At 42.1% G+C, this 144,179-nt stretch overlaps 1 protein-coding gene across 1 annotated transcript; it reads left to right on the forward strand.

Moving 5' to 3' along the window:
• The first annotated feature begins 27,023 nt into the window (after window positions 1-27,023).
• PKP1 (plakophilin 1) lies at window positions 27,024-104,580 on the forward strand. The gene is made up of 14 exons (XM_043963242.1): window positions 27,024-27,231; window positions 44,365-44,468; window positions 78,452-78,846; window positions 81,912-82,056; window positions 85,363-85,570; window positions 89,118-89,295; window positions 93,382-93,496; window positions 94,758-94,913; window positions 96,083-96,259; window positions 97,382-97,535; window positions 98,205-98,391; window positions 100,241-100,322; window positions 102,217-102,323; window positions 104,418-104,580. Exons 1-13 carry the CDS (start codon window positions 27,024-27,026, stop codon window positions 102,289-102,291), a joined length of 2,184 nt encoding a protein of 727 aa, XP_043819177.1. The 3' UTR covers window positions 102,292-102,323; window positions 104,418-104,580.
• The last annotated feature ends 39,599 nt before the right edge of the window (window positions 104,581-144,179 follow it).

Here is a 144,179-nt window from a genome sequence, read left to right on the forward strand (position 1 = left end):
GTAGATAAATTTGAACTCAGGTATTCTAGCGTGCTCTATGCCACCAACCTGCCTTTGTAGCAACAAGAGCGTTCCGAAGTAAAATCCTCCAAAACAACAACAAGAAACAGCAACAAAAACCACCAAACACCAAAAAACCAAAAGAATAATTTAATTCATGCTGAGCTGAATATTGTCCTGATTTTGGAAGCAGGGATGGATCTTCCCAACATTTCAGGGGAATAAGTCAAAATAGTCAAACAAACAAACAACAACATTTTCAGTAAACTACATGATTAAGCAGGGAAAACAAAGACCCTTCAGGAGTTTCCTTTGATCTCTAACTAGGTCTTCCTTTGCCAAGGAGCATGACCTCCAATTTTGCCCCCAGGGGAGAACAATAAATCTTTTTAGAGTTTATGAATCTAGAGTTAAAAGAGTTTACAATTGTCCCTTGGAATTTTATTTATGCATGATGACCTAGAGAGAGAAAAGCTTCAGTTGACCAATAGTTATATGAATGTATACATTCTCTGACAAGCAATATAAATTCCTTCATATCTATAGAGGAAAGCTGGTCCCCCCAGTAACAAAATACAATATTGTCAATATATGCTTGTGTATGTTATGACTGGTGGCGCAGACCTATAGGGAGAGACCCGATGTTACGAAATGCATTGGAGCAGTCAGTTTTATTGGCTCTTGTATATTCGGCGAGTTCCTTCCTTATCCAGCCTTGCCCTTCTCCGTTCCTAGAAAGGGCTGGTCCTGTGGTCTTTGCCTATTTCACAGCCCTCTTGCCACAGGTGCAAACATTCTTAGAGGTTCCAGGTATCTGAGGTTCAGTTTGGAATGTGACTTAGACAATAGTTTTCAATCTTAAGGGATTATGGTAGCTCAAGGAATAGGGAGAGTACTCGTGGAGGCTACCAGGGAATAGCCACACTAGGCTCGTTTCTTCCATTTCCAACTCTCTGGCTTTGCTTAGGAAAGAGTCAGCCAAGTCAAAAAAGCATTTATTTATTAAGCATTTACTATGTGTCAGGCTCAGTTTCTAAGCAGTGGGGATGCAAAGAAAGGCAAAAGCAATCTCAAAGAACTTAACTTCCAAGGGACCAACATGAAAATAGGTACATAACAAAGTTTACACAGAGGAGATGGAAGGTGATCTCACAGGGGAAGGCCCTAGTAACTAGGGAGAGTAGGAAAGGTCTCTTGTGGAAGACAGCATTTGGGGAAACAAAATCTAAGAAGGGGGCAAGGAGTAAAACCTATGTCCCGAAGACATCTAAGCACAGATTCACAAATTATAAATAACAAGCAATAGGAATTGGTGGCTTGGCCTTGATGCTAGGAGGCAAATAAGACTTTAAGGGTGGTATCTGGATAAGTATACCTCATTTAAAAGAAACTGGACAGGGGCAGCTAGGTGGCACAGTGGATAGAGTACCAGCCCTGGAGTCAGGAGGACCTGAGTTCAAATCCAGCCTCAGAAACTTGACACTTACTAGCTGTGTGACCCCAGGCAAGTCACTTAACCCCAATTGCCTCACAAAAAAATAAATAAGTAAAAGATAAAAGAAACTGGACAGGTGGAAGGGGGAGAGAAACCAAAAGGGACAGAATAGGATTGTCTATTAAAAAGATATACTCATGTGAGGAAATCTCACATGTAACATGGTAGAGAATGTCTGCGTGAATATCAGCAGAGATAGAATCAGAACTAATTTTGTCAAGGTGATGAAGTGTCATTGGCATTCTTCCCACTTACATTTCAATATCCCTGTCCATCTTTGGCTGAAGCCTTACTGGAACACCCCTTCTTATGGACAACTAGATGAGACTTTTAAGGTTATACTTAGAATATCAATTGTTAACATTTATAGATGGTCCTAAAATTGCATGAGTTTATCACCCTTTGGCCATTTTTTTTCTGCCACAGCATTACTGTGATGAAGAGCTCAGGGGAATGTGGGGCATTTTATAGATAGTAAGATATAGATATTTTATAGATGTATTTATAGATTTTAAAATACTTTATTATATATAACTGTATGTATTATATATTTCTATATATACATATACATGTATGTATGCATATATATATATACATATGTATACAAGTGTGTATTTGTTTCATGAATGGACATGGCCAAAGAATTCATTACTAAGTGTCCAGCTAAGTGGTGATGAGCTTTTTTTAAAAAAAAATTTCATTTATCAGTTAGAATTTCTTTTATGTATGTGTGTGTGTGTGTGGTTTTTAAAAACATTCTTTTTTTAGCAAGGCAATGGGGTGTTAAGTGACTTGCCCAGGGTCACACAGCTAGTAAGTGTCAAGTGTCTGAGGTTGGATTTGAACTCAGGTCCTCCTGAATCCAAGGCTGGTGCTTTAACCATTGTGCCACCTAGCTGCCCTCTTGTGATGAGCTTTTTTTTTTTTTTTTTGTGCTTAGCTTGACTGTTTTTTGGATATCAAACATAGTATTTCCTGGTAATATACTCAGTGCCTTCCTAGGATGGTAGAACTTACCAGAGGTTTCTGGCAAAGTCAAGTCAAATCAAGAAGCCTTTATTAAATACATACTATGTGCTAGGCACTGTGATAACCACTGAGAATACAAAAACAAGCAGAAAAACTATCTCTTCCCTCAAGAGCCTTACTTTCCAATGAGAGAAAACAACATATGGGTGGTGGTGTTGTGGGGGAGATAGAGGGGGAGCAAGGTAGAGAAAGTTTAGAGAATCAAGAGTGGAGCCTGGAGAGGACAAAGATATGGCTGACTTGGGCATTTTTCTAAAAATGGAGGTTCTGGGAGAAACCAGCCAATTAGGGAAAAGGGCCCAAGGGACAGCAAATACTTCCCGTATGAGAAGAGTGAACTTCCAGGATGAAGTATCCTGGTAGAAAAAGTCTAGAAAATTAGGAGTACAGTCTTTTGAAGCCTAGGGTCATTTCTACATCACAATTAGGAATTGTAGTAGGTCTTTATGACTTGGCTACTCTAATCAGTCAGTTATCCAAGACAATTCTGTTTTGTTTCTTTTCTTGGGGGGTGGAGCAATGAGGGTTAAGTGACTTGCCCAGGGTCACACAACTACTAAGTGTCAAGTGTCTGAGGTCGGATTTGAACTCAGGTCCTTCTGAATCCAGGGCTAGTGCTTTATCCACTGCACCACCTAGCTGCCTTCATATCTAAGACAATTATGAAAGACTCATGATGAAAAAATGCTATCCACTTCCAGGGAGATAATTGGTGAACTCAGTGAAGATTTTTATTTTCTTGCTTTTTTTGTGACATGGCTAACACGGAAATGTTTTGCATGATTTCACATGTATAGTTGATATCATCTATTGCTTGCTTTATCAATGGTTGAGGGAGGAACTAGAGGGAAAGAGAATTTGGAACTCAAATGTAAAAAAAAAGAATGCTAAAAATAATACATTTATTATTCTTTTTAAAAGAGTAGGTTTTTGTGGTGGTCAGTCTAGTAGCCCTGTCAAAAAAAAATCAAGCGAATTAGTCTGGCACAACCAGTTTTGATGAAGTTGGGTTTTTAGCAATCACCATTTTCCTTTCTAAATGTTCACAAACCATCACCTTAATAAAATGTCCTCGAATTTTTGGCAAAGTCAAAATTACTGACAGATAGTTTTAAAACCGTGTCACCAAATTTGCCTCTGGAAGCAAAATCAGTAGGAAAGCAGAGTGCAGAAGGGGATGCTGATGAACATCATCAAGATTGCAGAGACAAAAAGAGGGGACAAGAGAATCCAAGAAGGATTAGGAATTTTGGCTCAAACTAATTAATAGCCAGAAAATAGTTGGAGAAGCAAGATGTGCTGGTGAGATATTTGGTAAAAGTCAAGTGATTTTAACCACTGAGTTCAAATGTGAGTAACTCCAGATGACAGCAATTCTGATGTGAAACCAAGGTGGTGATCATGAAGGCCTAGCAAGGAAGTTGCCCTAGAGTTAGGGTTAAAGACCAACCTGGGAATGAAAACTAGATTACTACTAACGTGATTCATGATTTACACTGTAGTATAGAGTATGCAATTTGAGATCTCTGTACCCATTACTGAAGTGGTTTTGTTCTTCAAATAATTGGCTGAGCATAGAACGTAATAGAAATTTGCAAAGGAAAGATCATTACTGGAAAGAAAAGTAAAGGAAGATCAATGGTCTCAAGAAGAAACACCTCACCCCTTCCCATTCCCAGATGGGGTGAGGTAGCTTTGAAATTAGGGTTTTGGTGGCAATAGAAAGTTTTCTGGGACTTTTGGTTAAGTGAAGGAGATTATGAACACAAATTCTCTCTCCTCAGAGTATCTTGTATTTACTTATCTGTTTATGGGTGGAATCCTCATAGGAGACTGTAAGCTTCTTGAGGGAAAGGGATGACTTTGGATAAGACACTTAATCTTCCTGGGCCTCAGTTTCTTCACCTGTAAAATGAAGAATTTGGACTAGATATCCTTTGAGGTCCCTTCCAGCAGGTTATGCTTTTTCATTTTTGTCTTTGTATTCCCATTAACTAGCACAAAAGCTTTCACATATTATGTGCTTAATAAAACTGCTCGTTGAGTTGAATTGGAGAATTAATCATCCTCAGGAGGGGCATATTGTTCAATGATGATCTTCAGTGGCTTAAGTCATTCATATGGACCATTTCTCTGACTTGAAACACAAACACTTTTCTGTCCACGAATCCTTTCTCTGTAGCCCCAGTTATTATTTGGACAAAAGTCTTCTGATGCCTTAATATCACTCTGGGTTTGGGAAAAGTATTCGAGTAAAGCATTAACTCTGGTTTCAAAGTCCCAACAACAGGCTGTTTGTTGGCTATGCCAGGACTGGTCTTTCTAAGTATAGACAAAATCATCATCAGAAGAATGACCATTTGGGGATAATTTTTTTGAACTTCTTGACCCATTAAACAGATTAAAAATATAAAAGGCTTTCCATCGTTGGTAGCCCCTTTCTGATTTTTTCAGCAATTATTATACAATAATAAAAAAGGGAGCAGAATTCCTAATAATTGCATAATATTTAGCTTATCTACAAAAATCAATTTAATTATTGATATAGGTAGCATAGTGGATAGAGTACCAGGCCTGGAGTCAGGAAGATATGAGTTCAAATGTGGCCTCAGACACTTAGCTAGGTGACCCTGGGCAAGTCACTGAATCCCATTTGCTTTAGTTTCCTCATCTGTAAAATGAGCCAAAGGGGGAAATGGCAGACAATTCTAGTATCTTTGCTAAGTAAAACCCAAAGGGGGTCGTAAGGAGTTGAACAACAATAACAAATTCTAAATATGTGATGTCTGCCTCCCCTGAATCACTAAGTGGATGCCTACCGGACAAACTGAACCACTTCCATATTGATATTCTCACTATAAGTAAAATGGGAAGGCATAAAGAAGCTACAATTTGTGCATAGGTTTTCTTTACAGAACCGAGTAAAGGAGTTGAAGGAATTGATTCTATCATGTATCCAAAAGCAAAAAGCAACATCGTGTCATTGGGTGATTGCCCTTTTACTTTGTATTGTCATGATGAACATCAGCAAATAACCAACCATGAAGACAAAGGAAACTTAGGTACCAACAATTTCTCCCACACACTTTGGAGAAGTGATATGAAGAACTCTGACAATATTCTTCCAACTGTCAACACATACATTGACTTAATTCATTAAATGAACATCTATTCATTCATTCATTCATTCATTCATTCATTCATTCATTCATCTGTCTGTCTAGCCATCCATCTGTTCGTTTGTTTGTTTATTTATTTATTTATTGTTCATTCATTCCTTTGTTTGTTTATTATGCACCTACCATGTGTCAGGCACTGTGCTAGGCACTGAGGATATAAAGGAAAATATTAATCAGTCCCTACCTTCAAGAAGCTTGTGTTTTTGATTGTTTTGTGAAATAGTATTTTATTTTTCCAAATACATGTAAAATGGTTTTCAACATTCATTTTTTATAAGATTTTGAGTTTCAGATTTTTTCTCTATTCCTCCCTCCCATCCTCCATCCCCCCTCCCCAAGATGGCAAGCAATCTGATATAGGTTATACATGTACTACCTATACATGCTACCTATACATAATTGTGTAAACATATTTCCACACAAGAAGAAACAGAACAAAAGGGAAATGCCACAAAAAAGTGAAAATAGTATGTTTTGATCTGCATTCAAACTCCATAGTTCTTTCTCTAGATGTCGAGAGCATTTTCTATCCTGAATCTTTTGGAAGTGTCTTGGAGCATTGTATTGCTGAGAAGAGCTAAGTCAGTCATAGCTGATCATCATACAATGTTGCTGTACTGTGTAACATGTTCTCCTGGTTTTACTCACTTCACTCAGCATCAGTTCAAGTAAGTCTTTCCAGGTTTTTTCTAAAATCTGCCTGCTCATCATTTCTTATAGCACAATAGTATCCTATTACATTCATATACCACAACTTGTTCATCCATTCCTCAATTGATGGGCTTTCCTTCAATTTCTAATTCTTTGCCACTAAAAAAAGAACAGGTATAATTATTTTTGTACATGTAGGTCCCTTTCCCTTTTTTTATGATTTCTTTGCCATACAGACCCAGTAGTGGTATTGAAAGATCAAAGGGTATGCACAATTTGATTGTCCTTTGGTTATATTCAAAATTGTTTTTCAGAATGGTTGGATCAGTTTACAGCTTCATTAACAATGCATTAGTGTCCCAATTTTTCCATGTCTTCTTCAACATTTATCGTTTTCCTTTTCTGTCATATTGGCCAACCTGATAGGTGTGAGGTGGTACTTCAGACCTGTCTTAATTTACATTTCTCTAATCAATAATGATTTAGAGAATTTTTTTCATATGACTATAGATAGAAGAAACATGTTCTCCAGCTTCTGGGGTAGTAGGAGCTCAGTATTTGACAAAAACTGCTGGGAAAACTGGAAACTAGTATGGCAGAAACTAGTCATAGACCAACATCATATACAAAAATAAGGTCAAAATGGGTTCAAGATTTAGACATAAAGGGTGTTACCATAGATAAATTAGGAGAGGAAGGAATAGTTTACCTCTCAGATCTATGGAGAGGAAAACAATTTATGTCCAAACAAGAGATAGAGAATATTATGAAATGCAAGATGGAAGGCTTTGATTACATTAAATTAAAAAGGTTTTGTACAAACAGAAGCAATGCAGCCAAAATTAGAAGGGAGGCAGAAAACTGGGAAACAATTTTTACAGCCAGCATTTCTGATAAAGGCCTCATTTCTAAAATATATCGGGAATGGGGCAGCTAGATGGTGCAGTGGATAGAGCACCGGCCCTGGATTCAGGAGTACCTGAGTTCAAATCCGGCCTCAGACACTTAACATTTACTAGCTGTGTGACCCTGGGCAAGTCACTTAACCCCAATTGCCCTGCAAAACATATATATATATATATATATATATATATATATGGAACTAAATCAAATTTATAAGAATCCAAGTCATTCCCCAGTTGAGAAATGGTCAAAGGATATGAACAGGCAGTTTTCTAATGAAGTCAAAGCTATTGCCATATGAAGAAATGCTCTAAATCACTATTGATCAGAGAAATGCAAATTAAAATAACTCTGAGGTACCACCTCACACCTATCAGATTGGCTAATATGACAAAAAAGGAAAATAATAGATGTTGGAGAAGCTGTGGAAAAATTAGAACACTAATGCTGTGAACTGATCCAACCATTCTGGAGAGCAATTTAGAACTATGCCCAAAGGGCTATGGGACTGTTCATACCCTTTGACCCAGTGGTACCATTGCTAGGTCTGTATCCCAAAGAGACCATAGAAAAGGAAAAAGCACCCACATGTACAAAAATATTTATAGCAGCTCTCTTTGTGGTTGCAAAGAATTGGAAATTGAGGGGATACCCATCAATAGGGGAATGGCTAAACAAGTTGTGGTATATGAATTTAATGGAATACTATTGTGCTATAAGAAACAACGAGCAGGAGTAGTTCAGAGAAACCTGGAAGGACTTACATAAACTGATGCTGACTGAGAGGAGCAGAACTAGGAGAACATTGTACACAGTAACAGCAACATTGTGTGATGAACAATGGTGATAGACTTGGCTCTTCTCAACAGTGCAATGATCCAAAACAGTTTCGAAGAACTCACGATAGTAAATGTTCTCCACATCCAGAAAAAAGAATTGTGAATTATGAATACAGATTGAACCATACTGTTTCTACTTTTGGACTGGTTTTTTTTTCCTTCTTTTTTGAAGTTTTTCCCTTGTGCTCTGATTCCTCTTTCACAAGATGACTAATGTAGAAATATGTTTAATGTGATTGTACATATACAACTTATATCGGACTGCTTACCATAATGGGGAGGAGGGAAGGAAGGGAGGGTGGGAGAAAAATTTGAAACTAAAAATCCTGTGAAAACAAATGTTGAAAATTATCTTTACATGTAACTGGAAAATAATAAAATACTTAAAAAAGGAACATGTCTATTAAAGGAAACAACATGCACATTAAAATTAAAAACAAAATATAAACAAAGTGATTTTCATGGGGAGTGTACTAACAAGGGAGATAAAGGGAATCAAGGTAGGCTTTCTGCAGGAGGTGGCACTTGAGCTGAGTTTTGAAGAAAGCTAGATACTTCAGTGAAGTGGGGATGAGGAAGGAAGGCACTCCAGGCATGAGGAAACAGCTTGTAAAAGAGCCTGGAGATAGTATATCAAATTTCAGGTCCAGAGAACAGCAAGCAAGCCAGTTTGCCTAGAATGGGGAGTGTGTGAGGCATATAATAAATACAATAAGTCTGAAAGATATGCTGGAACTAGGTGATATTAAAATCCAAATGGAGAGGTTTGTATTTTCATGGGAGCTTTCAGAACAGAGAAATTATGTGGTTAGACCCGTGTTTGGGAATATCACTTTGTCAGCTGTCTGAAGAATGGCTGGGAGCGGGGAGAGCTTTGAAGTAGGGAGACCAATTATGAGTATATTGCTATAAGGTAAAAAGTGATAAAGACCTGAATTATGGTGGAAGTTTTGTGAGTGGATAGAAGGTAATGGATATGAGCTAAATTGTGGAGGTAGCATTTGGATGTGAGCAGTGAAGGAATGGGAACAGTGGAGGATAACTCCAAGGTTGCAAAACTTGGTGATTAGAAGGATGATTTTTATCTTAATAAAAATAGGGTGAGAGATGAGTTTGAGAAGAAATATAATATGTTCAACATTGTACATGATGAGTTTGGTATACTTATGAAATATCTGATTGGAGATGTCCAATAAATGATTGATGTGGGACTGAAGTTTGGGAGAGAGATTAGAATCAAAATATGAAATAGGCCAAAGGTCTGTAGACTATTCTGAAGCTTTTGGCCAGTATATCAATGATATTTTCTTCCAGGAGAGTCAGAATCTGTGGTGAATACTGATCATCACAAAAAATCAAGCATATTTCGGGAAAAAAAGAAATGGACTACATATTAAAAGGTAGGAAATGACAAGTTGCTAATATAAGAATTATTTCAAAAATCAGATGTTTCTATGTATTCAGACCATCAATCAATTAGTAAATATTTATATAAGTACCTGCTATGTGCCAGGCAGTGTTCTAAGTCCTCTAATCATCAACTAACTAGAATAATGTTCAAAATTAATTCCCATGCAAACAGAAGGATAAAAATGAGAAGACTAAGGGGGCAGAGCCAAGATGGCAGAGGAGAGGCTGCGACTCTTGCAAACTCCAGATAAACCCACCCACTCACTCCAAAATAATCCCATTTAAAAAAAACCCCAGAGCAGCCTAACACACATAATAACAGAGTGAGACTATTTTCCAGCTAAAGATCACAATTGGGATCACCTGCTGATCAGGCTGAAAGAAGAACTCAGCTCGTGGTCCAGACCCAGCCAGGAACAGACGGTGCTTCCAGCACCTTAGAGTCTTCAGTGTTAGTGGCTTCTTCTGAGGCTTGACTTGTGGACCGGTGAGATGATTTGGTGGTTGGCTGGCTTGAAGTGGCTACAGTCTCTTCTGGAGTTGGGGCAAAGTGCCCTGGTTCTGAACCAGTGGGCTGAATTGAGTGGTGGCAGCCCAGTGGGTGAGGGGCACAGGTACACTAAGATTCTAACCATAGAGAATCAGATTTCAATCAGTCATCTGCTTCCGGGCTGAGATGAGTAGGCAAAAAAGACAGTGGACAATAGACAGCTTCTTTGGGGGAGGGTAGAACAGAATACACCTTCAGAAGAAGACAATAACAAAGTCAAAGCTACAACATCCAAAGGTTCCAAGAAAAATATAAATTGGTCTCAGGCCATGGAAGTGTTCAAAAGGGATTTTGAAGCAAAATTAGGAGAGATAGAAGGAAGATTTAGAGAGATGGAGGAAAGAATGGAAAGAGAAATGCGAATGATGCAGGAGAGTTATGAGAAAAAAGTCAATAGTTTGAAAAGCCAAATGGGAAAGGAGATACAAAAGCTCTCTGAAGAAAATAATTGACTAAGAATTAGGATTGAACAAATGCAAACTAGTGACTTTATGAGAAATCAAGACACAGTAAAGCAAATACAATTGAATTAAAAAAATAGAGGGAGATATGAAATATCTCCTTGGAAAAATAGCTGACCTGGAAAATAGATCCAAGAGAGATAATTTGAAAATCATTGGACTACCTGAAAGCCATTATCAAAAAAAGAGCTTAGACATCATCTTCCAAGAAATTATCAGGGAAAATTGCCCTGATATTCTAGAATCAGAAGGTAAAATAGAAATTGAAAGAATCCACCAATCACCTCCTGAAAGAGATCCTAAAAGGAAAACTTCCAGGAATATTATAGCCAAATTCCAGAGATCCCAGGTCAAGGAGAAAATATTGCAAGCAGCTAGAAAAAAGGAATTCACATACTGTGGACCTACAGTAAGGCTAAAACAAGACCTAGCAGCATCTACATTAAAGGACCAGAGGGCATGAAATATGATATTCCAGAGGGCAAAGGAACTGGGACTACAGCCAAAAATTACCTACCCAGCAAAACTGAGTATAATCTTTCAGTGGAAAAATGGGACTTCAATGAAAAAGAGGACTTTCAGGCAGTTGTGATAAAAAAAGACCTGTACTGAATAGAAATTTTGACTTTCAAATACAAGATCCTAGAGAAGCATAAAAAGGTAAACAGGAAAAAGAAATCATGAGGAATATTAAAAGATTAAACTTTTTACATTCCTATATGGGAAGATAATACTTCTAACTCATAAGATCTTTCTCAGTATTGGGGCAGCTGAAAGGAATATACTTAGACAGGGGGCACAGCTGTGAATTGAATATGAAGGGATGATATTTGTAAAGCATTTATTTTTTGTTTATCCTTGTTTTTTGTGGGGCAGGCAGGGTGGGGTGGCTTATGTCTGGGGCCAGATGTGGGCTCAGGGCCCCCTGGGTCCAGGGCTGGTGCTTTGTCCACTGTGTCACCTAGTTGACCTATGATGATATCTTCAAAATAAAGTTAGGGGATAAGAAGAATGCACTGGAAGAAAGGGAAAGGGAGAGGTGGATTGGGGGAAAGTAGTTCACATAAAAGAAACAAGAAAAAGCTTATGGAGTAGAGGGGAAGATGGGGAAGGAGTGGAGGTGTGAGTGAGCCTTACTCTCATCAGACTTGGCTCAAAAGGGTAATAACATACACACTCAAGAGAGTATAGTAATATATCTTGCTCTGTGGGAAAGTGGGAGGGGAAAGGGATAAGGGGGAGAGGCAATGGAAGGAAGGACAGATTGGGGGAGGGGGCTGTAAAAAGCAGAACACTTTTGAGGAGGGATAGGGTGAAGGAAGATAGAAAATAGAGTAAATATCAAGGGGAGGGAATAAGATGGAGGGTAATACAGTTAACAATAGTAACTGAAGGATATTATGAGCAGGATGCTATTAGAAGGACATATGAAAAATGCAAACCATCAACAGATAGAACTGATGGTATCTGAATACAGTTTGAGGTATAATTTTATTTGTTAGCTCCTCTTTCTAAAGGTATTTTGTCTATTTTCTTTCACAACCTGACTAATGGGAAGATGTTTTGCATAATTGCACATGTATGACTTATATTGAATTGCTGGATTTCATAGGGATGGATGAGGAGGGAGGGAAGAAGAAAATTTAGAACACAAAATTTTTAAAAATCAGTGTGAAAGGTAATGATGAGCAGGAGGAGTTCAGAGAAACCAGGGAGGGTTTACATGAACTGATGCTGACTGAAAGGAGCAGAACCAAGAGAACATTGTATACAGTAACAGCAACATTGTGTGATGAACAGTGGTGATAGACTTGGCTCTTTTTAGCAATGCAATGGTCCAAAACAATTTCAAAGAACTCATGATAGAAAATGTTCTCCACATCCAGAAAAAAAGAACTGTGATTTATGAATACAGATTGAACAATATTATTTCTACTTTGGGGCTGGTTTTTTTTCTTCTTCTTTTTTGAGGTTTTTCTTTTGTGCTCTGACTCTTCTTTCACAATATGACTAATGCAGAAATATGTTTAATGTGATTGCACATATATAACCTATATTAGATTCCTTCTAATTTGGAACTAAAAATCATATGAAAACAAATGTTGAAAACTATCCTTATATGTAACTGGAAAATAATAAAATACTGAACAAAAAAATGAGAAGACTGTGGAATAGTCAGATTTAATCCAACCCATTTAAACCTGTGTGACCTCTGAAAAGGGGAAAAAGAATAAAAGTAAAGACATTGGTTCTTTCACACTTTCTTAGAGAAGTTGATAGTTACTACAGTGAAGATTGAAAAGGAGCCTCAATCACCACAACCAGAAAACATTTGATCATTGCTAAGCAGAGACATAACTTCCAAGAACACCAAGTGGTGGTATTTTCCCTTCCCTTCTTAACACAGTTGTATTGATTTTATTAATGCAAAAGCTTTAAAATATAATTGAAATTACCTATTTTATCATTTGTCATTGTCTTTATCATTTGTTCATTTTCAAAACATTATAGATTATTAATATTGCCTAACAAAACAGTTTTTAAAAACAGTTGAAGGGAAAGTAAGACTGCAAAGAGCTTAGCTAAGCAGGATCATTCCAAAAACATTTTCAGAAGAAACCAAAGGGATTATGATTAGACTTGAAGTGGAATAGATCTGATAGTATTTCTAGGGCTATCTATTTTCATCTAAACAGTTCCCAAGGGCATTCTTACTTTGACTGATAGCTAACAAGATATTAGTGAACGATAGGCAAGCATTACATGTTGACAGGTTCTTAAGATCAGAGTGAAACCACTATATTTGGGCCCTACCATCTCAATGACCAATATGCCAAGGGAGGAAGTAGTGATGTTGCTTAAGAATATGAAGTTAGGAAGAATAGCTGGACCTGATCAATTACACAGAAAAGTATATATCCATATTGAAGGGGTAAAGGAGAAATATGGAGAGCCCAAGCAGTGCATTAGTATATTCACAAAACATTAAAAGAACCAGAGGAAGGTCTCTAGTGACTTAAGTAAATCCTTTATATAGGATTTACAAAAAGAAGAGGGCAAATATTACACAGGATAAGAAGTTGTCAATGTTGGAATACTTGCAGAAAGACAGGCATACTAACCCTATTGGTGGAAAGGCGAACTGGTTCAACCATTCTGAAAAAAATTTGGAATTATACTCAGAAAATATCTAAAATGTCCATGACCCTTAATCCAGAGATCCCACTACTTAGCATATCACTCTAGTAAATTAAAGAAAGGAAGGTCCCACAGACACTGAAATATTTTTGCAATAGCACATAACTATAAACAGAGAAGATGCCTATTATTTAAAAAATTGTGATACATAAATGTAGTGGATTCTTACTATGTTATAAGAAATGATGAATATGGAGAATACAGGCAGGCATGGGAAGACTTATATGATCTGATGCAAAGTGAAATAAACAGAACCAGGAAAATAATATATACAATGACTACAACAGTGGAAATGGAAAGAAACCAAATGCTGAGTAATTATAATAAATAACTAAGCTAGTTTTCAGAGAAGCTATATTAGAATATATCTCCTTCCCTTCTTTGGTGGGAGGCTTTGGGTGCAGAATATAATCAGAATATAATGCCAGATTTACTTGTTTGATGTTTTGGTTCCTTTTTCTTTTTTTTTTTAATTTGTTATTACAATTTAAATTATTTTTTCTTTCAACAAACATTTATTTTATTTTCCATTTACATGTAAGGGTAGTTTTCAACATTCATTTTCATAAGATTTAGAGTTCTAAATTTTTCTCCCTCCCTCCCTCCCTTTCCTCCCCCCTCCATAAGATCGCAATCAGGTTATATATGTACAATCCACAAGTGTTCTTTTTATCAGTTCTTTCTTTTGGTTCCTTTTTCTTGCCTACTTTCTTCTCTCTCTCTCTCTCTCTCTCTCTCTCTCTCTCTCTCTCTCTCTCTCTCTCTCTCTCTCTCTCTCTCTCTTCCCCCCCTCTCCCTTCCCCCCTCTCTTTCCCATTGTTGTTCTTGTTGTTGTAAGGTATGACTTTAAGGATGGAGAGTGGAAGGGCAAATTGAGAAATCAAGGTGATATTAAAATATACGAATAAGGCTTAAAAAAGATTTCTCTTCAGTGGTCACTTCCTCCAGGACACTTGTCTGGATTATATTCCTAACTCCCTGCTACCCACCCCCAACACACTCCAATCATTAAATTTACTTCATTATCCTTAATCCCTAAACTGAGGGTCTGCAGAGATTCCCATATCATACCTGCCCATTTAGCATCTGCTTTTAACTTCTCAACCTTTGCTTTCCACAGAAGGGCCCCAGTAGGCAGTGATTTAGGGAGGAAGCAGGAGGGAGGATGAGCACAGAGGTAGTTATTGATGTTGAAAGGCCCAGAGGCTTATATCCACTGAGACTAAGGAATGTGATTCTCTCCCCTCCCCTCCCCCCAACCCTTTTCCAAGCCCAACCTCACCCTTGGGCACTTCTTTTATGACTTATTTTCCACTTCTAGGCTTCCCTGGCTGCTTCCGACGTGTGGGAGTAGGGATAAGCATGAAGAAGAGATGAAGCAGAGCATCTGATTGAAGAAATGTCTGCTATCCAACCCCTTTCCCCAACTAAAATCAGAACTTTAGAGACAATCAGCATCTTGAGGTCGGGGATAGTGGAATGGAGTGCCCAGTTTTCCATTTGTCTCCTCTCTCTCTCTGTCTCTCTGTCTCTCTGTCTCTCTGTCTCTGTCTCTGTCTCTGTCTCTGTCTCTCTCTCTCTCTGTCTCTCTCTGTCTCTCTCTTTCTCTCTGTCTCTCTCTGTCTGTCTGTCTCTCTCTCTCTCTGTCTCTCTCTCTGTCTCTCTCTGTCTCTCTGTCTCTCTGTCTCTCTCTGTCTCTCTCTGTCTCTCTCTGTCTCTCTCTCTCATCTTTCTCCTTTATTTTGCAACAACAATAATGATAAATGGGGAAACTGAGGTGAAGGCACTCCCAAGGTCACACAACTGGTAAGTTTCTCAAACAGAATTTGAACTTAGGTCTTCCTGACTCCAGGTCTACTGCCCTATCTATTATGCCCATAATCCTTCAAAGTAGGTGAGGAAACTGGGGACCAGGGAATTGAAATGACATGTCCAAGATCACACAGTGAGTTAGAGTCAGGGCCAAGGCTAGGGGTCAGGTCTGCTGACTCACAAACCACAATTCTTTCCACTCATGAAGGTAAGTGGCTCTCTAAAAAATAATTTGAAACAAACAAAAAATACAGAATGAGGGGGCAGCTAGGTGGTGCAGTGGATAAAGCACCAGCCCTGGATTCAGGAGGACCTGAGTTCAAATCCTGCCTCTGACACTTGACACTCACTAGCTCTGTGACCTTGGACAAGTCACTTAACCCTCATTGCCCTGCCTTAAAAAAATACAATAAAAATACAGAATGATCAGTAGAATCCTTCAGGTAACTGTATTACAGGGAAATTTATCCAGAGAAACCAAAGGCACTAATTCAGACTTCCATAGATAAAATTTCAAATTATCTCCTGAAAGTTTCTCTAAATTCTAATGAGGTAACCAATCAATCAATCAGTTAGGATTTATTAATCACCTTCTATTTGACAGGCCCAGTTGCTGGAATGCAAATCCAAAGGAAATAATTCATACCTGCAAAGAGCTTATATTCTAACTAAGCAAGCAGAACTGTGAGGTCCAGAAAGACAGGAATTTAAAGACACCTGGAAGGACCAAGTTGCTGTCAATTGTTGTAGTCTATTATTTTTCCCCAGATAAAAATGTGTCCAGTACATAGTAGGTGCTTAATAAATGTTTACTGATTGAAAAAGAAAATAGAAATAGTAGGGTAAACATTTTTATTTCAAAATAAAAACATTCATGTGCCTGTTCTATTTAGTGTAAATTAAATGCCCAACTAATGTTTATTAGAGCTAACAGTTCTAGTTTGTACACATTTATGAAATGGTAGAGTTGTATTTTTAATTTATATTTTATAGTACATTGAAGTCCTTCACATAATCAATGTGCACAAGCCATTGTAGTCAAAGTTGTAAGAATTTCATGAAGGAAGCAACTTAGTATAATGGGGAAAAAGGACAATGAACTGAGTTACTTTGAGTCTTTGGTCTACTACCACCTCACTGTGACTATGGTTGAGTCATTTCGTTCTTCTGGGATTGGATGAGGCCATCTCTAAGGTTCCTTCCAGTTTTATGATTCCATCACTTGGAGAATAATATTTTAAATGGTTATAAAGGGCTGCAAGTGTTTGTATCTTGGCTGTCACGACATGTTGTTGGTTAGATATGAAGTTTATTTGATGCTGAATCCTTGGTTGGGAGCACTACCTTTGGTCATAACATTCTATGGTAAAGTATTGTATGCTTCAAAATGACTTACTGGAACATGGGATTTAGCCTTTTATTGTGTAGTCATGTCCAATTCGTTGTGACCCCATTTGGGGTTTTCTTGGCAAAGATACTAGAGCGGTTTGTTGTGTCCTTCCCCAGCTCATTTTACAGATGAAGAACTGAAGCCAATAGGATTAGGTGAATTGCCCAGAGTCACACAGCTAATTAAGTGTCAGAAGCCAGATTTGAACTAAGGAAGCTGAATCTTCCTGACTCCAGGCTTTACACTCTAAACACTGTGCCACCTAGCTGCCTAGATTTGGCCTATACTAGAGTAAAAAAGAAAAAAAAATAATGGGGGAAAAAGAAATACTTCATCAAAATAACCAACACTTTGGCAAGGTCTTGCATCATAGATAGTATCAAACATTCATCATACACAACCACTGCAAAGAAGGAAAGGATGTACCTTTCTTTCCATTTAGATTCTTGGGAAATAATATAAGACAAAATAATAACTTCTTAGAGGAATTGGCTTCCAGGATTGCATTGTGGCAGAAGACATTGTACTGCCTTACTTTAGCATGTAAAAATATATAAGTATCAATAAATATATTTTTTAAAAAGAGTACAAATTGTTTAATCATTGCATTTTTCTTTGTACCCCAAATGTTTGGCACATAGTAAGATTTTAATAAATGCTTGTTTTCTTTTTCTTTTCTTTTTTGTGGGGTAATGAGGGTTAAGTGACTTGCCCAGGGTCACACAGCTAGTGTCATGTTTCTGAGGCTGCATTTGAACTCAGGTCCTCCTGAATCTAGGGCTGGTGCTTTATCCACTTTGCCACCTAGCTGCCCCCCATAAATGCTTGTTAATTGAGGGATTGATTCATTGTCTTCCCTGTTTCCTTCAAAGATACAACCATTCTCTCATTCACTCTAGTTTGAAATCTTGAAATTTGTCTCCCTTTTCTTCCTCAACTCACAAATCCAATCAGTGTTCAAATCCTGCTAATTCTACCTCCAAAATATCATTCACATCCATTCCTTTCTTTCACTCTAACTAGACTACCATGTTAGTTAATACTACCAATCTCTTCTTTCCTTTGCTATTGTAATAGCTGTCTTATTGCTTCCTTGCCTCCACTGTCTATTCTTTCTTCAATCTGTCCTCCACACAGATGCAGAGACATCTTCCTGAGGCACTGGACTGACCATGCCACTCACCTATTTAAAAAACCTTCAAGGATTTCCTATTGCCTCTGGAATAAAATGTAAATCTCTCACCTTGGCATTCAAGGCTCTCTACAACTAGTTCCAATATATCCTCCCAAGTTTGTTTTATATTATTCCCTTTTGTGAATTCTCCATTCCATCTCTTGCCAGACTTGACTTTTCCATCTTCCTTCTCTGTGTATTTGCATTAAGTTGTTGATGGAACCTAGCCTCATTTCCCCATAAGAATCTTTATCTTTCAAAAAAAAAAGAATCTTTTTATCTTTCTTCCAGGGTTTGTTCATGAGCCCCCTTCATGATAAAGGGTGACATCATGAGTATGCTAGATATGAAGTCAGAGCACTTGGCTTCATATCTTGATTTTCCAACTTGCTTTCACAGTCTTGGGCAGGTCACTTAACCCCTCTAGATCTGAAAAAGGAGACAATTGGGCTAGACAATCTCTAAGATCCCTTTCAGGTCTTAAATCTATAAACTCTTCTGCCGAATTACTTTACTAGAATCTCTAGCTTCATTCAAAGCCCAGTTTATCCGACACCCCCCCTACAGGAGGTCTTTAAAGATACTCCAAACTTTTGGTTTTCTCCACCTCCCCAAAAGTATTTTGTATTTTTGCATTATTTTTAATACTAAATAATTTGCATTTTCTATATGCAACTAGGTGGCCCAGAGGATAGAGCATTATGCCTGGAGTAAGGAAGACTTGAGTTCAAATTCAGCCACAGACATTTAGTAGCTATGTTACCCTGTGCAAGTCACTTAACCTCGATCTTCCTCATTTTCCTTATCTGTAAAATGGGGATAGAATAGCTCCTGTCTCTCAGGATTGTTTCAAGGATCAAATGAGATATTTGTAAAGTGTTTTGTCAACCTTAATGCTATATATAAATGCTAGTTCTTATGAGCCTGTGCAAGACCATGGAGATGCTTGATTTAATTTCCCATATAGGGAACAGAAAGCAAGCCAGTTTAACTGGAATATGGAGTGCGTGAAGGCACATAAAGTACAATACCACAGTATAAGAAGGATTGGGTAAGTCGTAGACACTATCACTGGAGGGGATACCCACAATGAAAATACTGATCCATGGATATAACAGGTACCGACAGTTGACAGCCTGATGAGAGAAACCCTAATAGTAGAGAAATACACCACCAAACAGCACAGTGATAAATGTTTATAATGATTAACCTGAGTCATCAAGAAAAGCTTAATGCTCTGTTGAATAAAGACAACAAGGTGTAGTAGGGAAAATGCTGTACTAAGAGTAAGGAGACCTAGGTCGTGCCATTTACAAACTATGTGACTTTGGCTTGATCTAACCTCTCTGGACCTGGATTTCCTCATCTGTTAAATGAGGAGGATTTCTTTCTTTCTTTCTTTCTTTTTTTTTTTTTTGGTGAGGCAATTGGGGTTAAGTGACTTGCCCAAGGTCACACAGCTAGTAAGTGGTAAGTGTCTGAGGCCGGATTTGAACTCAGGTACTCCTGAATCCAGGGCCGGTGCTTTATCCACTGCGCCATCTAGCTGCCCCCAGTGAGGAGGATTTCTAAGGTCCCTTCCAGCTCTAAGACCTATGATTGATCCTATGAATCTCTTTGAGCCTCAGTTTCCTGATCTGTAAAAAAGGAACATTAACAATTGTCATACTTATATGGTAGTTATGAGGCCAAATAAGATATACTCATGAAAGTAATTCATTTAAATTCCATTAACCAAATATTTACTAATTAATTATTACTAAGAAATGTTTTTGGAATTGAACCACTTTATAAACTATAAAGAGCTATACAAATACACAACATGATTTTAGCAAAATTACTTAAAATTCTTTTTTTTTTTTTTTAGTGAGGCAATTGGGGTTAAGTGACTTGCCCAAGGTCACACAGCTAGTAAGTGTCAAGTGTCTGAGGCCAGATTTGAACTCAGGTCCTCCTGACTCCAGGGCTGGTGCTCTATCCACTAAAATTACTTAAAATTCTTTAAAAAAAAAGTTTTGATGCTTTAAGGGACAAACTAAATTTATCAGGAAAATTGACACACAGAATAGCTAATTTCTGGAGGATGTAAGATACAGAAATTGCTGATTTGTGTCAATCAACCAACCAACAGGCATTTCTTGAATGCTTATTATGTGCCAGGCAATGTACAAGATGTGGGAAACAAAGACAGAAGCAAAAGTGGTTCTCCCCCAAGAACTTACATCCTTTTGGGGCAGATAACACATACACATGCATAAGCATATACAAAGTAAATATGTAGCCCTATAAGCTCTGAGGATCCTTTTCCCAGCTTCCACTCCCATGGATGACTTGGGTTCCTAGAGCTAGGCTAGCTACACCTCCTTCTCAGAGTTCTAGAGGTACTCATGAGGTACCTTTAGCAGTGGTTCTTGAATACCATTGTTTCAAGCCCCCATCAGTATGTTTACAACCAAGCTGATCAGTCAAAAATCCTTTAGTTAGCCAACCTTAAGGAGCTTTTAGAAAAGAGTTGGTTTCCCCCTCCCCCAAGCTCATACAGCAGTAATACTTGGTATAGAACACTCCTTCCCCACCCTTCCAGATCTATGGTATATTCTCTTTGTGTATTCATAGTCCAGGAGAAAATTGGCTCACGCTTAGAGAACATATGCGACCAAGGGGTAACCAGCAGATCGTGGCTGCTAGAAGTCTTTTTCTTCCATCTATGGAGTGTTCAGGATGTTACCTTCAGGCATGGTATGACACTTTGCTTGGCTCTTTAGAGATCCATGAGTCAAGTATTTCCTTAGCTCCCAAAGAAACAGACATTGCTGCCAACTGGTTGAGAGGCCATTTAGGACACTGATGGCATGGAGGGGACGTCCAACATCCCTTTAACCCTTCAGAGCGATCAAGCTCTTTTGCTGAAGGAAAGGAGCATGGGGCAGGAGAACTTTCAAGGTTGAGGCCAAGGCCAAGGCCAAGGCCAAGGTGTCTCTTCTCACCCTGCCCCCAGAACATTCCTTCTCAGAGATCTCCTGGAAAACCACATGCTCCAATTTCTATACAAGCTTCCTATTCTATGTGTTTTGCATGACTACACATATGCATAATTGATATGCTATTGCTTGCATTCTCAATGGGTGGGTGGAGGAAGTGGAAGGGAGGGAGAAAATTTAAAATTCACAATTTTGAAAAAATGAATGTTAAAAAATTAATAAAAACAATGGGGAAAAAACCATAAAGCCTCACATTGCAGTTAACTGGATATTTTATATAGGACCTAAAAGGCAGAACAAAATCCTCTAGCTAATTGAAAGACTTCTTGTCTTTTAACTTTATTAAATAGGTTTCAAAGATTAAAAAAAACAGCCTAAGATCTTTTGGTTGATTGACTGATTGAGATGTGTTCTTACTTAGTCGATGTATCAGGCTGAAACTAGGGTGGTTTCAACCCCGCCCTTACAAATACAAGGTAATTGGGGGTGGGGGAAACACTAGTAGTTGGAGTATCAGAAATGCCTCAGGTAGGAGTTAGCGTTTGAGTTGAACCCTGAAGGAATTTACTCAACTTAGTTTTAAAATTACAGTAAGACTTTTGGGACACAGTCTATGTACAAAAATATTTCTAGTAGCTCTATTCATGGAAAGCTAAAATTGGAAACTGAGCTGTCTTCCCATTGGGGAATGGCTAAACAAATTGTGGTATCTGATTGTAATGAGGTATTATTGCTCCACAAGAAATGATGGGATGGAAATGCGAACTGATGGAGGGCAAAGCAAACAGAACCAAGAGGACAGTTTCTACAACGATGAAACATTAGAGAGAAAAAACAACTTTGAAAGCTTTAAGAACTCTGAGCGATGCAATGCTAAACTGAGAGTCCAAAGGAATGGAGATGAAACACTCTTCTCACCTCATGTCGGAGAGGTGATGCACTTAAAATGCAGGAAGAGACATATGTTTTCAGACATAGCTAGCCTGGGAGTTTGACTTGATGGACAGCAAAGGTATGCCTTCAGGACTTTATTTTTTAGGGTTTTAAAAATTACTCGGGGCAGCTAGGTGGCACAGTGGATAAAGCACTGGCCCTGGATTCAGAAGGACCTGAGTTCAAATCTGATCTCAGACACTTGACACTTACTAGCTATGTGACTCTGGGCAAGTCACTTGACCCTCACTGGCCCAACCAAAAAACAAACAAACAAAAAGTTAATCAACGGGAAAGAGAGTAGTAGGAAGGAGAGTTTAATAGAAGTGTATGTTCATTAAAAAAATAAAAATGTACTTTAAGAACAAAATAAATGCAAAGTAATTTTTTTTGGGGGGGGCAGGGAGTGGATATGGTAGCTGCTAGAAGAAATCAGTCCAAAAAGCAGTATGCTATGCCTTTGAAAGAAAAAAAACATGGTTGGCCCTGGAGTTAGGAGGACCTGAGTTCACATGCAGCCTCAGACACTTAGCTGTGTGATCCTGGGCAAGTCACTTAATCCTTATTACCTCCAAAAAAAAAAAAGACATGCTTATCCCATGCCTTTAAAACATTTAGCAATTATATTTAGCAATCCATGGATGCAGCAAACCCTCCAACAACCCAACTACATTAAAACTCCTTGTTGGAATGTTTTACACTTTTCACAGAAACAAAAATAACCTGTTATACAATTAGTCACAAATATAGTTCTGGGTTTGGCTTTTTGTTTTTTTGCCCATACACAGAAAATATTGTCTAAAATGTGTCTTCTTGTGGCAGCTAGGCTCTGCCACCACCGTGTTTGGCTGAGTTTACAAATCTGTTGTAACCTGTAGCTTCTCTGTTACTTCTCTGACTCTCCTTTCCTGCTAAGCTTTGTTTCCTAAGAGTAATTAAAGTTTTCTGCAACTGCCAGAACTACTGCTATGCTGGAACCACCATAAGCCACCTTGGTTTCACGGTTTGGCAAAATATTGACTCTTACCATAAGGAACACAGCTCCTGCTGCCAAACTTTCTTCCTTTTGTGGGACCAAATTATGAAGATTCGTTTCTGTAGTTACAGAGACTTTGTAGGTTCCACTACCTATAAAATCGCCTGCACTACCAAAGCTGCCTCTGCCTCCTCCAATGTGATAGCTGCTATTCCCACTCTAGCCACTGTCCTGATTTCTACAGCCCTGTCCATCATTTCCACAGCCTTTGCCTCTTCCACAGCTACCATCATTGCCAAATCTATCTTCTCTTCTGACAAAACCATCACGACAACTGAAGTTTATACCGTGGTTGGAGTTAAGCCGCTTCCCTAACCACCACCAAATTTCCCAGAACCACTTTGGCCTCTTTGACTAGAGGAAATACTAATCATTACCTTCTTAGAAAAGGCTTTCTTTATTTTACAGTTGTGGCCATTTGCAGTAGAGTATCTTCGAATAATGAAATCTTGGTCATTGAAAGTCACAAAAGCAAAGCCCCACCCCTTTCTTGCCACTGATTTGGTCATTTGTGATTTCCACCACTTGAATCTTTCCAAATTGTTCAAAGTCGTTTCTCAAGGACTGTTCCTCATAATGCCATCCACAAAGATCTTTTCACATTTAAATGGGCACCTGATCTTTGAGAATCCTCTCTGGAACCAGTGCTCCTTGGTTCAAGAACTCCACCATCTACCTTGTGAGGTCTTCTATGTGTGTCTAGCAATAAATAACAAAACCAAAGTCCTAGAACCTTGATATTTGGACCCCTCATTTTCACACAATCTATGAGCATGCCCCATTGTCCGAAATGCCTCCATAGACTCCCATCTATCATTTCAGACCTCGATTCCAATGAAGAATTTTCATAGCTCTTTGGGTTCCTTGGGGAACTCTGCCTCTAACAAGGCTAGAGTAGTCTAAACAATTTGTTAGTCCTTCCTTAATGAATTATGCCATGTCTTCTTTTAACTCACAATGTACTAATTCCTAGTATTTCACTCTTTGTGCTCAGCTAGTTGGGAAATGTCTTCGTGTAACGTGCAATCAGGAATCCTAGAATTAGGAAAAGAGTTTCTCCCCAATCTCTGGTCCATTGAACATCCTCATACTATAGAGGAAATTTTCAACCCATTCAAAGTGCTGTCACATGCTGCGTGCACTTTGGGCAATTCCTGAAAGAACTAACTCTGTTGGGGCCTAAAGAATAGGTTTCTTGTGTGCTCTGCTATTCTAGCCTGGTCATCTTACTACACATATGTCCACCTCAGAATCCCCTCTTCAATACTGATGTCAGTAGCTGGTTTGGTCTTAGAGAGACTGCATGCACCCTCCTTCAGTGCATCCCTGCTCTCTGTTCCTCTCTTGCTAACTTGACAGAGTATACAGGACAAGACAGAATGGACTGAATCAGCAGCTGGTCTCCTCAGACACAAGTCTGTGGTACCCATTGGATAGATGCCATCCTAGAGAAGGAGGTGACTATATACAGTTGCCTATATGTAGTAAGACTCTTGTTTTGGTGCTATTTGTGCTATGGAACAGTTCTAAAAATGAGGTGATTTCAGAACAACAACTATAATATTTAATAAGTGTATTGTGCTAGACTTTGGATGGATTTCAGACCTGCCTACCCTAGATTTTATCTGTTACTATTCCCTTGCCCATCAAGCATTTTCACCCCAATTCTCATATAGCTAGGGTATATACAGTTTGGAATATCTTATATTCAAATGTAGAAGGAGATTGTCTTGTGGGATGGATAGTGGCTTGGATTTGGACTCAGACTGCCTCTGATACTAGGTAAGCTTTCTTATCCCCTGCCTCCTTTCCTGCTGTCTTTAGATACGTGGCCAGATCCCTTCAAAAGAAACGTTTTTCAGTTGAGCCTGTCATCCCCTCGAGCTATCATTCTTTACCTCTTCTGTGTTTATCTGTGAACATCCTGTCTCTTCCTGGTAGAATGTGAGCTCTTCAGGGCAAGGGGCTGTCTCCTTTATATTTATATCTTCAATACCCAGCATCCTGCCTGGCACATAGGAGTCAACAGATGTCTGTTTTATTGCCTTTTCTGAGAGCCTCAAGCAACTTTCCAAGACTATAAATAGGTTGCAATCTGCATACCCAGTAAAGTGTCTCTTATCAGACTGGAAGCTAGACCTCAGTCCTAACCTAGTACATTGTTCTGCACCTTTTCAATGCACTGATTATGTGACATTGCATATGAATGATCTCTATTTTTGTTATATTCCTCTGCTGTACTGTAAGCTCCATGTGACCAGGGTCATATTCTCATTAATTCAGTAATCATTTATTAAGACCTTCCTCTTTCCCCCCTCCCCCCAGCAGTTCCTGCCCTCATGGATCTTACATTTCACTGTGAAGGAAAGATAGAGAATTAAATATAAGATGTATGCAAAGTAATTTTTAAGGGAAGGAGGGGTATAGCAATGGGGGTGTGTGGTTAACAGGAAATTTTCTGGGAGCAGAGTAAGAGAGGAACCTCATTACAGGATGGTGGCAACCTGTACAAAGGTAAGAGATGAAATGCAGTGAATTCAAGCAAGCAGTCCAGGATGGCAAGAAGGTGGAGTACTGGAGGGAAGTGATGAAGTCTAGGAATGGTTTTAAAGGCCAAGCAGAAGAGTTTGTATTTATCCTCATTTTGATTCTCTGTCCCCACCTATCGCAGGGTTTTTCACACAGTAGGTAATTCAATACATGCTTATTTCCTTGAATGTAATTATGTCCCTCTGCTTCTTCCCATCAGATGGGTTGATTGGTAGCTAGCTCCCAAGGGATGGGAGTTGAGTCTCCCTCCTCTGAATGAGCGTTCTGAAAACAGGCTTTCTGCAGTCAGTCGTTCAACTAGCATTTATTAATTATTTGCTATGGGTCAGTCACTGGGCTAAGCTTGGGGGAACACAAAGCAAGACCGATGCAATCTCTCCATCGCCACTGTGAAGAAGAATTCTCTTTCTCAGGACTCAGCTCAACAGCCAGTTCCCTTCGAAACCTTTCCTTTATCATCGCTGAGGGAAGTAACCTGGAGCTCAGCTCCCACCACACTCTACTTAGTTTTATCCTTAGCCATATATTTTTCCTATCATCCCTTGCAGATGATAACCTTCTGGAGGGCAGGGATTGTGTCCTTTTTTATCTTTGAATTTCCAGGCCTAGTAATGCCTCGCACATAGTAGGCACTTAAATCTTTGCTGAATGAATGTGTTCCACAACAGACTGCAGGCTCCTGGGGGTGGGAGAGACCCTTATCCCGTTTTCTCCAAGGGAATGGATTTTATTTCCCCCCATTTGTGATTTCTCAGACCAGGAGATCTTGGGGAGAGGAGCTGGATCTTGCTCAAAGTGAGCACTCAGTTTGGGGGCTTATTGCCTGCGTCCCCTTAGGCAAATCCAGGAGAGAGGAAATTGAATGCTACCGAATGCTTCCGAATGTCCTAAGCACATATTTTTCCGGTGAGCAGGCGGGGGCATGGCCCCAGGGGCGTTTCCCCTCGATCTCTTTTAACTTTTCGGGTGAACACGCATTGTCCCCCAGCCACCTTCTCCACCCTCTCTGCCTGCGTTAAATCTCCTGTAAGTTAGGAGAGGGAAGGAGGCGCGGAAGAGAGAGGGTTAAAGCGAATCACCAGCAGCACACCCAGCCCTGCCCCCGGGAGGGCTCCCCAAGCCGGCGCTGCCCTGCAGCACCTGTGCGTAGAGAGCGGCACCGGAGCCCGACAGCGGAGGGGAGTGGGTGGTGCAGGGCAGACGGCGGTATATCCAGTCTGACAGAGGGCGGGTCCCTTCAGAGGCAGGCGAAAGAGGAGGCAGCAAGCAGCAGCTGCCCGAAGCAGGTACGTCGTCGGGATCTTCTATGGGCATAGGGAACCGCTGAGAGCGAAACGAAGCACAAGCTCGCGCCCTCCGCTGCCACTTCACCTCCAGCCCAACACCTTCTTGCCGGTCTCTCCACACGCGCAGCCCCGCGCCTCCAGCCGCCATGACCCTGAACCACTCTCCGCTCAAGACCGCCCTGGCCTATGAGTGCTTCCAGGACCAGGACAACTCCACGCTGGCTTTGCCGTCGGACCAGAAGATGAAGACGGGGACGTCGGGCAACCAGCGGGTGCAGGAGCAGGTGATGATGACGGTCAAGAGGCAGAAGCCGAAGTCCTCCCAGTCCTCCACCTTGACCTACTCCAACCGAGGTAAGGCACCCTTCCGGCCCCGGCTCCGGCGCTAGGGGTGGAAGGCTGGACAGCAGCCGGACTGCGCCTTACCGCGCTGGGACTCTGGGGAGCTCCCAGCCTTGGGCTGCGAAGTGGCCGTGGGAGCCGAAAAGGAGGCACAGATTAGTTTTTAGGGGTGTGTGGGGTTGGGGAGTGGAGGTCAGGAGCTGCAGTGCTCGGTTGGGGTTTGGACCGGGTAGTCCGGAAGAGGCTGGGTAGGACGGGACGGAAGCTGGCAGTTACGGTCCCTCAGCTCGGTGTCCTCTAGAGTCTAGCCTTGATGAGTACTGCAAAGAGGAAGGCAACCGAGTCATATTCGAGTTCGAATCTTGCCTGCGCCCAGTGAGTTTGTGCTAAATGAGGGCGTTGGACCGGGTGATTTGAAGGACGAGACAAAGGTTCTCGCAGGTCGTAAATCCTTCGGATCCTGGAATGTATAGCCTCTGTGAGACCGGAGTTCGGCTTTGTTGGTCGCCGCGAATGCGGAGAAAAGCAGCGTTGCTTCCTGGAGCTTGGTGACTTAGGAAGGTAGCCAGATCCCAAATGTAAGTTGTTGGGAAGCACTCTCAATGCAATCCCCTTCCCCAGCTTCCGCGCTTAGATTGGAGCCCTGAAGGGGACCTTTTAATCCCCTTTCTGCCGGCTAGCTTCTCCATTCTGGGGACAATCAGGGAGCCCCAGCGCTGCACTCTTCCTCGACTTTCCAAGACAAATGTCTTGGAAAAGTGGAGAGGAAAATACTACAATTTTATGCAGCTCCTTAGCAGCATTTTCCTCACAAACAACCCTGCGAGGTGGATAGTGAAAATCATATTTCCATTTTACAGATGAGGAAACTGAGTCTTTGAGACTAAGGAACTTGTCACTGGTCATCCATCACAATAGGTTTTAAGTCAGGGTTCTCCTGTCTCCAAGTCCAGTACTCTTTCTCGGACATTGTGCTGTTTCAGCAAGTTCCCCATAGGGTTTGTCTTCAGCCAGAGAAGGGACATTAGCCACTAGGTTTCCATAAAGGCGCTAAGAGGGCTGGGGCTTGGAGGGTTAGTGATGCTTGTTGGGCGGTGTCCGGCGTGGACTCGTGACCAGAGAAGTACCTCATTTGTGGGGAGACCGGGGAAGGAAGTTTGTGGGCTTTGAATGTGCTTTCTGGAGCTTCTGCTGTTCCGAGGAAGGGAGGGAGGATGGTGAGGGGGATCACCTTCATGATCTATCCTCTTACCAGCTCCTCTGCTCCCTTCCTTCTGGTTCTCGGGTCCTACAGTGACCTCCTCTCAGCCCCACCCAGCCCAGAGAATTTATGCGGAATGAGGCTCTCTGGGGAACCTGGGAGCTCAAAGCTTGGGAGGGGCAGGAACTTCACGACCAACGCTACAGTGGAAGCCATAGGGACAAGTCATTTTCCTAGCTCATCCAGATGGGGTGTAACCACTGTGGTGTCTCCAAGACCAGGGGAAACGTTGAGGAAAGGACCAGGTTGTCGGTTTTCAGGAGTTTGCGTTTTTCTATTGGTTTTTGACATTAAATGCACAGAAACAGCAAGAATACCTTGCATTTATTTATTTATTTATTCATTTACATATTTATTTATTCATTTACATATTTATTTATTTAATACAAATACCTTGTATTTAAAATGCAAGTAAATTTATGTAATGGAAAAAACAACAACAACTGCATTTTTGCGTTTAAATCCAGTGAGGGTCTAATTAGAGTACTTGATAGAACGGCCCAGAAGTTCGCATCAGTCAGTCAACAGTGAAACGCAGGGTTCCATCTTCTAATATGGATAATAAACCTCTAACTGGGCTGGAGGAGGATACAAAGATGAGTAGGAGACAGTCCTTGTTCTCACAGAACTTAGGCTTTCATGTTTCTTCTTAGGTTCCTTTAGCGGCAAAGCCCAACCATCCAGGGTGGGAAGGGAAGGAAGAAAAAAAAAAAGATGTTTGGGTCTCCCTATTGCCAGAACCTGGATCTTTAATTGCTCCTTAGTGTTTCCAGTTCTAGTCTCAAACCTCTCCCTGTTCAGTGAAGCTTGTCCCTAAAATAGTGTTGAGCCATGGAATAGGGCCCTGCTGGGGCTATATAACTTCAACGATTGTAGCTTTACAATTCTCCGAGAAACTTCCAAGACCGGTGTTGCCTTCTCACCTCAAACTAGCACTCTCCACTGCAGCTTGGAGAACCTATGACAGTCACTTCCCTTTCTTTTACTTTAAGGAAGGAGAAGAGGAAAGGGAGCTCCATGGAAAGATTTGTTACTACCTTATTCTTTCCCCTGAGCTCAGGTTTTTTGCTCCAGCCAATCCTATCTACTCTTTTTATTTTTCTTATTTTTTTCTTAATCTTTTCCCCTATCTACTCTTACTAGATGTGGTGCTGTTCTACCCTTTTCCTTTTGGAAGGCTTATTCAAGGCTACATAAACCCTTCGCCCTGGGAAGTCTTCCTCACTCTGCCAACCTCTTCTGCTTTAGCCGGTTTTACCCTAGGGGACTTTCCCATAGTACCTTGGTTTACCCCATTGAAATCTAAATGGGCCCAACCCTCCCACCGCCACCCCCCCCCAAATATTGATTCCAACACCTTGTGTAGATTGCTATATGCCTGCAAGTACTTGCTTGCTTGTGTATAGGTTATACTGCTGGTGATTGTATTTATATGTGAACGTGTGTTAATGTGTACTCTGCCACTTCTATCATACTGGGAGATTCCCAAACAGAGGAACTGGGTTTCTTCATTTCTCTGGTTCTACCAGCTGCCTAAGGCAGGAGGCTCTGGGGAGTTCAATGTATGGTGTTAATAGGCTACCTGTACTGCTTTCCTCTCTTGAAAGTCTGTTTCCCAGGATTTGTGGCTTTTTATTCCTGAGAAAAGTTTTCCTAAATGAAAGACCAGTTTTCCCAGTGGTATCTAGGTTGGTTAATTGGAACCGGTGTTTCTGGTTTATCTGGCTCCTCTCAACTGATTTTTTTGAACTACTATTGTCAAAAAGCAACTCCAAAGGGTCCCAAACAGGTGAGTATCAGAGGTATACAGGTGAAAGGAAGCTGAGAGGCTATTTAGTTCCACCACCTCTTTTTCTAAATGAGGAAGCTGAGAGCAGAGAAATCCAATGACTTCTCCAAAGTCATGCTGGTAGTGAGTGGCAGTTAGGATTTGAACTCAGGTCCCATGACCCCAAGTTAAATGCTTTCCCCACTGAATCAAACCTCTAAGTTCCATCTGCTATTCTTTTGAATCCCCTCTTCCTCTGGATGTTTGCAGACCCTACAATCCAATATCTGTCCTAGGTCCCATCCTTTTATTCCTAGGAGGTGAGGAAGCAAGCAAGCCTTTGTTCTATCCCCCTGACGATTCAGAGAAAGTGTAAAATTCCATTTCTTCTTCAGAGGAGACATTAGCCACCTCCAAGAAGTGTTTGAGTCATTTGCTTCCAGGAATTAGATAAACTGGGTGCTTTTTCCAGGGAATATAGGTGGGATGCAGAGGATGAGTTTCAAGTTTTGCCCAACTTGCTCATGTCATTAGTGCAGTTGCTTTATTTTCATCACTGCCCCCATTGTAGGGTGGGTTGATTGATGTAAGTTTTTTGAAGATCCTGAAAAAGCATTTTTTGAAAGGCAATAGGGTGGGCTTATGCCAGGGCAACTGAGACTCCCATGATGCCAAGCCACTGAATCTTTCTCCCTCTACACCACAGAAAAAGGCAAATAGTGAGACCCTGTAAAAATAGTCCATTCACTGCCTTTCTTGTCCTTTTATCAATGAGCTCTCTAACTTCCTATTTCCTGGCTCTCAATCTCTATGCAGGTGTATCTTTATATTATTGAAGCTAAGTTTGGGAGGCTAAGGAAAGAGAAGGGAGCTCTATGAAAGGATTTCAGCACTAAAAGTTTCTCTTAGGTTCTGGGTGGGGCCAGGCACCTAACTCTCCCTCCCTCCCAGTGCTTTAGCCCTGACCTTCCTTCACTCTCACAGGGTCATTGATGCAGCCAAGGGGGTTATGATTCAGGTCTGGTTGGGCTGAGGTTGCCTTCCTCAAGGCTTGGAAGACTGAGTCAAACTCACTTCAAAGAACTTGCTTGCTTTTTCCCTCTATGAACTCAGGGTCCTGAGTGGGGAGTGGCTATGGTGAGCTGATCATTTAGGTGAATGAGCCAGAAATAGCAGCTGGGATCACGTTGGCCACTAGGGCCACTCACTAATGGCTCATGGGGAGGTGGATTCTGTAGCCTGGGGACCCTCACCCCACCCCTATCCCTCTAACCCACATTCTACTTCCTTGCCTTGAGTTGTGTGTCTAGTTGTTGGTTTCTGATCCTCTCTGAAAGTAAAAGCTGTGTCTTCTAAGAGCCATTGATACATTTGGAACAACTTCTCTCTCCCAACACAGGCAAGTCTGAATGTGAAACAATAAGGCAAGAGGGTGGGGAGTGTGGCTGCCTCTTGGGAGATACTCTGTGAGGAGAGCTGTTTATTAAGGAATTGTGCTCAAGGACCAACCTGGGAAGAGTTATTGTAGTTATCTGTCTGTCTTATCAATCTTGTCTAAATATCTATAATTTATCTATCTTGTCTGTCTGTCTGTCTGTCTGTCTGTCTGTCTGTCTATCTATCTATCTATCTATCTATCTATCTATCTATCTATCTATCTATCTATCTATCTATCTATCTTCTGTCTGTCTTATCTGTTTGCCTGTCTTTCTAGTTGGACTGGAACTCATGAGGAGGAAATTCTCTACAACATAGATCATCAGGACTCTGCACTTATTTTCCTAGGAAAAGGTTAAGCATCTTGACCAGTCACTCAGAAAAACTCAGACCCTGTTCTCTTTGGGGCTTTATTTCAAACATCTTTATATTTTTCTTCACCATCCTGCTACTATCCCCTGCCAACTTTCAGGCATAGTAGAGCTAGATGGCGCCTTAGAAACCATGTAGACTAACTTCCCTCATTTTATGGATGAGGAAACAGACCCACAAAAGTTAGATAATTTGCTTAAAGTCCCACAGCTAAAACTAGAATTCAAACCTTGGTAGCCTGGCCCCAAGTCTGATGTTTTTAGGAGTATACTACCCCATAGCCCAACCTAAATCACATTTCCTACAAATGAAGACATCCCACATATACTTCCAGGAGTCTTATAGGATGAACTTCCCATTTTGTATTTCATTATCCTGGCTTTATTAAATGAGCTGACTAAGGTAATCTCTTTGAGCCCATGGACTGAGTCTTTCTCAATCCGTCCTTTTCAGAAACACCATTTCCCTAGGAATAAATAGTTTCATTTCCTTGATGACTCCAGAGTCAGAATCTCCAAACTTAAGCATCTCAATTTGTTTCTCTCTGTGGCTGGGGTAGGGGGTGGGGGAAGTTTCTGCCTCTTTGGATGCTTTTCACCTAATCGGTGTGCCTGCTTACAAATGCCAATGAGTCCTGCCTCTGCCTATACTTTCCTGAGTGTAGACTCATCAGCACATTGAGTTCTTTTGAAAGGTGTCTGTTTTTGTTGAAGCTCACAAGTGCAATCCAAGTTATAGTAAATTTAAAACTGGTAGCCCTTGGCTTCTCTCCTTTGGGGGGAAGTATTTTGGGGAGACCAGGTCTGGGATGGGAAACATCAAAAGGGATGATCCTCAAGTCTCCATCTGTATTTTAGCAATGGGACTTGTTGATCTCAGTCCAAATGAACTCGATTTTCTTCAGAAAGGAACTTGCCTTAAAGTTGAGGTTTCTTTTTTTTTTTCTTTTTTTGCAGGTCAGTGGGGGTTAAGTGACTTGTCCAGGGTCACACAGCTAGTGTCAAGTGTCTGAGACTGGGTTTGAACTCAGGTCCTGCTGAATCCAGGGCCAGTGCTTTATCCACTGTGCCACCTACTTGCTCCCAAAGTTAAGGTTTCTGTCAGATTTTCCTCCAGCCTGTTGCAACTCATGCAAAAATGCAGGGCATTCAAGGGTGTTTCACAGTAGATGCCTTTTCTATGTATCCAGCTCTCCTGCTAAGTCAGCTTGGCAGTGACTAAAGTACCAGTTTGCCCCACAATTATGAAAATCAATGGGCCAATTGTTCTGGACTTAAAGTAATCTTGTGATGCCATTCTGGGGTAAGGCGTGACAGTGTAGGTGTGGTCGATTGATAGGAGAAAGTGGAAGACATTTCAAACTAAAAAAATGCAGAGTCCTTCACACACTATTCATAATAATAACAACTGACATTTATAGAGTACTCCAGTGCTTGCAAAGTGCTTTGTATACATTATCTCATTTGATCCTCACAACAAGCCTGGGAGATAAGTGCTGCAGATATTATTAGCTCCTTTTTACAGATGAGGCAACTGAGGTCAATAGAAGTTAGTCAGCACTTTTTTTTTTTAACTCAGTGATAATAGGTGAGAGGTGACATCTCTTTCCCATTTCCATGCAGACTTCTTAGGCATGGAAAACTGGATGCTGATCTATCCCTACAAAGGCCTCTCCACCGTCCTCAGCCCCTCAGGCCCACCAGCGAAGAAGGGATGAACAGCAAAGAGAAACAAGGCAACAGTAACTAAGGAAAAGCACAGGTCCCAACAGAGCCCAACAAAGTCATGTGGCATGAATGAAGGAATGTGGGCTGAGATGGGCTAATTTGTTCCCATCTTTCTATTATATGATATATATGTGTATGTATGTATGTATGTATGTATGTATGTATGTATATCCCCGAAAAAGGAGGGAGGGGGAAAAAGAGAAGAAAAGCTATACCAAAGTACCTGGTGAGGTTATATTGAACTCCTTGATCCCTTCCAGAGCTCCCAGAAGCTTATTGAATGGACAAGCCATTTATATTGAGTCTCCCTAGTCTCCTGAGCTGGTAGAAAATGTGTGAGATTGTCTGGTTCATTGCCCTCCTTCCAAGTCCCTAAATCATGCCCCACAAATGTCTGTTCCCCCCAGTTCCAAACTCCAGAGGGAGAGTTTTCATTTGCCTTTGGAATATGTTTGTTATCACTTCTTCATGTGGTCTGATCTGAATCCCTCTCACTACAACACTCGCTTTCTCTCTCTTTTTTTTTTTTTGCGGGTCAATGGGGGTTAAGTGACTTGCCTAGGGTCACACAGCTAGTAAGTGTCAAGTGTCTGAGGGCAGATTTGAACTCAGGTCCTCCTGAATCCAGGGCCGGTGCTTTATCCACTGCGCCACCTAGCTGCCCCTCGCTTCCTCTTTTTGACCCTGACTTCATGAAGTACTGCTCACCATTCCCTTTGGATGACATAATCATTGACATCAGCAGAGTAAAGGAGCTGACATTTTCAGAGAGGAGAGAGAGATTGCTTCTCTTCTTGGCCTACCAAGAAGGAAACCTTCTAATGTCTTAATCTGAGCTCTAGGAATTAAAAAAATATATACATTTTGGCAACTATTTCAACATGATTGCTTTCTTTTGTAGTCTTATGCATTTCATCCTATTCATTTAGAAATATTATCATGAGAAATGTTTCATAGACTTCACCAGATTTCCCAAAGGGTCAACAAAGCACAAAAAGATTAATGTCTTAGAGGGAACAGACATATCCTAATTCCATGAAGAATTTCAAAGCAAGTAGAAGAGTTGGGTTTAGCTACAGTTTAAAAAAATCTGGAAGACTTGGGCCTTCTTATGAGTCAAGATATTCATTTGTGAAATCTGTTTCAAACTCGAGATGTTTCTTTGAAGAACTGCACAGGGGTCTTGGAGTCCAGGTATCTTGAACACCAGGCTTTTCTTTGTCAGTTACATCTCCATTCTGAATACTTCCAGTGTGTAGAGTCCAGTCCTGGAAGATCCAGAGAGATCCAGCTTCTGCTTTGGGGAGTTCCCAGGCTGATGGGAGAGGTTAAGAAAAAGTTCCCAATAATTAGAATGATTTAAGAGTGGAATGAGGATATTAGGCAACTCCCCATTTGGGGACTTTGGGCAAGGGATGAGTGAACACTTATTGGGGATATTTGGCCAGTTCCAGTTTGGGCCAGTTAGTTTTGAGGTCCCTTTCAGCTTTGGCATGTATGGTTCTGTGATTCTGTGATCTTTACCTTGAAGGGACTATCAATCTGGGGAATTGGAGGGATGCAGAGCTGGCTAGGATGTTCAATGTGATCCTAAACCAAAGCTCAGAGAGATGAAGTCCAAAGTCACACAACTAGTTAGCAGCAGAGCCAAAAGACTCTCCTAACTCCAAGGCTAGTGTTCTTTTTACTGTACCATATTTTAAAGACTTTATCTCTGTTAATCAAGCAACAGCTAATGAGCTTTATTTTTAAGTGCCTACTATAGCTGTGTTACCCTGGGCAAGTCACATAACCTTCATTGCCCCACCAAAAAAAAAAAAAAGAAAGTAAAAAAAATTAAAGTACCTTCTATGTGTCAGGCATTGTGCTATGTGATGGCCAAAATTAAACAGTTCCTACCTTCCAAGAGCTTGTGTTCTATTGGTGGAGACAATACATCCATCCATCCATACACACACACACACACACACACACATACACACACACACACGTATATACATACATACATTTTTCTCTCTCTTTTTCTATCTAAGAGAGAGGAGATAGAAGAAAGAGAAGAGAGGGAGGAGAAAGAGAGAGACAGAGAAAGACAGAGACACAAAGAAAGACAAAGAAAGAAACACACACACACAGACAGAGAGAAACGCATCTTTAGACAGCTCTCAATCAATAGGAAAGATAGGGTCTCTTCCCTTAGGGAGCTTTTTGTCTAACAGAGAAAGCAGGTCCATGTGTGTAGCCATATGCTTACATGTGAAGTATATACACCATGCCAAGAAATGCAGGAGCAAATGGAAATGAAGTGGTTTCACTCTCCATGACATGTTATTATTAAATTCCTAGGAGGTAACGGGAGATATTCTCATCCGGATGAAGTGTAGGACACAGAACTTGGTCTCGTCGCTAACTCTAATGGGAATTGCCCTACTCTGTCAGTTTGCAACCTGAAGACTATGCCCTGTGCCCTAATGGATACCATGGAAGGCATGTCACTGGGTGCAATTCCTGTGGAATGAGTTGACTGTGTTCTCCATTCTACTACCCATCTTCCTTTTCCATTAAGATTAGAATTCATCTCAGGAGAGCAATCCTGGGGAAGAAAAGCTATGCTTTCTCCTCCTACATACACAGCAGCCTCTGGGAATGCCACTGGAGGCTTAGGAAGGAGCACTGTTCCCGGGTTCCCAGTGTACAATTAAATAGAAGAAGTCTGGTCTCATGGCCCCTTTCACTTGAATAAAGTGAAGGATGGATAAATTCTAGACTTGTGAGTCATCCCTCTGTCCTGAATTCCTCCTGTGTATAGAACCCTGTACTGCTGGAGAGGTCCAAAGGAAAGAAGAAAACTTAGTTCGTGCTTTCAGGGAACTCCCCACTGAATGAGAGATGTATGTATTGTACAAAGTACGTGTCTAAGTTGTTATCATTGCTTAATTGTTTTCAGTTGGTCTGACTCTTTCTGACCCCATTCCGGGCCAAGATACTGGAGTGGTTTGCCATTTCCTTCTCCGGCTCATTTTACAGATGAGGAAACGGAGACAAACAGAGTTAAGTGACTTACTCAGGGTCACACAGTTAGTGAGTATCTGAGGTCAGATTTGAATTAGTCTAGTACAAACTAGGATGTGAGTACTAAGGAGAGATGTAATCACATTGATTTTTAACTAGTGAAGTTAATCAGGGATTGCTTTGTTGAGGAGGTAAGTTTTGAAAGAGGTAACTATTTAAAGAGTTTATAGAATGGTAGATTTAGGACTAGAAAAGACTTTAGAACCCAACCCCATTATTTTACAAATGTGTAAACTGAGGTCCAGAGCAGTTAAATGATTTGCCCATGGTCATATACCTAGAAAGTTGCAGATCTGAGATTTGAACTCAGGTCCTCTGACTCTAACTTCAGTGTTCTTTCCACCCTACTGTTTTTATTTCTATGTTATTCTCAGACACACTACGAAAAGGATTTTGGAAGTCCAATGCCATTTTACAAATGAGGAAGTTGAGGTCCAGAGATAGTAGAAGATTTTCCAAGGTCACACAGTAGAACACTGGTGTTCTGACTCAAAATGCAGTGTTTGCAGGGTTTATTTTCCCACTCTGTTACATGTTTACTAGGGGACGAGCTAAGTGTGTTCTTAGCTTAGGAGCTGGAAAAGGAAACCTCTGTGTCTGTGACGGTTTAGGAGCCTGCTTATAGGTAGTGTGGAATAGGCTAGATAGAAAGCTAGAAGGGACTTCACAGGTCACCTAGTACTGCCTCCTTATTTTCCAGAGGAGGAACCTGAGAGCTGTCCAAAGAAGGTCACGTAGATAATAAATAACTGAATCAGGATTCAAACCCATGTTCTCTAACTCTAAATCCAGTGTTTTTCCCCACTCTAATACCATAACTAGATGTTCTCTGGGGGCACTATTCTAGAAAATATAATCTTTCTGGATTGAAAATAAAACTGATTCCCCTGAATCAGTAGAGCTAGAAAGGTCAATGTTTGATAAAATGGGTTAGATCCCATGTTGTTGTTCATCCTTCCTTCTTGAAGAGCACCAATGACGTCATAAAGGTGATGTCTTGACTTGTGCATGAATTACCTATGAGTGAGACAGAGCTGCACAAAATCCCATGCTCTCCTCCAGAGTCATCCGAGTCCAGTGGCAGTACAAAGGTTAAGAAGACTGGTGATGACCCAGAATGTAGTGGGTGACCTTGGCCTTTCTAAATTAAAGTCTTTCCCAGGTCTCAGTTTGTCTGAGACCAAACCATTCAATGATTTGATGTGAATTAAGGAAACCCTCAGATACACAGGATAAATGGGGAGTGCAGTGGTAACCAGGGAGCGGGAAAGAGGGACTAGAGATTGAAATGGCTTTAACTAATTTGAGGATGCAGTGTATTCTCTTTGTCAAGATTTGCCATTTTATGATTAAGACCCTGAAGGTTTTTTAAAAAGTCTTCTGATGTGCTGCTTCATTTTTAAAATTGTATTTTTGTCTTCTATTTTCTTTATATCTAGTTGGTCAATATTGCAGGCCACTTACTGAAAATGAATCCATTTACTCCTTAAATAGATCTCATATTTTGCCCAGTATTTTACCTGGGTTTTTTTTGTTTGTTTGCCAAAGTCAACAAAATTCATTACCATTCTTACTGCTTTCCTTTAGAGACATTGAAGGATTAGATTAGAAAGCACTCTAGTACAACTAGTACAACCCCTATTTTAAAAACATGCTTTTTTTTCAATTAACAAAACAGACAAACAAACAAACAAACAAAAAAGAAAGTCAAGCAAAGCAAATTCCCATATTGGCCATGTCCCCAAATGCTAGGTCTCATTCGGCCTGTTAGCCCCCATTTTAGAGATAAGAACACTAAGGTAAAAGAGGTGACAAGATTCCCCTAAGATCACCTGGCTAGTAAATAGAATTGAATAATAACTTGAACCTGAGTCTCCCAATCCAGTTTAGTGTTCTTTCTACTGCATACAACATCAATATATCTGCTCTCCTTCTGGCTGTCTCAGGGCTTTCTCTTGAGGAAGAGGATTGACAAATGATGTGGCTGAACCCCCTTATGGATGGGTGGCTATGAGGAAGGGTTGGGCTGGGGAGGGCGGGGAGAGAGAGAGAGAGAGAGAGAGAGAGAGAGAGAGAGAGAGAGAGAGAGAGTGTGTCTTTGTTCTGTACCTCTAAGTCCAGCTTGTTTCTCAGCTAACCATCTAGTAGTTGATCAGGAAATATCCACAGGACCACCACACCTCTGAGAGCCTACCACCTAGCAGGCCCTAAGACCTCGAAGTAAAGAGCAGAGTCAAATCTCATGAGGCTGAAGGGGAAAGTTGGAGGATAGAGACACAACTGACAGAGTAGCTCAAAGCCCAGGCTCAGTCAGCCTCCTTCCTTCCCCTCCCCGCAACTGCCAGGCATGTGCCTGCGGGGAAACTTACACTCTGGGCTCTTAAATAGGAGGGAAAGGTCAGTTTGGACAAGGATAGAAAGTCATCCCGTGATGGCTCAAAGTCAGAACCAAAAGCAACCCCCTCCAGTGTTGGGCTTGCTGTACAACTTGCACACAGTAGATATCTAATAATTGCTTATTGAATGACTGATCTGCATCAAGTGTCACAGTGCACTGAGATTGCCCCAATTGTCCCCAGACACTGGAAAACTGCATTCAGCCACTTCCTTGGTTATCCTACAGGGGAAACTATGGAAGACTGGTGCTTAAGGAGAAAGACCAGGCATCATAGGGTTTCTTTCTTTCTTTCTTTCTCTCTTTCTCTCTCTCTTTCTTTCTTTCTTTCTTTCTTTCTTTCTTTCTTTCTTTCTTTCTTTCTTTCTTTCTTTCTTTCTTTCTTTCTTTCTTTCTTTCTTTCTTTCTTTCTTTCTTTCTTTCTTTCTTTCTTTCTTTCTTCCTTCCTTCCTTTCCTTCCTTCTTTCTTTCTTTCTTTCCTTCTTTCTTTCTTTCTTTTTTGCAGGGCAATGAGGGTTAAGTGACTTGCCCAGGGTCACACAGCCAATAAGTGTCAAGTGTCTGAGGTCAGATTTGAACTCAGATCCTCCTGAATCCAGGGCCAGTGCTTTATCTACTGCACCACCTAGCTGCCTTGATATTTGTTTTTTTTAGGCATAGGGTTTCTTACTCAAAGTAAGGACTGAAACTAAAGCCCAAGGAATGATTTCATTTAGCCAGGTCATACCCACTGAGTTGGAGCTGAAAGGGACCATAACCCAACTTCCTCATATTACAGATAAGGAAACTGAGGCCCAGAGCTAAACAATGTCTTCCTGTGGGTCACTATCTGGTGTCAGATAAAGGCTGTGGGCCCAGGTCTTCTGACTCCAGCCCCAGTATGCTGTCCACTATATTGCACTGGTATGGAGGGCGGCGTTGGCCCTGGGCTCGCTGTCCTTTACATGAGAGTCAGAGTGGCCTGGTGGAAAGGGCACTGGACTGAGAGCCAGGAGACCTGTTTTTTTGATCCCTTCTCTGCCACCAATTAGCTTTGTGACATGGAGCAAATAGCTTTACCTCACTAGGCCTCAGTTTCGTCATCTGTAAAATGGGAATTCTGTTCAGCAAACATTTATTAAATGTCTACTGTGTGCCGGGCACTGAGCTTACAGAGTCAAAAGGGAATCATCCCCTGGCCTCAAGGAGCTTACATTCTATTTTAGGGGAACAACACGTACGGAGTTAACTCAGTACAAAGTATATACAGGCAGCACTAATAATAAGAGAATTCAGGAAAGGCCTCTTGTAGGAGGTGTCGGGTAACTAGGGTTTCCAAAGGCATGGAAGCAGGAGATAGAAACTGTCAAAGCCTACATTAGTACTATTTATACCCAAAGTCTTGACCCTTCCTCAGTTTTGTGTGTGTGTGTGCATATGCACACACATGCTGTTGAGGAGTAAGGGCAGGTATTAAGTTGTGGATGTGTATGTATTAATGGGGGCGGTTCTTTTGTGGAGGACCTCTGGGGAAGGGGACTCCATCACCAATTTATTTATTTTTGTTTTAGTGAGGCAATTGGGGTTAAGTGACTTGCCCAGGGTCACACAGTTAGTAAGTGTTAAGTGTCTGAGGCCAGATTTGAACTCAGGTACTCCTGACTCCAGGGCCGGTGCTCTATCCACTGTGCCATGTAGCTGCCCCCATCACCAATTTCTAATGACAGATTCCCTTCAGAGAGGGAGAACTTCAATGGGAAATCATCCCTCCCAGAGAGGCTTGGACTGCTGGCTTCTCTTGGCCTTCAGCACCTGTGGGATGCAGTGGAGATGTGTATCTGTTGACACTCCAATTTTTCCATCCAAAGAGTGGCTGGCTGACCCACACCTGCCCCTTGGCAGAGAACTGACTACACAGTGTATGAGCCAATCCAAATGTTCAGCCTGCCAGGCCTCGGTGGGTATCATGGGAGCTGCCACCAGGACAAAGAAGAGGCAACTGAAAGAAAACCTGCCACTGTTAGGCATCCGGAGAGTCTTCAGGGGCCAGCCCCAGGCTTTGTTTCCTCTTCCCTCTCCCGGGAGGCTCCCATGGGAGACAGGGAAGACTAGGAGTCATAAGGCCTGGACTGAAGTCTAAATCTCAGCAAGTCTTCCTAGGCCCGCCTCTCCCCTGGAACAGAGTTTATTAGAGTTAAGGGCTTTATAGGAGTGGGAGTTTCCAGGGATCGCTGACAGTTTTTGTGATGTTCCTGACATGTAGGAGAAAGAAGACAGAAGCATAGGTTCTACAACTCTTCACCTCTTTCTCTATTCCCTTGCCACCCTAGTATCGTATTCAATCATCCCTGAATACCATTGACCTAAAGTGAGAGCTAGAGAGGACTTCAGAAATCATTGAATCAAATTCCTTCATTTTGCAGAGGAAGAAGCTGATGCTCACATAGGGGGTGTTTGCTTGCCTAGGGTCATGAGACTAATTAATGTGATAATAGAGCCTTGTATTAGAAAGCAAGAGATCCTAGTGACCTTGGGCAAGTCACATCTCTAAGAATTTATACAACTGTAAAATGAGAGGGCTGGGCTACATAATCTCCAAGGTACCTCATTAAGTCTATAAATAATAATAATAATAATAATAACAATAATAACTAACATTTATATTGTACTTACTATATATATGCTGGGCACTGTGCTAAGAGCTTTATGATTATTATCTCATTTGATCTTCACAATAACCCTGGAAGGTAAGTGCTATTAGTATTCCCATTTTGCATATAAGGAAACTGAGATAAACTGAGGTTAAATGACTTCCTCTTGGTCACCCAGTTAATAAATGTCTGAGATCAGATTTGAATCGAGTCTTTAGGTGCTGCACTCTGACCACTGTGCTGCCTAGCTGCCTAGTGTGTTTCCTAATTGCAGAACTGGGACTGAAAACTGGGACTGCAGAACTGTGATGGCTGTACAACAATCAGTCAGTCAAAAAGCGTTGGTTGAGCATCTACTTCACCAGGCACTGTGTTCTAGGTGTTGGGCATACAAAGACAAAAAAGTAATTGCTCCTTGCCCTCAATGGGCTTACTTACATTCCGTAAGGGGAGCCAACATGTCTGAGTTTCAATGAACAAATCAAATATTTATTGACCATCTACTATGTGCAAAACCTTGTAAGGGATACAAGGAATTACAAGAAATGATCCTTGTCTGCAATGAAATTACAATTTAATTGAAAGAAGGGAGCATTAGGGAAGTATCATGGTCCAGTGGAAAGAGCAGTGGATATAGAGTCAGAGAACCTGGGTTCAAATCCTTTCGCTGACACCACCAGTGTGATTGAGGGCAAATCATTTAACCTCTTTGGGCCTCTTGAAAAATGAGGGGTTTGGATGAGATGCCCTCTTTGGATAAATATGAATCTATAATCTATATGAATACTAACTTAACACTACAAAGCAGTATATGATACTCACCTACAACAGACAACACAGAAGAAGAGATGGTTTGGGTAGGGGTGGTCCCAAGGAGGGAAGAGATGAGTGAGCTGATGTCACCGAGTTGGCAGATTTTAGTTTTGCTTTATATGATTCAAAGCTGCCCCAGAAATAACCCTAATGAGACTCTATCCTTCTAAAGAGCTATTCATTTGTAGCTCTCCAAGCACCCTGAAAACATTAATTAATCCTCAGCAGAGCCCTTTGAGGTAGACATTGTACTTAATTCACCAGCTAGAGGACCTGAGAGATAAAGGGATTGGCAGAAGCTCACCCAGTGACTTAAGTGGGGGGTGGTAACTCTGAGATTGGAAACCAAGAGTCCGACTGTCCAGTCCTCGATTCTAATGAGTCGGAAATCCTTTTGTAGATCTGATCTTGGGGGATTTCCTTCAAAGGCAGCAGGAGATTTTTCCTTTTTTAAATCTTCTATATTAACTTCATTTCTTTATTTGACTTTCCCCTCTTGGTCTACCGACTTTGGTTCAGTCTCTTTCAGAGCCTGTGGGCAACACTTCCAGCCAATAGAAGAACTGAAACAGATATTATCTGTGTCACCCAGAGAGTCAGGAATGACACAGGGAGTCAGACTCAGGAGTCCAGGCTCCAGTTAATGGCTACCCCCCTCCCCCTGCCACACCCTACCTCCAGTACTAGGCAGAGTTCTGATTAAAGCAAACTCATGGAATGTCAGAGGGAAGACCTTTGGGGAACAGCTCAGATCTGAAATCCTAGTACAAGAGCATAACAAGGGGAGTCCCATCCCTATGAATTTTTTTTTCCTTAACCCTGCTGGGACCAGTGGGAGTGCTCACTGGTTTTATGGGTGTTTCATGGTGCTCACGGAACATGTACACAGCAGAAGAGAGATCCTGCTGGCTCAATACAGGAGACTCAGTCTTGCAAAGTGTTGTCAGGCCTTCTGGTGTCACACACTCCCTTCAGGCCACTTCCTTTATTTGGGGCGAGGGCTATTTCTGTTCACTGTTTAAACAATCCTTCTGGTCAAGATTTTTTTCTTCTTGTTGTCTCACTTGCATTTCTCTAGTCTTGCCTCCAGAGTTCTTGTTCTCTCTCTCTCTCTCTCTCTCTCTCTCTCTCTCTCTCTCTCTCTCTCTCTCTCTCTCTCTCTCTCTCTGTACCTTGTAAATTGTTGGTGCTTAGAAAACATTTACTGAAGATAATAGAGGAGTGGTAGAAAGGTTGCTGGACTTGGATTCAGGAAAACTTGAGATTAAAACTGGCTTCTCTCTAGCTATGTGATTCTGTTTAGCCCCTGCTTGCCTCAGTTTATTTCTCTACAAAACAAAGATAAGAATGACCCCTCCCAGGGTTGTTGTGAGGATAAAATGAGATATTTGGAAAACTCTTAGCATAGTGCCTGGCACATAGTAGGTGCTTCAAAAATGCTTGCTAAATTAAATAAAAAAGAATAACAGAGCTCTTAATTGATGATCTCTTCTTTAGCCTTCTCCTTGAGGATGCCAATGCATCACTTTCTCTATTGCTTCTTTCTCTGGGGCTCCATAAAGTGGATGACCCAAGAGGAGATAATACATGATATCATAAGGAGGTAACAGATATGAGTGGCTTTCCATGACAAATGAGGGAATTCTTCCTAATCTTGTTCCTTTGTTTTCTAGGTTCCATGTATGATGGCTTGACTGACAATTACAACTATGGGACCACCAGCCGGAGTACCTATTACTCCAAATTCCAGGCAGGCAATGGCTCGTGGGGATATCCGGTAAGGAGCTCACTTTGGATTTTGAAAAACCGAGAGTCTTTAAGGTGTTCAGACTGCAGGTGTGAAGGGTTGATGTGGATGGGGATGTGGTTGTCACCATTGTTCAGGTGAGACTCAATGATTGAGTCAAGGGCAAGGGTACTTAGGATGGTAACATCCATCCATGGGTGACTTGCCCATTACTTCATAACTCTTCCAAATGGGGCCTCTTGTCTCTGTGTTAATCTGATATATCTGCATGTCTTGAATGATGGTTAGGAGCATATCTACCATAAATCCCTTACCTATGTGTCTATTTCTATTTCCAATAGGGTGGGATTTGGAAGCAATTTATCTTCTTTGGGTCCGTTAATACAACAATTCTAGATAGAGAAGACATAATCATGGATCACTAGAGATGAAAGGGACCTCACAAGTATCTAGTCCAAATTCTTCATTTTACAGATGGGGAAAATGAGGCACAGAGAGGGGAATGATTTGTCCCAAAGTCACTCTGGGGGGAAAAAAACCCATCAAGCCCAAAAGTATCAATAATGCAGAAACTCCTGGATCTGGTCTTGTTTCTTTGGAGTTTCAGGGATTTCTTTAGGATCATAGGATTTAGAGTAAGAAGGAGTCTCAGAAACTGGACATCCCACATCCTCATTTCCTAGATGAGGGAGCTGAGCCCCAGCGAACTGGAATGACTTGCCCAAAGCCACACTGAGATAGAAAGTAGCCAAGCCAGCATTCAGACTCGAGGGGCAGGGACCCCTAACCCCCAATCCAATAGTGTTCTTTCAACCTTACCATGAGGACCTTAGGTATATGTGTTCAGAAAGGACCCCTTCCAACAGCTTAAGGGACTGTCATGCTCATGGGTCTAGAACATGTCAGTCACCCCACTAGGATTTGTCTCTTAGTCATCCAGCAGAATTTATTTCACCCTTAACTTCTCAAGAACAGAAATCTTGCCCATATCCTGTGAGGTATATAGATAAGGGTAGAAAGGAGGAATGTAACTATATCCAGGGCTGTATTTATTTGGCCTGATTTCTTCCTTCCTTCCTGTTGGGGGTGAGGGCAGAGAATATCTTATTTTGGGTGGCTGCAGGATATGGGACTGAGGAGTGGAATAGATTTCAGTGACAGATTCATTTCTTTGTCCCACTGATTACCCAGCCCATTTCTCATCTCTCACTACTCCACGAATACTGTGGGCTGAGGCATCCTTCATGGCTGAGATCTGGCCAAGGGTGGCCAGTTGTCATTCATCTTCATTGAGACAGAATGGTCAATGATTCTTCATATTCACTGAGGATACAACAAGATAAAATGGGTTCATAGAACGCCATAAGGGAAATAGGTTCACATAAAGAAGCACAACTTACTGACAATGTAGATTGTTGGGGGAAAAAGGAGACAGTGGGAGGCATTGGAATTCTTCTTGAGAAATCTTTAAAAAAACAAAACCCTCCATTTGTGGAGGGCTAGTTATAATACTGGAGGCAAGGAGACAAGCTAAATAAATTTATTTTTTGTTTTGGAAGGATTCTCTAGTTTGAAGCTTGTATTCGTCAGAGTATGATACAGATTCAGGATGAAAAAGGAGGAGGTATAGCTAGTGATAAAGGTTTGCTATAATAGGTCAGATTCTATAAACAAAATCCCTTAGAATCTACTGATTCTAAATGTCAGTGCTTCTCCAAGTCAGCCATACCCTACGTGCTAACCAGGGTGCCTACTCTTCTTGGCAGCTTAAGGCTTTCCATCTATCAAACATTCTCATCCCAGCTACAGTCCCTCAAAGTTATGCCTAGAGAGCAGATATTTAGTGGATTTCAGGGATGTCAAGGGTTGTGACAGAAGCTCTTTAAAGTTGGTTTTGGCTGTCTCTGTTGCTCATCAGGTCCCTGAACTGATTTTACTCATGGGACCTTGTAGTCACAAATTTCTATGGGAACATCCATTGCTGAGTCTGCAAATATATCCTCAGAGTTGTGTCACTTCAAGGAGACAGGAGACGACTCTGCTACTATTTTTGCTTACTGTCTTATCTTTTTGCCTTGTTTTCAAATGTATCCCCTTCCAGGTCTATCCCTCCCTTTATGGCAACCAGTTAAAATCTCTTCCCCACCTACTGCCATCCTAAAGCCCATCCCTTCTTTTTTCCTTCTTAGCTGGCAGGACTTCAGACATTACTCACCCAGGACTGCTGCTGGGGCATGTCCCATCTCTGCTCTGTTCAGGAGATGCTATGGGAATGAGGAGGAGCTGGATACACATACAACAGTGGGTGGGGGGTTGGGTAGGGAAGAGCTGGAGAAGAGGAAGTGGAATAATTGACAGTGGAGCCAGACGTATAATCAGTCAGGGACTGGCAGAAACAAAACAAAACAAAATCCAGGCTTAGAGAGAAGGTGAACTGGAAAAGAGGTAACAGATTTGTGGTGGTGAGATAATCATGTTCTTGTGGGATTTTCCCATGGATAGTGGCTCAGAGGAAGGATTTTCCCTCCAATATCCCAACCACTGGATGAAACAAAATGGCGGTGCTGGACTGAGTACAGGAGGAAGGGGGTGTGATTCACCTGTTGTCAGGCAGCCAATATGAGGGGTTTACTCCTAGAAGCTTCATTGTGGCCCATTTGGCCTAGGATCTTATAAAACTCCATGCCTAGGGACACGAAGATTTCTGAGCAAAGAGGGTTTTGTGGATTCATACACACACATACATACACACACACACACACACACACACACGATGAATATATATAAAATGTATATATCTATATATGTATATCTATCTATTTATTAGGGTGGTACAATAGAGTAAAAAGATAACTGACCTGGATATAAGTCCTAACTCCCATGCTTACTAGCTATGTGATTTAACATTAGTCTCTGAATTTCTTTAAGTCTCATGTTTTTTTTTTTTTGTTTTTGTTTTTGTTTTGGTTTTTTGGCAGGGCAATGAGGGTTAAGTGACTTGTCCAGGGTCACACAGCTAGTAAGTGTCAAGTGTCTGAGGCTGGATTTGAACTCAGGTCCTCCTGACTCCAGGGCCGGTGCTTTATCCACTGTACCACCTAGCTGCCCCCTAAGCCTCAGTTTTTAATATTAGACTTTGTGATGTTTTCTATGGATTAATCTAATAATGAAATTTTGGCTTCTTGCTCTATTGGCTTCAAGTAGAATCCCCTGTTTGGCATTCAAAGCTTTTTATTACCCACATCCTGCCCCCACCATTCCAGTCTTCTTACCCCTTTCATCCCACAGTGTACTTTGTGATCCAGTAACTTTGGCCTCCTTATTTTTCTTCAAACAAGACATTTGTCTTCCTACTCCAGTCAGGCATTTTCACGGGCTTGTCCCCCATGCCTGGATTGCTCTCACTCACCTCTGCTTCCTGTTGTTCCTGACTTCCCTCCAGCTACAGCTAAAATCCCACCTTCTACAAGAAATCTTTCCCAATCCTCCCTGACTCTAATACCTTCCTTCTGCTAATTATTTCCCATTTATCCTTTATTAAGCTTGTTCATATATAGTTGTTTGTGTGTTTTCTCCATTAGGCTGTGAGCTCCTTTGAGAGAAGGGGCGATCTTTTCTAGTTTTTGTTTTTTGTAGCCCTGGTGGTTAGCACAGTGTCTGGTACATTGTAGGTGCTTAATAAATGTCTTTTGACTAACTGGCTGACTGTCAAGAATTATTCACCCCTCTCCAGGGAGCAGGTCAGATTCGGAGCAGCTCTTGCTATATCCATTCTTTCCCCTTCCAATATCCTTCCAGCTACCAGAAAGAAGCTCTCCAGACACTGGATTGGTCATAGTAGAGGGTATTTCTCGCTCATGCCTGTTGGCCAAAGGAAGTTCTCTTGACACCCCCTGCAGATTCAGACTAAAACTACTTCTGGGAATGAAGGCTGAAGGTTTTAATATCCCACCTTCCCTCAGGGCTCTCTGGGGATCAGCCAGGGCAAGGATAATGGGAATGAGAAGTTAAGAGGATGGAATCATTGGAAACACTACGCTTTTCCAAAGTCAAATGTCCCCTCTCCCCAAATGGCTTTATTTGTGATTAGACTGAGGGGACATGGTGGTATTAAATCTTCCAAAGAATGTGGACTAGACACAGATATCAATCCATTTTGCTGTCTACCCCAAACAAAGGGTTTGAATTTGTTTCCTAATTCAAGAAGCAAACAGGTGCCCATGAGCCTTTGGATCTTTGGGGAAAGGGAGGGAGGAAGATGGAGCATTTTCAAGGGATGTGTTCAGATTTGATGGATTTACAGAGTCAGGTATGCAATGGAGGTATAGGGGATAGAGGACCAGAACGAGACCTGATAAGGGGAATCTTTACATGAGGATGCTCCCTCTAGCAGGGTATGTGGGTATTTTCAGTGTAATTTACGGACATGGTCAGGATATGTCAGAGACAAGATTTGAACCCAAATATTCCTGGCTCTGAGGTTAGTTCTCCATCCATTACAATATGCTGCCTCATAGTATAGGTCAAGAAGTCCAAAGGATTTGTTTGCTACTGATGCCACCATACTGAATTTTTAAATGGTGACTTTGTTCCCCAAGTACAGCAACCTAAGGATTAGTAGGTGAGAGAACCCAAGAATAACTAGTGAGAATTCTACCTTTTCCCTGGGTTCACTCTATCTGCTAACCCTATTGTTCTTGCATTTTAACCCAGGTCTTACTCATCTCCCTCCATCCTACTCTTTCGCCTTCCCCAACCAGGTATTGTAGAAAGTCCACCATGACACAGTTCCATGGAGAGCCTGCTATGGCCCTTTCCTCTGGGAAGAACTAATTCCTTTCCTCCCTGCCCATCTTTCCATCTCTATCAACATCTCAAAGCCTTTTCTTTTACGGATGAAAAAACTGAGGCTGCATCACAGGGCATTCAGGGTGGAAAAGCTGAACCTATGATTCTGAATTGGGGATTTCTCCAATAGTGATAGGGATCATGGAACCAATGAATTCTAGAGCTGTTTTCCTTCTCCCCACCATTGTACAATCAACAGCACTGAATATTCACTATATATAGATTCTTGTAATAGACCCCACACAAGGGACATACATAAAAGAAACAAAAGACTTCCATGTTCCTTGATGCTGGAGAGCTTATGGTCTAGTTGGAAGACAGAACATCCAGGTAAGAAAGAAACTGCTTTGAGCTCAATTCAACCAGCACTTATTGAGGGTCTACTGTGTATAAATTTATGTGCTAACCTTCCATGCAGGTTACAAAGAGATAGTCCCTTCTCTCAAAGGGCTTCCTATCTAGTAAGATGAAGAAGACTGAGGCAAAGGATGTTCAATGCTTCAATATGAGGTTGAGAGAAAGATGCACAAATCAACATAGCACTGAATTAATGAACTCATATATTGATATATAGGACCTAGGGGGATAAAAAGGATAGAGTCATAGATTTGGAGTTGGAAGGGACCTTAGAGGTCATCAAGTCCAACCCCATCATTTACCAGATGAAGAAAGTGAGGCCTCAAAAGGTTATGTAGTTCACTAAGGGTCCCTCTAGTAAGTGTCTGAGGCAGGATTCGAATGCAAGTCTTCAAGATGATTACACTAGTGCTCTTGCTACTATACTATGCTGACTACAGGATGAGGATGGGAGTGAGATTAATCATGTGGGTTGAATCCTTATGCCTGAAAATAGGGAGATAGTCTCATTACACTGTTATGGTTGTAAAAACAACATGGCTGTTCTTTTTATTATTGTATTCCTTTTTGGAAATGGAGATTTTGGAGATGAAAGAGTCAAGGGTTTTGGAAGTGGAGTAAACATTGGTTGGAGTAGATAGGTGGCACATTGGATGGAGTGTCAGTCTGGATTTAGGAAGAACTGAGTTCAAACCCAGCCTCAGACACTTACTAACAAGTGACTAGGCAAGTCACTTAACACTGTTTGCCTCAGTTCCAGTATCTTTGCCAAGAAAACCACCGATGGAGTCATGTAGAGTTGGGCATCACTGAAACAACTGAACAACAACAAACATTGGGATGGTTGTCTGAGATATGGTTCTTCTAAAAGAAGAAAGATCTCATCCCCTCTGAGAGGCAGGGGAGTGGATGAATTGACTTCTAACCAACTGGGCCATCCATACCTGCTCTTCTTGGAGGTGTTATATCAGTGGAGTTTTCAATCACATTAATAGAACATCGAAAAGTGGTAGAGTGAAGTAGAATAGACCTGGGTTCTAATGACCCTACAATGTTACTAAAACTCTATCATCATTTGACTAATTTATCTAATCCTTTGTTTCTTCATCCTGAAAATATGGAAACCAGTGCACATGATGTCTAAGGCTCAAACGTTGGGGGAGTCTATTTGGTTTAAGGGTTGTTTTTAAACATTTCCGTGGTAAGGGGTGTAATGCTGATATCCTGGAGCTGGTCCCAGAGCATCATAGGATTAAGTTGGCCTGGACCGAGGCCTTTGCTCCAGTCCTTCAGATCAGATAATAATCTTCCACACTGTCCTTACTACTTTCATCTGAGAATCTTCAGGCACTTGGCAAATAGGAGATAATTAACTCTTGCAACACCATGGGGAGGTGGCTTGGTCTCATTACCCCCATTTTACAGATTGGAGAGACAGAGGCACAGCAAAAGGACCTGAATGATGAGCTGTAGAAATAGGACCCCAGAATCCTAGCCTCCACTTAAGGCTGCTTCCTTAAGTTCTAAAAGTCAGTGTGTTGCAGCTTCAGAGAACTCAGCATTTTCTTGAAAAGCCCAGGTGTGGAGAAGGCAGAAGGTGTGGTGTCCGCTCCTGAGCAGGAGTTTGGCTGTAGCTGGGAGGAGTGATTGATGTGCTTGCCAAAATGGTGTCCTTGCTGCCAGCCAATGACTCATTCCCCACCCAACCCTTTGAGATAGGAGCTTTCTGTGAGGAGCTCTTTTGGCCGGGGGAGGTGGGGGAAGATCCCGAGGCTCCTACCCAACAAGAAAAGGCAAGAAGATTTGATTAGGTACAGACAGTGAGCTACAAGAGGGGATGTGGGAAGAATGAATGGGCCGGGGACATCCCCTTCCTCTCTGGGGCTGCCTAAATGAGCAGGCCATGTTTCCTTGTGTCAAAGGCCCCATTTGCCTACAGGACACCTCAAGGCAGTGGATAAAAGAACGTGGAAAACCACGCTTTTTTTTTTCTCTTCTTCATTTCAGAGGGGTGGGGCAAAGGGGGAGGGAGTCTATTTGCAACTGCTTTCTACTTTGTCTTCTCAAGCAGAAATTATGGTCTTTTTTCAAGTTGGGACAGGATTTGAGGAGTTGTATTCCTATGGCTTCTTTTACTCCTTTCTCTTGCAAATCTAATTGAAGCCTCATAGAGGTACTTAGCCCTGAACTCTTACCAATAAGATGACGGAGGGGCTCCTCAGAGACATCTCTTCACAGACATACCACAGTACCTTAATCAAACAGTGAGACAAATATTTCTTAAGTACCTCCTATATGCCAGGGGGCAGCCAGGTGGCACAGTATATAGAGTGCAAGGCCTGGAGTCAGGAAGATCTGAGTTCAAATCCAGCCTCAGACACTTACTAGCTGTGTGATCCTGGGCTAGTCCCTTAATCCTGTTTGCCTCAATTTCCTCATCTGTGTAAAATGAGCTGCAGAAGGAAATAGCAGACCACTGTAGTATCTTTGCCAAGAAAACCCCAAATGGGGTCACAGAGAGTCAAACACAACTGAAATGACTGAACAACAGCAGCAACAGCAACTATATGCCAAGTCCTGGGAATGCAAAGACAAAGTCTGAGATAATCACTCTTAGCAGAATCTTACATTCTAGTGCTCCAAGGTGTTACAGGACACGGTCCTGGGCATGGGAACACAGGTAAGAGGAGGGGAGGAGGACTAAACCTGTCCAGGGAGCTCCTACTATGCTGTGGAGACCCTGTCCCAGTGCTCAGGGAATTTCATTGTGAACCCCAACATCCACATCTATTAAGGACCTACTAGGTACAGATCACACAGTGGGGTGCTCAGTCTTCTTGGCCCAGTGAGGGACATGGACTCAAAATAACTGAAGCCTGGGGGAATTACTCCGGGGTGGTCTCCTGGCAGAGATGAGTTTGGGGCAGTTTTAAAAGGAGGGGAGGAGAAAGCCAAGGCTCAGCAAAGGAAAGGGAAAGAGAGGTGTCCCCAAAAGAGGGAATATTTTGTTTGGAATCTCAGCGGTGGAGCTGGGTAGGTATATACATTATCTTGGGAGAGAGGGGTGGGGGGGCATTACTCTCACGTGCTGTGCTTCTTGGGCTGGCCTCTTGCTGCACTTATGCCTGCATCCATCCACTCCTCTCCATGCCCACCACCCATACCCCAGCAAGGCCCCCATTACCATCTGTCTCTCTTCTTGTAATAGCTTCCAAATAGTATTCCTGGCTTGACTTTCTCCCCCAAACAGCACATCCTTTAAAGGCTGCCAGGTTAACCCTTTAACTTGTTTGCTCAAAACTGCAGAACTGAAGCATTGCTGCTTCTCTAACTCACCATCTGCATGACCTTGGGCAAATCATTTCACCTCTTGTACCTCAGTTTCTTCATCTGCAAAATGAGTATAGCTTGGATTGGTGGCTTTGAAGTTCTCTTCCAGCTCCAAAATGATGATCCTCTGACCTCACAGAGTAAGCTCAAGCTTTTTGCCCATCGTTCAAGGTCCTTCACAGTCTGATAACTATCTTATAATCGAAGCCTTTTCTCATGCTGTTTCCTCCTCCACTTGAATCCAGTCTAATCTTCACCCCCTACACATGTTCCATATTTCCCTTCTCTGAACCTTTGCTCATGTTGTTTGTTCCCTGTGTCAGGAAATCCCCATTGCCATCCCCTACCTGCTAAAATGCACCCCCTCCATGATGGGCATAGTTACTTCACCTGTAAGATGGAGATGCAGAAGTTTCACAGCTTGAAGGACCTTAGGCACCATCTAACCCAAGCTCCCTCCTGGGTGGCGAAGTCCAACAAACACTGATTGTAACTTGAATAAAATCACACAGATAATAAGTAGCAGAGCTAGGATGTAAAGCCAGGTCCACTGGCCCCAAACCAGTAGACTTGTCACTAAAGGCTCCACTGTCACCGTAGCCACTCATGGAGTGCCAGGGTTGGGAGGGACCAGAGAGGTCATCCACTCTGAGTGCCTCAGTTTATAAATGTGGAAACTGGAGTCCAGAAAGAGGAAATGATTTCTTACAGGGACATGGGGAGCAAAGGAGATAATGAAGATGGCAAAGCAGTTTGAAAAAGTCAAAATAACATTGCCATTATATAAAAAACCCTACTACAATAATATTGATAAGAATTATGATGGGGGCAGCTAGGTGGCACAGTGGATAAAGCACCAGCCCTGGATTCAGGAGGACCTGAGTTCAAATCTGGCCTTAGACACTTGACATTTACTAGCTGTGTGACCCTGGTTAAGTCACTTAACCCTCATTGCCCTGAAAAAAAAGAAAGAAAAAGAATAATGCTAGCTAGCATTTAGATATTGCTTTTAAGATTTTCAGAGTGCTTTCCCATTTTCATTATTGCCCTTGATTCTCACAAAAACCCCAGGAGGTAGGTACTTATTTTTTCCCCAGTGTACAGATGAGGAAACTGAGACCCAGAGAGATTAAGTGACTTGTCCAGGGTCATGCAGCTAGGAGGTGTCTGAGACAGTACTTGAACTTGAAAATGACAAGACCACTATTACCACCTTGTTGTAAAGCTAAGGTCTGCACTAGGCTCTGATAACTCCTTTATTCCTGTTGGTTGATAATGATTTCATCAGCCTCAGCCTCACAGAGTACCAAAAGTGCAGCTGCCTTGTGCATGAAATTTGTATTACAGTTATTTGTGCGTGTGTGTGTGTGTGTGTGTGTGTGTGTGTGTGTGTGTGTCCCCAGTGAGCTCTGTGGTATCAAGAAGCAGGTCTTATTTCAGTTTTAACTTATCCAGTCCATATTTATTCTTTAGTATCTTCTCCAGTGCTCTGCACCTCATTAGTACTGACATCCTGTAATCACTGGGGCATAGATTCAAAGCCAGAGGCATCTAACTCTCATTTTACAGATGAGGAAACTGTGGTCCAAAGAGATTGTAACTTGCCCAAGGTCACACAGGTAATAAATAGTAAAGAAAGACCTCTAGATGTATGACCCTGGCCAAGTCACTGAGCTGTCTGCTTCAGTTTATCTGTAAAATGGGGGTAATAATACCATCCACCTCCCAGGGATGTTGTGAGGATCTAATGAGATAGTATTTGTAAAGTTCTTTGCAAACCTAAAAGTACTATATAAGTGCTAGCTCTGCTCTCCCTCCTCCTTCCCTTCCTCCTCCCCCTGCTCCCCCTCCTTTCATTCCTCCTCCCCTCCTCCTCTCCTTCCCCTCCCTCCTCTTCTTCCTCCTCCTTCTCCTCCTCCTCCCTCCTAGAATTTGAACTCAGATCCTGAATTCGAATCTGATACTCTTTTCTACTGCGCCCAAGCATTGAGTTAAACTTTCAGACTTTTCTGGTTTCCTTCTAAATTTCCTAGTCAGCTTTCTCCTAAAAGGACCCAGTTGGATTTCATTCATCCATTAGGGACAAAAGGGGCAGAAATTCCCATTCCTTACTCTCCTTAACTAGGCTACTAGGCAAATATCAATTTGAAATCTTGGTCAAGTCTGAACCTAGATCTGCATTTTGATATTTCCTTAATAATGGTTAAAAACATTTTTTTAACTTTTTCGTTGTCTCCTTTACTCTCTATGTCACCACGAGGAGCTTCTTCTTTTTGGGCTCAAATTTCCACATCTGTAAACTGAGGCACTTGGACCAGATGACCTCTGAGGTCCCTTCCAACTCTGACATTCCATGAGTCTCTAAGGTAGCACTTGTCCCTTTAGTGGCAAGCTCACTGGTTTGGCATCAGTGGGCCTGGATTCACATTCTTGCTCTGATGCTTACTATCTGTGTGAGCTTGGTCAAGTTACGATCAATTTTTGTTGGACTTCACTTCTCTGGAGTTTGTGGGGCAGCTAGATGGCATAGTAGATATAGCACTGGACCTGGAGTCAGGAAGACCTGAGTTCTCAGGCTTTAGACACTGTGTGACCCTAGGCAAGTCACTTAATCCTGTTGGCCTCAGTTTCTTCATCTGCAAAATGAGCTGGAGAAGGAAATAGCAAATGACTCCAGTCTCTTTGCCACGAACACCCCAAATGTGGTCACGAAGAGTAAGACATGAATGAACAACCTCTCTGGAAGGGGTCGGACTAGATAGATAGTGTCTAAAGGCCTATCTGTCTTTGAAATTTATGCGTCTCCATTTTACAGATAAGGCAACTGAGGCCTTTTGAGGAACAATGATTTATCCAAAGTCACATAGAAAAACAATGGCAGAACCATGACTAGACCCCTCTAGGCTTGTACGTTTTTTTCTCAGATTTCTCTTACCTCCCATCTCTCTGCTTGACCCCTCCAATTTCGCCCTCCCCCAAACCTCCCCAAACTTTGTGTAAGGGAGCTAGGGAGAAGGCAAGTACTTAGTAATGTTTGGGGGCCATCACTGAGGTATTAGCAGGCCACTGCAATGGCAAAGTCAGAGATATCTTAGGAAAATATATCAAGAGTAAAAGTGAGAGAAGGAAGAATGAGGAAGAGAGAAAGGAGGTGAGGGGGAAAAGCCCTCGGTTAATTTTCCTGTATTTTTTCTGCTGGTTTGCAAGTTTTCCTTATGTCCCTGGGCTTGGTGAAGACAAAAGCAGTGCCATTTCGTAAGCCTGTTGTAGGGTGCTCCCCACCCCTTAGCCAGGGCGGGAACTGGGGCACATTCCCTGGGGGCCTGGGAGAGGCCCTGCTCTGGCTTGTCTGTACTGAAGTCTTCCTGCCCAGAGTCGAAGTCCAATTTAAGACAAAGTGATGAGGTTAGGTAGAAACAGAAGCAAGGGTGCTAGGGCTGGGGGTGGGAGGGTGGGAGGCATTGTGGTAAGTATGCTCACGTCTCCATCCCCCTTACCATTCTTACACACCTAGGAGGGGAAGGAGGGACCAGCGCTTCCAGCTCCCCTTCTGAAACATTATAGGCGGTTTGGGACTAAGGGTTCAAAGGATCTTAGAACTTTGGATTGAAAGGGAACTCGGAGATCTAGTCCAACCCTCTCCTTTTTCAGATGAGGAAATTAGGATTAGGGACATAAAATGACACAGTTAATAGATAAGCAAACCAGATTCCAAACCCAGACCTACTGTAGCCAGCCCATTTCCACTGAACGTCCCCAGTGAAGGGGATGGTATTTGGAAATAGGAAGAATTCATCTGGTTGGGGTGACCTCCCCAAAGCAGGCTGGGAAAATCCCCAGCATTACAGGTCTCTGACACTTTCCTCCTTAACTACAAATAATTTCTATTTTCCACCCTTCAAACCCTGGGCTATCAAAAACCTATTTGGTCAGTTTAACTATTCAGTGTTGGCTGACTATCCTTGGGCTACCCTTTTCACCCACCCCCCCAACTTTTGGAGCCGATCCAGGGAGACATTACAGGGCAGGGTTTCCCAGAGTAATCTGACCATAAAACACTTGGGGACTTGAAATATATTGACAGTACCTATAAAAATTGGTCTGAAAGAAGAGAATACTCTTCAGATAATGTAGAATCAGAGAAAATTTGGAACAAAATAGAGGCAATTAGGTTTATTTTCATATTGAAAATTTCTACACATGTAGAAACTATTTTTTTTTTTGGTGGGGCAATGAGGGTTAAGTGACTTGCCCAGGATCACACAGCTAGTAAGTGTCAAGTGTCTGAGGCTGGATTTGAACTCAGGTACTCCTGAATCCAGGACTGGTGCTTTTTCCACTGTGCCACCTAGCTGCCCTCTAGAAACTATTTTTGATGATACAAAATTTCTTATTTAATGTATTGGAGTGGAAAATATTTTGAGTGTTAGTTTTTTGTCAGGGAATCACTATAACATGGCAAAGGACCCAGAATTCTATAAAACACAGGGAACCTCCAAGGCTTTTCCCCCACCCTCCTGGTCCCACTTTTAAAAGTCTTCTGCATTTGGGGAGGGGTCTCTCAGATTCCACCAGTCTAAGTTGGGAGCCTAGAACCTAGAACACTTCTTCTATTCGATAAGCTTCATGGGTGCAGGGACCACATCTTTGAAAAATTCGAATCTCTCCTAGTTCCCAGCAAGGTGCTCTGCCTACAAGAAAGGCTTAATCATTGTTGGTTGAATGTGATTGAATCCATCCATGGAGAGCTCTTCCAGGGTGTTTCCCCTCTCCTTGGGCTTGGTGTGGGGTCGATGGGTGTGCGCCCGGTGTGGAGCCCTGCATGACTTGACGAATGCCAAGTGAGTCATACCTCTCAGCCTCAATTACCATTCTAAGGTGTGACTCCTCAGTTTTCTCTGTCTGGTCTGGCCTGTGCTCAGATGCGGCCGGGTGGGGTAGAGGAGAGGGGTTGGGGAAGGCAGGTAGCCAGTCTCCTCCGGATTTTCTTTCCTCTCTTCCCCATTGGCCTGACCCCATCTAACTCAAGGGATGTAATTCCTCAGGCGGATGAGCTTCCTTGGAGGTGGCTGTCTTTGGGCAGTCCTGAAGTGAAAGCGGTCTGGATGGTGGAGATTCACGGCTATTCTGGTGCTGCCATGAAAAGGTGTGCTGCAGCCTTTCAAAAGTAGCCAGGAAGGGAAGGGCCAGGTGGCGTTAGGTGATTCTTCCCTCTTCTGCAGAGGCAGCTTGGCATGAGCGTGTGGTAAAGTTTAAAAAAAAAAAATATACACACACACACACACACACACACACACACGCGTGTGTGTGTGTGTGTGTGTGTGTGTGTGTGTGTGTGTGTGTGTATCTCCCTGGCTCTAGAATCAGAAGATCTGGGTTCAAATCCACTTCTACCATTTGGTTCTGTTTCCTCATCTGTAAAATTAAGGGATTGGAAGAGAGGGTCTATGAGGGCCCTTTGAGCTCTGTGACCTCATAATCAGAGTACTGGCTTTGACGTCAGGAAGGGCTGGGTTCAGATTCTATCTCAGATACCCACTATGGTACCTGGGCAAGTAACTGAATTTCTCTGTGCCTCAGTTTCCTCATCTCTAAAATGGGGATAATAATAGCACCCACCTCCCAGGGTTGTTGTGAGCTTCGAATGTGATATTGTATTTAAAGCCTTTTGCATACTAAATACATGTGAGTTATTATTATCCACAATCCCTCAGGGTTCTCCTAGGAGCCAGAAGGGACTTTGGCATTTTTAGATTCTGACATTTTTCCCTGCAGAAACCTCTAGTTTTGTTGCAAAGATGTCAATGAAGAGCTGCCCTCCTCCCCGCAGGGCAGCCCAAACCCAAATGGTCTCCTCTAGAAAGGCAGTTTGGTGATGGATTTATTAGGTGACAGGGAAAGCTTTTGAAGATCTACACTCACTTGGCTTGCTTCGGGCTAAATACCTGTAACTCGTGTGTGTGTGTGTGTGTGTGTGTGTGTGTGGTGTGTGTGTCCGCAGCATGCTCCATTTAGAAGGGGAGGCAGATTACACAAGTTGGTGGAGGACCCAGCCAACAACTCCTCCCTTCGTGGTGAAATACACAACTGTCTAGTCATGAGGACCAGTTTCTCCCTGTGGAGGGTCCTTTAGGGTTGGATGAGACTCTGGCCTCCAGATCTTCACAGTCACCTTGTGCCCCTCATTGGAGGCCCAGAGGCCACTCTCCATGTGCTGGCAAATGCTTTGAAAGAAGAGGGGTTTCTTACCGGGACTTTCAGAGCAAAGTCATCATCCTGGATGTGGGATGGAGGTAGACAGGGAACATGGGTGGTGGGGGTGGGGTGAATAATCAGCATTTAGAGGGTGCTTTCAGGTTTGTAAAGTGCTTCATACACATTCTCTCATTTGATCCTGTATGGAAAAATTATTTGCCCAGAGTCACACAGCTGCTAAGCATCTGAGGAGATTTGAACCTATGTCTGTCTTCTTGGATACTGGTCCAGTATACCATATTGCAAAAGCAACCTCTGTCAGGGGAAAGGAATTGAACTAATCAGAGCCCAATCCCTAGGGAACAGTATGAACAAGAGATGACTGGAGAGCTGGGTATATCTCTGAAGATTCACAGGATTACTGTCAGAAACCTCTGAGACTAAAACATCTTTCTCTTCTCCAAGTGGGATAGCTCAAAAACCAGTGTACTTGGGGATGGTCTCCAAGGAAACCAGTTCTATAGCTTCCCTCAATCATATATCTGCTCTGACATCACCAGATCCATGGATTTGGGAACTTTTTTTTGTCATACTGAGTCTGCATGTCCCCCTCTCATCCCTGTCCTGACCTTCTTCACTGTCTAGAAACTTACCCTGAGACATTTAAAAGAAATCAGGAAGGAGACTTTTGAGATGGAGAATGATAATTCATAAGTAACCAGTGAAAACTGTGGTGGTATTGGAGGATGTAGATAAGAATGAGTTTGTCAGGTTTTTTTGAGGTTCTTAAGAGTGGGAGGTTTGGACTCTTGTTCCTTTTTGTCAGTCAGATCATGAAGTTTATTCGTCTGAAGTGGCCCATATTGGGTTGGTCTTTTCTATCGAAATTCAAACAACAGAACTTTGGTGGTCATATTGTCTATCCTTGGCCCTTTAACCTTCTGTAACCCTCAGAATTCTTTCTAGTGGGCACAAAGGCTGCCCATTGATGTGCCACCAGGAGCTGCACCAACTCCTCTTCCCAGATTGAGGTTAAGAGATGAAGAGAGGGGATCCTTCTAGGAAAGACAGTCTCTGAAGTCTGACATAGCTTGGGCCACTGTCCAGAGGAAAGCCAGGGATTAGTCTTTTGGGCTAGCTCAGTCACTCAAGAATATTGTCTTTGAGTGGTAGACCACTGGCCAGACTTTGAGCCCAGAATACCAGAGAAGAAAGGTGCTTATCTTCTCAAAGTGAACATGGCTCTCCCAGGTGAAAGTAACACTATCTTTCAAGACCCATCAGTTGCAAAGAGAAACTAATAGGTGAGCCTTTATTTTGGTTTCAATTATCTGAGTACCTCAGGCTATTATGAATTTTTGTATCAAGCTAAACTTTCTAGTGTAGAACTGTCCCATTTCCACCCTCCATATATTTTGTGGAAGTAGCTATGATAAATGTCATTAGCTTTTTTTTTTTTTTTTGAGGGGTGGGCTGAGTACCATGCTTTTTCCATATTGGGCTTCAAAGTTTTAGAAAATATTTTAAAGGCATTTTTTTCAGGAACCTTGGCTGAAAAGTCCCATTGCCAGCGTAAATCTCATTTCATGTGATCATTGATTTATAGCTGAAAGGAACCTTAGAAGCCTTGGAGTCAAATCTCCTCATTTTACTGATGAGGAAACTGAGGCACAGGGAGTTAAGTGACTTGCTCAGGGCTACATGGCTAGTAAAATTCCTGGGATTTGAAGCCAGCTTTTCCTGACCTTGAGCCTAGCACCCTCTCTACTATACCTTGCTTTATATCACTCAGAGTATGATTTGTCTGATTTCCCCTGTGCCACCTCAATGCAGAGTTCTTTCTAAGTAGTCCATAATCATTTGTTGATGTCTTTTGGAAGAAATGGCATGACTACTGAGTACCCTGGTGATGCTGGTAGGAGATGCAGAAGAAAGAGAAGACATGATCCCAAGACCTGCTTGAAGGAAGCAGCCTAATCTGGGTAGGAGTGAGACAGCGTATGCACACACATGCATATGCATGAACGCACATGTGAATGTATGTGCACATGTACTATACACACACATGTAAGCTTCCTTTGAAATTTAGCATCCTTTCCCATCATCTGTAAACAGCCCTCCAGAACAGTGATACAGGGGACAGCTGGGTGGCACAGTAGAGAAAGCATTGGCCCTGGATTCAGGAGGACCTGAGTTCAAATCCGGCCTTAGACACTTGACACTTACTAGCTATGTGACCCTGGGCAAGTCATTTAACCCTCATTGCCCTGGAAAAAAAGAACAATGATACACCTCCATCTAACAGAAACCATCACTCAACCACCATCACAGGGCACTGATCTTAGAGTCACAGGGTTTGAGTTCAAATCTCAACTTTGTTGCTTACTACCTGTGTGACCTTGGGCAAGTCGCTATCTCTCTGGGTCTCAGTTTCCTGTTCTGCAAAATTGGGGGGTTGGACTAGATTTCCTCCTAGATCCCTTCCATCTCTAGATCTTTGATCCTGTGAACCCTGATTCCAGGAGGTGACATTTAGAGTAGGAATGAGGGGTGTAATTATCCCTTTGGGGGCTCTTGATGTGTCCTTGAGAACACAGGCATCTCCCTCTAAAGGCTGACTGTCCCTCAACTATGGTGTCCCTTTGGTTGTGACTCAGGGCATTAAATTAACCCCAAACTGTAGCAGGCTGCTGAGTCAGCAATGGCTGGCTCACTTGTGATGTTGACTTTCTTTCCTACCAGATGCTTCCCTTCCTCGGGGCCTCTCCTCTGTCCAGACTCTTCCAGCAAGGCCTTGGACATCTCTCAAAGAGTAGGCTTGCCACAGGATACACGTGGTAAACCTTAAAGCACCATCTACCCTGGTTGTTATTATTAATGATAATAATGCTTATGCTGTGGCAGCTGGTAATGGGCTTTAAGGTTTGCAAAGCAATTTTTCATGCATCTATCTCCTTTAATCTTCAAAACCACCCTCCAAGGTAGGCTCCCCAGCAATCATTAGCCCCATTTTACATAAGATGCAGAGAAATTATGTGACTTGCTCATATCCCACAGGTGGTAGATATCAAGGTTGGGGATTTGAACTCAGGTCTCTTCTGACTCCAGGGTCAGAGCTCTTTTCATTATATTGTGTTGCCTCTCCAAGACTCCCCAAACACCCAAGTTTATTTGCATAGCAGGCTAAGACTAATACCTCACCTATATAGAGCCCTTTATATTTCACAAAGTCCCTTCCTCACAACAGTCCCAGGAGGAAAGTATTGCAAACGATGCCCCCAATTTATAAATGAGAAATCAATCTCAGAAAGGTGAAGCCGTTTGTCTCGGTCAATTTCACACTAAGTAGGTGAACCAGATTTTCTTACTCTTAATCTAATGCCCTGTTCACTCAGAGGCCTCCCATAATCTTCTATGCATTTTAAATTTACTGACAAAGTATGTAGATATTCTTTCATCCCAGTCTTGTTTCTTCAGTTTGCACTGAATCAGGGCAAGGAAAGAGCTGGTTAGATCCTATCTACCTGCCCCTCCTCACCACCCCCCCCACCTGCTTTGCCTGAAATCCTAATAAGGAGGAGTAGGAAGAAAGGTTGGGCTTAGGGAGGAACTGGCAAAGCTTTATTGAGAATCTACAGTGTGCCTAGCCTTGTAAAGTCATACTCTACCTCGTGCCATTATTTGTAACGAGAAAATGTTAGACAAAGCATGACAAGAGGTAGTTAGTGCCCTAGGAACGACCTTATAGAAATAGACATTTGACTGAACAGGCTTATGGTAGGGTTTCCCAACTTCACAATGGGACGTTAATAATATTATTGGGAAACACAGTTAGTCCTAATAACCTTTTTTAATATGAAAAAGATATGGGGGCTTTAGTGGACCTCAAACTCAAATGGGAGTCACCATTATTCAGCAGATAAAAACCAATGGGTTCTTAAGCTGGACAAAAGTGGCGATAGCCCCCTGCACTCTGCCTTGATGAGACCTCACTGAGAATGATGTGTTCAGTGTCTCAGTGCCACACTTTAGAAATTATATAGATAAGCTGGACAGTGACCAGAGGAGAACAGCAATGTTGATGAAAGGCCTTGTAATCATGCTGTATAAAGATCAGCTAAAGTAGCTGGAAATGTTTAGCTTAGAGAAGAGACCTTGCTCTAAGTGGTAGAGTGGATGGAGCATGGGACCTGGAGTCAAGAAGACCAGAGTTCACATCTGACCTCAAACACTTAGTAGCTTTGTGACCCTGAGTAAGTCAATTAACTTCTGTTTGCTTCAGTTTCCTCATTGGCAAAATGAGGAGAGAAGATAGCACCTACCTCCAGGGTTGTTATAAGAGGATTAAATGAGAGAATATATGTAAAAAAATTTGCAGACCTTAAAGCTATCATATGAATGCCAACTATGATTATTAGATTGGGTTCATTTGGTCCTAAAGGAGAGAATGAGTAACACCTGTCTGGAAGCTGAAGCAAGGTAGTTAGGATGGTCATTTATTTATGTGTTGTTGAGTGGATTCTTATGCAGGTATTCATCAACCTATCAACAAGTGTTCCTGTCCACCAGGCACTGGGTGTACAAAGACAGAAATAAGAGTCTCTGCCCTCAAGGAGTTGATATTGGAGCCTAAAGCCTTTGAGGGCAGGCACATTTCCCTATTGTGTCCTTGATACTTGACATACAGTAAATGCTTAACAAACACTTGTTGATTGACGAGATGATGGTTAAGAACATACAATCTATAGAACAAGTAAACTCTAGGTATGAGTTAGATTGGATGGTCTCTGAGGTTGTTTTTAAATATGATTCTATGAACCTTCTACTGAGAAGCAAACTCAGAGACCATTCGATCTAGGCAAGTAGGGCAGCTAGTGGTGCAGTGGATAGAGCTCTGGGCTTGGAATCAAGAAGACTTATCTTCATGAGTTAAAATCCAGCCTCAGACACTTACTAGTTATGTGACCTTGGGTAAGTCACTTAACTCTGTTTGTCTTAGTTTCCTCATCTGTAAAATTAGCTGGAAAAGGAAATGGTAAACTCCTCTAGTATCTCTGCCAAGAAAATCCCGTATGGGGTCACAAAGAGTAGGATACTACTGAAAAAAGCAAATGAACCTTATACAGTATTATTGTTGTTTGTCCTTCATTCTTGTTGTCATGACCCAATGTCATGACTTGCAGTGAATTGGATTTAAGTGACAGAGGGCTATGCAAAGTCACCAGCCTTACTCTCTCCTCCAGAGCCATCTGGGTCTAGTGGCAAGATATACATCAGGACAACTGCAGATGGCCCTGGATATTTAAGGCAATTGGGGTTAAGTGACTTTCCCAGGTTCACACAGCTAGTAAATATCTGAGGTCACATTTGAACTCAGGTCCTCCAAATTTCAGGTCCAGTGTTCGATCCACTGTGCCATCTGGCTGCCCCATGCCTGTGCTAGAAACCTGGTAGGGAAGGTCTAGGGGGTGGAATAATCCAAATAAGATAGAAAATATGTCTCAGTCTTCAAGACACAACCCATTCTGTCTCTTTTCTTTCATCTTTGGGGGGAAAGGATAGCTATGAGAGAATATTGTGAGAGAGGCTTATGAATCGCACATAACTTCTGTGAAATAGACAGTGTATGTGTGAACCTTCACTTTGGAAGACTAATGTTCCTGAAAGTGTCCATGATGAGTGCTTTGCTGGGGTGTGTGACTCTGTAGGGAAGAGCAGGGTGTGTCCCTCTGGTAGCCTGTTTGGCAGGCCACACCTTGCTAGCAAAAGCTTCTTTTCAAATGGGCTAATCACTGGGACACACACACACACACACACACACACACACACACACACACACTCTTTTCATTTGGGTCTGCCAGTATAGGCATATAGACTGCTGCTGATTGGGTAACAAGAGACCTGGGGTGGAATATGGCCAAGAGTCCCTAAGCATTAGCCAATACAGGGGCATGTTTTACCCAAATTATTCCAATTGGATGGGTCAGGGGGCAAAGGAGAGGGAAGTGTCTGGTTCACTGCAGAGGGGACGAAAGGATCCTATCCATTTCAAGAGCCAGATGATAATATCCTTGTAAACTTGCCAAATCAACATGGCCACTCCTCTTTCCATCAGTTTCCATCAGTTTGGTCTCTGAGTTTGCTTCTCAGTAGAAGGTTCATAGAATCATGTTTATGCTACTGAGACTGGGAGACCACAAATCCTACCTGCAGTCCATACAAAGCCTCTGCTCATGACACACACATTCTCAAGACAAGTCAAGCCAACAAATATAATGGAGCATCAGTACTGTATTAGGCACTATGAGAGATGTGGGGCTGGGGGTGGGGATGTCCTTGCTCATGGAGAATTGAGAATTTAGTTGGGGAGATGAGGTGGACCTGCATGGAACAGAGAACAATACAAGGCTATTCGCCTTTGGATGTTCATTTATGTGATTCAGGTTTTATTTGTAGGGATTCAGAGAAGGGAACGATCACTGGGAGTTTTAGGCTTAGCCAAGAGAAGCTTTCTGGAGGAAAGCATGGACTGTGGAATTGGATGAGCAGAGAAGAGTGAGCAGGTCTTCTTCAGGATTGATGGACAGCATGAGCAGTGACAGAGTTAGGAATCTGCATGGCTAATGAATGGCAAGGAGAAAGAATGGGAAGTCTGTGGAAAGGGAGTCAGGTACTCCTGAATCCAGGGCCGGCGCTTTATCCACTGTGCCACGTAGCTGCCCCCTCTATGGTTCTTTTTCATGCCCCTTTTAAGTTTGCCAAAATTGATCATCTATAGGGGCAGCAAGGTGGCACAGTGGATAAAGTGCCTGCCCTGGATTCAGGAGGACCTGAGTTCAAATCCGGCCTCAGACACTTGACACTTACTATCTGTGTGACCCTGAGCAAGTCACTTAACCCTCATTGCCCCACAAAAACAAACGAAAAATTCTGTCTCAGACCCTACCTGTGTCAATATGGGCAAGTCACTTAAACATTCTCAGTTCCATTTTTCTTATTGATAAAAATTGGATGGAGAGACTGCAATTTTGAGGAGAGTGCTTTGTAATGCAAAATGAATTATGATCCATTCTGGTTCATGTTCCCACTTCTAGAAGAAACAGAAGGAGAGAAAAAGAGAGAGTAAAGAAAGCAGGGGTAGCTAGGTGGTGCAGTGGATAGAGCACCAACCCTGGATTCAGGAGGACCTGAGTTCAGATCTGGGCTCAGACACTTAACATTTATTAGCTGTGTGACCCTGGGCAAAAGTCACTTAACCTCAATTGCCTCACCAAAAAAAAAAAAGCAGATGTTTGCAAGGATAGAATCAGTTGTTCATGAGGAACTGGGTAAATAGGGTAAGTAGAAGGTTAGAGCTAAAACAAGGGCAAAGGAGATAGCTCAGGTAGAGCTCTGTGTTAAGGAGTGACTCAGAGAAGCACCAGGCTCCACAATGCTGGGCGCCATGCCTCTTTGAAGACCACCCTGTCACTCTGGGTTGAAGAAACATGTGTACATGAACATAGCATTGGGCTCCCTTATGGGTCCTCCAAACCATTCACCCTCCAGCTAGAATTGTACCCTCTTTAAGTGGGCCAGCCTTACTCCCAACCAATGAGGTGGAATTCTCTGGCCAAGCTGCACCTGTTGGAAGTGTGTGACTCACAGCCATCCAGGCATACCACTAGTAGGACATCCTGATCCTTGGTTTTCCTGGAGGCTGCCCTTTCACACGAGCGTGTGTGAGAACCAGACGGGTGTGTGTGTTTCGTTGTCCTTTGTATTCAAAAGTGACGCTACAGAAAATGATCGATATCTGTGCGTGGGAGTTGGACTGGAAAACCAAGACCCAGCCAACAGGTCTTTCTCCTAGACGAAGGTTGAATGCTGCTACACACTGGATTTCAATTTCCAGTTTGAGCTGCTGTTTGCTGAGCCTCAGTCTGTCCAAAACTCAAGGATGGCTCGAGGTCTTTACTCACGAGAGCCACTCTATCTCTGGATGCTGAGGGATGTTCAGAGATGCTGTAGTTTCATGACTGTGCAAAATGATCCATGATGGAAAAGAAGAATGGGGACAGAGTATTGGACTTTGGAACCAGGAAGGTCTGTGTTCATATCTTGAATCCGATACATTAGTTGCATAAACTTAAGCAAGTTAACATCTCTGAGCCTCAGTTTCCTCCTCAGTTAAATGGGAATAACAAAACCAGTAAGATCTGACCTCAGAGGGAGCATGGTGGATGGAGTAGAGGTCCATCTGGGTTTGGAGTCAAGGAAACCTTTATTCTGCTTCCAACACATAGTAGCTCCATGGCCTTGGGTAAGTTATATAGCCTTTTGATGCCCCCAGAAATTCTCTGAGGCTCTAAGTTAAAGAAGATTTGCATTAGTTGAGGGAGTTTCTACATCAGTAGTTTCCTGTTGTTGCTCAGTCCAACTCTTCATGACCTCACAGACCATACTGTCCATGGAGTTTTCTTAGTAAAAATACTGGGGTAGTTTGCCATTTCCTTCTCCAGTGAATTAAGGCAGACAGGTTAAGTGACTTGCCCAGGATCACACAGCTAGTAAGTGTCAGAGGCCGGATTTGAATACATCTTCCAGACTTCAGCTTCCACTGAGCCACCTAGCTGCCTTAGTAGTTTCCTAAGATGATAAAATCAGCTCCACAAGAAAAAGTAGCTATAAGACAATGCTTATACAACTCATTGCAAACCCTAAAGTGTTGTAAAAATGCCTGCTGTTATCGTTTTGTTTTTCTCACTTTTACGTTTGATAGAGCTTAGGGGAAATGGTCCTGGGACATGTTGCTATGCTGCTATTGTCTTTTGTGTTTGGTAAACTTTTTTTTGGGGGGGGGGGAATGAGGGTTAAGTGACTTGCTCACGGTCACACAGCTAGTAAGTGTCAAGTGAGGCCGGATTTGAACTCAGGTCCTCCTGAATCCAGGGCCGGTGCTTTATCCACTGTGCCACCTGGCTGCCCCCTTAGTGAACTCTTGAACATCATTATCATGTTATTGTTGGTGGTGACACTCTGCTTAAAGCTCTACCTTCTGTCTCTTCTTCACCTCTCCCCACAGTTCCCTCTTATGTCATCTCCCTGTGAGGTAGCTACCTGAGAATCTTGTTCCTCTTCGTCATTATCTGTAAATATCATTGCATAAGGAGATTCTGTGGCAGTGTGCATCCGGGACAGAAGGACCTCAGGGGTGGGGATGTCATCCTGCCAATCGGGGGTGTTGGGGGGGGGGAATATGGGTCAAGTTGTATGAGGATCCATTAGGTGTCAAAACAAAATACCACTTTAAAAACCCCATAAAGAATGAACATATGTGCATGAGGAATGAGGAGAGGGAGAGCTGAGCTCAGGAGGGTCAAGCCTAGGTTGGTCAGCTGTAAGGGAGCCTGAATGTACTCTTCCTTTCCCCATGATGCCCATCTCCAGACACTCAGACCATGACTACCCACAGAAGGACACAGCTATCCTAAGGACCATTACAATCAGAATTTTTCAGTCCAAACAGTCAGACTAGTTCATCTACTGGGGGCTGCAGTTATAAAAGCCGACACTTCCATGTCCTTACTATCATACCCACTATAGCTACCCCATATTTATTCCTTTCAGGGAAGTGGAGACAGCTGGGACTGTTATACATTCACACGCTTGACATAGCCCTCATCATGGGATGAAAATGACATCATATCCTTCCTGCCAGTTTCACAAGAGAAGCAACAAAGAAGGGAAATGACCATTTATGAAGTGCCTACTATGTGCCGTTTTACAAATATTATCTAATTTGATCCTCACAACAACCCTGAGAAATAGATGCTATTATTATCCTCATTTTACAAATGAAGAAACTAAGGCAGACAGAAGTTAAGTGGCCCAGGTCACACAGCTAGTAAATGTCTGAGGTGAGATTCAAACTCAGATCTTTTTGACTTTGGGCCTAGTACTCTATCCACTGCACCTTCTAGCTGCCTCATTCAACAGAGAAGATGTCATGCCATTATCTCCCTCTCCAGATACTCCTAATCTGATCTCACAATCATAGTCATAGTCATAGACAATAAACATTTATTAAGTACCTACTATGTGCCAGTTACTCTACTAAGCTCTGGGAACAAAAATAAGAAAAAGAAAGCTAATCTTTATCCTTGAGAAGCCTTTGGTCTAAAGGGGGAAAACAATACACAAGGAAGCTGAAAAGCTTTTCAGAGGGTCCCACTAGTTTGAGATTAAGGCAAGGTGAGAAGACGCCATCTTCACCCCTACCTACATGGGCCTTTTCTCCAAATATTGAACTCCAAGGAAGTAGAAATCCTTAGATTTCCAAGACGCCACCATCATTACAGCCTTTGAGAAGAAAGCTGGGAAAGTCGAATGTGGCAATTATCACAGATTTCAGATGGATTAGATAGCTGTCTGGGGGTAGGGAAGGCCTGCTTAGAAACTTCTCAGCCTTGGTTGGGAACCTAAGATTCATCTTGTCTCTGTGTGAGCACTGGGCCTGTCTAAACAGATCTCCTGGGTCCCTCCAGGCTTGAGTGTTGAGAGATATGAGGTTAAAGAAAAGGAGAATTTTTCTTCTTACATTTATGATTTTCATCCCAATCTATGGCCTGGGTGAGCTGAGCAAAATTGGTGAACTCCTGTTCTCAGGGATATAGATGGCCAGTAACTATGACTCAATATAATCAAACAAGTTATTATAAAACAGCTACTATGTATAAGCCACTTACAATATGCGAGGGAGGCAAAAAATCCAAATGGTCCCTACCCTCAAAGAGCTTATATTCTCCTGGACCTCTGAGCTAACCAGTGCACATGAGGTTCCAAGCAGCCAGATTTAGTACCTTCTTGGGGATTGGTGACATCTTTTTGTGTGTGTGACATCTTCTGTGATGTCACTGGGGGGGGTGGGGTCATGGCTACATTGGGTAGAAGTGATGCTGTGTCCTCTGCCCTATAGGCCACCAGAACAGTGCCTAATCAATCAACAAGTATTTATTAGGAGGAGATAACCCCTAATTTCAAGGAGCGTGTCCAGATTCCTTGTACCTAGTGCACACATGCTGTGACTTTACCTATTCCTTTTAGCATCCAGAAGATCAAAACTGGAATGAGAGGCTTGCTCAGAGAGGATGAACAGTGGGTTGTCAGAGATGATATTCTCCAGGTGCCATTGACTGAAAACAATGGGATTCCCTGTTGCATTTCCATGAAAGGTTTTTAATATGCAGTACAGGAGCTGTTGGCTTCCCTTCCAGCCACCTGCTCCCTGGAGAGGAATGGAGAAGGACGGGTGTGGCTGCTGGCTGGTATGACTCCTACAGATCTGGAGGAGGACTAATTGTATATTTTTGCTTAACATTTGCAGAGCAGTCACTCAGAATCCTAGAATACCAGAACTAGTCCAACCCTCTCATTTCATAGATGAGACAAGAGAAGTGACTTACAAAGGGTTACAGTTAGTGGCAAAGCTTGGACTAGAAGCCAAGACTTCTGACTGCTACGGCCCTGGGTCCTTCCCACCAGATGGTATTACATCTCCGCTCAATGTCCAAATGCTCTGGAAATCCCCAGGCCCTGATGTTTGCTTCCCTGGCCCTTGTTTCTTCTCCTTTATTACCTCCAGTGACATGATGGTGACAGGTTGTATAGACCCAGCCTGAGGAAGAAAACTGGGCACTGCCTGGGTATATCCAACCTTGGCTTCAGCCCCGTGCCTGAAAGATTTAGAGCTTGACAGAACATTAGAGGTAAACTAGTGCAACTCTCCCCCTTTACAGATGAGGAAACTGAGGGCTAGGGAATTTAAATGACTAGCCCCAGATCAGACAGGTAATATGTCTCAGAGGAAGGATTCAAACCCAGATCCTCAGATTCCAGAGTCAGGATTCATTCTATTAAAGGACACAGAGAGAGGAGAGACTATCAACGACAAGACTAACAGTTTGTGGCTTCTGACTTTTGGGTTCACCTTTTGATTTTGGATTCCATTGTCCAATCCTCCAGACTTCTGATCCCTGGGAGTTGGAGCAGCAGCTTCAATCTCCTGTTTCTTTAAGCAGATAGCTAGAGATAAGAGTCTCCCACAGGAGATCAAAGGAGAAGAGAATGAATGAGGGAGCCACAGGTGAGTTGATCTGGAAGGGGGAATTACCCAGTGATTACCTAAGCCCAGCACGGATGCGGGGTGGGAGGGCGAGTTCTGGGCTGCTGGACTTGGCCCCGGCTCATCTTCAGAAAGGTGAATCCTAAGTCACCACCTGCGTGGAGAAGTTTTCTCAGGCAGGATGTTGATCCTTCAGTCTGAGAGCAAGTCAGAGCAGATCTGATGCAGTGAAGCCATGAAAACTCATGGGAAAGAAAAGGTGGTGGACAGTTCTGTTCCCAAAGCTAATTCCTGCCGGGGCCTCCAGCTTCGTAGGGCTCCTCCTTGTAGAACTTGGCTCCTGGGCGTTAGAATGGAATCTATTCTGTGCCTCATTGTCCTTTGTTCTCTGAGATGACTGGATTATTTCTCATACCAAGCTTCCCACAACTGTCATCTGTGTCATTAAGAGCGAGGAATGCTTGAATTGCCTCATTCACACTCCCTACAAGCCCACCTCATCGCAACCAGGATGCCCAAACAAGGAAAGGCTACGGTTACCCTCCACCAGTGAGTGTCCTCCAAGGGGGAGAGTCCAATGACTAAGCTGCAAATTATCCGTCTTCCTCAGGGAGGTCGCCTCTCGAATCTGCCTTGCAGCTTTCCACACCCTTTTAAGTAAAGGTGTATATCCTGTAAATAGGAAGGAGCAGGATTATCAGAGCCACAAACCACAGGACACCACTCCAACTCTCAAATTATCCATTTTCAAGGGCAGTGAGCCCACAATGGTAACCAGCTTCCTGCTCTTTCTGAAGGGAGACCCTAGCTCACTGCTACCTCTTCTTCTCAACTATGCACCTTAGCTTTCTTACCCAAAACATTGTAAATCTCTCCAGGGCTCTGATAGCAAAGCCCATCTGTTCCTGCCAGATGACAGGGTTGGGGTGTGTAATGGTGATGGGAATAACAGCAGTTGAGTGGGTCTGATTCCCAGAGGCTTCACCAGACTCAGGGAGCTTGAGACAACTGTTCTGTGCTACATCCTTGTTAGACTTTGAGAATCAGTATAAGTAGGACCCATGGAAATGATCTTGGATGGATTGATTCTGCCATGCTGAATCTACATAGGCTCATCTCTGCTCAACTCAATCTAATCCACAAACACTTATTAAGTACTAACCGTGACAGGTGTTGGGGAGACAATGACAAACAATCACTGTCCACATGGAGTTAATATTTTACTAGGGAATGCAACATGTAAATAGAAAAACAAATGCAAGATAATTTGAAGAGAGAGAGAACACTGATGACTAGAGGGACTAACAGTTTCCCATAGGAAGTAACACCTGAGCTAAACTTGGAGAATGCTGGGGATCCTGGGAGCCAGAAATAAGAAGGGAGTGCATTTCAGGCATGGGAGACAGCAAAGACACAGAGATATCAGATGGAATGCTGAGCTTAAGGAATAGCCATGAGGTCAGTTTGGTTGGAATACAAAGTGTGGGAAGGGAGGAAAATATGAAATGAATCTAGAAAGATAGGCAGGGACCAGGATTTAAATACTAGACTGGGGAGAGATATTTTTTTTATTCTTAGAAGCTATAGGGAGCCACTGACAATTTTTGAGCAGGGTCAGACCTATATTTTAGGAGAGACTGGAATCAGATAGAGTAATTAAGAGACATTTATAATTTTTATTGTCCCAAGAGGATCTTAAAGGCATGAACTGAGCAGAGGAGCTACATAAATGAAGAAAAGAGGAGATATTGGGGAGACGGGATCAACTAGCCTTGGCCACTGAATGGATTTGGGGGTAGTGGTAGTAGCTGCTGTTTTCTTGCTTCACTGACCTCAGGACCCAACTTCCAGATTGCTTATCCCATTTGGTTTATCCTAACACATCCATGAATTTGAGATCCAGGTCACTAGTCTTCCTCTATATCTCTCTTCTTATTTCCAAATTAATCAAGATACATTTATTAAATGCCTACTGTGTACCAGACATGCCTCTAGGTTCTAGGAATGCACAAAAGGCAAGGAGCTTACATTTTAATGTCTGAGAGGGAAGAGAATTTAATAGAGAGGATTGGGGAGAACCATGTCTCTAGATGAAAGGAGAAAAGCAAAGCCCATGGAAGAGTAAGTCCTGGATTTACCAATCCCGAGTTAAGTCTTTGGGTTTAGGAGACAGGGTAGAAGGTGAGGGGAGGAGCCTTAATTGCAAGACCAAATGCCATTTCATTTACAGCTCAGTTAATGAATATTAATAACTATGATTTGACTTAGCTTGACCAGGATACTACTTCTCTTAGAGGTTCGGTAAATTTTCTCTCTTCAAAGGCCAGTGTGAGGTTGGAAGGGTGCTAGTGCATCCTGGGGGCTCACCACAATTAAGAGAGACCCTCGAGCATGGCCATTGTCTCATACAGCTTTTATATTGCCTTGCCACATCACAGAGGATCAGTTAATGTTTGTGGGATTGAACAGTGAGCTGAAGCCTGAACTGGGGAACAGAGGATATGGTATAAGGAGAAGCATCTTCAAGGACTTTACCTTCTTAGTGGGGACAGAGGAAATAAATGCATTTTTTCCCCAAGAAGTGACACGAGCAACAATTTTTCATAAGAGGAACAGGGAAAAGTAAAAAAAGTGTTTATTTAAAAACTATTCAGGGGCAGCTAGGTGGCGTAGTGGATAGAGCACCGGCCCTGGAGTCAGGAGTACCTGAGTTCAAATCCAGCCTCAGACACTTAACACTTAGTAGCTATGGGACCCTGGGCAAGTCACTTAACCCCAAATGCCTCACTAAAAAAACAAAACAAAACAAAACAAAAAAAGAAGATTATAAAAACTATTCAAAGGGACAACTAGGTGGCGCAGTGGATAAAGCACTGGCCCTGGATTCAGGAGGACCTGAGTTCAAATCCGGCCTCAGACATTTGACACTTACTAGCTGTGTGACCTTGGGCAAGTCACTTAACCCTCATTGCCCTGCAAAAAATAAAAAAAAAACACCTATTCAAAATCAAGGGCAGCTATGTGGCACAGTAGATAGAGCAATGGCCCTAGAGTCAGGAGGACCTGAGTTCAAATCCAGCCTCAAATGCTTACTAGCTATGTGACCTTGGGCAAGTCACTTAACCCTGATTGCCTCCTCCCCTCCCCCCCCACCCCAATATCCACTGGAAACCTAAAAGCCTGGTCTGCTCTGGGGAATTTTGGCTATGGTAGTATTAGGGTTATTACTTTCATTATAGAAGATACTAGAAGATCTGAAGAAAGGAAAACAGGCCCTCATGGACCCCTCCTTTGCCACCCAAGAAGACTGGGCAGGGGGGCAGCTAGGTGGTGCAGTGGACATAGCACTGGCCCTGGATTCAGGAGGACCTGAGTTCAAATCCAGCCTCAGACACTTGACACTTACTAGCTGTGTGACCCTGGGCAAGTCACTTAACCCCCATTGCCCTGCAAAAAAAAAAGAAAAGAAAAGAAAAAAGAAGATGACGACTGGGCAGGGCTCTGTCTGGTTCCCATCTCTTCCTGTCCATTGGTCACTGGCTAACCCTATATCCTGGGGGTGTCATTTTTCATTATTTAATTGGTGTCTGTCTCCCCCATTGAATGTAAAAATTCCTCTACCTCCTACTTCATAGGGTTGTGTAAGAATGCTTTGTAAACCCTTTTGTAAACTTTGTAAAGAGTAACATCAGTGAGATGTCATTATTATTAGCCACATTATTTTTTTTTCCCATTGAAGTCCTACTCTTATGCCTCATCGTTTTACTTTTTGGGCCTCCATTGCCTCATCTACAAAATGGGCATAAGGCTACTTGTAGAAGGGTTATCATGACAGTTGTATGTATAAAGTGCTCTGTAAACTTATAAATGTCAGTCCTTGCAATTATTGTTATTATTTTATTATTCATCTTTTCCTCATCTTTTTCTTTTGAAGGAGAATGGACTGACTTTTAATTGTTTCAGGATAAGTAGGACATTTTCTAATCACCATCATAACCCTATTTGCCTCAGTTTTCTCATCTGTAAAATGAGCTGGAGAAGGATATGGCAAACCTCCCTAGCATCATTGCCAAGAAAACCCAAATGGGGCCACAAAGAGTTGGACACAACTGACCAACTACAAAAATAGGACCTATCTCCCAGAGTTGTTATGAGGATCAAATGAGATAACATATATAAAGTGCTTTGCAAAACCTTAAGCTTCCAAATAAATTCTAGCCATGGTACAAGGGATGAATAACTGGTCTTTGTTGTAAAATAGGATTTAAGAGTTTTTAGGATTTAAGGTCCTTTTTCCACAGGGTCTGCAAGCATCCTCAGTATAACTCTACTAGTGGGCAGGACAACTAGAATGTGAACTCATCTTTATTTCATTGTGTTGCTAGTGGCCTGAAAGAGTTAAAATAATCTGCAAAAATATTTAATGTGTTCTTAGTTTACATGTTGGAACAATTGTTAGAAGATTAATGTCATCCCTCCCATCATCACCTTCCAACTCCACTGTTGGGGTCTTACTACCTAGAAGCCAATAGTGAGGATTTGCTTTATTTACAACAAGGATCACTCAGCTGTGGTTTATCATGTACGTCATCCTATTCCCATAATATTTTAATTTCTTTTATCAGGAGCAGGAACCAGATACAGAACCTGTGGTTTCTTTTAACTCCCTCTTACAGTGGGTCCCTACTTCCAAGCTACACTGTCCCAAGCTTCAGAGGGTCCCAGGGGTTTCAGTTTGAGGGAGGGCAGGTTTTTCTCTCACCTGTCCTTTTCTCTGGTCTGAAGATAACCTCAAGCCAACTTGCTAATTAACCATCCAGCAAAACTTTTTGTGTTGTGGTTCTTAGCTATGACAAGCCTGTGCCCCTCCCCCACCTGGGCCTCCTGCCACTCAAGATTTCTTCCTGGTTCCCCACTGGGGTGGGATAGCTGAATTCCTCCTTAGGTCCTGCAGACACCCCTGTATCTTCCCAACCCCCGGCCAGCCATTCAGCCCTCTCACCTGACCATAAGCTTAGTTCCAGAAGATGCTGGTGCTGCAGCTGATTTTGAGTCTTGGGGGTAAGTTTCTCTGGTGCAGTGTGCTTAGTGTTGGTGCGATCATAGGGTTGGACTCTTCTAGCAGCCCAGCATGGCCCCCTCTAAGCTGTCTTTGGCTGGAAAATAATCTCAGCCTGCCTTTTTATGGGTTTTGTTGCTCCAGGGATTGTTTTATTGTTGTCTTGGGGGTAATTGTGTCAGGAGCTCTGTGTGTTTAACATCTTTCCTCCATCCTGTGATTTCTTTATTAGAGGCAACACCAATTTAGTAGAGGGAACTCCAGGTGAGGAAACTTCATTTCACAAGGCAGGTCATAACTCTCTCTGTAATCCTTCACTTTAAAGAGTTGCCTAGATGAGGTGTTAAGCATGCAACCTGAGGACTACAGGTGGCCCATAGCATCCCCAAGTATGGCCTGAACTAGATTAAAATGTTATTCCTTTCTGATTTTGTGGTCGATGTTTTAAGCAATATTGATGGATGGATGGATGGATGGATGGATGGATGGATGGATGGATGGATGGGTGGATAGCTAGATTAAATAGATAAACATATGTGGTTTTCTAAGTCAATATGCAACACACACACAAATCTTACATGTCCTGTTTTCATTTGAGTGTGACTCCAATGAGAGATTAAGTGGGTTGTTTAGGGTCTCTCAGACAGTGTGCAGGAGAACTCAGGTGCTCCTGGCTTCTGGGTCAGACTGCTCTCTGGGCACCATGCCCCACTGCCTCTCATCTTGTACCAGGTCTCTGTACTTTGAAAGCTGTTCATTTCATGATGATTGGAGAGTATGAGTACTTGGTTGTGGCAGCATCTTTTATGAAGCTACTCTTAAATTTTTATGGGACCTTGTTGAGTTTGAGTGATTCTGGATAACAGCTTCATCTATGATAATGCTCTGAGTCTTATACAGTTTCTTCACTAAATTCTCAAGAATATATCAAGATTTCCATTTGTGGTATGGAGATTTGCCATTGGTTCATTTATGGAAGGTAGCGAGCTATTGATATATAATTCCAGCTACCAGGTTGTGGATTGCTAGAGTTGTTATTGTTGTTATTGTTATATTCTTATTACTATGACAGGGTGGAACCTTGTGTTTATGACAATGAGCCCAAACTTTATCAGGTTTTATCAGAAAGACATATTCTATTCTGGACCTGGCAATGACCAGCCTAAGAAAGCTTGGAAATGCCCACCACTAGAAAGTTGGCCATGAGGCAGTGGATTTCTTTATGGGGTTGGGGGGAGGAACTGGGGGAGGGAGCATCACAACTCATGAAGGTTGTACCCTAAGACATGAAGAGTTTTCCACTGACATCAGTGGAAAGAAGACCCATATTGAGAAGGAATACTCATATTGATTATGAGGTACCTATACTAATGAGAGAATGTTCATACTTTTCCTTAAAGTATTAAAATATTATCATTATTATTATGGGTGATCCATTGCCAGAGGTCCTCTAGGTTTTAGGTGGGGTTAGCTTTAGCTAGTAGGCTGGGAAATCCCCCATGATACCATATCTGGGGATCATAGGTGTTCTATGTGATAGCAATGGGGAGGTGTGGTCAGCAGTACCAAATGCTCTGCCCCCTACCTATCTAATCTCAACAATCTGGGAGAGCCTGAACTTGCCCATGGAAAACAGGGTAAGTGCCTTCTGGGTAACGTGAGGTTGCATAGAACAGTTTTTGACCCAGAGAAGTCTTAATGCCTTGTTTTCTCATTGCTATCTGCCTTTGGGAAAGAGGGCACTGGATTTGGAATTGGAGGGCCTTGGTTCATCCTGGTTTTGCTGCTAATTAGCTTTGTGACATTCTGGCCTTCAGTTTCCTCATCTGTGACATGCCATGAGCTTCCTTCCTTCCAGTCCCAGTCTGTGTTCCTACATAACTCGCTGTATTGTCCCAGTTGACCTATTCTTATCATCACGGCACTTTAACACAGTGTCTGGCACAGAGTAAGTGCTTAATAAATGTTTATTGACTGATTTATTTAGGTGGCTGGTCTCTGCAGACCCTGGTTTAGCATGCCTGCGGGATATGGAGAATTGAGGATACTTTACAGTTTGATTCTGGGGTTTTGGGGCAATGGAAATTGAACCTGCTGGCTTTTCTCCCTTCCCTTGACTAGATCTACAATGGGACCCTCAAGAGAGACACAGATAATAGACGCTTCAGCTCCTATAGCCAGATGGAGAACTGGAACCGTCAGTACAACCGGGGCAACTGTAACACCATTGGTCCTGGGAGCGACATATGCTTCATGCAGAACATCAAGGCCAGCCGGAGCGAGCCAGACCTGTACTGTGATCCCCGGGGCACCCTGCGCAAAGGCTACACGGGCAACAAGAGCCACAAGACCACCCAGAATCGCTACAGCTTTTACAGTACCTGCAGTGGTCAGAAACCCGTCAAGAAGTGCCCAGTGCGCCCCCCTTCCTGTATATCCAAGCAGGATCCTGTCTACATTCCACCTATCTCCTGCAATAAGGACCTCTCTTTTGGACATTCAAGGGCCAGCTCCAAGTAAGTGCTAGGGAGTCAGCGGTCAGTTGGTTCATATACACTCTGAGATGTCCTGAGCTCTTTCAGCATGCAACATTTTACACTGGACATTGGAAGGGGATGGTCAGAGGAGCTGGGGGCATGGCTCCAGTCCTTGGGAGCTCCCAGCCTGATGGAGGGACACAGTTCTTGCTCTTAGGGAGCTCTTAGTCTGATGAGGAAGATCCCTGAGGATCTTGGAGGTGCATGGGGCATAATTTGATGTGGGTGATATAGCCTCAGACTTTAAGAACTCTCAATCTGATGAAGGAGACAGTTCCTGGCCTCAGTGAGCTCCCAGTCTGATGAGAGAGAGAGAGAGAGAGAGAGAGAGAGAGAGAGAGAGAGAGAGAGAGAGAAAACACTCACCCAGGACTCATTTATAGGACATAGGCACTGAAAAAGAAGAACAAAAGTCAACAAGTGACAAGGAAAACTGTCAGATGTTGTTAAGGACAGATGGATTTAACAGGGTGTTTAATGTTTTGCATGGTAGGATAGAGGGAACACTCAGATTAATGAGATCATAGATCCACTGAAGGTTTGAAAACAACAACATGGTTTTGTGGAGATTATTGAGGGAAATGATTCAGATCCAAGGAATGGGTCTCCTTGAGGTACACACAAAGGGATGAAGAGACAAAGGGCAGTGAGGCAGTCAAACGTGCCTAAGTCCTGAGGAGGTGAAGGGTGATGGGGGGACTGGAGCCAAGAAGGATTCATTTAGAAAGGATCCAACGGTGGCAGGCTCTACCTCTCTGGCTCAGAGATAGGATCTTGAATAGGAATTGTTTCATTCCTTGTATCTGCAGCCCCAGCACCAAGCACAGGGTCTCAAATATAGCAGGGGCGTAATAAACACTTGATTGTCTATTTGGTCCAGAATACTTGGGAGCTCACCTACTGTTCTTACAATCAGAATATTGTGAAGCCGGAACTTCCAACATCCAGAAAGTCAATCAATCAATCAGCAAACATTTATGAAGCACTTACTGCATCTCAGACACAGTGATAATAATGATAGCTAACATTTATAGATTTATACATATAAATTATTAGAGAGAGACAGACAGACAGAGACACATGCGCACACACACATAGAGTGGCTCAGTGGATACAGCACTGAGTCTGGAGTCTGGAGGTCCTGAGTTCAAATCTGACCTCAAACATGTACTAGTTGTGTGACCCCATGCAAGTTGCTTTATCTCCTTTTGCCACAATCCACTAGAGAAGGAAAATGGCAAATCACTTCAGTATCTTTGCTCTTAGTCACAGAGTTAGAAGCACCTGAGGCTGGATTTGAACTTCAATCTTCCTGACTCTAGGCCCAGTCACTTTTCTTTTCTTTTCTTTTTCTTTTTTTGCAAGGCAATGAGGGTTAAGTGACTTGCCCAGCTAGTAAGTGTCAAGTGTCTGAGGTCAGATTTGAACTCAGGTCCTCCTGAATCCAGGGCTGGTGCTTTATCCACTGTGCCACCTAGCTGCTCCCTGGCCCAGCCACTCTTTAACCAGCTGCTCTACCTCTCTGCCTCAATGATAAAGTATAACAGCAGGATTTCAGAATGATTTGGGGTAGAAAATAGTGGGGAGATACCTCTTCATCGTTGCATTCTCCTTTGGTGACTACAAAATGGCAGCCCCCAGCCTTGATTTATTATCCCAATGCAAAGGCCAAAAAAAAAAAAAGAGAGAGAGAAAAGTAAAGATTCGAGAGTTTCTTAGTAGATCTTCAATAGGGATGGGACTTAAAGGCTTAAAAGATGGTGGGATTCACATAGGGAAAAGGGAAAAGGTATCAAATCTAATAGGATTATAATTCACTAAGGGGAGATGGGAATGCCTAGGGAGTATTTGGGAAACATGAGGATACCAATTTAGCTGGGGAGGGGGGGGTTGGTGTAGTGGAGTAACTGGAGATAAGGAAGGAGAGCTAAGTCAGAGCCAGATTGTGCAGGGCATTAGAAACCACAGTAGGAATCTGGACTTTTTTGTTGTAGGCACTAGGGAGTCATTGAAGAAAGTTTAGTCGGGCAGTGATTTGATGAAGCAATGTGCCACAGTGACAGAGCAAGGAGAAACATTGGGCAGAGATTAATTAGGATTAATTAGTTCATACACAAGATGATAAGGGTGGAACTATCAGACAGACTGGGGAATGGGAAGGAAGGAGGGACATTTCCAATGAAGATGTCATGTGCTTGGTGACTGATGGGATTGGAGGTGTTCTATGTGATATCAATGGGGAGGTGTGACTAGCAGTACCCACTTTCCCCTCCTCCCCCACTTTCCCCAATTGCTTTCTGAGTAGTAGTACCTATGTTCCAGGGTGTGATCTGTGGTAAGGAATGAAGCTCCATGAGGTCATGGTCATCTTTGTGTCCCCAGTCCAGCACAGGGCCTTGAATGTAGGTGGTACTTAATAAATGTTTATTTAATTGAATGGAAGCTAGCTTGTGCATATGGAGAGCAAAACCATGACAGGAGCTCTTATCTTACCAACTCTGAATTAATGTCATCCTTTCCTGGAAGAGGGTGGATCAGTTATCTGTTCTTGGGTGGAGACATTCCAGTCAATGGGTCCATTACCATCAAAGACAGGTTCATAGTAGAGGAACTATTTCCATGGGGGAGGGGCAGCTAGGTGGTGAAGTGAATAAAGCACTGGGCCTGGAATCAGGAATATTCATCTTCCTGAGTTCAAATCTCGCTTCAGACACTTACTAACTGTGTGACCCTGGGCAAGTCACTTAATGCTATTTGCCTCAGTTTCCTCATCTGTAAAATGAGCTGGAGAAGGAAATGGCAAGCCATGCATTATCTTTGCCAAAGAAAACCCCAAATGGGGTCATGAAGAGTCAGACATAACTGAAACAACTGGACCACAAAAGGTGTAAATGATGATTTAGCAGCTCTGGATGTTCCCATCTTGACTCTCTTGAGTACTGATGAGGTTCTGTCAGAGCCAGCCTCCAGGACTTGGAGCACTTGAGGTAGGATGTCCTGTGCCAGCTCAGGGTAACCCATGTCCTGTCCTTTCTCTTGCTCAGGATCTGCAGTGAAGACATAGAGTGCAGTGGGTTGACTATACCCAAGGCTGTGCAGTTCCTGAGCTCTCAAGATGAGAAGTTTCAGTCTATCGGGGCCTATTACATCCAGCACACCTGTTTCCAGGATGAATCTGCTAAGCAACAGGTAACTAAGTGCATACTTTTTCTCTGAATCTTAGGAGTAAGACCTAGATGGTCCTATGTTTATTTTATTTTATTTTATTCATTTATTCATTCATTCATTTATCTATTCATTCATTTACTTATTTATCCATTTATTTATTTGTTTGTTTATCTATCTATGTATTTTTTTATTGCATAGTCCTATGTTTAAAATTGAGTGGAGGCTTTGCCTCTGCTGCTTCTGGTTCCTTCTTATCCTGTCTAACCCTCTGCAGCATGTCAAAGTGTTTAGTGTGGGTATAGGCTGCGTGATCATCAACACTGAAACTTGCCTTCTGTCCATTCCTTTTTTCTGCCTCCTTCCCCACTCACCAACTCCCATCCTTCCACTCATTTTTCCTGCTTTTAGTTGATGGGTTGTCCATAACCCTAATCAAATGAGATACCATATGTAAAGCTCTTTGTAAACCTTCAAGCACTATATAAATGAGAGTTATTATTATTAGCTATTTTTATAATGTAATACTACTAAGCTTAGTGATGCCTAGTGATCAGAAGGAAGTTGGTATACTGGGAAAGAGAGCTGGATTGAAGCCAGAAGGCTGAGGATGGGGGCTCAAGCCTCAGCTCTGCTACTTACTATTTAAGTCTTTTAGGCAAGCCACTTACCCTGTCTCCTGGCTTTACTTTCTTCATGGGCAAAATGTGGGGGTTGGATTAAATGACCTCTTCTCCCTGTGAGACCTGATGTTCTGTAATTCCATTGGTGACTTGTCCAAAGTCACACAGATAGGTAGTGACAAAGCTGCCTGCCGCACTCTGCATCTAACACTCTTCTCACTCTATCATGCTGCATCAGTCAAGTGCACAGGTAATCCAGATGACTCATACTACATTTATAAAATTTTCATTGATTCAGAAATCAGGGAATACTCTTTCAAAAAATTTGAACCCAACTTCTTTATTTGATTGTTTTTCTTCATTTTGATTATCTTTAAAGAATAACTCAAACCCTTCCTGCAGGAGTACAGGGCTCTTTAGGAGCCTATAGACTTAGGACCTGTGCTTGGTGCTCACTGTTTATCTAAAGTGGGAAGAGGGCCATAGAAACCTCAGTACCTGTCTCTGCCTGACATTAACCCCTTTGAGCAGATCTTTTGAAATTGATAGATACTTGCTTGGCTTGCTTGAAATTAACACAACATTTGCGACTGATGATGAATCTAGAGCAGGAACAATCCAAAGACACTATCAAACCCTCCCTCATTTTTATGGATGGGGAAACTGAGGCATAGGGACATTAAATGATGTTTACAAAAATACACAGATAGTCAGAGATGGTATTTGAACCCATGTTCTCTGATTTCAGAGCCACTGTTCTTTCTACTGTACCTCATTGTCTCTTTTGAATTGATTTCCATTTGAAATAATCTGCTAACATTTTTAATAGCCAGACTCATAAGTATGTATGTATTATATATTATTATATGTGTATTTTCATTGATTCATTTTGGACATTCACTTTTGACATCCTTCCCTATATTGTACTCTCCCTTGAAATGAGGACAACTGTTAAATAAGACCTACTGAAACCATATCAGATGTTTTATGAGACATTCAAAATGCTAAGACTCCCACCTCTCTATGAAGAGGAAGGAAATATTTAATTGCTTATTTTAAGAACAGTTGGTCTGATTTACGAACTGATCCTGTTTAGATAGTTGAAGAATCGCACTTGCCTTGCATTAGGATTCATAAAATCAAAGACTGTGGAATTTAGAACATAAGAGGACACACACACACACACACACACACACACACACACACACACACACACACACACACACTTTACAGGTGATAGCATTTAGGTCTAGGGAGAGGAAATGATGCCCAAGATCACACAGGGGAGTGGTAAGAAACAAAGGTGGAATTCTAACCCATCCTCTCTTCTTTCCACTTCACCAGAATTCCACAGTTTGTTTTGAAATGACAAATATATTTTTAAAAATTATATTATTTTACCTGGGCATATTTCAGATTCTATTTCATCTGGAAATAGATCTGATATGATATAGGTGTCACAAGCATATTCATACCCTTTGTTGAATATTTGTACTTCCCTAGGCCGGTTTGGACACTCAAATAACCCCCCCTTAAGGACATTTAATGTATCTACTACCTGATGAAATAAGGGCTGATTTGTGTTTACTACCTTTAATATGGGAGCTGGAGAATCTGTTCCCCACATTTGGAAAATCTTAGACATGGGCTATACTTATGTTATATTGGAAGATTTTCTTCGAGTAATTCCATATAGTGACAATGAGCTAGATGACTCTTTTGGGGAATTAGACCCAGGTCCCTGAGAGCCCATAGGCTTGGAGGCTCTAAACCACAGGTTATACTTTTTAATCTATTTTGTATTTATTTTTCTGTCTACACATTCTTTTCCTATTATAGAATATCAATTTCTTGGGGACAGAGAGGGACTATTTCCTTTTTATTCTTGTATCCCCAACACTTAGCATAGCCCCTGGTACTGTGTTTATTGAGTGGATGAAGTAGATTCTGGGACTTTTCCAAGCTAGATGATTTTGTCAGTATCCATGGCTAAAGCAAAAGTTCTCATTGTCGTAAGAGAAGTTGCCCTTTCAATGTAGATCTAAATTGTTGCTCTAGTATCCAGTATAGACACAATCATGGAAGAGGCCTTTTGGTACTATGTATAAATTTAGGGAATCTCTTAGGCAAGTCTAATTAAATAGCCCCCTTCTTCCTGCCCCCCATATGCCCTTTCTATTCCATGGCCTATACATGCCACCTAAAAGGCAGGATAGATGCCATTTCTCTTGGTAGTAGTGAGAAGCAAGAACTCCTCCATCTCTAACCTTGGGATCATTGAACAACGATGTTCCTAGGGAGACCAAGCCAGAGATTACTCTCTAAAGGCCATACAGGGATAGTTTTGGGAGTTATATGGATAATTAGCTCAAAGAATTCGGGACCCAATTGGATTCTTTGGCCTGAAAGATAATCTACTTTGAAAAATGACTACTCGGTGAGGTGAGAGGTAAGAAAGGAGGAAGGAATTCAAGCAGGGTTTGGGGGAGGAAGGGGAGAGCTGGGTATAGTGGCCTTGATCTGGAACACAAAAGAAGGGAAGAAATGTTAAGTGGTTCTTGGGAGGATTCGAACAGACTGTTCTAATAGTATTTATGTAGCTTGGTTAAACGCTATCCCCTGTGCCACCTAGCTCCCTTGGTGTGCCACATCCAGCCTTGAGATGAGTCTCTGACTATTCGTGTTGGTGGCTTCCCTGCTACTCTAGGTGTACCAGTTGGGAGGAATTTGCAAACTGGTGTCTCTTCTGCGGAGCCCTAATCAAAATGTCCAGCAAGCTGCCGCCGGAGCCCTCCGCAACCTGGTCTTCAGAAGCTCCACTAACAAGCTGGAGACCAGGAGACAGAATGGGATCCTGGAGGCTGTGAACCTCTTGAGAAGGACTGGGAGCACTGAGATCCAGAAGCAGCTCACTGGTGAGTTCCTTTCTCTTGCCTAAAATCGGTCTCTTCTCCCTCTTCCTTTCTGCTTCCTATGGGAAGCTAAGGGAATGGAGATGTGGGGACAGGAAACTTCTTGGGCAACTCGGGATTAGTTTGTAGGGTCATGTAAGGTAAGTGACCAGTGTGAATAGAGGCCACAGTCTCCATTTCTTGGGGGGCCCTGTGTCATTTGTTTGGGGAGTACTGTGAGGCAGCAAGGGAATAAAGCTCAGAGAGTTTGGGGCTCAGAAATATGAGAGTCATGGAATTCTAGAGCTAAAGGAGCCTTATAGATTATTTAGTCCAATGTTCTCAGAGGAAGAATCTGAAGCCAAGAGAAGACAAGTAATTACACAAAGTTTTCCAGGAACTAGTTCATATTCCTTTCACTCTACCTATGTTCCAAGCCTGGGAATCAAATACTGATGTCAAAGGCCAATGGGTATTTCAGAAGAAGGGGAAATAGGTTTGGTGGGTGCTACATCTGACAATTATCTTAGCAAAGTGGACTTTCCTTTCAATGGGAGGGTATAAACATTTGACTTCCCCAAAAAGTAAATATGAGCTTACTGTTGGGCATGACAAGGAGGAATGGAGCCCCCAAACAAATAGAACTGTTGGGGTAACTCTAGAGATACACAATAGTGGTGTTCAGCTCATTATCATCATCAAAATTTTTCTTAAGTGCCTAATGGCATATGGTACCACTTTGGGTATGGGATAGAGCAAGTTTTCAGTCATTTTTCAGTCATGTCCAACTCTTTGTGACCCTACTTGGGGTTTTCTTGGCAAAGATACTGGAATGCTTTGCCACGTCCTTCTCCAGTTCATTTTACAGATGAGAAAATGGAGGCAAACAGGTTTAAATGAGTAGCCCAGGGGCAGCTAGGTGGCACAGTGGATAAAGCACTGGCCTTGGATTCAGGAGTACTTGGGTTCAAATCTTGCCTCAGACACTTGACACTTACTAGCTGTGTGACCCTGGGTAAGTCACTTAATGCCCATTGCCCTGCAAAAAAAAAAAATGACTAGCACAGGATCGTACAGTTAGCAAGTGTCTAAGGCCAGATTTAAACTCAAGTCTTCCTGACTCCTGGTCTGATGCTCTATCTACCATGCCACCTATCTACCTGTAGAGCAAGTTACACAGACATTTTGCCTGCTCTCTAGGAGCTGACAGCTTAAGACAGATACCTTAGGGGAGGTGAGTATATACAGAACATAGGGAAAGATCAGATTTAATGTTGATATTGTTGATAACGTTGATAAGTCTTACACTTGGGTTCCAAAAAACAACCTCACAAGAATGATATGGGAGAAGGGAGACTAGACAGTGGTCCATCTGAAAAGGAATTTTTAGTGGATTGAAAGCTTGATACAAAGCAACAGTGTGATACGACAACCCCAAAAGCTATTGAGATCTTAGGTTGCACTGAGAAAGGTTTAGCTTTCAGGAAGAAGGTTAGTCACACCATACCTGGTCAGACCACATGTATTTGTGTTCAGTTCAGGATACTATATTTCAAAAAAGGTGTTAATAAGGTGGAGAGCACCCATCTGGAGAAGGGCATGCTTGATGGTGAAGGACCTCAAAATTATACAGTATAAAGATGTGTTGAAGTCACTGAAGATCCTTAGCCTGTAGGGAAAAAAAAGCCTTAGGGTACACATGAATTGGGAGATTGTGATGTGAAAGAGAGATTAGATTTGCCCTCAGAGGCAGAAAGAGGGGCAATGAATAGAAATGAAAAAAACAAAACAGATTTAGTCTTAAAATGAACTTCACTTGTGTTTGGATTAGCAGTTGACTGGACATACTTAGTTTAGGTCCGAAGGCAAAGCTTGATTTGTATTTCCAGAGGTGGGACTGTGGATTGAGTTATGGAAGCAGGGGCTTATTTTAGGTTTTTATGGGGGCCACCTGAACAAAGGGAGATAGAGTTAGTAGACAGTTGGTGAAAAAGTATATCTAATGGGAGCAGTTTCATTCAACAAATATTAGAATTCTGTTGCATTCGCAGAACTTGCTATGGATGCCATGAGCCTCAGTTTCCTCATTTGGAAGATGTGGATAATAATATTTGCATTAGGGGCAGCTAGGTGGTACAGTGGATAGAGCACCGGCCCTGGAGTCAGGAGAACCTGAGTTCAAAGTCAGCCTCAGACACTTAACACTTACCAGCTGTGTGAACTTGGACAAGTCACTTAACCCCAATTGCCTCACCAAAAAAAACACAAAAAAACAAACAAAAAAAACTTGCATTATTACCCTCTCAGGCTTGCTGTAGAAATAGTCCTTTGCAAACCTTGAAAGTGTAAACAAACAATAAGAGCCATTATTATGTTATTAACCACATTGTTTTATTTCACTATTAATATTACTTAACAACAACAGTAATAAAAGAGGTGTCTCTGCCTCTGAGGCACTTAAAATCCAGGTGGACACCAGTCTTACAGACAGGAAATAATTAAAGAACAGTATCAAACTGGATATAATTAAATGCCAAAATACATAGTCAAAATAATCACTCAGGCAACATATCTTTTAAGCCCCTATGATGTGCTCAGCCCTGAGCTAACACTAAGTGACTTTAAATTAAAGTTTGCAGAGGGCAGCTAGGTGGCGCAGTGGATAAAGCACTGGCCTTGGATTCAGGAGTTCAAATCCAGCCTCAGACACATGACACTAGCTGTGTGACCCTGGGCAAGTCACTTAACCCCCCATTGCCCCACCAAAAAAAAAAAAAAGAATTAAAAATTTAGTTTGCAGAGTGCTTTTCTCACAGCAGTTCTGAAAGGAAATTCTTCTAGTCTATTTTACAGTTGAGGAAAAGGAAGCTCTGAGATATTGTGACTTGTTCATGGTCACATAGTTAATATGTGGCTGAGTCTGAAGCCAGGCCTCCTGACTCAAAGCCCCAGACTCTATCCACTGTGCAACACTGCTTCCCATGCTGTGCAAGATGAAGAAGCCCAAGGCAAAAACTATGTCTTCCAAGAGTTTGGCTTCTAGTTAGGGAGGGAAGCGATACACCCGAGGACCAATGAGACAGTGAGTTCCTTAGAAGGGAGCTGTTCATCTGGTTGGGAACAGCTGAGAGTTAATGTCTACATGAGAGCCTTTCTTACTGTTAGAATGATCTGGAAATGGATGAGGATTCTGGGAAGATGGTGGAGTAGGTCAGCAATTTCCAGACTCTCCACATTTCCTTCTGAGACAGAAAATCTCCATGAAATGAATGCAGAGCAGCAAGAATAAAGGGGTAAAGCAGTTGTCTTCCTAAGACAACTCAAGAGGACCTCTGAAAAGACAGGGCCTCCAGGTGCTGAGGAATGGGATATTTTGTGAGGTAGTGAGCTCCCCATCCCTGGAAGTCTTAAGGCAAAAGTTGGATGACCACTTGTCAGGTATGTCATAGAGAGTCTGTTAGAGAAAAGGCATTGAAACAGGCTCAGGCCAGGCAGAAAGATGAATTGGTGAACTCTCCTTGAAGCTTGGCACCAAAGGGCTCTGGCTAAAGGGAGACCCTTCTTTCTTTAGGCCTGCTTTGGAACCTGTCTTCAACTGATGAGCTGAAGCAAGAACTCATCAATGAAGCCCTTCCTGTCTTGACTGATCGGGTCATCATCCCCTTCTCTGGCTGGTGTGATGGCAACAGCAACATGTCCAGGGAAACGGTAGACCCCGAAGTTTTCTTCAATGCCACCGGCTGTTTGAGGTGAGAAGCAGGCTTCGCCTTTAGCTGTACTGGGCACAACATAGAACAACCTGGTGTTGGCACCTCAGTCAGTGGGGTCTTTCTAGTCTCATATATGTGTATGTGTGTGTGTATGTATATGTGTATGTGTATATATGTATTATATATATATATATACAGAGAGAGAGGAGGTTGTTTGTGTGTACATAATGACTACAACAATGTCAATGGAAAGAATGTATGTGTGTATACAATACATATATACACACATGTGTATATCCACATCCATATATGTACATGTATATGCATATGTGCATGCACACATACATATACATATACCCCTATATAGAGAGAGTATATAATAATTTTCCTTGCCATCAATTCACAGTCTTCTGACAATCTTCGGAATTCTTTATACTCATCATTTCTTACATTTGCTTACTTGTTTTACATGCTCACTTATATTCATCATTTCTTACACATATTACATGTTCATTGTATTCATAGTTTAGTACACTTATGCATGATCATTGTATTCCATGTTCTTCATTTCTTATGTGTTCATTTATATTAAATTCTTACATGTGTTACATGTTCATTACATTACACACTCATCATTTCTCACAGTGCAGCATGTGTATGCGCATGTACGTTTCAAGTATAATAGCTAACACTTGGCCAGGAACCAACTGCCCATGTCTTAATGTTCTAACTAATTCAATTCTTGTTTTTCTTTTCTTTTTTTTTCTCTCTCTTTTATTCACCCAAATGCACTCCCTGTGCTGTTTGAAGAGAATTTCCCCACACAAAGGCTTCTGCTAATGAGTCACTTTCAGCCTTGGGCCACTGTGTTATACAGATTGGCACAAAGACCATGTCTGTGCCCAGTGTTCCAAGTTCCAAGCCAGGGTGTGGCTAGGGTAGAAGGCGGTTTCAGCAAGAGCTGTTGGGTGCTGGAATTTGGGTGTGACCATTATATAACAGCAGATATTGTGCCACTCAGTGGGGGTACTCAGAGAAGGGACCCCCCCCCTTTAACATCTATGCCTTGCTTCAGTGGCTTTAATCTTTTCCACTAGGAGACTTTCTTCTTAAAGAAAAAAAGGATTTATCGCCTCCCTTTATTTTTCCCAGTCACTTTGCAGAAGCCTCTTCTTCCACAGAATCTCTCCTCTATAATAAATCAAAACAGTTAAAGCAAAATCAACCAAGGCAGAGGCTTCATCTAACACTGTATGCAACAACCTGTACACATAGTTCCCCTCCTCTCTACTGAAATTTCTCTGTTGAGAGGAGGGAGGTGTGTCCCATCATCTGTTCTCTGGAATCAAGATTGGTCACTGCAATTCATATGCATTCTGATGCCTTTTAGAGATGTTGTTATTTACATCATTATTGTTCTACTGATTTCACTACCTTCATTCGGTATCAGTTTAAATGAGTCTTATCATGTCACTCTGAATTCTTCAAATTCATTACTTCTTATGGTGCAATAAGATTCCTTCACATGCATAGACTACAATTTATTCAGCCGTTCTCCAATCCAAATACACTTACTCCCCTTCCAGTGTACGGTTTGGATTTGGTTTTTTGCTGCTACAAAAAGTACTACCATGAATATTTTTATATATTTGGGACCTTTCTGTTTTTGACCTTTTTGAATATATATGCTGAGTAATAAGGATCAGTGGGGTCAAAGGAGATGAATACTTTTAATTGTTGTTCAGTCATGTCTGACTCTTTGTGACCCCCCCATTTGGTATTTTCTTGGTAAAGGGACTGGAGTGGTTTGCCATTTCCTTCTCCAGCTCATTTTACAGATGAGGGAATTGAGGTAAACTGGGTTAAATGACTTGCCCAGGGTCACACAGCCAGCAAGTATCTGAGGCTGGATTTGTACTCAGGTCTTCCTGACTCCAGGCCCAGCACACTATCCACTGTGCCACCTAGTTATAGAAACATCACATAATTCTAAAGATTTTCCACTGAGGGAACTTGCAGGTTTCTTGGGAAGTCCAGAGAGAGTTTCTTTGCATGTGATTCTTTGCCTCAACTTGTTGCTTCTCCTTATAACCTCTCCAGTGGACCACCTGCCCCATAGCCTGCTGAGGCACAGTGAGGCTTGGAGATGAAAAAGCCATGTAATTAAGGCCTTTATGGAGCTGCTGGAGGGGGAGAAAAGCAGCCCCACCCACCTCAGGCAGATGGGCCCAGATTGCTTGGGAAGCTGCCTAATGTGGCAGCTGGGAAAACACATTTGCCTGCTTAAAGTATTGGGTGGGGAGGTGGATCAGGTCCCTGGCGAACAGCCACTTAACCTGTGTCCTCGGGCACCAGAGGGAGGTGCCCCCAACAGAAGAAACATTGAGAGGCAGGGGGCTTCTAGGCCTCTATGGATCGAGTACCCCCACTTGGGGGCAAATGTGTTGCCAGGGGCTTGTGTGGAGTGCCAACCACAACAGTCAGTGGTAAGGTTGTAAAACCTTATGGGCATGAGGAGTGAGTGGGCAGAAAGTGGGTCAGAGAAGATGGTGTTGAGACAGAGTTCAAATGGGGCCACATCTTAGCCTCTTTCAGTATAAGATAGCATTTATCCATCTTCTTGTATGTTTTTTCCTTCTATTTCTTTATCCTTTCTTTTTCTCCTTCTATTTTCCCCATTCTCTCTCCTCCAAAACACTCCTTACCCTCATTCTTTCCCCTGTCTTCATTTCCTTATTCTCTTCTGTTTCCTTTCTTCATTCTCTCCCACTCTCCACTGGTCTCCTACCCACTCCCCCTCTTTCCCCTCCCTCTCTCCTTTCATACAATCATCACCCTGGACGATGACAATGGTGCCCTAATTGGTCTCCTTGATTCCAGTCTCTCCCTTCTCCAATTTATCCTCCAAATAGCTACCAAACTGATATTTCTAAAGCATAGATCCACCCATGTCACTCTCCTGCTTAAGAAACATCTATGACCTTGTATTTACTTATGTGTATACATGATATTATCCTACCAAGAGAATATACACTACATGGGGGCAAAGTCTTTTTTTTTTTTTTTTTGGTGAGGCAGTGAGAGTTAAGTGACTTGCCCAGGGTCACACAGCTAGTAAGTGTCAAGTGTCTGAGGTCAGATTTGAACTCAGGTCCTCCTGAATCCATGGCTGGTGCTTTATCCACTGTGCCACCTAGCTGCCCCCAAGTCTTTTGTTTTTGATTTCATATTCCAAACACCTAGCACACAATAGACGCTGAATAAATGCTTATTAAATGAATAAATGAAAGAGAGAATGAATGAATGGCTCTCATTTGCCTCTAGGATAAAATGCAGACTCCTCTGTTAAGCATTTAAAGTTCCTAACGGCCTGGTTCCAGTCTCTTTCCTGCCTTATTTCACATTACTCCACCTCATTCGCTGTGTGCTGTAGCCACACTGGTCAGCTTTCTGTTCCCTGTATACAGGGACAGGCTGGATATAGTTAACAATTAATCCTCCAAAAATGTTTGCATGACATACTTTTAAGTATAGTCTGCCTTATGAACATATTATCCATTACTTTCTTAAGTCCAGATGATCAACAAAACACTCGAGTCCTGATTTGTAGCATTTACTGGTTTCTAAGGCATAAATCCTCATGCTGAAAATCTAGCTTAAAAGCTGGCAAAGCTGGCCCCAGCACACCTCTGCCTGTACATAACATTCCATCTCCTGTATCTAGGGTAAAACACCAGCTGTCCCCACCTGGTTTTCCTCCTCACTTCTCTCTCTCTTGGAATTCCCCATTCTTTTCAAGGCTAAGATGTCATTTCCTATGAGGTCTTTCCTGATTTCTCCAGTTGTGGGGCTCTTCGTTGAAATCACTTTGTATTAACTTTGAATGTGTTGTGTATTTCCTTGACGATGTGCACATTGTATTATCCCTTCCATAGAATCTAAGTTCCTTGTGGGCAGGTACCTTTTTTTTTGGGGGGGGGAGTTATTTTTGGACCCTGAGCCTAAGTACAATGTATAATACTTGTATATAGTAAGGACTTAAATACTTCTGAATGAACAAATTCTTTCTTCTTTCCATTTCTCTCCCCTTCTATTCATTTTCTTAATATTTCTCTTTTCATTCAGGAACTTGAGCTCAGCGGATGCTGGACGCCAAACCATGCGTAATTACCCAGGGCTGATTGATTCCCTTATAGCCTATGTCCAGAACTGTGTGGCAGCCAGTCGCTGTGATGACAAGGTAAGAGCCTAATTCCTTTGGACTCTAGTTTTTTGACTTTCTCCTCCTCAGAGATCCCTACATACTCAGAAGTTGACCTCTCCTTCTCAACAAACTCAACTTTAGAGCCCAAGAATGGGAGTGTCAGCTTTGGTACCTACATTTTAATCATTCCCATCTCAAAAGCCAAGTCAACCATGAAGCTTGTTCAATGATCTAGGTCAATGGAAGTTCCTAAATAAGACAGTATGTAGTCCCAAAGATCAGTGGAGAGTGACGTCCAAGAGAGTGTGTAGAATTGTAGACTAGTAGAACATGGAGGCCAAGTCTGGGCCTAATGGATTCGATTGGTTCTTTCCGTCTCAATGACATTTTGGCACATGGAAACAAAACCTAGAGGCTTTGGGTTTTGGGGAGTTACTTAGATGATATGAGAAGCACTGTGGCACTGGTGAGGTGGAGAGTTGATCTTTCTGAATTTTTTAATAGCAATGACTAGCCACAGAGAGTCATTTCCTTTTGGAGGAGTTCTGCCACCAAAGTAGTCTGTCAAAGTAGATAGCAAAAATCCAGCTTTAGGAGAGAAGCCATTTCCCTGGTTATTTAGGGCCATCTCTCAGTTTTCCACATAATTTTTCTCCTCTATGAGACATAATCCCTTCAAATGTGTAATCCCTGGCTCTACAGTATACACTAATTCTAGCATCAGCCTGGACCAGGCATGATTAGGTAAATTTGCTGCCATTTTCCTACCCCCTGCCACTTTGTCCCCACCCCCAGTCAAATAAATACAATTGACTGGGGAAAGAGCATTGGGTTCATAGAGTTATGAACCTGTGATATTTATAAGTACACAATTTGAAAGTTTCTAGCAAGGTGACTCAGGGCAAATTTCTTAAGCTTTCTAAATTTTGGTTCCATTCTGTGGAATGGAAGTAATGATACTCTCATGGGCTATTTGCCTCACAGGTTCTTTTGAGGAAAGTGCTTTATAAAGTGTAAAGTACTATACAAATGGGAGCTATTATGGTGCTCTCCAAAGCCCAAAGACATGGCCCTTGATCTTTGGATATTGGAGATTATCGTTGTTACCCAGAGCTGGTGCAAAGATAGAGAATGGTTGTAATGACCCACTAGCCCTCCTCCCAGGCACTGCCTGGGGCAGCCATTCTCTCATTCTGAGACTTTCCTGGTGTGGATGATGAATCCTCTGGGTGGAAGGGGAGGACCTGTCCAGGCTGGGCAGGGAATTCAGACCCCTCTACTTTTGCTTGCCTTTCAGTCTGTGGAGAACTGCATGTGTATCCTGCATAATCTGTCTTACCGACTGGATGCTGAAGTGCCCACCCGCTATAGCCAGATGGAGTGTAACACCCGCAATACCTACACTGACAAGTCCTCCACAGGCTGCTTCAGCAACCGAAATGAAAAGATGATGGTGAGAAACACCTCTCCCTCCCCTGGGCAGTCACAGGCAGCAAACTGTCAGGAATGGACTTGGATGTAGGGAAAGTGAGAGGTCAAGTGCCAGGACCCATCTGGGACACACTGTCACGCTGTTGAGATGGCACTCATCCCAGGAGATGGTTTACCTTTTCCCTCAGGCTTTGCTGTAATCAAGATAATTTCCCTACTTCCTTCTCAGGGATGGTCCCCATCTGAGAGCCTGCCTCCTTCAGATTTTTTTTTTACCCTGTATGGAATTGAGAATAAAATATTATAATGGGTACTTTGGGGTTCTCACTTCACTCTCTCCTAGCATACTACTGATTCCCAGTTTTCCCCTTACTTATTTTCTTTTTTGGGTATCATGAACAGTCTGGTGAAACCTATGGACCCCTTCTCAGAATAATATTTTTTAAAATGCATAAAATAAAATACATAGGATTAGAAAGGCAATCAATGACATTGAAATAGCATTACCAATTTTTTCAATATTAAAAAAGAAAATGAGTTTATAGACCCCAGGTTAAGGACCATTCTGGGAAAGGAGGGATATAGGAGTATTTGAGATATGAGAGGAAAAGGAGACTTCCCAAATGAGGATTGAGTATGGCAGTCACCTATTTGTGGCATTTTGGTCTTGAGCCAGGTCAAATGCCTTGCCACTCAATGGAGAACTGAGTTTAATGTCCCTGACTTGGGAGGAATAAGCATCAGGAGGTCCAGAGGGCAGCCTATGCCTCCAGTTCCCAGGATTGAAGATTTGGGCCAAGTGGCCAGTGACAGACCATGTTTTTCAACATGCACTAACTTATCTTACTACCTGTTGTCACAGTATGCATGAGTATGATTAATTTTATGAGGGTCTGAAAGAATCCATTCTTCCCTACTGTTGTCAGGATCATTGAGTCAAATTCTAGCCCTTCCCAGTTGGATTTGCTCTGCTTGAGCTGAAATTGGAAAAAACCAAGGGACGCATCAGAGTCCCCTAAACTTTGAGGAGGCAGCCCAGTGATGCTGTCTCTGCTTGCCAGGTGAACTTCCATTGTCTCTCTCTTTCCTACCATGGTAGTCCAACCCTACACCTAGGTATAGAGGTAGGGATAAGTGGATAGGAGATACATTCATTGGTTGAGTCTTCCTAATGATCTTCCATGTCTTTAGAATAACAACTATGACCTACCTTTGCCTGAGGAGGAGACCAAACCAAAGGGAAGTAACTGGCTCTATCACTCTGATGCCATTCGAACTTACCTGAACCTCATGGGCAAGAGCAAGAAAGATGCTACCCTGGAGGCTTGTGCTGGTGCCCTGCAGAACCTCACTGCTAGCAAAGGACTGGTGAGAAGGATGCCCACTTCCCTATCTCTGCCACCATTTCCTCTTCTCTCTCTCTCTCCCTCTTTGTGTGTCTGTCTCTCTCTCTCATTTTTTTTCAATTTTGCTCTCTCCTTCCTTCCTTCCTTCCTTCCTTCCTCCCTCCCTCCCTCCCTCCCTCCCTCCTTTCTTTCTTTCTTTCTTTCTTTCTTTCTTTCTTTCTTTCTTTCTTTCTTTCTTTCTTTCTATCAATTCCTGCTTTCCTCTCTTCTTTCCCCCTCTTTCTTCCATTCCTTTCCAAAATGCAAATTCCTCCATATCCTTAGGTTACAGTATACACACTTCTGACACTGGGATAAGGAGCAATTTTGTCAACCAAGAGGGCCCAGTTCAATGGAGTTTCCCAATTGGAAGATTAATATTCCTTTTCTGAAATTTGACTATGTTTAATTTTATAAGGGTTTGGAAGAATCCAGTTTTCCCTACCATATTTTACTGCTGCCCAGTTACCAATGGTCTTATGAGTACCAAAAATTACTTTGATAATTCTACAAGATAAACATTCTGGGTTCTGGAGCTGTGTCCAATATGGCCTAAACTGGTTCAGTCCAACAAGTATTCAACTGAGTATTTGTTGTGCTTACCAATCAACATTTATTAAGCATCTGCTAAGTACTAGGCAGTGTGCTGGGTGCTAGGAATACAAAAAGAGGCAAAAGACAGTACCTGCCCTTAAGGAGTTTACAATCTAATGGATTTCACCTGGAATGCCTCATTATAGTATGGAGGTGATTTTAGCTTCCTGAAGGCTATACTATTATAGCGAAAGATCAACCTGGAAAGATTGTGAATTTGGGTCTAGTAATAGAACACGTGTCTATTGTTGGAGAACTGACCTGGCTAAGGTCAAAGAATCCAAATGATTGACCACCAGGTGCTGAAAGTTTTCAGTCATAGGAAATCATGATGATAATTTACTAAGGCAATGAGGGATTATATTTGTGTTTGCCAGTGGAGAAAACATCTAGTCTCATGAAATCACAATTCCTTAAAGTGCTTTTGTACTTAGTACCATAGATAATTAGGAGTGGTGTTATCTTTCCTGGAGTCCCCAAGACAAGTGATCAGTCTACATTTCTTTCCTAGATGTCCAGTGGCATGAGCCAGATGATTGGGCTGAAGGAAAAAGGCTTGCCTCAAATTGCCCGCCTTCTACAATCGAGCAACTCCGATGTGGTGAGGTCTGGAGCCTCCCTCCTGAGTAACATGTCTCGACATCCTATACTGCACAGAGCTATGGGTAAGAGGTGTTCTCCATGGGACTTATCTCCTGAATCTTTTCCCTAATCTCTCTTAAGCATAGGGCTCTCCAAAAATCCTGCGAAAACTCATAGCTATCCATCAGTTCCTTGGGACAGGAATCTTGGGAGTCTGTATTAGCCTAGGCAAATGTTTGGGGATAGAAATTTATTTCAGCAATCATTTATTAAGCACCTTCTATGCCTGTGTATTGTGGAATGAAGAGATAAAGGGAATGCAATACTAAGGGAAAGATCCTCAGGATGTGGTGATAAGGAGAAAGTTGACCATACCAGGGAGTCTAAGGATTCTAACTAGAAAGGTTTAGGGCTTTAGTGACAGATATGGGCTTTGATGGGTCCCGATAGAGTCCAGTATGAGCCAGAAGGGATCTTATAGAATTTCTAGTCCAACCCTCTCATTCTATAGATGAGAGCACTAAGGCTCACAGAGTTTGAATGACTTGCCCATGGTCACACAGGTCCTAAGTGGCACAGCTAGGATTCAAATACAGGTCTTTCAGTTTCAAGTTAGCATCTTCCACAGGAAGCCCCATGCTTCCTGATACCCAAATGATGAAAGGCCAGGGCCATGTTGAAGTTAAAAGATGTCATCCTGTCATTGATTTTCCTGAGTCCTGAACCTGTCCTCCCACCCTTTTCTCTTAAAGGAAACCAAATATTCCCAGAGATGACCCGTCTCCTCTCTAGCCAGACGGGCAACACCAGCAACTCAGGGGACATCATGTCATCTGCTTGCTACACCGTGAGGAACGTGATAACCTCATTTCCCCAGATGGCAAAGCAGTACTTCACCAGCAGCATGCTGAACAACGTGGTCAACATGTGCCGGAGTGGGTAAGAAGGGTGAGGGCAGGAAGACGACAGGTTGGTCAGTCTTAAGGGGTGGAAGGGAGGGCACTTTAAATGTGGAGATCTCATGCTTTTCATCAAAGAAGAGCCCTTAGACTTACCAATCAGCGATAGGAGAGAATACACTGGCTTTCAAAGCCTCTATCCCTGTGGGATCTTGCCACTGAAGGGGAATAATGATGGATCAGATTTTATCAAGGCATTTGTGAATGATCTTAGACTAGCAGAAGGTGGCTATATGACAGAGTGGATTGAACACTGGACCTGGAATCAGGAACACCTAATTTCAAATCCAGCCTCAGACACTTATTTGCTGTGTGACCCTGGGCAAGTCACTTTACTGCTGTCTGCCTCAGGTTCCTCATCTACAAAATGAGGGTAATACTAGCACCTACCTCCCAGGGTTGTTGTGAAGATCAAATAAGATTATCTATCTATCTATCTATCTATCTATCTATCTATCTATCTATCTATCTATCTATCTATCTATCTGTCTGTCTGTCTGTCTGTCTGTCTGTCTGTCTGTCTGTCTGTCTGTCTGTCTGTCTATCTATCTGAGAGATATTGTGATGGTGGAAATAACAGTATTTGACACCAGATTGGACATATGGCATAAGAGAGAATAAGAAGCCTAGGATGACAGCTAGGTTGTCAGCCTGAATGACTGAGAGGATGATGTTAAGCACTACAGTAATAGGGAAGTTTGAAAGAGGGAAGAGTTTAGGCTGGTCTGGGAGATCATGGGTTTGGTTTTGGATATGTTGAGCTAAGATATCTATGGGACATCCAGTTCAAGATGCCCCATAGGCCACTGGAGATGTGAGATAGGAGGTAAGCAGAGAGGTGAGGGCTGGATAAATAGAAAATAAAAATCAACCACATAGAAGAGATGATTGAATTGATGGGAGATGATGAGACCACCAAGGAAGTTAGTATAGAGAGAGGGAAAAAAAGAAGAGATGAGACTCCCAGACCCTTGGGAGATACCCACAGTTAGTGGGCGTGACTTAAAGATCCAGCAAAGGAGACCGAGAAGGAAGAATCAATTATACAGGTAGGAGAAGGACCAGGAAAAACAACATTAGAATCATGGACTGCTTCCCAGGGGTTAGGACAAGTTTGGAGAGAGATGTAAGAAAAAAAAAAAAACATTGACCACCGTAAGAGCTATTAATAAGGAAAAACCCTGACATTTATACAATACCATAAGGTTTGCAAAGCCTTTATATATACTTTCATCTCATCCTCCCAACAGCCCTGGAGGTAGAAATTAAATGCATGACATTATTTTACAGATGAGAACATTGAGGTGAAGCACAGATAAATGACTTGCACACAGGTCACACAGCCACTAAGTGTTAGATATGTTATAACAAGCCTGGGTCTCCCCTGATGCTAATTCCAGCATGCTTTTTACTGCAACCCACTGCTTCTCACAGAGAATGAGAATTGGGGAAATGTTTAGTTCCTAGGGGCTCTCAAGCTTAGGAAGTGGGAGATGGACGAAGTAACACAGAACAGTAATGTGAGGAATGGGGAAAATGCTTCCACCACCTGAGGGTGATGTATGGAGCTAAAGGGCTAGATTAGGCCATACAGAGATTCAGCTAAATTTACTGACTCTCATTAGTGGAGTAGATAATGTCCTGGTGACTCTCATTGCCAAGGCTTATTTTTCCTACAGACATAAGAAGCTCTCCAGGTTTCCCAGGCCCAGCAGCTGGGCTGTTTATGTGTATTGGAATTATTTGGGGAAAAGGAAGGGAGGAAGGATGAATGCTCTATCCCATGACTCAATGGCTCTAACCCACGTCTTTTCTCTTCTGCCCAATAGTTCACTGAAAGCTGCAGAAGCTGCCCGACTCCTTCTCTCTGACATGTGGTCAAACAAGGAGCTGCAGAGTGTCCTCAGACAGGTAAGGACAAGGTCATTAATCCTCTCTATGCTAATCAGCTCATGTGGAATGGTCTATCTTGGTCTCAGTAAAGCATTTTATAAAGTCTCTTGAGATACTTCTGTGGATAAGATGGAGAAGGAAAGGCAGGTTAAGGGTATGCACAGCATGATTTATAATACCCTCGGTAGTCTTAAGTTGTATGCTGCATGGGTCTGTCCATGTGAGACTTCAAGTTCACCACATGTAGTAACAACTCCAATAAAGACATAGATGTCATGGGACAGATAACTGATATAGTAGATGAAAGGATTTAGAAGGATTACAACAGGCAAAAATTATGGGCAGAAATTAACCAAAATAAATGCAAAGTGTTCTGTACTTGGGATCAAGAAATGATCTGTACATATTCAATCTTGTCTTTTCCCCTTTCACCCAGAATGCTTTGGGGCAGCACCTCCCACAGCTGCGATCGTTAGTCTATCTCTGTAAGGCAGGAAGGTCTACTTAAATAATAGGCAGAGTGTTTTCAGAAGGAAATCTACTGAAGAAAGAAAGAATGCAGTACATTCTGAAGTGAAACCAGAATTAAAATAAAATACAATTGTATTGGTTATCTATGCAATCACCTCCCTTACATTATATGGATAATTGAAAGTAAAATTTATGCATAATGCATGTTAGGTCAGGTGTGGCAACTGAAGGCATAAAAGGAAAATAATCACAACAGAAATGTATACAGGGCATTACAATTTGCAAGAAACCTTACCTTTATCATCTCAATTGCTCCTTATAATAGCCTTGTTATATAGAAACTATATAGAATCATTCCCATTTTACAGATGAGGAAGTTGAGGTTCAGAGGGGTTAAAAGTGACTTAAGCCACCAAAAAAAAAATTACCTAAGAGGCAGTGTGATAAAATGGAAAGAGCACTAGATTCAGGGTCATAGGACCCAGATTCCATCCTGCTTCTATCACTTATTATATGTGACCCTGGGCAAGTCACTTAACCAATCTGGGCTTCAGTTGCTTCACTAATAAAATGAAGGAGTCGGAAAAGACGCTTTCTAAGGTCCCTCCTAGTACTAACTCTATCACCCTGTGACCTGCTCATGGTCTCTTAGCCAGTGAATGTCTGAGGTGGGATCAAAATACAGGCCTTTCTGACTCCAAGTTTCTCAAAGATAGCCCAAGTTCAGGAGAAACATAGGCCAGCTGCCACCACTGCATCCCTGTCCCTGATGCTTTGGAGGCTTATAGCAGCCAGTCTGTTTACTTCTGCTGTAAAAGGTTATATAATTATTTGCCAGCCTAGGCTTGTCTTGGTGCTATGTTTTAGCATGCACATATGAAATCCAAACTTACTTGTGGAAATGAAATGTGTTTTCATATCCATATATGTGAATATGTACACACACATATATGCATATACATTTATATGTATGTATCATCCCTAGTACACATGCTAAAAACCCTGATTTTGTATGTGCTCTCTGTCTCTCTCCTACATATATACACACATATACACATCCATACATATATTATATATGTATATATGTATATGTGTGTCTATATCTATATCTAGTCATCCCTGGCACATAGATACATGCTAAAACCTCAATTAATGCTCTCTACATACAAATACACACCCCTATAGCATTAGTCAGGGTCAAATATCTTAAAGGAAATGGATTATTGGTCCTCACACATATCACAATGACCACCCCCATTTAAATTGCTTTTTTTAGACGTCTGGTAGTCAGATAGGTTGAGCTGTGAGGTATAGAACCGAGACTGAGCTCCCCAAAAAAGTGAGACCTCTGGCATGACAGCTTATGCTAGTAGACAGTCATTGATCATCCTCTCTCTGTGTTCCATTGTGCTTCATATTATCACTGTTTCTCTCCCTGTAGCAAGGTTTCGATAGGAATATGCTGGGATCCTTAACTGGGACCAACGTCCTGAGGAACTTCAGCTCCCGGTTCTAAGAAGAGGACATCATCACATGTTCAACTTGCAGGTGAGAATCCTCTGATCCCAGGGCAAGGGGGCCCCTCCCCCAGGTTATGACAGCCACGAGCCTTGTTCCTTTAGGACGATGCAAAGTTGAGGCAGTGCTATAACCATGTCAAATCAGGGTCTCCCAATGTCCCCTTTGACTGTCATACAGCCTAACATCGAGCTCCAGAAGGTGAACCCAGATGGGATATCCAGGTGGGTCTTTGAACTGGCCAACCTCAGGTTAAAGAATGAAGAGAGATAGTCATCCTTGTCAATGCCAAATGCCATAAGTGTTGGCACTGCCAACCTACTCTCTTACCCATAATTATGCCTCTTCCCAGTATACGGCATGTCTTTAACATCACCAAGGTTGTGGGATTCCTGGTGCAGATTTCTTGAGGGCCCAGAGTATGTGCTGGGAAATTTTGACTAGGCTTATATTAACTGGGTTCATTGCCAGCCAATACATCTGGCCAGATGTGGGGCTCCAAGGATCTCCTGCACTGAGATGGATGGACAGTCAACCTACAGGCTGAACTGAGCACCCACTGTCCTGAATAGGGGATATGGACTTGAGAACAGAAAGTGGAGAAAGAGATGAAGACACAGGAAATAAGACACAGTCTACATTTTAAATCGTTTATAGTTGAGTAAGGAACATAGAACAGAGGGGGCAAAAGATGTAAGAACACTCACAAAATGAGATTTTTATTGAGTATTTGGAATCCAAGAGCTGAGGACATTCAGCTTGCCACACACAGAGCAGAGGAGCCCATAGTCAAGTTGGGGCTGATCAGGGAAGGCTACCCAGAGGTGGTGATTGTCGAGCTGAGACTGAAAGACAGGAAAGTGTGTGTTGTCAGACAGAGGGGCTACTTGTATGCAAATTGAGATTGCTCTGGATTCAGGAAGACTTCAAACACTCCTTGCGCTTAGCTTAGCTTCAACAGAGAGTAGAAAAGGAAAGGGATTCAGAATATAATTAAGTTCAGTTCAACATGTAGATCTTTTGGGGGTCCACAACATGCCCAAAGTTGTTCTACACAATAGAGATGATGCCAAAGAGGTATGTGACATCCTGCCTTGTCCTCAGGGAGCTTACTATCTTGCTAGGGAGGCAAAGAAACACACATGGAACAGTGAAAGAGTGTGTGTGTGTGTGTGTGTGTGTGTGTGTGTGTGTGTGTGTGTGTGTGTGTGCGTGCGGGCGCGCGCGCGCATATGTGGAAACAGATACAGAGATAGAAAGAAACAGAAAAAGAGAGGAAGGGAAGGAAGGGGGAAGAAAAAGGGGGAGGGAGAGAGAGGGAGAGAGAAAAAAGAGAGAGAAGCAGATGGAAAGAGGAAGGGAAGGAGGGGAGAGGAGGGAGAGAATGAGAAAGGGAAAAAGAAAGAGGGAGGGAAAGAAAGAGAGAGGGAGAGCGAGAGGGAGAGAGAGCGAGAGACAGAGACAGAGAGAGAGAGCGAGAGAGAGCGAGAGAGCGAGCGAGAGAGAGAGAGAGAGAGAGAGAGAGAGAGAGAGAGAGAGAGAGAGAATAAGTTAACAAATCAAGAAACATTTATTAAAGTGTCTGCCATGTGCCCGGCACAGTGCTAAGCAGTGGGAATAACAAAGGAAAACAAAAACTAGCCTTGCGCTTAAGAGCTCACAGAAAAGGCAACAAAGTAGTATGCAAAACAAGGTCTATACAAGATAAATTGGAGCTAAAGACAGATGGAAGGCACTAACAGTAATGGGATCAGGAAAGGCTTCCTGTCCAAGGTAAGAATTTAGCTGGGTTTTGAAGAAAGCTAGGAAAGCCAGGAGGTAGAGAGAGAATTCCAGGTGTGAGAGACAGCCAGTGAAAATGACTGGAGTTGGGAAGTAGGAGGTTTTGTGTGAGGAATAGGAAGTGTTGCTGGATCACAGAGCATCTCGGGGACAGTAAGGCATTAGAAGAGAGGGAGAATGAATGTGTGTGCATGATCAAGTAAACATGTATGCTAAAGTGAAAAAAAACATATGGTACTGTTAGGATGTGCTATGGTGATCAGGAAGGGGAGAGATCAGGTTTGGGGGGAGGGCATTATAATTTTATAAAGGCTTATTTGTGGATTTCTTTTTATCTTCCAGAAATGCAGTGACCCAGCCAAGAAGACTGTAGGTCTTGCCAGATGGGTTGGTCTGTCCACCCTTTGCAGTATTTGGAAACGTTAGAACTCATTTAGAACAAAATCTGAAAACTGTGGACAATGGAAATATTTTTAAACAACCTTTTTTTTCCACCTTGGGGTCATAGGCAAGGGATTTTGGGGGGGGGGAGATGGGGTAGAAATGGGAGGGAACTTTCCTGAGTTAAAGGGGCTTTTCTCTGATGTCAATAATTCCTTCTCCAAAAGATGGTATATATATATATATATATAAATATAAATATATATGTAATGTATGATTGTGTGTGTGCATGCATGTTCATGTGTGTATGTATGTGTGTCTGAGAGTATAAGCAGAAAGAGAAGATAGGCATCCATTTTTACTACTGTATGTAAAAGATGGTGAAAAGGATGCTTCTCTGTCTCACGTACAGACAGATATGAAATGTGCTTCTTTTGTGTTAGCTTCTAAATGCATTAATTCTAAATGCAAAATCCATTCCACTTTTCCCTGCCTCCATCATAATCAGATGTGCAGGCTTCTGAAGCAATGCACGAGAGGAGAAGACCCATGTCTGGCTAGGCCGTCCATCACTTGCTTTTGCCCCAAGGGGCTGAGCGAAGCCACTTACCACCTGGAGAGGATGCTTTGGATGGAGGGAATTTGACTTCAGCCTTTATTATGGAAAGCTCAGACAGTGAACTATTTCTTGAAATGATCCATGCCCTCTGTATTACACTGTTATCTTCTGCTTTGTTCCTTTCTGTTCTACAAGGGCCAGGTTTCCGCAGGCTGTGGGACTCTCAACAAGCATCAAGGGGGATTGTTTTGGCTTGTGTTGTCTGATGTCAGTGCAGGGGCTAAAGGGAGCTGAAGAGATACTTATTACCATCATCATATGTATAGGGTTGGGCTAGGTTGAGTGTCATACAGAGATCAAGACTGATGGATGCAGTTCCCACCTTTGGGAAGTTTTCAATCTATGTGTTGTAAGATGCAGATGGTGGAAATATTGCTCAAAGGTCACACAAGATGCTAATCGGGCAACAGTGGTTTCTGCCCAGATCTGAGGGTTATGCTGGGATGCAGCCTTCCAAATAGAATGGGTGGGAGAAGGCGGGGTGCCTCTCAATGGAAGCTTCGGCCATCCCGACAGGTCAGGCTATGGGAATATTTGGGGTGGTGACTTCAAGTGAATAACACTGACCCCCAAATCCAGGGACCCCTGGGATGGGATTCCAGGAAGGAGAAAAGGAAACTGGCCCCACTAGGAAAAGGGAATGATGGAGCCAGAGCAGCAAAAAAGTACAGCCCCATTCAAAGGCCACTTTATTCACCCCCTGAGTTCCAGTTAGCATTGAGCTTCCATATAGATTGGCATCTCACAAATTCTGAGAGACAGCTCACCCTCTCCACCTGCCAAGGAGAGATATCTGCCTCTGGTGCCTTTTCCAAACACCTCTCTATGCCAGCCAGCCCTTGCATCCCATTCCAAACTGGAACGGGCTGCCTTGGCAAGTAGTGACTTCCCCATCACTGATAGGCTTCAAGCAGAAGCTTCCCACTTACTGGGGATATGCTTCAAATGGGGTGGTGTTGAACTAGATAGAACTCTAAAGTCCATTCTGTAGTCTATATTTCTACATCATAGCCTTGACAGGTGAACAAATACCTTTGGTTGACTGTAGACCACTTGAAAGGCAGTGTGGTATAGAAAGAAGAGCACTGGATTTGGAGTCAAGAGCTAAGTTCAAATCCTAGCTTTTCCACTCACTAGTTGCATGACCTTGGTCAAATTTACTTAACCTCTCTGGGGCTCAGTTTCATCATCTGTAAAATGCAAGGGTTGATTTCAGATGACCTCTCTCGGGTCTCTTTCAACCCTAAATCTACGATCCTACAATCCATATTTGGTTGAACAAGTTCCAGCTCATTCTGCCGTAAAATGCAGATGGGAAAGGGAGGCTCAGTGCTCATCTGTTACTCCCTAAGGATCAGCCCCAGGTGGGATTTCACCCAGTCTTTCCCAGTCTGGCCTAGAGGATTATGGCTCTGATTAGGCAGGCCCATCAGGTATAGGAAGGGAAGGGAGAGGGAATAAGCATTTATGTGGCACTTGCTTGTGCCAGGCACTGTGCTAAGCGCTTTACAGATATTATCTCATTTGATCAACAGTCAAGTCACTGAACTCACATGCATTTCAGATAATAGGTGGCTGATGACCCATTGAGAGCCTCAAGCAGAAAACCATCTTATGTATGTATATACTGTAAGATAGAGCCAATGATAGGGTTCAGAAAACCTTCTTTAGTTCTTGTTTCTACTTCCCTGATATTTACCCCATCCATGCTACAGTATTCTTATTATTAGACATTAAAACCTCCATGGCTCCAATCTTTTATCAAGAAAGGAGAATGTGTCTCTTCTCTCTCTTAGCTATCCCTACTCTTCCCGAGCAGTCAGGGCCAGACACTGGTCCCTTTGTATTGAATATTTAGGATGATCATAACAATCATTACTTTTAAACTGCTGGAATTTGGGGAAAAGGCATAGGGGAGGATAAAACCAGAGACTTCTTCAATATAATTTGACACTGAATTTTCACATTGGGTTGGTAGCTCCTAGAAATCACCTACTAAGTCTCAGGTTAGTACTGCCTGCTAACAAGAAAAGTCTTCTTTGAGCACCACCCCTCTTCCCCTTTGTGCCTGATTCCTTCCCAGTGGTGTTCTTGAAAATCTAATCTTACTGGATTGAATTTGGTAAGGGTTTCAAGATGACAATTCTTCCAACAACTCAAGACCAAATGCAAAACCTTGTGCTGGACAGTGGCGGGATGATCTAAAGGAAAGCAAAGACATTGCTCCTGTTCTCAGGAAGCTCCTGGTATGATGGGATAAAACACACACACGCACGCACGCACCCATGCACACGCACATGCACTCTAAAAACACAGATCCAGAGATTGAGAAATATAGGAACAAATTTTAAGTAAACTGATTGTAAACCTAAGGCAGACATTATCCATCCCCTGGTTGTATTCTTGGAGTTCCCCTTTTCTCATCACTGCCCTGGAAAGAGATAGTAGCCACAAAGGCCTGTTTAGCTTGTTCCTGAGTTGAGGAAGTAGTCTGGATCCTGGCTCTCTCTCGCTTTGTCCCATTTAGTACTGCTTAGGGTAATATACAAAAGAGACAGCTTCTCAAGGGGCAGCTTTCCCTGTGATATGTTGTTGGTCATCCTGAGCGGACAATGGGTCAAGATCAAGATGGTTCTTCTGGGCTATTTATCTTGTCCTCTAAGGGAGAGAGTCAGAGGAGGCCTGTGTGATGGTTGTTGCTTTGGTTGAGGACATGCCTAGGGCGGGGGTTAGAGCTCTTAGTGTGCAGGTCACTTTCCTTCTATTTAACTTCCTCTTCTCTCAAGTGGAAGGAGTAGAGGAATACAATGGGGAAGCAAACGGCAGGAATGGCCCACTTATAAATTATACAAGTTTGGGAGTTCCCCACATGGCCTTCTGGGAAGGAAGATATCTAGCTCTTCCATTCTGGGTCTTTATTTGGTAAAATTATCACCATATCTACAACATTCTCATTAAGCAAGACCCTCTTGGCATTCTTCTTTCTTTGAGACAAGCTCTGGGATAAAGTCCTTCCTTAACCTCTCCTTTCTCACCTCTACACCTCCCGCCTGACTTTCACCTTTACAGCCCTTGGGAATTTAAATTGTACCCTGCATGGGGGACTGGTTCCATGCTTGGGGTTCCCACTGGGGAAGCAGAGAGATTGCATACACTTCTATTTTTCTCTTAAAGACTTGGTAGGCCAGCAACACACTTCCTACTTTAGTTGTGTGTTGTGAGATGAAGAAGGGATATAAATGACTTGATATGTCTCTGGATGTTCTGTGGAAAACTCTGAGGCAGCTTTTGTTCTCTTGCTCCTGGACACAGCTGGCTGCGGTAGCATTCTATTCCCAAACTAAGCCATGTGAATTTCTTGTGTGAGGACCTTATGATTTACCTGTATGGCGCTCCATGTATTTGCTTTTTTTTTTAAAAAAAAAATAGGAAATCAATAAACTGCTGGAGTTTCTTTGGACTATTTTTTGAGAAGTGGATTATTTGGAGGGGGATGAATTTGAGTAGTATTGACAAAGAGGCTACGATCTCATTCTACCCAGGGTTACCTCTTACCAGCCACTAGTAGGTAGGTAGACACTGGTAGACAAGGCAACCCTGCCCAAGGGAATGGAAGGCTCTAGATTTGGGTGGGAGGAAGTGTATCAGTAAAGGGATACTGGAAACAAAGTTCACCTTCACAATTTTACCTGTGTTGATCCTGTAGCCAGTCGGGCACTGGAAATATCTCAAAGCACACTGATGCTTGAAAGAATCCATGAAATCTGCAGTGTCTTTGCCCACATTAACTCCATAGCATCTGGTTTAGGTTCAGGGGGCTACTTCCAAGGGCTGTAGAGGCAATTAGGCTCTCTGGTCCATTCCCTTGGATCCCTTTTCTAATGCTCTTCAAGTTACTTAAGGAACCATGAGTTTGCAGCAAATACTAAATCCTCACTCCCCATTCCAGGACATAGGTTCCCATGGGAATCCAATTCCAAGGTGAGTGGAAAGGAATGGCAGAATTTAATACACATTGTTTCATCTCCCTGCTCGATGTATTTCATGAATTCAACCAGCATTTCTCAAGGGAAGACACAGGTGGATACAAAGATGCACAAGGCATTGTCTGTGACCTCAGGAAGCTCACAGTCTCATTGAGGAGGCAAGGCACACAGTGAATAATTACAGGCTACGTATGCTAAGTGATGTATACAGTGAGGTCAAGCTCATGTCTTAAGAAGTCATATTAGCATTAATAGGAATATAGTTTCTTGCTGGCTAATTGGCTGGCAGGAAACTTTTGATTGATAGGCACTCAGGTTCCTTTAGGGCAGTGTGGGAGGGGTTTGGACTCCATTGGTATGCTACATTAATCCAAGAGGGGAAAAGGGGGAAATGTTGTATTTTTACTGATGTGAAGGAAAGAGTGAGGTGTGGCAGTCAGGTCAATTCCTGAACAGACATAGGAAGTTTCCCAGGTTCCAGACAGATTCCTTCTTCTCTCTTGAGCTCCCACTTCAATTAGTCACCAAACTCTGACCACAACTCATTTTTGTAAAAGGCACAAAGAGGCATCACTGTGGAATAGAAAGAGCAGGAAATTGGGAGATCTGGGTCCTGGACCCCAGTCTACCTCTGTAACCCCCATGGGCTTTGGTTTCTTCATTTGTAAAATGAGTGAGTTGGGTCCACTGATTCTAAAGTTCTGTCTTTCAGTCAATCAGTTAGTCAGTAAGCATTTATTAAGTGCCTACTATGTTTCAGGCACTGTGCCAAGTGCTGGGGATACAAAAAAGGCAAAAGACAGTCTCTCCCTTTATGGAGCTCACAGTCTAATGGGAAAATGCAACACGGAAAGAAACTGAAAAGGAGGTGGGGGGGAGTACGATACCCACTGGGTGCAAGGGTGCATGATGAAATCCAGAAGAATGCAGCTAGGTGGGAAATGAAGAAATGGCTGCCTTGGGCACCCTTCTTACATTGAGGATCTGGGAAGAGCTCTCCACTGTCTCCAGCCAGAGCAGAGAAGGGGCCCCAAGGGCCCCAATATTCAGTGAACCTTGGCTTTGTGTCTGTCCTACTTTTGAGGAGAGGGATATATCTTATTCCTTTTTGTGTACTCCACAGGGCCTAGCAAGGTACTTACTATGTGCATCGTTTGTTGAATGCATGAATAAATGGAGCAGTTCCTTTCAATTTCTGCAAAGATGATCTTAGGCTAAGCCCTTATTATCCCTCAAAGGAACTGTTCATACTGCTATCATTAATCTTTCAAAAGCATAGCCCTGATCATACTATTTCCTGGCTCAGACCTTTCAGTAGCTCCTCACTGCCTAGAGAACCTTTAACTAGGGTAGCACTACTTGGATTATGTCCTGGAGGTGGTGATGGCAGGGGGCAGATTGAATGCTTCCTCCCCATAGTATGCCAGAGATCTCCTTTCCACACTTTAAGAAGCCCATCTTCCTGGTGCTTTCTAATCCTATATCAGCATCATTCAGTGGTACTTTGATCCCTGACTTGGGCTCACCTTCAGGATCCCTACCTATAGTACGTCCTGACTGCTGTCCCCAAGCCCCAATGTCTTGTCACCATGGTACCCATCTCCTTGGGCCTTATCTCTCCCCACCTCAAGTCTGAGGGGGACATAGGCACCTCTCTGAGGGATGGGCTGCCTCCTTTCTGGAAACAATTGACCTCTCTACTGAACTGTCCTCTGCCTCACCCTTACCAGCTTCCCTCTCCCCACACTCCCCCACTCCCATCAGAAGAATTTCTATTTTGTCAGTCAGTAAATATTTATCACCCACATGATCAATAAATTATTTTTTAATTGATTTCATTTTAATATAATTAACAATTAATTTATTAATCACAGCCAGGCACTGTGATGGGGATACAAGAAACACAAAGGACAATGTCTGTTTTCAAGGAACTCAAGATGTAATGAGGAGATGACTGCAAACAATTATGCACAAATGAGGACAAATTAGAAATCATTCAGAAGGAGGGCACTACAATTAAGGATGATCAGAAAGGCTTCTTGTAGAATGCAGGATTTTAACAGGGACTTGAAGGAAGACCAGGAAGCTAGGAGATGGAGAGAGAGAGAGAGAGAGAGAGAGAGAGAGAGAGAGAGAGAGAGAGAGAGAGAGAGAGAGAGAGAGAGAGAAATGAGAATGAGAATTCCAGGTGTGGGGGACAGACAGTGAAAAGGCCTCCAATCAGGTAACGGACTATCTTTCACAGAGCAACAAGGAGACTTAGTTATGGCTCCATTACAGAATTTAGTCTAAATTCAGCATTGGAGGGCCTCTATAATCTGGCCCCTATATTTCCAGTGGAGGGGGATTAATATAATTGCAAAAAAGGGCAGCTACTTGGCAGACCCAAGTTTTGAGGGATCTCAAAGTTCCATTTTGACATTCGTAATGTCAATCAGAGCAATCAAAAGCAAAACAACTCTGCAGAGACCTCTTTATATGCATCAGATTAGCAAAAAAATAGTCTAGAAGATAAAAGTTCAGTGTTGATGAGATTGTGAAGGGCCCCTTCTCTGCTCAGAGACAATGGAGGATGGACAGTGGAGAGCTCTTTCCCACAGAGGACCCTGGTCTTTAGAGACTAATGCTCTATAGCAGGAGCTCTTAATGGAGGGTCCATGAATTTGGTTTTTCAGAAGTATAATTTTATAACTTTATTTCAATATAATCATTTCCCTTTGTAATCCTATATATTTTATCTTATGTATTTTAAAGCTTTAGTCTGAGAAACAGTCTATAAGGCTTACTACACAGCCAAAGGAATCCATGGCACAAAGAGAGACTAGCCCCTACTACATGGTGTCATCATTTTTATCTTAAAACCATTGCTCCCATCACCTATACCACCCCATTAATTATCACCACCACCACCATTGTCATCATATTCAGAATCACCATCAACCCTATCACCAGTCATAATGATCAATTCTACAGCATCTGTTTTAGGGTCAAGAATTGTGGAGGCTGTCCTGCCCATTGCCCAGTATTTAGCAGTAAACAACCACTAAATGAACAACTAGGTGGTGAATGTTGGTGATACCATTAATAAGTGAAAGCAAAGCCTGACACACAACTCACATATACTCAGTAGGGTTTATCAATAGCTATGAACTCTTTCAGGAGAGCTCAGGTGAATAGGGAGATCAGGGAGTTTGAAAGTTGCCAAAGCCCCTTCATCAGGTACTTCCAAATCAAGGGCTATGATCCTTAAGGAAGGTAGAGTTTTTGTAAGTCCACTAACACTCTTCAGACTGATACCCTGCCTGGTATCCCAGGAAGGGTCCAAAGATGACTCTTTAGTGCATTTAATTTGCTGGATTGCTCTTCTTTATAAAGAAAAAAGCTCTATTTATACTTAAGGTTCTCACTCTTTGCATGGTCTTAAAGATTACCTAGTCTTTTCTACACTCATGATTTGTCTTTGACTCTTACTAGACTCAGGTATTATCTTATGTTGGGGGAGCAGGGGAAGCAGGTTCTCTTAAATAACTCCAAGATAATAAACAGTCAGTGACATTGGGGGATGGCAATTATCTCAGAATGACAATCTGCTTGGTTCAGATACTAGTAAATAACTGAGAATGATCTTGACAGAACTGATTATATCATTATCTTTGGCAAGGAGGACAGTGGGAGAACATTTCATAAAAGTTAGAAGAAAAAAACTGTTGAATTTTTGACAAGCAAATTTATGAGGCCACAAAGAATAAAACTATTAACTCAACATACAAATGAAAAAGATAATAAACTATATTTAATACTAATGTTTATTCTGCTTTTGAGAGAAATGCCCCTCCAACTGGGTACTGTACTTGCAGTCTCATATAATAAGTAACAATAAAATAACAATAAAAACAATAATATTATTGGCTTGATCTATCATTTAACCTTCCTTCCATAGGTAGAAATTAATGCATCATCAGTACCTGAGATGGTGAGCTAGGTCACAGTACTCAAAATAAGGCCCTGGCTGATGACATTGGACTCCCAGGAGAACAACATTACCACCATTTTAACACCATTGTCACCACCATTATCACTATCACCCATTATCACAGTTATCATCACCATTATCACCATAATTGTCAGTATCATCCGTCATGATCATCACCAACACCATTAACAATATTATTATACTTGACATCATCACCTTAAGTATAATTTGTCATCATCAACATCAACTCTGTAGAACCATTATCATCATGGGGGTCACCAGTAGCGTCCATCGTCATCACCATTACCTTCTGCATTACTGTCACCATTATCAAAACATCATCACAAGAAAATCATCAAGAAGACTTGATTAAGCATCACATGGCACAAAATTCCACATGGCTTAATAAGTACTATGTCTAGGTGAATGAACATATGAATGATGCAGTATTGAGTGAAATTCAGAGATAACTTTTATACCTATCTCAATTTCATTTATGCCATGTCTTAGATGGACAGTTTCCCAACCTACTCTCCTAGTGTCCCACCACTCCTAGTATCCTCCAAGCTCAGGCATCTGACTCTGAATTTTGTTTCTTATTTATTGAAGGGGGATCAGTCACCTGAATCTTTTACTATCTCAGTTATATAGACCAAGGAAGGTGTTTCTTGTCAGTAATGGCAGAAGAAGGTTGGGCAATTGATTGGGAAAGAGAGGAATGGGAAGGCAAAATCTCTCAGGACTTCTAACAGTAGTAAGTAGAAACTGGGGCAGGAGAACACTTAAGAAGGACTATTTTCTAAGACCCTAGGTTTTAGAAAAGGTTACAATCTGCACTAATAGAGAGAATTTTCTCATCCAGGAGTTTCCTTATGGCAGTGAAATCTCAGATCCAATCCCTATCTCTATGAGGAACCAAGCTGACAGTAATGCAAGGAAACTCCATTACTCCTCCTTTAGTCATCCCTGAGGCTTGGACTCTCCTAGAAGGGACTCTTCCCTCCTTCCAGGGGCTGTCTTACATGATATAACTGGCACAAATAAGATTCATGGCATCATAAATCTAGCGTTAGAGGGGACTTTAAAGGTCATATGTTGCAACCCTCTCATGTTGCAGATGAAGAAATTGAGGACCCAGAGAGACCAAATGACTGAACCAAAGTCACACAGGTCCTAAGTATGTCTCTGTCTCTGTCTCTCTGTCTCTCTCTGTCTCTCTGTCTCTCTCTGTACATACCCACATGTATCCAGTCTCTTTCAAAGTACTGGGAGTTTTAATGAGGCATAAATAATGTTTCCCTTCCTTTGGCCAGGATTTGAACTTCAGTCTATGATTCAAAGTTCAGCTCTTTTGGCTTGCCTGCTCTTGCTAGTGCCTGCCTCATAAAACTTTCTGGTATCCCAGGGCAACCATTACATCATGCTCCAGGCACTCCCTCTGGCCACCAGGTTCATTCAATGAGTATTTATCACCAAATCAAGATTCTAGTAACTGTTGCCTATGAAGCCCCAGGATACATCTCTTCCTTCTTCATTGAATTCATGCCTAGCTCAGTCTCTCCTCACTTCCTCTTATTAGGGAACGTCAATCTACATAGTGATACTCTCTCAAACACCCTAACTTCCTAGTTCCTCACCTTATTCCTTCCCTGTTAACTACTACTACTACTACTACTACTACTACTACTACTACTGCTGCTGCTGCTGCTGCTGCTACTACTACTACTACTACTACTACTACTACACACCAACTACACACAGAAATGGTCATACTCTTGATCTTGCCATCATCAATAAATGCACCACTTCCATGTTCATGAACTCTGAAATTCCCTTCTCTTACTACAGTCTTTTGAAATCATGAATCATGAGACAATGCTCATTGGGTCTGCTACAAATTTATTATACATCATTTCAATTGGGCCCTCACTACTGCAAGGTATTATTTTTATACTTCCCTAATTGGCTCTGTGTCAGGATAATGAAATGTGATAGATGAGATTTAGCAGATACTCAGGAGCCCACCTGGAGATTAATTTAAACTGATTGAATTGGATAAGGCGACTGACTGCTGACTGGATCACTGGCTGACTTGACTGGATTACTGGTTGATTTCTAGTTAACTAGATTCTAAGCACATCTGGCTGGTACTTAAGGGTACTTAAGAAAGCATGGTTCTCAGAAGCAAACAACTTTGAACTTTGACCACCTTTGGGTCCAGTCAACCAATCAGCTTGAAGAACCTCCAATTTCTGGGAGGAGAACAGGAAGGAGGAAGTAGTGGCTTCGGAGGGAGCTAGGTCTCCTTGGCTGTGAGACATTGCAACATAAAAAAGACTAAGAAGGAGAAGTCAGATAGGCAGGAGAAGAACCAGAAGAGAGAAGACCTTGAGAGAATAGAGTTTCCAGGAGAAGAGGGTGATCAACAGTGTCAAACACTGCACAGAAATAAAGAAATGTGAGGATTGAGAAAGTCCATTAGATTATACAATTAAGAGATAATTTGTAATTTTGGAAAGAACTGTTTCAATTGCATGATGAAATTAGAAGCCAAACAGAAGAGAATTGTTAAGATTATACATGACTTTCTCAAGGAGTTTACCCATAAAATGGTGAAAAATACAGGACAATAAGGTTTTTTGAGGATTGGAGAGAGATGGGCATGTTTGTAGTCAGTGTGGAAGCAGTCCCTCACTCCCTTCATAACTCTGCAAAACAGTGACACAGAGAGAAAGAGAGGGGTAGGAGGGAGGCAGGGAGAGATAGCAGATGGCAAGAAGGCAAGGGGAAGGAAGGAAGGAAGGAAGGAAGGAAGGAAGGAAGGAAGGAAGGAAGGAAGGAAGGAAGGAAGGAAGGAAGGAAGGAAGGAAGGAAGGAAGGAAGGAAAAGGGGGCTGAGACTTTTTTTAATGTAGAGAAGTAAACAGAAGGAAGGACAAAAAAACCCAAAAAACAAAACCACAAACCAGCAGGATAGCTTTGAAAACTTCAATGAGAATTCTTACATAATTAAAAAAGAAAAGCAAATTGTACACAATAGAGCCCTGAAGTTTCACTTACAATCCTCTTTTTCTGTTCTAGTATGTATATGAAATGTACATTTTATTTGGTATTTCTCAAGTTCAAATATTTTTTAAAAAGAACAAGGACTATAAGAATGGCTGGAAGAAATGAAATAGGTAAAAAAATTAGAATTTAAATAAGAATTTTAGGGGGGAAATTGGAAAGAGAACAAATAATTTTAAAAAGGTAAAAAACCCCTTTAACCAAGTAGTCTGCTCTTTGAAATATGTAATACGACAATAAGAACTCGATGATTCCATGAGACAACAGAGGATATTAGGAAAAAGACAAAACATTTAAAACTGGGAGAAAAGGTAAAGTATCTTCTATCAAAAACAACTGACCTGGAAAACTGATCAAGGGATTATAATTTAAGAATCCATGTACTCTCTGAAAACTATGGCCAAACAAAAAGCCTAGATGACAGATTTTTTTAAATCATAAAAGAAAACTGCCCAGGCTTATTAGAATCAAAAGAGAAAAAGAAAATAGAAAGAATCTATTGATCATATCATGAAAGAGACTCCAAACTGAAAACAGACAAAATCCAGAGCCTCCAAGTCATAGATAAAAAAAACACTGAAAACAGCAAAAAAGAGAGTTTAAGTAACCAAAGCACCTCTGTCAGGATTATATGTGACTATGCTGCAAATACTAAAAAGGAAAGAAACTTTTCTTTTTTTGCAGGGCAATGGGGGTTAAGTGACTTGCCCAGGGTCACACAAGTAGTAAGTGTCAAGTGTCTGAGGTCAGATTTGAACTCAGGTCCTCCTGAATCCAGGGCCGGTACTTTATCCACTGTGCCACCTAGCTGCCCCCAGGATATGATATTCTAAAATGTAAAAGATAAAAACTTATAACCAAGAATAAATTTCTCTGTAAAACTTAATATAGGGGAAGCTAGGTTGGCACAGTGGATAAAGCAGCGGCCCTGGACTCAGGAGGACCTGAGTTAAAATCTGGCCTCAGACACTTGACACCTACTAGCTGTGTGACCCTGGGCAAGTCACTTAACCCTCATTGCCCCACCCCCCCCAAACAAAACAAAACAAAACCAAAAACAAGATGTAATATAATACTATAGGGGGAGGAAATGTATCTTTAATCTAATATGTGGTAGAGGACCTTTAAGTGTTCCTGAGACAAAGACCAGAGCTGAGTAAAAATTTTGAAATATAAACCCAGGCATCAGGAGAGACTTAGAGAGCGATTAAAATAGGAGAAAAGATGATGATGTTATATAGTCCAATAGAGGGAGAAGAGATAAGCATTCCTTCAGAATCCCACTGCTTCCAAGGGTCACAGATATAGTTAAGTAACAAACAAACAGCATGACTGGATGTGATTTTTTTCTGTTTTGTAGGTTTAAAGAGGAGAAAGAAAGGGCAAGGGGAAGGAATACAGTAGAAAAAAAGAACAATAGAGAAGACATAATTTTGTAGAATTGGGGTTCACATGAGGAACAGTATAAAATGTAGAAGAGGCATCTCATGAATCTGAACCAGATAAATGAGAATTGAATACACACACACACACACACACACACACACACACACACAGTTTGATATAGAAATACATTAACCTCAACAAGAAAATAGAGAGGAACAGGATTTTGGGAGAGTAGGATTTAAAGGCACGCAGAAATGGAGAGGGGATAGTTGTGAGGAAAATAAACAATTTTGGAAGGTCATTCATAAAGGGGGAAATTTTTAAATGAGAAAGAATGATTAAGATCCCAGAAATGGGGTCTAGGCATAGTGACGAGAAGTGCGGAGGAATAGGAAGAGATCACTCAAATATTATATTGCTAGTTTTTATCAGATTCCTTCTATTTTTTCCATCCCCTTCCTCTTTTAATTTTTTTTTTGTGTGTGAGGCAATTGGGGTTAAGTGACTTGCCCAGGGTCACACAGCTAGTAAGTGTTAAGTGTCTGAGGCCGGATTTGAACTCCGGTCCTCCTGACTCCAGGGCCGGTGCTCTGTTCACTGTGCCACCTAGCTGCCCCCATCCCCTTCCTCTTTTGCAAAGATAATTTAACCCTCTTTTGCAAAAATAATTTAACCCCTAATGATAAGGGTTAAAAGAGGGAAAGGTATGAAAATATTATGGAGGAAATATATAATTAATCTCATAGGCTGAGAACATGAATGGGAAGAATTCACTTATAAAATGGTGGCGAGTAGGGGCGGCTAGGTGGTGCAGTGGATAAAGCACCAGCCCTGGATCCAGGAGGACCTGAGTTCAAATATGGCCTCAGATACTTGACACTTACTAGCTGTGTGACCCTGGGCAAGTCACTTAACCACCTTTGCCCCACGCCAAAAAAAAAAAATTGTGGCAAGTAGCATAATAGATTGGAAAGTAGAGTCAACAACCTATTGATTATAAGAAACACGCATGAAACAAAGATTTACATGGAGTTAAATAGATGGGTTGAATATGATGTGCTATGCTTCAGTTAAATTGTAAAAAGCAGGGGTAGGAATCATGTTTTCAGACAAGGCAGCAGTAAAAATGGACATGGTTAAAAAAGGTAAGCAGAGAATTGTTATATTTAAAGGCACCATAAATCATGAAATATTTTCAATAATTTAAATTTACTGCATGGCATGGAATCTAAGCATTTAAAGTAAAAGTTAATTGAATTTAAGGGAAAATTAGCAAAACCATAATAGTTGCAGCTCTCATTTATAGTAATAAAGACTTAAATAATGTAAAAATATTAATTTCTCATGGTTGATCCCTGCCAATATAATAAAAATGACAATAGAACCTAAATTATTTTACTGATGAAGTGGCACACCAATCAAACCACCAGAGGGATATTTTTCTCCAATTAGAAAAAAATAATAACAAAATTCATCTTGAAGAGCAAAAGTTTAGGAATTCCAAGGAAAAGAAGGTGAGGGATGTAGAAAGGAAGAGAGCCTAGCATTTTAATATCTCAATATAGCAAAGTTGATCAGTAGAAAAGATTAAGTACACAGAAATCAACAAAACAGTAACCATACTGGAAAGCAATTTGGAAGTAACTATGTTCTCCAAACCATGAAACTAGGCATGGCTTTCATCCTAAATTCTACTATTATGAAGATAGTCCAATGAAATAGGTAATGGACATGTGAACAAAAATAATTACACCAACACTTTTAAAATTTAGCATAGAACTGGAAACAAAATGAATGCTTATTAATTGATGAGTGGCTGAACAAATGATGATACATGAATATAATGGAATATTATTGTGCTATGAGTTATAACAAAAGGGATGGATTCAGCTAAATCTTCAGTAACTTATATGAACTGATTGCTGTATGAAGTGAACAGAACCAGGAGAACAATTTGTATGACTTCAACATTGTAAAGAAAAACAATTTTAACAGTTTGATGGACTGTGATCATTCCAGTGACCAATTATGACTTCAGAAGACTGGTCATAAAGCTCACCTCCCACCTCTGGGCAGAAATGTGCTGGATGAGAGGTGCACAATGAGCCCACATTTTACGACATGGACAATGTGTGCATTTGTTTTGCTTGACTCTGCTTACTTTTGACAAGGGAAAGAGTACGGCTTTTATTTGGGGTAGAGGGAGAAATTTTGGATGGAGAGGTGGGGAAGATGATAGTGGCACCAAAAAAATAAGAAAAGAAAGAAATAAAAGATTTCTAATGAAAGACCAAAAAATGCATGGAAAACAGCAGTTACATATCCAGAAGAGGACACAGACATGGTTGAGACAACCATGTTAAATTTAATATATACTTTAAAAGCCCAAACTGAATGTAATAGAAATTTAAAGTGTCACATACATTTTTCTGTTCCTTGTATAAGGAAATGGTCATAAGTGTTTATGTTTGTCAAGTTAATTATTTAAATTTTTTTTTTAATTTTTTGGTGGGACAATGAGGGTTAAGTGACTTGCCCAGGGTCACACAGCTAGTAAGTATCAAGTGTCTGAGGCTAGATTTGAACTGAGGTCCTCCTGAATCTGAGGCCAGTGCTTTGCCCACTGTACCACCTAGCTGCCCCAAGTTAATGATTTTTTAAAAATTTATATTAAAAAGAATGAAGGCTTCAAGCTTGAATCTGGAGGTAACATTGAACAATAGATAAAGACACTACACATATACATGCATGCATGCATGCATACATTTATATATCTTATTCTTTTCTAGAGAAGATATATTGAGCATAAATCTATGAAATAGAGAGCTTTGACTAAATACATTAAGAGATATAGTTCTTCTTAAAGTGGAAGGGGAAGGGGAAGGGGAAGGGGAAGGGGAAGAACACATTTAAAGAAATTAATACCTTTGCAAAAAATCAGCCTTAATGTACACTTTTTGAACTGGACTGTAACAGATCCAGGAAGTAAAATGGACCATAAAATCAACCATTAAAGATCTGGAAAGTATAATAACAAAAATATATAATACTAGTGAAAGACAGGACCCATCAACCAAAGGCAACTATAGAAAGATAAACACTACCTTGACAAAGGTAGAGGTGAAGTGAGGTGGTGAAGAGAATTGATAGGGATTTTTAGAGCATGTGATAAACAGGATTCAGAAGTACCTGAGTTCAAATTCGGCCTCAGACACTTGACACTTACTAGCTGTGTGACCCTGAGCAAGTCACTTAACCCCCATTGACTTGCAAAAAACAAAAACAAAACAAAAACAAACAAAACAAAACAAAACAAAAAAGGAGGGTCTGGCCTATCACATTCAAATTGGGGCAGCTAGGTGGCGCAGTGGATAGAGCACTGGCCCTGGAGTCAGGAGTACCTGAGTTCAAATCCGGCCTCAGACACTTAACACTTACTAGCTGTGTGACCCTGGGCAAGTCACTTAACCCTAATTGCCTCACTAAAAAAGAAAAGAAAAGAAAAAAAGAATGAATATAATCAAAAGTGATTTACTTCTGGTTAGAAACTAGAAGAACTAAGATACAAAAATAGGATCAGAAGGTTCTCCATGGGCAGTATCTGTTTCGACTCAGCCCAAAACATTTCAACAAATAAGCATTGAAAAAAAAACTGAGTTTTATGGATTTGTTTGTGGAAACAGTAATTGGTGACAACAGTTTGAGACCAGGTCGTTGCTATCTGAAATTAAGAATTATTCTTAAGAATCATGGACCTAAGTGATCTATGTAAATTGTACAAAGAATAATAGAAACTATGCAATACATAGCTGCAGGCAATAAAGATTTATCACCTACCTACCAAATACTTACCAATAAATGACCTGGCGGCTTGAATTATATATCAGAAATCTGATGACAAGTACTATAAATACAGACCTCAAGATATCCTGGAGATCTCAACCAATAAACTATAGTAGAGTCAAATCATGATTGCTGACTCAACTGTTATCCACAATCACCCAGACTTAATAGTGATCATAAAAACTCAAAAACAACATTGTAAATAGACATCCCCATACCAGATACTTATAGTTTCTAAGCTATGTGGAACAAAATCCTTTCAAAATATAGAACTCATAAGAGGAGATCTCTTGTCCTAGCTGCTCAGGAAGTTGTAGCAAGGATGCTACCATCAAGCCTACGGTGGGTGACCTTACATCTTCATACTGTTATTCAACTAGCACTGGCAGTAATTTTATTCATTTGTATAATATTCCATATTTTAAATATAAAAAGTTAATAACAGGGTAGACTTGTCCAAGGATCATTACTATCTGATCCCCTTAAAAATGAGAACAAAAGAATAACGATGACACATTTTTAACTTTTCAAAGCACTTGCACATGTATTAACTTGATTGCTTCTTAAAACAACTCTCTGAGGTAAGAAGGGAAGACACGGTTATTCCCATTTTATGGATTAGGAAACTAAGACATAGAGAAATTAAATGACATGTTAAAGGTCACAAGAAAAGTGAGTAGTAAAGTTGGGACCAGAACTCAGGTGTCTCATACATGGATCACCAATTTCAAAAAATTACAATAAAATACACTTTACACTAGAAGTACACTGATTTTATCATTTGATGGCTTTGAATTCTGATGGACCTTGGGGCATCATAATGAGCACCAGTTATAATTTTACTGTAGGTGTGGAAATGATCCACTTAGAATTCTTATTGATGATGAGGTGACAGATATCAATAATTTTACTATACATTTATCATGTCTGTGTCTGGTTGCCTTAGGTCATGGTGCCAAAATCAGCCCCCATATGGATCTGCTAGCTTTATACTCATAGAAAAACTCTCCTTTTATAGCTATGGGCTAAATGCCAGTTACATAGCCAGATACTTTTCAAATGCATGCCACTAGTTCAGATCAGTGTGTGAATGATTCAACCTGGCCTTCTTGAAAAGCAATTCAAATCATATTCCCTAATAATTTATGGTGGGTCAGGAACGTCATCTTAGTATATGAAGGACAATATTTACATGCTTACTTATAGTACTAACATGCTTACAAAATGTACTCATCTTTAGTCGATTATAAAAAGCGTCTCATGGTCAGTAGGTTAATTGAGCAAAACCACTTTGTTATTTATTGCATAGGTCCAAATATCTGACTCTCTAGGCAATAAAATGCCAACTCCTAGTTAGGTTGACATAACACTGAAATACTGTTCTCTAGGCTGGTTAGTATGGCTATCTTCCATGTTAGCTACATGTTTTGGGAAACCCAGATCCTCACACGTATTCTGTAAACCAAAAACCCACTGAAGAAAACTGCCTGATAGAGAATGAATGCATAACAAGAAGACAGCTGTTTATTGGGTTTCCAGTTCCCCATATCATTAAGAATTAGGGCAAACTGAGGGCAGCTAGGTGGCACAGTGGATAGAGCACCAGCCCTGGAGTCAGGAGGATCTGAGTTCAAATCTGGCCTCAGACCCTTAACACTTACTAGCTGTGTGACCCTGGGCAAGTCACTTAACCCCAATTGCCGCACTTAAAAAAAAAAAGAATAGGGCAAACATAGCTGTTGTTTACTTGTTTTCCCTTCAGCTTCTTTCAAGTTCAGAGACTCAGTGCCCATCATCACATCCTGCCTTCCCTCTAAGCTGTCTGCCTGGCAGAGTTTGAAGGCAAGAATGACTTCTTTCTGAGTTTTTTTATACCACTTTTCAATTAAATTCAACTCATCTTTACTAAATATTTCCAAGTACAAGCCATTGTGCTAGTTACTAGGGATATGAAACCTCAAAATGAATCCCTGCCCTTGTCATTTAATGTCTTAGGTTCCTAATCCATTAAATGAGAATAACCATACCTTCCCTTCTTACCTCAGAGAGTTAAGAAACAGTCACTTTAATATAGGAGAAAGTACTTTGAAAAGTTAAAAATGTAATGCATCATTATTCCTTTGTTCTCAAAGAGCTTACATTCTATTGAGATACAAGATGTATATATACATAAGTAAATAATAGGAGGGAGAGATTACTAACATTGAAAAACTCAGGAAAAGCTTCCTATGAGAAATTATGAGCTGAGAGTTGAAGGAAGCTAAAGATTCTAAAAGGGAGAGATAAGAAGAAAAAACATTCCTAGCATTAGGGACAACTTGTACAAAGGTACCAAGATGGGAGATCAAATGCCAAGTTTGGAGAGAAGCTAGAGGCATTTTATAGCTAGAAGGTGGAAGAAGAACACTGTAAGGAGTAGATAGGATCCAGATTGTAGAAGATTTTAAATACCAGGCTAAAGAGTTTGTATTTTATCACAGAGATAATGGGGAACCATTGAAAACTTTTTGAGCTGGGGAACGACATGGTCAGATCTGTGTTTAGGAAGGTGAGTTTGGCTGTAGTTTGGAGGCTAGATGGGAGAAGAGAATGACTGGAAGCAAGGAGACCAAGTAGGAGACTATTATGGTCATTTCAATGAAATAATATGAGATCCTGAACTAGAGGCATAGTCTTCTGGGTATAGAGGAGAATGATGGGAAAGGAAATTATGTGAAAGAATGGTCAGCACAATCAATCAACAAGCATTTATTAAGTACTTATTTTGTGCCAGGTACTAGGCACCAGGGACACAAATACCAAAGAGAGAAGAGTCAAGGATGACTCCCAAGTTGCCAATGTGGATGACTAGAAGAATGGTGTGGTTTTCACAACAGAAACTAGGATGTTTGGATGAGAGATAGGTTAAGAAGAGGAAGAAAATCCATTCTTTTTTGGAAACACTGAGTATAAGAGTCTTATGGGGCATCCAGATGGAAATTATATGTGGAACGAGAGGTTAGGAGAGAGTTTAGGGTTGATTTTTTTAACTAGGCAAGTGATTTTATTACTGTAGAGAACTCCTGATGAGGAAAATTACCTTTTCCAAAGCAGATAATCCCATTTTCTGAAATTTAGAGTTTCTGAAGACACTGACTGGTTAAATGACCAGTACATCAGGTCACATGGCTGATATGTGTCAGAGAAAGGACTTGAACCCAAGTTTTCCTGACTTTGAAAATGGTTTTCAAAGAAGAAGGAGTAGAAGGAGGAAGAGGAAGAGGGAGAGAGAGAGAGAGAGAGAGAGAGAACACCGCATGAGGAGCAATGAGCTATTGAGTCATCTGGTAGAGGAGCAAACTCATGAACTTTGTTTTTTGCTGGTACTGTGAGTCAGGCAGACTCTAAAGGTATAAAGCCATTATTTAAAGGTGGGAAGGTTTAGTAACTGAATCACACAAGGCAGTACCATAAATCAGAAAGATGTTGGGAAGAGGGGGAATTTCCTTGACTGCCTAGATGCTCAGGGAGAAGTTTGTTTTATCTTCTTGTGTAAATAAAACCCTCTTTAGTTTAATGTCTTCCTAGTCTAAGTGCTTTGGAGGAGTTAAGGGCCCTTTTTGGAGAAGAGAAAATGAGCCAGATACTGAAATTAAAAATTCCCTGGAAAGAAATGTAAAAGACTTGAAATTTTGCTCAGATCCATCACACCAGGTCCCAGGCCCCAAATGATAATTAGGTTACATTTATGTACTTTTCTCACTTTATTCATGCCCCCTATTCAGATTATAAGATCTTTGAGAATTAGATCTTTGTCTTAGCTATCTTTGTATATAAATAAGTGAACCCCCTTAAGGACAACTCAACAAATATTTGCTGTGTGCCCATCATGTGGAAGGCAGTATGCCAGGTGCTGAGAGACTATCTAGGTGATGCAATGGATAGAGTGTGGGATAGATGATCTGAGTCAGAATCCTTCCTCAGACCTTGACTAGTTGTGTGATCTTGGGCATGCCACTTAATCTCTTTCAGAATCAGTTTTCCCATCTGAAAAAAGGGGATAATCATAGCATCCATTTCCCAGGGTTGTTGTGAGGATCAAATGAGATCACACTGCAAACTTTAAAGTACAATATAAATGCTAGTTCTTCCTCCTCTTCTTTTTCTTCATCACCATCATCATCATCATTTAATTGTGATGGGTCCTTAGCCCTGGAAAAGCTTACAATCTACAGACTGAAAAGGAGTCTTTGTCTGCAGGAAGAACTTTATGACGGGTGTTGTTTAGGCACTGGAGTGAATGGCTAGGAAGGCCACCATGGAACCTTCCCTGGAGCCCTGGAAGAGAGCGATTAAACGTCCAATATTGGGGGCGGCTAGATGGCGCAGTGGATAGAGCACCAGCTCTGGAGTCAGGAGCACCTGAGTTCAAATCCGGCCTCAAACACTTAACACTCACTAGCTGTGTGACCCTGGGCAAGTCACTTAACCCCAATTGCCTCACTAAAAAAAAAAAAACAACAACAAAAACCAACAAAAAAAAACCCTTCCAATATTCAGGATGATAAAAAAGGGAACTTGTCCACAGGTGGAGAATAGATAAAATGGCCAGAAGTTTTTAGGACTGGAAATCTCTTTTTCTTGGGAGCCTGGAATGGTCACTCCCTTCCCATCATCCACCACTTGAGTGAGGGTGATGAGAGAGTGTCTGGGTCCCAGCTCTCAAGCTGCCTAGAATAAAGGAACTCAGAAGCCCTGCACAAAGTACCATTCTTAGCCCTCATGCCCAGTGGGCAGGGAGCATTGGGCAGACCTGCCAAATGGCACTGACTCAGTGGGGAGCTGTGGGTGCTGTTTGTGCCTAGCTATTATGAAGTAGAGTTTATCTTGATGGAGAGATACAAGAGCTCCCTGGAGAAGGGAAGGAGACTGTGAGCAAAGGTAGAGGAAGACAGCTTTGGTCTTGGAGGTGTCTGAAGAAACTGTGATTTGGTCTTTCCAGGGAGTTGTGTTCATACATCAGCTTGTTTTTTCAAAGCCATGCCTGTGGTTAGGTTAGACTGTTTCTCACCAGCTGTAGGAGACTTGCTGTCTCTCTCTCTCTCTCTCTCTCTCTCTCTCTCTCTCTCTCTCTCTCTCTCTCTCTCTCTCTCTCTCTCTCTCTCTCAGGAAAGTGAAGCCCAGGAAGGGGAAGATACTTATGTAACATCACACAGCCAGTGAGGGACCAGGCTGGATGACTCATGTGAAGAGGAAGGGCAAAGAAATCTCTCAGACCAAGATGGCTTTCTTCTATTTTCCAGCTTGCTTGCTTTCAGGCCCTCTCTCTTTCACCTTCACTGCTCCAGGAAGATAGACTTCATTTTAAAACCAGCCTGAGCCAAACCAAGTTTGTTTGTATGTTTTTTTTGGCCTTGAGAAAAATGTTTCTGGGTACTTGAGTTCAGCCCTCCAGCTGGGATCATCAATGTGCCAGGCAAGACCTCATCCTTCTGAGATAATGTATGTAAAGTTCCCTTGAGCTGGGAGCCACTATGGAAATAGAGGCTATTGCTAAGATGATTATTCCTCTGTCCTTCATCATGGCGTGGAGGCCAACTGAGTTCTTCAAGGCTATGTGAACGGCCCCCAGTGTATCTCCCAGCTGGAAAGGCTTTGGGTACAGGCCCAGGAGCAGCTGTGTGCTTGTTGTCTGAGGGTCACCTCAACCCAAATCAGAGAGGCTCCTCACCTGCAAACTGACCAGCAAGGAATGATTCCCTTCCCCCCACCTTTGTAACAGATATATGATAGCTAGAAGGGAACGAAGAGAGAAATAACATTTATTAAGCCCATGATATAATGAATTTATCCCATATATATCCATATATATTGTTTGTACATAGTTGTTTTCATATTTTTCCCCATTAGACTGTGAGCTCTTTGAGAGCAGAACGGTCTCTTTTAAAAATTTCTAGCACTTAGCTCAGTGTTGGGCACAAAATTGATGCTTAATAAGTATTTGTTGACTGACTTCTAGTCACACTATGCTAAGCAACCAACTAATATCATTCAATAAATGTTTATCTTCTTCTCCCTTCCCTTGCCTTCCCTTGCCTTCCCTTCCCTTCCCTTGCCTTGCCTTGCCTTGCCTTGCCTTGCCTTGCCTTCCCTTCCCTTCCCTTCCCTTTTCCTTTGTATTGAACAACCAAAGCACTGTGAGAGCCTGCTGTTATTATCAACTACAACTATTTTCAGTGGAGCCATGATCCCATGCAGGGAGATGAGTGGAACATCTTAGTAACTAGCAATCAGAGTGTGTATGTATATGTGTGCAGGGGGTATGGGAGGTAAGGTGGTGATTTCTGGAAGTACTTAATTCTCAGATATTTCTTTGCCAGCTAGGGAAGAGGCCCAGAAACCACCTAAAAATGTGCAGCAATATGGGAATGAGAATACCTGGGTTCCGGTCCTGCCTCTTCAATTGATTGACGATCCAACCATGAGCAAGTCAACCCACACCTCTGGGACTTAGTTTCCTCATCTGTAAATTCACTGGACTTGGCCCTTTGTAGAGACCCTGGGCCTGAATCCTGCCTTTGATCCCAGTGTGTGACCCTGGGGAAGTCACCTAATATCTTTGAACCTCAATTTCCTCAAATGTAAAAGGGGAATAAAAATACTTATACCACCTCCCTCATAAAGTTGCTTTGAGAAAGCCCTTTGCAAACCTTAAAACAATACCCTCTGATGATTCTATAGATCTTCTTGCCAACATATACTCCATTTACCTAAAGTTAACAGAAAGAAGTTATTGTTCCATTCATAGTGAAGCAGGTGAACATAACTCCAGGACCTCAATACTTGTCTTTCCCCAATATCTGGGGTCTCTTCTCCCAACTCTGCTTCTGACTCCCAAGACTTTCCCATCATGCCTCAGCTGCCATGGATTTTCTTCTGGAACTTCCATCAAAGCTTGGGGCTTCCTCAACATGGAACATTCATCAGCCATGCAGACCTCCTTTCCCCACTGGTGAGTACCTCCTAGGACCACCATCTTGGAAAACAGCCCAGGCTAGCCAACATTCGTTGCCTTCTTGGATCTGCTTTTGACTCTCTGGACCATATACCATATCATATTCCATACCCCCCATTTGTGTGTTGAATTCTTCCATTAAAATGTAAACTCCTTGAGGACAGATAGCATCTTTCTTTGCCCAGTATTTGCATCTGCATCACTTTACACAGTGCTTAGCACATTGGTAAGCTTTTAATAACTCTTTGTTGCCTTGCCTCGCTTTGCTTTGTCTGTGCAGATCTCATACCTGTGCCCACTTCCATGTATACACTGAACCCTGTAGCCCCCAGTTCCATCAGGCAGAGAGGTGGCAGAGAGCCCACATTCCAGCATTCCTGCAGCAGATTCTCACAGCCATCTTTGTTAATCCTCCCCAAACCACACTTAGCTGGTAGGAGTAGGGGGAGAGGTGGGGAGCTCCTATAGGGAAGGAGAGTGAGTCAGGCTGTCAGAACTGGCCCAGCTGGTTCAATCCTCCCTCTAACTATGGTGTCAGCAAAAGGCTCAGTCAGGGTTTGTCTTGGAAAACATCACTAGTCACCTCCCCTCACACTCCAGGATGAACTAGGCAAAAACACTTACCTCTATAAACTGAGACAGATTGTCAGATAGGTAGAAGTCTTCTCCTTCCCTCCGGTGGGGATCACACCTTCTTTTATAATAAATAGCTTTACTACCTGTCCACATTGGCCCTGCCCTCCCTCTGAGGAGCTTGCAACCTGCCAGTCCCATGGGAAAGGTCCAACCCTCCTCTCAGGAGACTTTGGCACCAGAGCCAAGTTGGAAATTTGGGGGGAACAAATGGACATTTGAAGAGATTTGACCAAACCATTCCATTTGGCAGAAAAGAACAAAGCTTAAGTAGCCTGTTCCATAAATCTATGATGCAACTGATTCTTGCCCTCCAAACTCACTCCTATAGTATCACATCAGTCCGGAGACTGAGATCTGGGCTGACTTTCACCTGCTTCACGTTTTTGTTGTTGTTCACTCATTTTTTCAGTCCTTCCCAACTTTTTGTGGCCCCATTTGGGGCAAAGATACTGGAGGGGTTTGCCATCTCCTCCTCCAGTTCATTTTATAGATGAAGAAACTGAGGCAAACAGGGTTAAGTGACTTTCCCAGGGTCACACAGCTAGTAGGTGTCTGAGGCTAGATTCAAACTCGGGTCTTCCTGATTACACATCTGGCACTCTATTCATGGTGCTATCTAGCTGCCCACCATGAATGTAAATATAACTTCTTTCTATTAACTTTAGGTTCACTTTACCCCTGTTGGCAAGAAGTGGCGAGTCATTTGACATTATGCCATAACGGATGGGGCACTGGATTTGAATGAGGAAGTCCTGGTTTCAAATCCCACCTCAGGCACTTATTAGCTTCTATGATCTTGGGCAAGCCATGGAAACTCTCTGTGCTATAGTTTCCTCATCTGCAAAACAAGGTGATTCAACTTGCTGGCTTCTAAATATATGATCTAGGGGCAGCTAAGTGGTGCAGTGGATAAAGCACCAGCCCAGGATTCAGGAGGACCTGAGTTCAAATCCAGTCTCAGACACTTGACACTTACTGTGTGACCCTGGGCAAGTCACTTAACCCTCATTGTCCTGCAAAAAAAATCACAACAACAACAAAAAACTAAATATATGATCAAAGTATATGATCTCATGAGTCAGAAAATGTATTGTGGTACTTAAGAAAGGATACTGAAACTAAAATCAGATTTGGTTTCAAATCCAAGCTCTGTCGCTTACTTGTCAGTGTGAACATAACCTCTCTGTGCCTCAGTTTCCTCATCTGTAAAATAAAAGGTTTGAATACATTCATCTCTAAGCTTAAATCTTGCAAAGATCTCAATGGACAATGAGAGAACCTTAGACAAAAGAGTTCTCTAGTAAATAGTAGTGGTAGCAGAAAAAAATTATGATAGTTATGAAAAGAACTCACTGTGGTCTTATGGGATCTGAAGAATACTGTGTCCAAGGCAAAGGTCCTACTGGAATATGGTGACAAGCCATATGGGCCATGACTTGTAGGAGATGACCATTCCAATAGGCATGCCCATTCCCATGACTTGAGGGAAATGCCAACCCATTGGGCACATTGAGACACCTAGTTGCATATTTCTGGAATTTCTTCCAACCTTCAGGCAGGAAGAGAAACTGTTCTGTTGGCCAGTGGTTCCCAGCTTCTGGTTCACAGACCAGAGTTGTTGTTGCAGGGGGTCTCCAATCAATATATGCACCAAACATTGATGTTTCAATCTTTATTTAATTCCAACAAAAGATGCACCATGTGTAATGGGGTTTTTTTCCAGTGCATGGAGCATTGTACTTCCAAGTACAAGCCAGAAGACTTGAGCATGAATCCATCCTCAGACACTTACTAGTTTTGTGACCCTGGGCAAAATGGATGCCTGTATGCTTCAGTTTTCCCACTGGCAAAATGAGAGCAATAACTGCATTTACCTCCCAGGGTTATTGTGAGAATCAAATAAAATAACACACAAAAATACTTATGCCTCAAAGCACTATAAAATGCTAGCTATTATTGTTGCTGCTGTTACTGATGCTTCTCTTCTTCCTAATAAAATTAAATAAAAAATAAATAAAACAAAAAATTATCTCTGGATATTCTGAATAAAATGATGTATCACACATATAAGTCTTACTACTTTTCACATGTGTATAGATGCTCTTGTGATTCATAAACTACAAATTAATTTTTAAAGTATTAAGGAATTCACAGTAGATTCTTGCAATTTTTTTAATCAATGGAAGCTAATAGCACAGTTATGATCAATAAAGTTGAGGAAGGTCCATGGGATTCATTTGACATTAAAAAGGGGTCTTCAGTCTTGAAAAAGGAAGCATGGGATCATCCTTAAACAGCAGCCCTTATAGCTAGAATCACCATGGTTCAGGTCCCAAGTGTGATGCATGCTGGCTCTGTAACCCTGAGCAGGCAACACCCTCTCAGACTTCTAGTCAGCTCTCTAAGATTTAAGCTGCAGAAAAGGTGCAACAGAAAAGGTGGAGGTCTGTCTAACCTTCAGCAGTAGAGGGGAGTTTCCTCACTTGGCAGTTCCCTATAAGAAGGAAATCACAGGTCTGGCCTCTACCCAATCATGCTTGAAAAGTTGCAGACCATTCCAAAGCTGGGTTTCTGATCCCTTGATGGGTGTAATTCCATTTCCATTTAAGGATGATCTGATGATCATAGCCCCACTCATCCAGGTCCTCTGCCCCACCCTTGTCAATCTGATACATCACAAATGGCCTCATAGATCATGATGTTCTACATTTTTTAAGAGGCTGTGGGTGAGTGGGTGGGTAAAGGTGATCCAGGCTGGAATGTCCTGATCTGGGTCATCTCTCTGGAAAGGATTGTCTGAAAAGAAGATACAGAATAGAAGGGAGAGTATGTGAGAAAATAGAGAATTTAGAACAGGAAAAGATTAAAGGGGTAGAGGGATCATCGGATCATAGCTTCTGTGTTGGAAGGGACCCTAGAGATCATCAAATCCAACCCCTTCATTTTATGGAGGAGGAAACTATGGCTCAGAGATGTTAAATTGACCTTCCCAGAGTCACGCACCAAGGAAGTGTTCTAAGCAGAATTTGAACCCAGGTTTTTCTGATTCTGAGTCCAGCACTCTATTCACTATGTGTGCAAATGAGGGGAGCAGAAAGAAAATGTAAGAATAAAGGAAAGGGGGGCAGGTAGGTGGTGCAGTGGATAAAGCACTGGCCCTGGATTCAGAAGGAGTTGAGTTCAAATCCAGCCTCAGACGCTTGACATTTACTAGCTGTGTGACCCTGGGCAATTCACTTAACCCCCATTGCCCCACCAAAAAAAAAAAAAAAAAGAAGAAGAAGAAGAAGAAGAAAGGAAAGCAAGACAATTTGACAGATGTAGGAGCCTAGAAGACTGATGATCAGTCAGGGGATGACAGATGAAACAAGGTTCTGGAGGAAATAGGAGGAAACAAGATCTCTACTATTTCTTTCTCCTTTGTCTTCTATGTATAGCAATAGGGGGTCACTGATAGCTCTTGAGTGGGAGAGTGATGTGACCAGCACTTTATCCACTATGTGTACAAATGAGGGGAGTAGAAAGAAGATGTAAAAATAAAGGAATGCAGTACAGTTTAAGAGATGTAGGAGCCTAGAAGTCCAAAGTTTATACTTGGAGTTGGCAGGAAAATAAGGAGCAAGTCCAAAAACAGTCTTCTGACAGGGAACAAGAGGGTGATGGCAAGCAGATGACAAAGGCCATAGCTAACAGTGCTGAAATTAAGTGGGTTAAAAGTGATGTTGGTAAAGGCCCTAGACTACACCCAAAGTGAGCTCTAATCCATGAAAGGACGGGGTGTGGAGACTTGGAGCTCAGCTTCTGTCTCACTCAAAAGAGATTTCAGCGATCCTTCCCAAGCCATCAAGGACTTCCCTGCTCAGGGAGAGGAGTCCTAGGGAGAGGGAGAGAAAAAGAAGGGCGGGTGAAAGGCTGAGTCAGAGTACCAGGACCATCTTCCCATGACTGGCTAGGCAAAGGCTCCTTCATGGAGAGAGAGAGAGAGAGAGAGAGAGAGAGAGAGAGAGAGAGAGAGAGAGAGAGAGAGAGAGAGAGAAAGAAAGAAGGAAAGAAGGAGGAGTTGCAAGAGGGCACAGTCCCAATGCCAGGGGCACAGGAAGGAAAGGAGAACTGAAACTTCCAGGGGAAAAAAATAGAAGCCGTGCCTGGGTGGGGAGGGGCATCCAGGGAGAAGGTATCAAAAGACATAGAGAAAGATGGGGAGGGTCGGAAACAATTGGAACACAGAGAAAGGCAAAGGAACTTGTTTCTCCCCTCCCCACCCCCCACTAGTCATGGATCCCATCCTCCCCTTGAGGAAAAGGATCCCAGAATCTACAACTCGGAATTTAATTCTCATACAATCACATCTATCACTACCAGGAGTCTCTCCCCAGGCTGGACACAGAGTCGTCTGCAAGATTGAGCAGTGTAGACCACATGGTGCCATCTCCAACCCTAATTTCAGACACCAGGACAGGAAGCCTCCACCTTCAGCCTGTTCCCCTCCTCAGAGAGCCAGAAGGGACCTTCAAAATGGTCTAGTCCAAGGGGTTTTTTGTTTGTTTGTTTGTTTTGGTAGTCCAAGGGTTTTAAGCCTGGGATCCAAGGACTCCCAAGGAGTCTCTAGATAGATTTAAGGGGTTGTTGAACTTGGTTGGGAAAAACAATTACATCTTTATTTTCACTAACTTCTAAGTAAAAATGCATTTCCTTCAATTTCCTTTCCTGTTAGTAGTTGTTGTTGAGTCATTTCAGTCATGTCTGACCCCTTGTGATCCCATCTGGGGGTTTCTTAGCAAAGATATTAGAATGGTTTGCCGTTTCCTTCTCCAGCTCAGAGGAGGATACTGAGGCAAACAGGTGACTTGTCCGGAGTCACACAGTGTCTGAAACTCTATTTGAACTCAGATCTTCCTGACTCCAGGACTGTTGCCCTATGCCCCCAGCCACCCAGCCATCCCCAATTTACTTTTCATGTTTAAGAAAAAAATTCTGAGAAGGGGTCCATAAGTTTCACCATACTGCCATGGGCGAAGGGCCTCTCTTTTAGCCCAGTCCCTACCTTTGGCAGATGAGGGGGCAGAGAGGATCAGAGAAGTGGTTGATAAGGATGGGGCTGCCTCCGAGGTATCTGATGCCCAGATGTTCTTTCTACTATGCCTCTTTTTCCTTTCACATTAGGGCCAGAACGGCTTCCCTGAAACAGTTCCTGTTCTTTTCCCCAAGAAATAAAGGATTTCTGATGATTCCCCCAAACATACCTGAAGGCATAGGTCAGACCATGTCACCTACTCAGTAAACACCAGAATTATTGTCAATATTACCACTAGGATTAAATCTAAAATCCACTGTTTGGTTTTAAAACCCTATTATATGCCAAATGAGATGAGCAGAAACAGGAGAACATTGTACACAGTATCAATAACAATGTGTGTTGATCAACTGTGATAGACTTGACTCTTCTCAGCAATACAATGGTCCAAGATAGTTCCAAGGGACTCATGATGGAAAATGTTCTCCAAATCCAGAAAAAAAGAACTATGGAATCTAGATTCAGATTTAACCATACTATTTCTATTTTTTTCTTTTTTGAGGTTTTTCCTTTTTGATCTGATTCTTTTTTCACAGCATGACTAATGCAGAAATATGTTTAATGTGATTGTACATATATACACCTATATCAGGTTGCTTGCTGTCTTGGGGAGGGGAAACGGGAGAGGGAGGGGAGGGAGGGAGAAAAATTTGAAACTAGAAATCTTATAAAAGCAAATGTTGAAAACTCTCTCTACATGTAACTGGAAAATAATAAAATACTATTATGAAAAAACCCTATCATAACCTGAAATCTTTATACCTCTCTAGTCTTTTTACTCCTTTCTTTCCTCAATGTACTTACTCTGATCCAGTGACATTGGCATCCTTGCTATTCCTCTAGAAAAACTGTCCATTTTCTGAGTCTGGGCACTTTCATTGGCTGTCCACCATGTCTCTAATTCTCTCCCTCACCTCTGTTTATTGACTTCCCTAGCTTCAAGTCTCATCTAAAATCCCATCTACTTCAAGAACCCTTTCCTGACCCTCCTTAGTACAATCTCCAGTTTATTGTGTTGATGTATTGTTTGTGCACATTTTTTTTATGTCATCCCCGCCATTAGAGTGGGAGTTGGTATTATATTTGGCATTTCTTTGTAGCTTTGGTGCTTAGTACAGTGCCCAGCACATAGGAGGCTCTTAATAAGTACCCATTTACTTGGCACAACTTTCTGTAGAATTACTGAGCTGGCAGTGCTCTCTGGAAGTTTATCTTTCCAAATGAAATGTCCTTAAGGTTACTGAGTTTTCTTTCTGACTCCTTACACAGAACTTGCTCTGATTTGGTTTTTTCCATGCCCTTTCACAGGCCAGAGCCATAACTAGGATTCACCTCACCTGGGACAAAACCTGAGAGGTGGTGGTGCAGAAGCCAGTCTGACCATTTTGACCCTCTTGAGAGTCCAGGTTTCTGCTGGAAAGCAAGTGAGCCTCACCTCCCCCTCCACAGATTCCCACCTTTCCATGTGAGCTGTCACTCTGCCATGAGCCCTGGGGTTTGCCCAAGGAGCACTTGTAGAGGGAGAGTTCCCAATTAGTTTGGAATGCCTTGCTGAACTTAGTGGCTAGGCATCCTATTAGCATCTTGAGGATATGGGAAGGAAGATTCTTTTTCTTTATGTTCATCATTCTGGATTCTAGAACAAGCATCATTCTTTGATCGATCAATGAGCATTATTAAGCACCTGTTATGTACCAGGCACTGTACTAAGTGTTTCTGAAATGAAACAGTTGAGAAACTTGTATGAGATGATGCTGGGTCATTATCAGAGCATGGACTTGGAGCTGCTGCTTCAGCAAAGGCAATGGGCTTGGATGGCTTTCCAGTGCTCTGTGTTCTCATCCCCTTTGGGAATCCCCTGTGAGGGGATTCATTATGAAGGGACAGGTTAGGGCAGAAAGGAATCCTCAGTTGTCCCTCCTGTGTTCTACCTCTTCCCAACCCACGTTCACGTGTCCTCAGCCTCTGGAGCTGGGTCCACTGGAATTCCCCTTTTCTCACCCCTCCTAAGAAATGATTTCCCCTACCATCCTCACATGGATATCCCCTCTACCCTAACAAGGTGTGTGTGGGGGGGTGGGGTATGGGGGAAATTCCTCTCCACAGTCAAAACAAGTTAGGAAATTTTCTAAAATGAGTGAGTATTGACTAAGAAACTAAGGATGGGAGAGGACAGATTTCTGATCTTAATTTTTAACTAATCAATCAATTAACCAATTAACTCATGTCTAATCAAAGATTGGCTTTACTAAAGTGAAGAAAAAATCTTTTCCCCCTTTCTATATCAGGATACGAGGATGATCTGTGTGCCCTTAATGGTCGTGTCTGGTGATGGGCTGCCATGGAACAAAGGAGATTCAGAGTTTTGAGAAAGTCAGGACAACTAGCACCCAAGAATGAATTAACTCAGGAGGCAAAGAGTCAGAGAGAGCTGTGCACCTTGGACCCTTCCTATTCAAGTCTATCCCCTCACAGGCAGTAGCAGAAGTGAGACTGTGGGTCCCTTTATGCCTGGCTCTATTCACTTGTAAGTGGTAGAAGCAGTGGGGTCAGACCAGCTCCAGATTATGGAGAGAGTAGGTGAAGCCAGTCAGATAAAGGATGGGTACTGAAGGAGGAAAAGAGAAGGGATCTGCTATGGATCTGGTGTCTTTCTCACTTGGGCCATGCCCTCTTAAAAGCAGCTTTGGTCTGTGAGTAAATGAGATGATGTTAGGAGCACTGGCTGCAGTCCCGGGGACATATAAGCCTGGGGCCCCTTGACTACATGAACACTGTTCTGTATCTAACCAGATACAGGCCCCACCTTGCCTTAGCTGCTGCTGTCCAGCATCCTCCCATTCGTAGCTTTATGGGGAAAATGCTTTGGGACCAGAGATGTGTTGGGGGTGCAGTTTTGTGGCTAAGGTTGAGTGCAAGGATTTGGGGTGGAGATTACCTCTGGGTCTGGGTACTTTGCAGATGTGCTTGACCACAGATAATCCAGGAAGGAAAACTACCCCCTCTTGGAGTAAAAAAAAGTGGCAAGTCATGCTCAGAGCTATTTTCCTATGGACAAAAAAGGGCGGTACACTTAAGCCTCTTGAATACCTTGGCCTTATATATAAACCACTAACTAATAACAAAGTAAATGTAATATTGACTGGTTTGGAAATAACTAACTTGTTTACAAGGTGTCCCAGTGGATAGAGCTCTAGGTCTGAAGGCAGGAAGACTCATCTTCCTGAGTTTAAATCCGGCCTTAGACACTTACTAGCTGTGTGACCCTGGGCAAGTGACTTAACTTCTTTCTGCCTCAATTTCCATATTTGTAAAGTAAAAATTATAATAGCACATACTTCCAGCATTGTTGTGAGGATTAAATGAGGTAACATTTGTAAAGTACTTTGCAAACCTTAAAAGCTAATGGGAGGGAAGGGGACAGATTTGACAGGTGCACAAATAATACTAAACAATGCCCTCTGTGTGGGCGCAGAAGGAGAAATTTCATTGGTGGTATCAAGAAAATTTTCTTGTAGGAGATTGTATTTTAGTTCGACTTTCAAGGATGGGTAGAAAGATGGATGGATAGTCTGCATATAGGGAAGAATAGGAACAGAAGAATGAAACTGGGATCTTAAAAGAGCAATACAAAGTGAGCTAAAGACTCCCTTCCAGCTGGAGCATAGACAGTGTACGGTGGAGTAGTATGAGATACATCTGGAACTATGGGGTGGAGCCAGATATTAGAGGGCCCAGCTAAGATCTGAGCATTAGCTGGAGGCAAGGCCCAGCCATCTGTGCCTGAGTGCAAGTGTGCATACCTTGTTTTCAGGTCCTCCTCTCCCTCCCCGCACCCACTTCATTGGGCCAGTCCCTTTTACCCATCTGCTGCACACTCTGCTCCTTCTGGGAAACAGCAGGGTGTGGGTTGGGTGGGACTGCTTAGCCTGTCTTGTCATTCTGCTCACCAAGCACAAACGCTGCCCAGGGACAGCCAAGAAGAATCTCAGGATCTCCTCAGAGCCCTGCCCTGCTGCTCCCCTAAAACACAGGTCCCAGCCCAGGCCCCACCTTGCCTTAGCTGCTGCTGTCCAGCATCCTCCCATTCTTAGCTTTATGGGGGAAAATGCTTTGGGACCGAGATGTGTTGGGGGCGCAGCTTTTGTGGCTAAGGTTGAGTGCAAGGATTTGGGGTGGAGATTACTTCTGGGTCTGGGTACTTTGCAGATGTGCTTGAGATTTCTTTTTCTTCTGAGTCCTCAAATTGTGGGTAATTTAAATACCCACAATCCTTCATAACTCATAAGCTCAAAGATTTAGAGCTATGAGGGACCTTAAAAGTAATTTAGTTCAACTCTTTCATTTTACAGTTGAGGGAACTGAAGTGCTGGAAAGTAAAGTGACAAGCCAATGTCACCCAGGTGATAAATAGCAGAGCTGGGATTCAAACCTAGGTGGTGGGACTCTGAATCCCACACACTTTCCAATGTGCCTCCCTTACCTTCATCACTATAGTTCTTTGAGGGGCTAAAGAGCTTTTCCCAGCATCAACTCTGTAAAATCAATTCAATAAACCTTTATTAAGTGCCTACTATGTGCCAGGCACTGTTCTAAGTGTTGGAGATAGTCTCTGCCTTTGATGAGTTTTCAATCTATGGGGAAGACAATATGCAAACAAATATATACAAAGCAGGCTATGTACAGGATAAATAGGAGTGGAATTCCACTAAGAGTGGGAAGACTTTGAAATTAAGAGGGACTGGAAAAGACTTCCTGTAGAAAGTTGGGAATTAAAGGAAGCCAGGGGAGCCAAGGTATGAGTACAAGTTCATATAATAGTAATAATAACAATAGTTAATATTATATGGTGCTCGGGGCAGCTAGGTGGTGCAGGGGATAAAGCACTGGCCCTCGATTTGGGAGGACTTGAGTTCAAATCCATCCTCAGACACTTGACACTTCCTAGCTGTGTGACCCTGGGCAAATCACTTAACCCTCATTGCCCTGCCAAAAAAAAAAATTATATGATGCTTCAAGGGTTACAACAGGCTTTACATGTTATCTTTTTGAGCCTCTCAACAACCCTGTGAATTGGTATTATTATCCCCATTTTACATTTGAAGAAACTGAAACAAACAGAGGTTAAATGACTTACCCAGGGTCACATAGCTAGCAAATGTCTAAAGCATGTGTCAGGAACTCTTGTCTTCCTTGTCCTCCCAATCCCGCATGCCAGCTACTGCACCACCTCCATTGTATATTATTATCCAGAGTGTCCCCAGTGTCTAAGACTTTTGGACTAAGGTCTGAGCCTTTGGCGATACCCTGTGTAAGATGATATTATTTTGTTGTTCAGTCACTTTTCAGTCATGTCTAACTCTTTGTGACCCCATTTGGGGTTTTCTCAGCAAAAGTACTGGAGTGAAAAAAATAAATACTGGAGTGGTTTGCCATTTTCTTCTCCAGCTCATTTTACAGATGAGGATACTGAGGCAAACAAGATTAAATGACTTGCCCAGAGTCACACAGCTAATAAGTTTCTGAGGCTGGATTTGAACTCCAGAAGATGCGTCTTCCTGAGTCCCAGCCCAGCATTCTATCCACTGTGCCACCTAGCTGCCTATAAGTATGTGCTCCAAAATGTTACACTTTCTTACACTTTTCTGTTATTCATCATATCAATTGTTTCTTACAGAACAGTAACACCCAGTACATTTACACACCATGGTTTAGCCATTCCCCAATCTACGGACATCTATGTTGTTTCCAGTTCTTTGCTACAACAAGAAGTACTACTATAAATATTATGAGATAAATGGGAGTTTTCTCTTACCATTGACCTTCTTGGGGTATGTAACTAGCAGCGAGATATCTGGGTCAAAGGATATGATCATTTGAGTCATTTTCTTAGCATCATTTAAAAATGTTTTCCAGGATGGTTTGACCAAATTACAGTTCCTTCAACAATGCCTTAAAGTGCCTAACTTTCTTCAACCTCTCCAACTATAACTACTCTCACTTTTGGTCACTTTTTCTAATGTGATGTGTATGAGGTAAAACTTCAGAATTGCTCAGATTTAAATTTTTTTAATATCAGTGATTTGGATCATTCTTCCATATGACAGCTGATAATTTGTAATTCTTATTTTGAAAACTTTTTGTTCGCGTCCTTCTGACCATTTGTTGATTGAGGAATGTCTTTTCATTTTATATATTTCTTTTAAAAAAAATTTTTTTTGATGGGGGCAATGAGGGTTAAGTGACTTGCCCAGTGTCACACAGCTAGGAAGTGTCAAGTGTCTGGCATTATATATATTTCCTAGTCCTATATGTCTTGATATCCTACCCTTTTTAGAGGTACTTACCTTAAAGATTTTTTTCTCACTTGTTTCCCTTCATCCTAATGGCCAATTTTATTTGTGCAAAAGTCTTTTAACTTCATGTATCCCAAGTTATTTATTTTATCTTTTATGATCACCTCTGTCCCAGGTTTCAGTTTAGTTAAGGTCTTACCTCCTCACCATAACTTTGAAAGGTTCTTGTTCCAGTTCTTTTCTAATTAAAAAAAAAAAGCCATGATCTTTTCCTGGTATTTGTTTTGTGGGGCAATGAGGGTTAAGTGACTTGCCTAAGTTCTCACATCTAGTATCAAGTGTCTGAGGCTGAATTTTAACTCAGGTCCTCCTGAATCCAGAGCTAGTGCTTTATCCACTGTGCCACCTAGCTGCCCCAAGATAGGATCTTTAGTAACCAAACCACACAACCATTTTGAGTTTGTTATGGTATCGACTATAGGGTGTTGATCTAAACTTAAATTCTGTCACACCATTATGGAGTTCTCAATAGAGGACATTTTTACTGCCCTTTCCATGTACCTTATCTTACTGGATATTCACTTGCCAGATGATTTAGAAAGCATATCTTAGTCTAGTCTGCTTAAAGACCTGGCACCTCCAGTAGTTTGTCAGCTTGCTTAGAGAAGGTGTGTATCTTTAGCTCAGGTCCTGCCTTTTGGACACTTAGGGGTGTTGGAACGATGTGTTTGTGTGTGAATATTTTGTGTTACAGAATAGTGAGAATTCATTTATTTAATCAACAAACATCTTTTAATTCCCCAGGACTATGAATGGAAAAACAATTACTAATCCCCATTGGGAAGGGGAAACTGTCTTGCTGAACGATCTTCATGCTAAGGAAATCATAGGTGCTGGCCCTACACAAGGTGAAGGGCATGCAAAGACAAATCCAAAACTTCTTAAGGGGCTTTTACTCAACTGGGAGTGATATATACAAGTAAAAAATCCCCAAAATATAGAGAAATGGGCATATGGTTGGGGCTAGGGTGGAGGTGAAGAGGACTGCATGTTAGTAACATATGGAAGGAATAGGAAAAAGTTAAAAGAGATTTCTTTTGCTTCCAATGCAATAATAATTGTAATCATGATCACTCTGCATTTATTTATGGTTTTCTCTTCCCATCCACCATCATTCCTGCTCATGACAGGGCTGGCAGGGATCCATAGGGAAGAGTTGATTTTCAAGGGGGAGATTAGTAGACTCAGTGGGGTTGAGTGATTTGCCCAAGGTCATACCTGGCAGCTAGATACTCACTACCTAGAACAGTGCCTGGCACATAGTAGGCATTTAATAAATGCTGATTGATTAGTTCAGAGTCAATCTTAGAGCCAGTCTGAACAGCCTCCTGGGCCCCCCAAATAGCGAACACACCCAATAAATGCATACCATACACATACACATGCCCCACACGTATACAGACGTGCCTAGTTCTCCCAGGAAGGGCCCCCTCTGGGCGCCTGAAGGCTTTTTCATATCTCATTCCCAAAACAAAGCTTCAAGAAGAGGGAGAGAGGGAGGGACTGTAATCCCTGTGTACTTTTGTCCTAGGCAGAATCAATGCAGGAATGGGGAGGAGAAGTTCCTAGAAAAATTGCTGTAAAGAAACAAAATAAAACCCAAATACTAGCCTTGGGTAGGTTTTTGGACTCAGCCTGCTGGAGGGCGGAGACTATGTGCAAAGAATCTCACATCTGACCTAGGTTTGTCTTCTCCTTATTCCAGGATTTAGGTTAGGTCTTTCTCTTAGACATTCTCCATTCCCATGATGCCAATGGTCAGATTATGGTAGAAGTCACTATCTCCCATATAGTATCCAGAATAGCCTGGCAGGCAGAGTTCTCCACTGCCTAGGGTACTCCAATATACAGAGCAGGAAGATGTGGGAGTGGGCTAGATCCTGTCCAAGACAAAGTCTACTTGGGTCATGGGACAGACAAAAAGACAGAGTTGGGAAAGAATAGGGAAAGTCGGGGGAGTGAGTCCATAGATGTTGGTAAAATCATAGATTTAGAATTGCAAGGGATCTTAGAGGTCATCTAATCCAATCCCACAACTTTACAAATAAGGAAACTTGCCCAGAGAGCTTAAGTCCAAGGTCTAGTGAGTGTCTGTGACAGGATTTGAACCCAGGTCTTCTTGACTCCAAGTCCAGATTTCTAACTACTACAACCTTCTTCCTCTGTCTGTGTGTTATTGTTTGTCCTTCATTCTCGAAGAGGACCATGGCATTGGGAGGTGATGTTATGACTGGCACTGAATTGGACATAAGTGAGGCCAGACTGCGCAAAGTTACCAACCTCACTCTCTCCTCCAGAGTCATCTGGGCCCAATGGCAAGGCATGCATAGGGGAGAAATACATGCGTATAAAAGATTATTTGTATCCTAGTATGTTTTCTAGATACAACTCATCAAGTATGTACTGACTTTTGTAACAGGAGATGTATATAGCTAAGTCTGCTAAATTTGGAAGAGAAGGACCTGGGTTCCATTGAAGATGTTCCCACTTACTACATATTTGACTGTGGATAAGTCACTTCTTTCTAAGCCTCAATTTCCTCACCACTATAATGGGAATAATGTGGCAGCTTGTGATAGTAAAAAGAGCACTTGACTTGCAGTCAGGAAAGACTTGAACTCAAACCTTTCTTCTGATACTTATTGGCTTTGCGACCATGAGTCAAGCCACCTAACTTCTCTGAAGAAAAGTCTTTACATCTGCAATATGGGGATAATAAGTAGCCTCGTATAGTGGGAAAAGCTGGGCTTTCCATCTCAAACACTTCTTAGCTAATGTGACCTTGAGGTGTCACTTCATCTATATGAACCTCAGTTTTCTCATCTATAAAATAGGGATGACAATATCTGGTGCACATACCTTCCAGGGCTACTGTAAGGATCAGATGAGATAATGAATGTAAGGCTATTTGTAAACTTCAAATTCATTATATAAATATCTACTGAGAGACAACTCAGTCTTGTGGACAGATGGCTAGTCCTAGAGACAGTCCTAGCTGTGTGACCCTAGACAAGTCATCTAACCTCTCTCAGTGCCCCAAGGAAATTCTCTAAAACCTTATATTACAAAGCAGTTGCTCTTCTATATTGGTATCAGGAATTTCCATATCAGCAGTTTTCTATGGTGATAAGATCACAGGTCTGGCAAGAAAATAATATTAACTACAATCTTGCTTGAATGAAAGAAAGTGCCTGGCACATAGTAAGAGATATATAAATGTGGTGGTGGCAGTGGTGGTGGTGGTGCTATTATGATGAAGACCCAATACCTGGGTTCAAATTCTACCTCTGCTACTTACCGCCTCATGAGCTAGGCAAGTCACTTAACCTTTCTGAGCCTCTGTCTCCCACCTAAAAATGAGGTATATGGTCTCTATAATACCTTCTGGTTCTAGAGCTATAATCTCATTACTCTAAATCCCAGCTCTCCACTTCACAGCTGTGTGACTATGGGCAAGCCATGGAACTTCCCTGAACCTCAGTTTCCCCCTCTGTAAAAAGGAAATAACCACAATCACATTCACTGCCTTGTTGAGTTATGAGAAAGATGCTTTAAAAGCCTTGAAGCATTATGTAAATTTCAGTCATTATTATCATCTTGTACTTCACTTGTTTGTGCTGAGAAAAACACTTTGTAATTTACAAGGCACTAGAGTAATGTGAACATTGTGAGATATAGCTCTGGTGTCTCAGTTTGGGTATGTGTGTGCATGTGTCTGGGAATTTCTTTGTGTGTTTATCTCCACGTAGAAGGACAAGCACACCTACTTATCTTCCTCTTGCTCCCCAGAG

The sequence above is a fragment of the Dromiciops gliroides genome, chromosome 4 (genome assembly GCF_019393635.1).
Source record: "Dromiciops gliroides isolate mDroGli1 chromosome 4, mDroGli1.pri, whole genome shotgun sequence".
In the NCBI taxonomy this organism is placed as follows: domain Eukaryota; kingdom Metazoa; phylum Chordata; class Mammalia; order Microbiotheria; family Microbiotheriidae; genus Dromiciops; species Dromiciops gliroides.

Bases quoted from the DNA above. Each gene is read 5' to 3' on its own strand.
- PKP1 (XM_043963242.1), top strand. From the start codon at position 27,024: ATGACCCTGAACCACTCTCCGCTCAAGACCGCCCTGGCCTATGAGTGC. The intron at 85,571-89,117 runs GTGAGTTCCTTT...TTCTTTCTTTAG, and splicing joins GATCCAGAAGCAGCTCACTG to GCCTGCTTTGGAACCTGTCT. The intron at 93,497-94,757 runs GTAAGAGCCTAA...CTTGCCTTTCAG, and splicing joins CCAGTCGCTGTGATGACAAG to TCTGTGGAGAACTGCATGTG.